Source organism: Buteo buteo, chromosome 16 (genome assembly GCF_964188355.1).
Source record: "Buteo buteo chromosome 16, bButBut1.hap1.1, whole genome shotgun sequence".
In the NCBI taxonomy this organism is placed as follows: Eukaryota; Metazoa; Chordata; class Aves; order Accipitriformes; family Accipitridae; genus Buteo; species Buteo buteo.
In genome coordinates this window covers 23,385,015-23,529,193 of record NC_134186.1, presented here as the reverse complement: position 1 = coordinate 23,529,193, position 144,179 = coordinate 23,385,015, and the positions used below count along the sequence as shown (strand labels likewise).

The following is a 144,179-nucleotide window of genomic DNA, read 5'->3' as shown; positions in this document are numbered from 1 at the left end:
TCTTCTTAGTAAGCATTAATTAGAGTGATTATATTTCAGCTTAGTTTTCTGTTACTACCTTTGTGCTGCTTCCTGGGAGTTTCAGCTCAATCTCTAAGAAAAGAGAAAAATCAGTTATTACTCCGTTAAATATATGTGTGCGGTATGCCTAACCTCAAGCCAGACTCCTTAAATTGTACAGAATCCTCGGATCATCGCTGAGGGGGGCCCAATCTCAGCTACGCTGTTATATCAAGCCAGTTTGTCCATGTATTTCATTGGCAATAGCAAGCTGTTCTGTCTCGGTAATGAGCTCATATTAACAGTCCTATTGACTTCAGTGAAATTGCTTAGGTGGATAAGCAAGCCAAGCAAATAGATGGGTTCTGCACAGGCGAAATGTGTCACGATAAAGCACTGAAGCTGACGGGACTGTTCGGACAAAGACACCGTTCACCCTCCGTCCACCCTGTTACGGATGCTTTTGTACTGATGCAGGAGTAGAGACTGTGCCCAAGATCTTACGAGCCACTGTGGAAGGGAGCAGCCATCAGTGTACGCCTAAAATAAAATCTCCTTCTGCTGCTGGGGTCCCAAAATAAAATGTTTTGGTAACCTTTACAGGATTGTCCCCTACAGAGCCGATCCAGAGAAGCCTGATGTCCCTATGAAATGTTAAGTGCCGTATGTCTGGATCTGGACTTAAATATTTGGGTTTCCCATTGGAGTTCAGAGTCAGGCTTGGAAATGGGGACAAGGCAGCCGAATGTGGAGAGGTAGAATAGATGATTTCTCCTATGCTTTCTGTTGGATGTGATCATAATAAACTAGCTGGGTAGAAAGTACAGAGTAATTAACTTAGACTAATGAAAGTTGGTTATATCTCTAGGCAAACCCAGAATTTTCTTTTTCTCGAGAGAAGGTTTTCTTCCTACTGTTGTGTTTTGAATTTGGTTTTGCTTTTATCAAAAAAACAGAAAGGCACAATTTATCCAGCCTAGTCTGTGCCAACTACCTCTGCTTTATGACTCCCCTGTGTTAATTTCTCGTCTGTGAACTGCTGACTCTTTGAAGTAAAACATTGGGCTAGATCTGGTTTGGAGCAAATGAGAATTCAGGGCTGCTGACAAAGGACATCCATCATAGGAGTCGGTGCGGAAGATGTCTGCAGTTTCTCCTCCTGCAGTGTGAGTAAACTGCAACATCCAGTTCTGCATGCACATGCCCCCATCCCAGCCGGGTACCATCTTCCCAAACTGGGGTAACATGATGAGCCACGGTTTTCCTCATGTACTGTCTGAGCACATACTGGTTCCTTAGTTTTAAGTAATATTTTTCTTCCGGAATGGCAGAACCTAACCCACTAACTTTGTACATGTATTTTATTTAATTTTTAATTTTTTTAATTAAATTTAATTTAATTCAGGGACATAGCACCCCGAATGGTCTAAGGCTGATTCAGATCCTGAACCCCATCAGGTAGTTTTTACTTCTTCCAATTCTCGATAAAGCTGTGTGTGTATGTGTAAGTGCATATAGGATTGTATATGCAGCTGATCCAGCCAAACTAGTTGGAGCTCATGTCTCCGAAATACAAGGTGCAAACGAAGTGGTGTAAGTTGCCACTCATCAGAGTGGATTTGTTTGACCCCCCACACCAAGAGGAGTTGAGAAGGAAGATGCAAAACCACTTTTCTGCCTAAGTGCATGTTCTGTACTGTAGGGTATGAGTGAAGGGGACCTCCGTTTCATTGACTTTTATTGACCTTAACAATTATTCAATAGTTAACTGGAAGGCTGGAAATTATCCTTCTGCGTCTTCTGCTTCAACGTAATCTGAAAGGCCCATTCATCACTCAATTACAGCTGGTAGCTGGCTTGGTATTTTGATACTACCATGTGCAACAGAAAGGTCTCCTGGAAGTAGAGAGCTGTAGCCCTTTCCCCCTTTACATCTCTCCTTCCCTCTGACTCTGCTAATTTCACTTTTTTTTTTTTTTAAATGGATTGAAAACCCTTGCCTACCTTCCAGCACTAGTTGATGATGCTTCTCACATGTCAGAAATTGCTACTGACATTTCAATTTCACTTTATTTTTCCCCTTTCTTTGATAGTATTATAGAGAACATTTATATTTAAATAAAAAGCAAATAACGCATGTCAGAGTATGCATCAGGGAATGTCAAATTGGTTTTTTCCAATTACAACTCTATTTCAAATAGGGTAATGCAACTAAAGGATAATTACTAGACATGCAAAGCCAAGGTTATGATCAGAAATGGCTACCCTTTCACTTCTCTAAGTCCTGTCTTACTAAAAAAAAAACCCGTTCCTGTGGGACAGGTTACACTGCATATCTGCAGGTATCTGGAAGAAACCAAATGTCCAGCACTACTAGTAGAGTGGCTCTCTGTGTACAAACTACCATATTATGAAAAGAGGACAAATATAGGTGGCTTTCTCACTGATTAATAATGGCATAAATTCACTTCAGGATAGGATATTAACAATATATTAATAGTGTTTTACAGGCAGTATCATAACATGCTTTTAAGTAGTAATGAGCACGTTGGTACCGCATCCCAAGGGGCTCCCTTTAGCCGCCCGCAGGACCACATTCACCATCCTTCCAGAGGACAAATCTCCACCCTGAGCCTGAAGCACTGCAGAGGAGACCCCCCCGCTTTCCTGCGTCCCCCCGTGCCCAAGCACGGCAGAGCTGTAGCCATCGGGACTAACCTAGAGAGGGATTTCAGAGCATCCCTTCCTCCGCTGTTTGGGTCTGTTGCACTAGGAGTGTTGTGGTGAGCCAGAAGTTTTCCAAAGTTTAGGATTCCTTTTTCAGAACTGTTTTTGCCTCGGTGGGGAGAAATACAGCGTTGCTGTATCCCGGCTTATCTCGGGATCCCTTCCATGGGAGGCCGGCAACAGAAGTAGTCAAGCTGTGTGAACTACAGGGAGCTAAAAATGATTTTCTCATGACACGAGCATACATCACTAACTAGCATGAAGCATTAATTAGCACTGCCCTTTGTCAGCCCCCGTGTCACTGCCGGTGCCCTGGGGAACAGGGCTCTTTTTTTCAGTTGGGCTCAGAGTAGGCTAAAGGGGGAATCTAAAAGCAGCCAATAACTATGGGAGGGATAGTTGTAAAGGTGAGGGTGCTTCAAACTTTATTATGGACGTCTACCCTTTAAAAGCCTACAGCTGTTGGAAAAAAACCTGCCTTTTTGCGGGAGCCTGTCTCCAGGAGCTGGCTGGTATAAGGCTTGAGCGTCACAAACCATTAGTAAGGTTTTGCCAATCTGTTTTATTTAAGTGCCTGAAATAAAACAGCAATCCTTTATTATTAGCTGCTTTATTTGACTGGTAATAGTGCCTAAAAGGGGCCGGGACTCCAATTTGCTCCACTTGGAACCGCTAGTTGCTGTGAGAGCACATAATCTCATTTTCTACGAGAGTTTCAGCAGGGCAGGGACTGAGTCTTGATCCTGTTTTGTCTTCAACTTTTTTATGGAGGTGGCTGACAGGCAATGCAAAATAAATGTCAACTGCATAATGGGAGCAAGACTTTCTTTAGCAAATATTCGAAATTAGTGACAACACTTGGGTGAACAGTGCAGTATTTGTAACTGAGCACATCAGCTTGCTTCTGCTGGATCCCACAAACTCATGATACCTTCTCAGCAACCAGCTGCTGAGCCCTGGGGAGCTACACACCCGAGATGATAGATAACCTTGAGGGATTTTTAACAACTACCACCATTTTGTCACAGAGAATTACTTTGGTGGCTCCATGTTCTCTGGACAAAAAGAGCAACCCAGCAAGATGGCCAGGCAGGGACTGCTCTTGTGGAAGCTGGAGCTTTTCAAGTGAAGTAGTAGTTCAGGAGAGGGCTGGCTGGAGATGAAGAGCTAGGGAGGGAGAGGGTGCTCAGCAGGGCACAGCTGTTAATCCACCTTGTGCTTCTCTAATGAGAAACCAGAAGGTGAAGCTAAGCACATAGAGAATTTGTTCCATAACATTAACATTTAAAACAAGCCAGTAATAATAATAATAATAATAAATATTTACAATATTTATGAAGTAATAAATTGGTTTATTTCTAATGGCAGCCTTACTTCCAGGACATTTATTCTGCCTGCATCCCACTGTACCTGAGGCAGACAAAAATGCTCCTCTGTGTACAAACTAGGCGAATGGGGCAGAATAGCAGCCTGGGAAATAATGATCCCTATGGAGCAAACAAACAGCGGAAGCGCAGCTGAGTTAAATCGTTTCCCTCGTTCCCTGGAGATATGTCCTTATCTTGATAATTGGAGGAAAAATAAATAAATAAATAAAATGTCTTATTTAGCCATGTTGTTGTTGTCGGAGTCCTTTGTCTGCAGCGTAGTCAGGAAAAACTTTTGGATTGATCTGGAGTGCACAGGCCTATTTTCTATTAAAGTGTATTAATGCCAGGTTCTGTGCAATTAGTGAAAAGTCAATTCCTATTACTAGTTAACACTATTGAGTATCTGCTTTCTCTAATAAAAAGCTATGTCCAGCATAAAGACTATAAATCAATAAGCAGCCACTTTCTAAATCTATTCTGTCTCCTCCAAAAAATGCAGAGAGAGCACTGCCGTTTAGAAGGCAGAATAGATTTAGGAGAAGAGATCCCTGCCCTCCGAGAGCTGACCCGCCTGCTGCGAACCCTGCCTTCACACAGCCCTCTCGACAGCAGCATAGCTCCTGCCGCCACTCAGCTTTTCGTCGGAAAAGCCTTTGCCCATTCCCGAGAGCTGTACATATGCAAACCGGTGTTAAAATCTTCACATCCATTGAGGACCATCAAAGACCAGGTTGGCAGAAATCCTCCGCGGAATGACGTCGTCTCGCGTGTTTGAATCACATATAGGCGTTAGGATCCAGCAGCTGCTGCAAGTGCCCGGCCGAACCTGGGACAGACCTTGGAGGTATGGAACAGCTCCTGCCAGCGGTGGCCACGGTTGCCCGTGTCCGCTGTGGACAAGCCCCATGGACATGCTCTTATGAAGAGCAACATTTTCTGCTTTAGCAGGTCATGTGCAGCTGTCACCTGAAATTGCATATTCGCTATGTTAACTCCATAAGTAATAATTACTTTCTGGTAGAACTTCATCGCCCGTTGTAGGACTTGCAGTGCTTGTGCTGGAACAGCTGCTTGGGTGGCACGCACATTTAATCCTTACGGTGTCTAACAGAGCAGTCTGCAGGTTTCCTACCCAATTTGATCACGTTCAGTGATCGCTGTGGCAGACAGCTGAAAGTTATGTTATCATTATAGAGGAGCAGCAGAGAGAAACCTCTCCTAAGTATGCTTTAGTAATGCTGTCTCCTAGGACAGGCTTTTTTCATCTTTGTATATTTATTTCTATTCTCATTTGAAGGTACAGGTATTCAGGCCAGTAATCACGAGCCACCTGGGTGGCTCACCTCACAGGAACCACGCAGCCCACGGGGCTTGACAAAATAACTTACACTGTTCACACAAGGGGATTACATCTGGTCAAATGTGGTCTTCTGCTTGGATTTGCAGTACGTGGTAAGGACTTGGGTTTGGTGGGACGCTGTTTTTCCAGTGGTAATGGAAAAACAGCGCATCCTGCCATGACGGCAGTGACTTCGGATTGCGAGGAGCATCTCTGAATGCTTAGCCGAAAATCAGATAGCGAGAAATGGCAAAGGTCTGCTTGGTGCCTTTTAAGTTTCTATGTGCACGTTTCATGTCTTGTTAACCCCCCAATAAATGAGGAATATGATTAGAAATTAACAATAAAAATAACTAAAAAGGGATGAAAAAAACCCAAGAATTGGGGGAAGAGTGAAAGAAGATTTATTGTTCTGCTCCTGATACCTGAGGTTTCCTTGGTTTGGTGTTGGTTTTCACTTGTGGCCCATGGATCTGCAGAAACCTGAAGGCTGCTTCTAGGACATGAATAAAAGCTAGCTAAAAGACAGCTGCTGTCAGTAGCCTTTTATTTGTTAATGGCACCTGCAGAACCAGGGGGAAGGGGTAGCAGAAGAAGTTAAAGATTGCAAAAGGAAAGAAAATGTATTTTCTTTCTTTACAAAGAAGCAAGGAAATAAAGCTGCTTTGCCTGTTTTCATGATCATTTGCTAAACATCTGAGCAGTTGAATTGTTAGTCAGAATGAATGTAGATGAAATTCAGACATAGACAAGACTATTTGTATAAATTTGATTTTTATAGACACATCAACAGTACTTTTTCCCAGAAGTATTACATTTTGATTTAGCTGAGGAAAAGAAATTATACTATGTGACTTAATTACACGACTGTGACTAACACTTTGTTACAAATACTGAGTAGTGAAAATGGAAGCAAAGCGCAAGCTATCTGGTAGGTAAACATTTTCTTTTAAATTGTTGACTGAATTTGAATAATGAATAAATTGGAGGAAATTGCAATCTGCTTGTGGAAGTTCCAGAAAAAGAAAAAGGAGCTGAGCTCATAAGGTAAATTATTAATGTTGGTATATTCGCTTTGCTCCAGTTATTTGTAACATAGGAAATGTGATTTGTGTGTGTATGTCATTTTAATATTGACTCAGTTGCCAGCTCAGATCTAAAATAATGAGACAGATCCAAGTCTTTCATTTCCAGAGAAGAATTTTTAATGCAAGTGAAATCAATATGGCAAAACATTCTGCCCAAAGACAGGCTAAAAACCAAGTTTAGCTGTAATGCCTGAGGACAAGAGGTTTTAGACCCTCCCTTTTATTCACCCCTGGTGTGACAGAGATGCATGAACACATGGAAGTTGCTCAGTAAGAGGATAAAAGACTTGTGCTTTCACCTTTGAGTTCAAATACATGCTGTGATCTTTATCTGCAGCAAGTTGATTAGGAGCAACTACAACAGTATAAACAAGAGTGAAAAACCCCATCCTGTACTTAGACACAGCTGCGTGCAGCCGACGGGGTCTGAGCCAGAGTCAGGAGTTAGTGGGTAAGTGTTAACATCCTCGATGGGACCTTGCTGGGGAATTTCAGCAGAAATGTTGCACAACCTCTCTTCTTGCCATTTACAGCTCTTCCTCGTTATTTATAAATACAAATTTCCAGACCCTTTTTTTACACTATCTATAAATATCTTCAATTATAACAAGTGCAGGAATAAAATTCTATTAAAGGGAATTGTAAATTACAGCTATATTTTTAGATTTGAGCTTTTTGTTAATTTGGTTTTAGTGTTTCCCAGAAACACTGCGATTTTAGTATTTGCAGCTGGTAACTGTGGGACGACTCTGGGCCCCGAAGCCTTGTATTTTTACCCCAGCATGCCCACAGACCCACTGTTGCTTTTCAGGCTTTGCTTTGCCAACGCATCTCTGCCTGAGAAGCCCCATCTCTGGGACGGAGAAGGTTGTCCAGAGCTTCACAGACCCTTCCAAATCCAGACAAAGGCAAAGCAGCTTTGCATGTTGTTGAAGAACCATGGGCACTGAAAAAGGGACGATTTATCTCATTCATCGCCTGTGTTTTCATATCAGCGTGCGTGAGCAGAGGTACTAGCGATGCCCATGAAAGCAACCACCACAAAAGAGCGGGTGACCTCCCTCCGCACCTTCGCCTACCAATTTAAGAGTGCTCAGAGCAAGGTCCTTCATCACAGCCTCCACTGAGGTCCTTCTTGTGACGCTAATTCTGCAAGGGACATGGTTGCGAGCCCACATGCTGACTCAGGGGAGGCCACCAAAACACCACCCAAAATGCTGTGACACTACTTGACGTAGCGAGGCCTCAGCGGGGCTTGAGGCTGGGCTGGCTCCATCGCACGACTCGCGTGAAACTCCCGTGCTCCTCGTGCTAAGGATCCCCATACCAACGTGCAAGCCAAGGTGCATTTAAGTTTCCCCAATGCTGAGCTGTGAAATGCCGACGGTCTGAAAAGTCTTAAAGGTCACAGCGGTAGAGCCGAGGCCTAAATTTTGTTTAGATACCTAAAATGGGTCCTGTGGGTGTTTTCACGTAAACTATCATTGAAATTGTCTTGGGGATCAAAGGGATATGGCAGACTGGGGCTCATCTAGCTTTAAAGCTGCTTAAAAAAAAAGGAGGTAAGCCCCTTATTTTAAAGGGAGAGCAGAACTTCTTTTGAAGGACATTCCCTAGAAAGCTGGGGAGATGCCTCCAGCGAGCAGAGCTCCTCTCGGGGCTCCACCTGCTTTCTGGTGCTGCCGCAGCTCCCTCTCCCCCATCTTCGCCGAGTCGTGCGTGGTGCGTTTGTACCAGAAAGGGAAGATTGAACAGCCAGCAGGCTCAAGCCCGCAGGCTGGCTGAGCTCCCCATGGCCCTGTCAAACAGCACCCGCGTGAATAGGAAGGGCCGTTGTTCTTTCAGCCCTTCTGTGTTCAGCCCGCTGAAGGAGGACATGAGCGAGGTCAAGTTCACTCATGGCCTTTTCAGAGACCTCCGCAGCGTGGCCTGGCGCTGGGTGTGAATAAGCGTAACGCACAAGGGAGGAAAATTTGGTCATAAGAAAAGCTTGGACCCATCCCTATTCACTGTAGGTATGACCTAGGCTTTTGGCTTTCGAGACACGGGAAATACAAAGCATCAAGTATAACCATGTGCCTTGCTGTAGCTGATTATTTTTGGTTTTGAACCGGTGGTCTGCAGCTTTTTCTAGCATGATTTAAACATTAATTGCATTAATTAAAGTGGTCTCTTTCTAACAAAATCTGCAAAGCCACATTTTACAGGTCTGCTTCTTCTAATAGGGGAGGCAGAAAACAATACTGCCTGCAGACTTGAGGTACTAGAAGTAATTTTTCAAAATTTAAAGCTTACCGCATTAAGCGCTTCTATCAGCTGCAATGCAGTTGCTCCTCAACATAAGCCCCATGCCCGGTGCTTAGAATTTGCAGGGCTAAGTCACACCGGTACAGTCTCATGATGGCTAATAGTGGCAAGAGAATGAAATATTACTCATCTGGTCCAAAATCTGCTCTCCCTGGGACGTGTATGGCAGAAACAATAGTGGGAGTTGGCTCTTTTTTTTGCAACTTGTTCAAAGCTTGCGCCAAGTCCCCTGGAAGGAGCATCTACAGGCTTCAATGTGCAAAAATAATAGCGTTGTCAGGCAAAATTCAGGTCTGATTTTCATGCCGCAGAAGAGTAGCAGTTCTGGTGGGGTTATGTCCAGAAAAGAATGCCTCTTTATTTAATTCAAAGGGTGCTGGACGAGAGGTGAAATCACTGCGGGGTTTGGTCCAGCATCCTTCTCGTTTGTAAGACTGGCAGGGATGCACAGCTCGTATTGTCTTGGGGTGGATCCAGCTTTCAAACTGAGCTGATGCTGCTGAGTTGCCCTGCACAGAGGCCAGGAGTATGCTGGTTTCTTAAAGGCTTAGAAGTTTCCCCTCTTCTTATTTTCCACTGACTGATTCTGTATTCCCCAGAGGCTCCTTGTTAACAGCACAGACCATCGCCAAAAATTAAAAATAAAAAAGGAGGGGGGGGGGGAGGAGAGGAGGAATGAGAATAACAAGACATACCTGCAGCAGTCCTTGCTGTATATTCCCTCTGTGTCCCACCAATGGTGTCATGCGGAAGGGAAATTGTTCTATCAGTGACTATGTTAGATTCATGACCCCACCACAACCTTGAATTGGCCTTTAGTTGTCGCTGATGGGAACTGAAGAACAGCTCCTGTCGACATGATTGCTGCTCTCCAATGAATCAGAACACGCAGGGCACAGAGCAGCACATTAAACTAGCAACAGAAATATATCACTGTACTTTTATATAGATGTATTGCTTTTGCCCAGGCATATAAATGATTGGGCTATCCACTTATTTTTTTTCCAAGGCCTATAAATTAAAAATAAGCTAAGGGTTTTGAAATTATGTTCTCTCTCTCTCTCTTCCCCCCCCTCCCCTTCTCGGTCTTTTTTTTTTTTTAAGCTGGGCAGCTATTTTAGGTCTACGGTAAAACATTGTAAAGGTAATCTTACCATCTATGTCTACTTGACCATCCTTTTTCTAAAAGAAATCTATTACTGCAGTTCTGGCTCAGGTAATTTAACACTTCAGTGTGATCACACTAACTCTATGTATTGCTGCCCTTCTTTTGCTGCTAATGAACACTTACAAGGCGGTATTTTTTAATTTAGTAAGACAAGTATCTGAAATGGCAAAATCTATGTATGTCATGTGGGTTTTTCCCCCTAACAAATATTTCATAAAATAAGATTATATCAATATACCTTAACCAAAGGTCACTTTGACTTGAAAGTTAGTTTGATGTACAGCTGCATAATTTAATGTAGTGCCTCAAAATTTGAAATGTTTCACCATTAAACTGCATTTAATTTTTGCAACTTTTTCTGCTTGCTGATTGAATCATCTTTTTAAGTCATCCGTTTAATACAGAGGCGATATCACCAAACTCGCAGAGATTGGGATATGTTTTGTCATATTGCCCATTTCCAGCTCTTTGCAAACAATTTATCACTTACCAGCTTTGCAGCCAGATGTAGAAGGAATAAGCAAGCTGCTTCACTTGCATTCTTCCCCCATCTTAACATTTTTCTGGGATGAAATGCAGAACAAGAAACCATCTAGGAGTCCATTTTTTCTGGTATGAGGCTGAGGCAGGCAGGTATCAGTGCTTGCTCCAGTGGAAAGCAAGCAGCTCTCAGCTCAGCTTTGGAAACCCTTGCACAGGCGAGCAGCCCCTGGTCTTGTAAGCGGAACAACTGACTTTCATGAGGCAAATTTTTCCTACAAGAATCTGTGGGACTGAGCCTGCCAGATCGTCTTCTGCTAGTTTTTTGAATGTGTTATAACAAGACCTTTACTTTTTTAACTTTTCTTGGAATAGCTACTAAAGAAGTTTGGTGTTAACTATGTGTCTGTGCGTCGGATAAAACGAATTTGTTGTCCACCAACATGTGACGTGGTCAAAGAAAATAAATGAGCTGGTTACAGCTATTTCCCCTCAACAGAGTCATAAACACCATAATAGCAATTCCTATGTAACTTTTCACCAAGCTTTGGATGATTCAATCTTTACCGTATACCACTTACTATCAAAACTAGTAAGGTATAAATAAATTATCTTTTTAAAAAACCCAGTAATTTCCAGATCTAATGATAATACAGTCATTTGACATTTTGAAGCATTTAGCCAAACACTTTCCAGGTTAGCAATGCTTCACCACTCTGTGGTCATGACAATATTTAAAAATTAAGCCCTTTTTGGTCTTCTGAGCAGCAAGTGTAATACCAGGAAACACAGATTTAAAGGCTTCTTAGTGTGGGGAGGGTGGGAAAGTGCAAAAAAACCCCTAACCATCTAACTGCCTAGGAAGTAACGAGACCTCCGTCCTCCCGCTCTGTTGTCACCTAGCCACTGTGCTTTAATTCCTTAGGTGTTTAAGTGCCTCCCAATAAATCTTTCTAAATGCTCTTGGCATAGCCAGAGTTTGCTGAAATCTTCAGAGTGCTGTGCGCTTCAGTACCTAGCCTGTGCTGAAATCCTATCAAGGCCCACAATTAACCCAGGGATTACTGGCTAATGGGTGGAGGGGAGCAGCTCCTCTTCACTGCGTTTTCTCAAGGAAGGGAACTGCAGTTGTAGGAGAAAGGATTTGTAGCGATCACCTGCGTGGAAACGAACACTTCGCTTGCATTGAGGGAAAGCGCCGAGATGGGGACTCAACCATCCTTTGCTGGCCAGTTCAGGCAGCTCTGGGCAGCTCTCGGTTGAGCGTGCTGTCTTCCAAAACATCAGACCAGTGAAACATCGGACCCCGGCTGTCAGGCTTGGACTCTGCTCCCACGGTGCCACCAGCTAGACAGACCAGTCTCCCCACGGATTTAGTCCCTTTCAGAGCCCAGCTGAAAGTCCATCCATGTCTACTTTCGTAGGGCAACGGATGATGATAACCTGTTCTCCAGATTATTATTTTAAAAAATAAAAACATTTTCTTTCAAGAAAAAAGATACGTGCTTTGTGGCTGAAGGACTGCCCCAAAGCATCTGGTTCTCTCGCTGGGACACATGCAATTTGCCACGTGGCCTTGGGAAAGCCAAGTAGCTGATAGTTGTTTGCTGAGCTGGGGAATTAGGAAGTTTGGGGCTCTTCTTTTTTCCATTTTACAGAGCTGCTGTAAGTCTTGACTCTCCAATAGCTTTAACATATGCTAATTGTTTACAAATAAACTTTTGAGCGTGACTGGTGCTAAATTCTAGACCTAACGAAGTTACGTGTCTGAGGGTTCGCTCATAAACTGCTTTAGGCTGTGAGAATAAGTTTATTTTCATTGCTTTCCTGCCAGGCTCGGAGAGGGACTGCTGGCTGCAAGGGCATTTCTTCCTCTCTGTGCCCACCAGCGGGGTGTGGAGGGGGCAAAGCCAAGGCTTGGTTTTCGCTCTTCACTGAGAAAAGGAAGATCTCTCACTGAGCTGGGGACCAGCGGACGTGTTTCCCTCCGGAGGAGAGAGCACAAGGACTAAGACTAAGGCTGTGAGGCCAGCAAGTCTCTGCCAGCTCCAGGCGGGGAGCATGCCCACATGTTGTTTTCTTTCTTAAAATACTAAGTAATTCTCTAATCTGGTCTTAAAGGGCGAGGGAAAAGCACTTGTGAGCAGCCACAGAAAAGAAAGAAAATGAGAAACTATCAGAAACTGTCTCAAAGTGGGGCAGCGGTAGCCAGCGAGCAGCACAGCTCCCCAGCAAGGTGCTCTGTGCCCAGAACTATTTACATCCAACTGTAACTCAAATCTTGCCCCTGATCCTAAGCGAGGTGAAATTTAAGTTATCAGCTGTCTTGTAACCGCCAGTCCCCAAACTCAGATAAACTTAAAATACTTCCTCCCAGCATGTATAACTGGCACTTGAAGGACACATAGAAAGTCATTACTGAAAGGTGCTAACTTTTCTGATAATAAATTAGTTTTCACACTCCTTGAATGCTTTGTCAGCCCAGACAGGAGATTGTTTTATAGCACAGGTCTGGCATGCTGTTTGCTTACTGATGTTATGAATGTCCGTGATTTTATTCAGGGTTTAGGTTATCACCAGATGTTGAGATTGTATGGCGGGGGGAAATCTTGCAATGCCCTCGCCTGATCTACTCAACTGTTCCTCCAGCAGCTCACGTGAAGGGGAAGGTTGACAAATTTCTGATATCAAACCCAGCTGTCAGAACAACACGGGGTAATAGCTGTCCTTGTCAAATGCACCAATTAATTCACCAGCGTGTCAATGTAGGTATAATTGATAGACTCCACAATCTGGCTGAGTAATGAAAGTCGAAAGCATTACTAAGACCATTTCACCTCCTAAGAGATCCCGTAATCTAACCTGAGCTGTCAGCACTGCGGTGAGGGGCGCTTAAAAAAAGACCCAAACCAACAGTTTTCTGCAACAGTAAGTAGAGGTTTCATATGAAACTTCATTTTAAGGGTAGAAAAGGATGTGAAAAGAAAGGATATGAAACAATGGCATAATATTGTGGAGTGACAGTTTTATCCAAATACTCCTTAAAGCAGAACAGAAAATATAAATAGAAGAATTGTTTCTCTTCGAGAATCGGTGTGTTCTGGAGATCTTTCTTTTAATGAGGGAGTTGTTTCAGGAGAAAACGTGGCCATTGTCTTAAAAGCTGCGGCTGTGGGAAGGCAGTGTCAACTCAGCAGGCTCATTAGCATATCCTTTGTCTGATTTAGAAACGTTTGTTAAGAACTTCTAAAACAACAACAAAAAAATTGCTATTAGAGTTCCCTGACTGCTGTGCTAACTCATCCACTTCCAATGTAGATTTTGTTTTAATAAATGATTTGAGGTCTTCTGGCTTTAGGGGGTGGGCTTTACATTAGTCACTCATCTTATTAAAAAAAAAAGAAAAAAAGAAAAAAAAAAAGCTTTCTTCTTTATCACTGCAGCACAGGGTTAAGGTCGTTGGACCTACAACCAGACGAACTAGGGTGGCACGTGGAAGCCAGAACATCCCTGTTAAGTCAGCTCTGCCAGCAGACGAGTACTCATCGCCATAGACTCAACAACAACATAATACAATACAGAATAAAATCTTCAGGGTTAAATCCCAAAGCCACAAACGCTAGCGAGATAACAGCATGAAAGAGCAGGACTGACGTTAACCAAAACCCTGAGCAGAGCGGGTGCTGCCCTGCCGTGTGTTTGAACCAGACTCAGCTCCTGCCCGCACGGATAGGAAGGAGGGCCGGCAGCACCCCAACTCACAGCCTCCCCGAAATTACAGCCAGACGCTCGGTGCAGGAACGTATAATGTGCCCAGATTTCCCAGGGGAATGCAGAGGTACAGTCCCGTATCGACCCATGAAATTTGTCTCACCTTCTTCCAGCACACTGCGTTGGCTCAGCTGGGCTATCACAACCAGGGATACCGCAAACGGATCTAGACTCATCAGTATCATCTAAACGCGCTCGAGAAATACCTGCGTGCTACAAAGAGCAGGGGGCAAAGTCAGGCCGGCTTCTCTGTGCTCAGGGGTGGCACAAAACATGCCCCGGAGCCCTGGGGAGGGAACTAAGCCACCTGGGATTTTAAGGCACGCTCTGAGAGAGTCTGAAAGAAGAAAACGGAGATTCTAAGAGAATTTAGGACGGCATTTTATGGGAAGGGACTGCAGTATTGGTTCTTTATGCAATTCAGGAGATGATTGAAAGACATTACAACTCCGGGTGATGGTGAGAAAAGCAAGTGAAAAAGGACAGGCGATGCTGGGTAGCTCTGCTTTCCTGCTTCCTAGGATTTATGTACTTATGGATGAATTTAATACTTGGTGATCAAAAGAGTTCAAATAGTGGTTGTATTAATGATTTCAACATAACCTCTAAATCCCAGGATGGCAGTAGAAATGTTCAGCTTGGTCTTAATCTTCTGACACTTTTTATTAAGAGCTAAATTAAGTGCTGTTGCCTTATGATAAAGCAGCTTACAGGAGTGTGAACTGTGGTATTGTCACTATAGCGCATGTATGCTCTGTGCTCTGATCTCAAATTCTAGTCAGACCATCTAGATCTTTCCCAAAAATTAATCACTGACTGAAGGGAAAATCTCCTGTTTGATACTCTTCCACATTTTTTTATTGATACTTGGTTAATTCTCACCCAGTCGTCTTCTCTATGGCTCTGAGTTTGCAGAGCGATGCACACCATTGCCTGTGTTTGTTAGGGCATATTACTGTCGCAGATATCCCTGAAAAGGAGAAGAGCCCAAATCGTCCCATCCGTGCAGACTGTTTTGGCCCACAATTGCCACTCTTTCTTCCTGTTTTCCCAATAAATATTTGGTACCTGTTAAAGATACCTGCAGGGCTCCCAGCTCATACAAGTATTATGCATCTAGCAGCAAAGACCTACCTCATTCTGGAGTTTAGGACACCTGTGATCCGTGTTTTGTGGCCAAGGAAATATTAATATGCCTCAAAGAAATATGAGAATCATCTCACCATTACTCTTCTTCTCTTCCTCCCACCTGCTCCCTAAAGTATATTGATCTTCGATGTGCTTGCTTTCTTGAGCCAACATGAAGACAGCGTGTCTGAATCAGGGATGGAAATAAGTGATATTTGAAGCTGTTCTCAAACCTCAGGACAATTTATTCTGGCTTTGCTATGTCAATCCCAAAGACAACTCAGTTTCTAAGTTAGGGGTAGTCTTATCTGCTAATTAAAAGTAATGCCACCCCCAAAGATCAAAACTGTCAGCCCTAGTCTTCATTTTGGAGCTATAAGGTATCATAAGCTGCGATACCGAGTGCCTTGAATGAAGGACAGGGACTTTGGGGTGGACATGCTATTGCACTCCCCGCCATGGCACTACGAGGGGGGCTGTTAAGGGCACTCCGATTGCAGAACCAGATGGTAATACAGAAGCCGGATAAAATTGTTTTCATAGTTCATAGTTTCTTCATCTTCCTTACATCGGGGGCCCCAGAATTGGATGCAATATCACCGATGTGGTCTAACAAGTGCCGAGGACAGGGGTCTAATCACTTAATCTACTGGCTGTGCTCTTTCTAATTCAGCCCCGATGTTGTCGGCCACCTTAGCTGCCACGGCACACTGCTGGATCATGTTCAGCTCACTGCCTCCCGTAACCCACTGCTTTTTATCAGCGGGGCTGCTCCCCAGTACCGTATCACGGGGTTAGTCCCTCCAAAGCGCAGGACTTTGTGTTTGTCCTTGCTGAATTCTGTAAGGTCAGCTTCTGTCCCTCTGAAACACCCCGAGATCTTTGTACTGAAAGTAAAATGCTAATGTTGTTTTAATGTTCCCACACACTCTGTGAGGAAGGCAGGATGTTACACTGGCAGATCCCATTTCTTAATATGCATCTGGGATATATCCAGAGAAGAAGAAAAAAGGGGGGTGGGGGGACACAACGACACAGAATATCTCTCCGTGCTCCCCTGACCTCAGGTTAGTTGAGTCCCTGTTTGGTATAAGATATGTGGCAATATCTCAATGTTGTGGCCTTCAGTGAATGCAAGGTTTAAGACTTGAGGGAAAGACATCCATAAATTCTCTGAGTGATGAATGGTTGGCAGTTTCATTTGAGTACTTTCTGCTACAGATGTTTAACATTTTTTTTCCAAGGGCACACGCCAGAGAATAGGAGGAGGAGATATTTTCATCTGAATACTTGCATCTCTAGTACGAAGCAGGCATGGTCACCGTGGGCCAGCAGAGCCAGAGCAGTTGCACGTGGAGCACCCAAGTCCAGAAGAAGAAGAGTGGGAACACAACTGGCTTACGGTCTTGGCAGAAGCCTGACAATAACACGATGTGCTTTGCTAGGCAAGGTGGAAGATGCAATGTTCCCAGCTGGCAACTGCTGGTAACTTAATATTCCCAGAGACTGAGGGCAATACGATATTCCCAGCTGGTAGCCAAGGCCTGCCTCAGCGCGTTCCCATTCGTACATGTGGCTTCTCGAGACAATGAGAAGTGGCGGGCAAAGTGTAATAAAGCAGCTGGTCTATTAGAAGATAAGCTTTGTGGAGAATAGCACAAACATGCAGAATCCCCTTAATCTTAAACTTTATTACCCTAGATAATAGGCTTTGGTAGTGACAACAATCGGTTGAAATGCAGAATTGTCTTGGCTCCCACGGCACCTGCCGTGTCAGTCAGTCAAAAGCTATCTTCTGCCACACAAAAAGGTGGCTGCTTGGTACGAGCAAGCTAAAAGTTTTGTTCATTTATTTTGAAAAGGAAAGGGAAAGCTGGGCATCCTCCCCTTGCAGATTTAAGCGTCCGCTCTGAACCTGCTGTAGGGAAAAGGCTAACGCGATGTGAAAGCCTGCTTGCTTTCCTTACCCCCGAGGAGTAGGAGCAGGCATCTTTTGTCCATCGAAGCCCACTTGAAAGAGTAGGGGTTGTCATTCCCACTCTGAATTAGGTCAAGTTTCCTAATATTCGACCAGCAATGAGGAAGGGAAAGATAATTAAATCTGTTTGTAAAAATCTGTGTAATTTGCAAAATCTCTGACTTAAAATTTATTTAGTTATCTGAGGCACAATTCAGAAGAAGCATCTCCCATTCTCTTTTTGGTGGAAAACTCGAATCCCTGAAGCTCAATGCACACATGCTATACCCACTCCTCTAAGTGGGCAGGTACAGAGAGCTTTCAAATGAAAAGGCATTTTACTTTTAAGTGGCCTTGGCTTCATTAATTTTTCTGTTTGTTTTTTTTTTTAAGTTAAATTTTTTCCACAATCCTACGATCAAAATATGAGGGGGAAAAAAAAAAAATCTGCTTACCACAAGCTGTTCTTTTATTTAGAAATATTTCAAGATGAACTTTGGTTAAAAGAATAACTATAAAGTGACAGAGGGTAATTTTTAAATCATGAGAGATAAGAGCAGTTCTAACAAAAAAAAATTGTGCCAATTATTTCAACTTTTTAGTGCCCTCTCACAATAGTTGCAACAGTTAGCGTAGCAGCAGCTCACAGTGCAAGATATACAGGGTAGGAAAAGGGGCTCATTTAGGAGGGGATGTTTGTACAAGTCCAGGCGGTATAATTAAATAAGTCTAAATGTTATGAACATTAAAGCTCAGTCTAGTGGGTTAGATTTTTAGTTTTGCCTACAAATCCACAGTCTTTCCCTTTTAATGTCCAGTATTTCACTATCACCTCTGAAGAAAGTGATGAGTGGAGAGTTTAAAAAAAAAAAAAAAAAATTGAAACCAGCAGCGTATTTTGACTTGCAGAACTATAAACAGAGAGGGAACAGAAGGTGCACCGAAATCTCCATCGCTCTCTGCCTCTCTCTGAAGACAGAAGAAGTTAAACCCGCGGCGAGGCGGCAGCGACGGCCCCAGCAGCCCGCCAGCTGCGCGCAGCGAGTGGTGGAAAAGCATCGTCAGGGCAGACCAGATGCTGTCACGCAAACTGGCTGGGTAAGAACCGGGGAAACGAGGCAACCGAAAAGAGGAGCTTAATGCCATCTCAGCGGAGCTTTAGAAGAAATGCTGCTTTGAGTCTGATGTGCCTCAGCTGAGCTGTCTTCGAAACTCGTCATCTGGTCCAAGCGATTCGAGGGCTTCTGAGCAGTTCACGAGCTTTATCGCCCTTGTGTCTCAGTGGGACGGAGACAAAGTTCCCTCCTTCAGACGGTTCCACTTCTTCTGGCAGACACGACCAAGACACCTCGGTTTCCTTTGTGACGCTGTATTGATTTTTTGCAGTCTCTCTTTCCCTAAGGAATTGACTGCACTAGATCAAATTAAGAACAATCTGAGCATTTAATGGGGCTCCTTCAATACGATGAAGTTTGATTGCTTGAAGTTGAAGTTCATGATAATTATTTATGCTGACAGCCTCCTCACAGGCAATAAAGACTGACCCTTTCCTGAAGGCCCCCGTCTCTCCATCAGGGAATTATTTTGATCCAGCTGTGCTTACCTAGTACACATACTTCTCATTACTAAATATGAGAGTGATGATCAGAGAACAAAATGTATTATCTTTCCACCAAAAGCTGGTATCAGGATTCTGCTTTTGTTTCTGTTCTCTTACCAAATAAAACTCTTGTGCCTGACTAGCATTAGCAGTACCAGAGCTCACCTGCAGTTTTGAGATCAGTGGCAAAACCTTTGCCTCTACTGGGTGCAGGATCAGGCCTCTACCTGCTCTTCTACAGTTCCACAGTACCCAATATAATCTATTCGTGATGACAATTGCAGCATTTCTGTATTGTCCAAGAGGTTTGTCCTGAGGATTGCCTATAATCACAACTTTTTGAGTTCATAAACAGGTTTATCTGCAAGCAGGTATTTTTCATGAGTGACAGAGAAGTTGAAAATAAATCTCTCTTGCAACTTCTTGGGCCCTATTATGAAAAACCCTCCTGGTTGGGTATAATGAAAACAGTCCCCACAGTCTGTGTGTGTGCACATACCCCATAAAACCAGCTGCCTTAACACCTGTGGATGCTTGTCAATGCACAAAGCATCAGCGCTTTCATTTTTGGTGTACATATATATATACACAGACATATAAAAGGGAAAACATGATGATGTTGTATGTATACACGCGTATAAAAATACACACACCTATGTAAAGTAGGCCTCCACCTGCAGCTGCCATAAATTAAGCAGTTTAGCTCCTCAGCCCTCAGCAAAGTGTGCAAATCACAGCAGCTGATGGGCTGCTTCAAAAAGTGCATGAGGTAAGTAAGGAAAGAAGGCAGTTTTCTGATTTTTTGTTTGTTGTTTTTTTTAAATCCTTCCTTCCCCTCAAAAAACCAACAGCTACATCCATCCTACTTTTCTCTGGAGCATAACTGTCAAAATATAACACATTTTGGGACAGCTCTGGCCCCACATGTATTCTGCTTTTTTATAGCAGGGAGAAAAACAAAGAATATGGCTTTCACACAAGGAATATAGTACTTACTTGGGCTGTTGAGTCCTCCTTCTGCAGCAGAGAGGGTGGCTAAGGTGCTCTGACACAACTTCATAAAATCCTCGACTTTCCTTTGAGCAGCCAGCCCAGGATTCCTGCTGTTTCTGTCACACTCCTTCTCCCTAGCGCAGGCTTCTTTCTCTGTGTAAGTTCTTAGTATTAGAGCTTTCAAATGCAGGAACAGCTGCCTTGCATTACTCGGTAATTCCCCAGCCAAGGGACTGAGTCGAAAAGTTAGTCTCTTAACTCGTCTAAATGTAAAAATGATGTTATTTAAGAAAAGACTTTGTGTAACAGTTAGAAAATGTGAAAATTAAAATGAAGCTGCATGGTGGCAGCAGACTTTCACTGGGACAGCGCTCGCTTTCCCGCAGCAGTAACACACGGGCTGGAGCAGCACAACTCTGTACCCACTGCTTTGGCTGGACAGAAAAGGAGCAGTTGGCGGCCGGCAGCTGATCAAGGGGGAAAAGCATATTTGAGGGGTTTCCTTTGATGGCTATGTTTGTTTCTTGTTTTGGCTTTCATTTCCCGTAGCTTTGTCTATATCTTGGTTCATCCATTTTAGACAGTATGTCAAAATAGATCTCGTCTGAGTGGGTTGCTCTGAAACCTAATGATGGCTTGTTCAATACCCCTGAGGGCCCAGGCAAAAGAAGGATGGAGCTGCCCCCCTAGAACAGGGTTTGCATTTGGGGAGGGAGTTGGCTGCTTGGAGTGGGGAGGGGTTTTTGGCAGTATGGCTTGATGGAATTAAAGAAAAGGGTTCAAACCTGCTTCTCATTTAAAACAAACAAACAAAAAGGCAGAAGTCAGGGAGGGAAGAAGGAAGCTGCTCTGTTTCTTTAAGTGACCGAGTCTGTGCAGGCTGCTCTGCTGAGCTGTTCAGGCCATTCACAGCCCCACTGTAAGTTTTTCAGTAATACTGAACTCCAGGTGACCCTTGCAGACAATAATTGCTTTAGCATAGGTTTGACAACAACAGCAAGAAACTCTCTAAAAATAAGCACCAGCTTAAAATAAATTTCAACCCTGGAGACCCGCTCACGTAAAGTATCCAGCACATCTCCCGCGTTTTCCTTGATTAGCATCACAGTTCTTGGCAGTTTGAAAAACGACAGTTTTCAAGGGATTTCCAATGCCTCCTGCTCCGATTTCTAACCTGGCAGGGAGCCAGCCAGGACAGACAGCGGGTGGCCTTTAAAGGGACCTCATGGAGCAGCTCTGGGCCAGCATCCCTGCTCATTTACCCCAATATCTGGCTTATTTAAAGGTGGGATATGGAGTAAACCCAATTTAACTGCAGTGCCTGGGGTAAGTGTCTTTCCTTGCTTTGTAGCTGTAACATCGTTCATTTAAAAATGGGTACGTCGTACCTCGCAATGCGAAGTACCCAAAAGCTACCCACCAAAAACGTATTTAGTCATCCTTGTGTTGGGAGAATGATACAACTTTCTGCTCATCAGCGGGAAAAGGGGAAATTTCAGCTGCAAGTGCTGAAGGAATTATTTGTTCTTGAAGAGGTGCCCACAGGACGTATGCAGAGCAGGGGCATGTCCACAATTCCAGAGCACTTTTAGAGGATTTCCCATTATAATGAACCACCTGGAAATTAGCCCTTACCCTGCTAAGGTTTTAAGGCAGTACGTATACCTTGCTGCTACACTGGATCTGGGGTCCAGAAATCCCAAATGTTCACTGAATTTGATGGAAAGTTACTCTTCTTCCATTAGCAAAGAAGAAAGCATTTGACTTAAAGAGGATGAAGTTTGCTTCTTCTGGCCCATTCGGTGGTGACATACAAGGGAGTCCTCTCACAGCCTGAGGACCTGGAGCTGGTGAAGGTAAAAGCCACCAGCTGTGCTGGACGGAGCACAGGATGAACTCTGATTCGGTGGGGAATGGAGAAGAGAACCAAATTATTATTCTTCTCTGGCTCTTTTTAAGGGTGTTTTTCTCAGTTTGCCAGGCTGCCTTCTTGCAGGCAGCTGTCTCACAGTATGAACTGTTGAAAGTTAGAATGTACCTGTCCACCCTGTACCCTCCTCTTACTAGTGTTTTAGAGGATTACCAGTGGGTTAAGAAAAGGCTGTTAGGACATTGGAGAAGAACAACAGACACATACATGGAATTGCACATGACAGTGAGTAATCCAGGCTGCTGTGTTTTATCCTCATAGGAAGACTTCAAGTATTTTAAGTAAAGAATTTGTATCAAGTTTCAACCCTCTATAGCCAATGTACAGAAAATAAAATGTTTCAAGCTTTAAGTACCAGTGTGTTCCAGGATGTGGTGTGTGAGGCAAGGGAAGCCATACTTTCTCTGCATACTATTCTCTGCAAACTGGATTATTTTTCTTTTCCCTCCCCGTCTCAGATAAAAGCTAGTTAGATCAAAGTGTAAACAGAAACATTCACCTAACAGCAGATATTCCAGGCAATCCTAATGTAGCACTTTCTCCTGTGACAAACCAGAGATCTGAATTCTGAGAAACATAAATATGAAGAAGTCTACATCCTTCTCTTGTTTTCTGATTAAATACACTTCTACTCTATCATCGCTGATGGGGTCAATTTGGTCCAATGACTTTTGATGAGACAAAGTGGTGGACTTGCTGTTGGCTTTTTTTTTAAGTGCCTACGTCTTAGAAAAAAATTGGCTATATCAGCTGGCTAAATAACAAAACTCATGAAATTGCTTATTTTAGTCATCATTTGAGCTAGTACTAATTATGCCTGTAATAGTAAAATGAGGTTTTAATGCTGATTAATGAAACTGCTAAACTGTCAAGACTGCTAGTCACACTCATGGGTCTCTGGAGACTGTCCCCTAAAATAGTTGCCATCGTATGTGTAATATGGCTTTTTTGGTAGGACCAGATGTGAAGCATATGGTGACCTATTACAGCAGGGATGAGCCATAAGTCCTGGCTGAATTATATTGGACAAACTACACAAATGGAAAGATAACATCCAGTGATTATTATAGGATCACAGCAGCTTTCTAGAGTGTAAGGGACGATGATGGACTTGGGAAATTGCTAGCTCAGTTAATCATTCCTACTTGCTAGAGTAATAGTGATACTCTTTTATGCTTATTTATATTCTAGAGGAATACCACACCGCTGCGCATGCGAACATACTGTAAAACATATTGCTACTGCCTACCGTTTGTTCTCCCTCCTGCCCCTTTCAGGCACCCATTCCCACTGCTGGAGGCGAGTCCCGTGGGACGGTGGGTGCCAGCGAGGGGAACCCGTGGCGTTCCCCAGCCCTCGGCCCCAGGGCCAGCAGGAGCAAACCTCGGAGGTACTGCTGCAGAGGAGGACACGTGCTGTGATTGAAAGGATACCGTTCCGTCCAGACCACAAGGAAGTAGGCGGGAAATTAAGAACTAATTACGTAATGAAACTCACTGCTCTTTTAGGCAGAGACACAACCGTGGTGTTAATTGGGCAGGTTTTACTTCCTTACGGCCATTTAGTTGTTGGGGCAGGGTCCTCGCTTGCGGGAAACCGGTGAGTGGCTGCACTGAGCTCTGGAGAGCCATCGCGAGAGCCCTCGCGTCCTCCGGCAGGACGAATGAGGGCAAGACCGTTTTCTGAATAACTGTATTTCCCCACAGCCATTAACTTGATCGTTATCCAAAACTGCACTCAGTCTTCAGTATGTTGGCAGGTACTATCCCAAGCAGAATATAATGGACTGCTTTTCAGTTTTGCTACTGCCACTCTGTATTACTCTTTGGTATGATTCTGTCATTTTATGAACAGTTTAACCTATTTACTCATGTGTAAATGGACAATGGTTGAAGATTAGAGAGGCTTCATTTGCTATGAAGAGCTACTATCTTGTCTCAAAGGAAAAAGAACCAGTTGACCTAGATGGCAGGTCACCTACTTCTTACTGTGGATGTATCAAATTATCATCACGGTGTCAGCCTATGCATATAGTAACAAATACGCAATAGCATGGCTACACACTGATTTTTAGAGGCCAGAAAAGTATAAACATCTATTCCAGCAACTAAATAGACAAATTAATACGCAGGATGATTCAGGTGATTCATAGGCACATGCATTGTGTTTCTTATTAATTTCTAAAACCAGTGCTATAATTGCTGCTGGTCAAACTTACTTTGGACAAGATGTTCTTGTTTGAATGTATATTCAGAGGAGGGAGTAAATTTTGTGCTATCTCCTTCTAAACACGTTTCCAGTCCTTTGTCCATTGCCATATTCTTGGGCTTTAAGATTGTTCCATCAAATAGAAGTGCTCTTATAAGCCATTAGGTCTTGCTGTTTTGTCAATGATTTTACAGCACCCACTGCTGCATCCCTAACCCACACGAGCAGTATCACCAACTTCATAAAATCAGATCCACAGAAATGCTTGAACTACTTACTGCAATTCTGTAATCATGCAAGGCTGATTTATTGCAGTAAAAGTCCTCTTCAAATTGTCTGGCAACAGAAACGGAGGTATTTTCAGAATATGGCCAAGCTTTCTGTGACAAATAATGCTACAACAGCTTAATTGGCATTTATACAAATATTCAGGCCTGTAAACGGTACTAGTGAAAGCCACAGCTACAGCTGGGTTTGTCTGCATATGGTTACTACACTCCAGATAGATAATTCGTTCCTTGGAAAAGTCTGTTTTCATAGTAACGTAGTTACAAAGCAGTCTCTCAAGTGCCACTGTGTCGGGAAAGCACATCACAGACAGAAGGTAATGACTGCTGACACCAGACCGGCTTTCCTCTTGTTCCATATAAAAGCCAGCAAACTCTAAATCATCAGCGCAACCACGCTGCTTACCTGCCCCCATTGTTCGAGCATGTCTTTACAGCAGGGAGCTAAATCTATCAAAACACAGTCTAAGAAAAAAATTTACTGCACGGCGTACAGAAGTCCAACTGGCTGGTCTGAAAAAAATTAAACTTGGATTAAGATTTCAACAAAGAGCACTTCCTACCCAAGGAATAGTGCCTTGTGAACTACTTCACAACAAAACCCAACAAAACAACCAACATCCTACCACCCCCAACCCAAACAAGAACAAAAAAATCTGAGGTTGGATGGTCTTAACATTGTTCCTGTCCTGGGCACTTCGGCACACACCCTCGTAAGCTTTATCAGAAGAAGGAAGATTTCAGTAAACAAGTCACAAAATACTGTTTGTCTAACGTTTGCAGTAATTATAGCCTACGTACTTAAGCCTGGAAATCCAGAATGTCTTTAGAGTGCCCTTTCTGGTATCTATTGGCTATCACTGGTTCAAATGATAGCTTTAATGTGCAATGTTTTGTGCATTATTTTGTTTCTCTGACTTAGGATTAGGAAGCTGGCTCGTTCTCATTGTAAGATTTTTCCAAATAAAAAGCTGTGGGGAACCAAACAGCAGCAAGCTGTCAGATCAGGAAATAAGGATTCAATCCTTACTTTGCCCACAGGTCACTGGTGTGACTGTGGCTGATTAGCTTAATTTTTGTCTCACAGCTGCTCCTACAGTAAAAAGATCATAGTTAGCAGCTTTTTGCTTTCCCTGACTCTTGCTTGACTTGGGCTTCACAGTAAAGGGACTCTCTTACCAGGTTGGAAATGTAACACCAAGTCAAGAAGGTCCTGGCCTTGCCTGGAGTGCCACTGTCATGCAAATGAGAGCAGCAGCTTTTCTGAGCGGCTATTATTTGCATAGCTGATTGTTTGCTGCAGGGTATTTTGCTAAGAACAGTAAATTCTATCTGAAACTATCCACTGTGCTTAAGTCTAACTGGTAACTGTAGCAGCTCCAAAGAAACCTTGGAGCAACAGGTAAGATTTTTTGCATAGGACGTCACAAAACTGGAATATTTTTTTTTTACATACTGCTAGATACCATAAGGTGATGGATTTAAATGCCACCGAAGCGATGGGGTGTCTAATAGGATTTTTCAAATGTTCCTGGCAACGTAAAGATATCTGAAAATCTGGCCTCAGTGTGATAATAGAAACCCAAATCAAAGATAAAAATAAACCACTTGAGTTTTATTTTAAGCTGATACAGCTATTGAATTTCATAGTTTAGATCTAGTATAATTGATTATGAATACTAAGCCTATATATTTTGTAGTTTTAAGTCTACAGCAAATTCAATAGCACTTTGTACAAGAAGTTGTTCTGTTGATTAGGAGACCTTAATCAATACAATTTAGCTCCTCTTAGGAACTGCCACTCTCCCAGCCTCAGTTGGGCTTGAGCCAGATGCCTCATAGTGTCAATACGATGCTCAAATACGTTGTCTCCAAAAATCTCTAGACACCTCATAACACAAAGCCAATAACAATGTGGTGTCACTGACAGAGCTGCAGTCTCTATCTTACAGTAATGTAAAGATCTTGTACCTGCTTCAGAACTTTTAAAGAATCTACAATAGTGATCATCTTCAGAGAGTTTAGACTAAGCTAATTCATCACTTATTTGCCTGCTGAAGAAAAAAAACAAGATGCACTTTAACGCTTTAAGATGATTGATAAATGTTTTGCTGTGCGTCTAATAGATATTGCTTGTTCTGTTACCAAGAGCTTGGTTTTACCTGTTTATCCTCCCTCTATTCTAGCTAGATTAAAAATGCAGGAATTGGCTTTGATTTTTGTTTTCTGTCTAGCTGTAAGTCTCCCCTGTCACAAGCCAGCCTGTGTTCCAGGATCCTGGGATGATTTTCATAGCAGCAGCTTTGTTCTTGGGGTAACAAAGGAACTGATTTCTCCATCTATTTGCAAAGGAAAGTGTACAAAAAGGAAAACTGTAATTAAGGAGCTAGAACACTGCTCAGGAGATACAGATTTAGTTCTTAGGATTGTGAGATCTCCTGTGTGATCTAGGGCAAGTCGGTCACTTTTCAATCTGTTAAGAGACTCCTTTTCTCCTACCTTTTCAGCATCCTGTCCCTTTAGACTCAGCCTTACGTGGGAGATCCCTTGTTATGTGCGTGATGAGCTCCCAAACCAACCAGATCCACGCTGAATTTAAGCAACACTACCTATATGGACAATTAACAACAAAAAAAGTTACACTCTTCCTCCAATTGCAGTGACTCTCAGCAGCCAGAAAAGAAAAAATATTTTGCTGAAATACTCACATGACAGTGAATGTTGAAAGTGCTTGTACACAGTATGCAAAAAAACTTAAATTTGTTGTGCTGTTCCTTTTCTAATAGTCCATCACTGAAAGCCCTTGGCAACAAACTGACACGTTTGAGCCACATTAATATTAATGATAGTACAAAAATACATTTTAATGGGATTTGAGGAAGTCTTTTATTTTATACTTTTAAGTCTATACTTTCAAGTCTACTTTTGAGTATTCTGTAGTTTATCTAAACTCCTAGGACTTTTGCAGTCCTAAATCCTCAGTTCATAAAACTGACAAGTCCTAGTGTACCACTGAGCCATCCACCTAGATAAATACTACCCACTGTTTGAAGAAGAGATGAATGTAGGCCATTCATTCAGTTATCCTAAACTGAGGCACCTGTTTTTGTCAGACCCTCTTCCATGAATGTAAACCTTAGGTACAAAATAAGTGACCAAACTGTGTACTAACCGTTGCAGGGAAATGCTGCCCAGAAGAAAAGAAGGACTCCTCTGATTCTATTCTATCATCAACAAAAAGCAAATTGAGCCCAAGGAAAACTTCCTTAGAAAAACTCAGAGGTAAAACAAAAGGAGATGTACCCTTACAGCCACATCCTAATTGAATCGTTACAAAACTGGCTGGCTCAAGCCAGAGATGGAGGTATGCAAAGCAATAACTAGATAGAGAAAAAATGATAAATCAAGATGGATGACTGAAAACCGATTTAGTGCACTAAACTCACTCAGACTTCTGTTGCATTTTCTCCTGATTAGGCCGACAGGAACTGAAAATGAAAATGTTAAGACCCAACTTTAGTCTTCCACGTTGCACTTCGGCTGTACTCACTGATGAAGAGTCCCTTTCTGGGTGGTTCTCTAGGTCAGACAGTGCTTTGATGGCTGGGACTTCCTGCAAAAGCGCACAGGGTGTCCTACGGGGCTGACAGCTGACATAGCTGTCCAAGCCTGCTCAGAACAGGATTTTATCGGAGTAGCACGTGAATGCGAGTTAGCAACGATGATGGTGCGTAAAAGACTGGTTACTGCAAATGAGGAATCTGCAAGAAAATTAGGATCTCGATCTCAAAATAGAGAAAAGACTGCTTTGTGTTGCAGGCTTTGTTCCATGCAGCTTTTACAATGTGTTTCTCCTTCCAGTAAGAAGTTATCATGTTGGGCAGGGAAAATCAGGATCCTGTCTGTCTATAACTGCTAGAAAATATCAAGTTTAAAAAAAAAAAGGGGGGGGGGGCTGGGGAGAGAGAAGGGCTGAAAATTCCAGAAATGTAACTCAATCAGGTGTGGTCAAAAGCAAGATCTCAAAGAAAGCCTTTGGGTCAAGTTAACACAGAATGGAAGGGCTAGAGAGTTTGGTAGTCTCCCTGCGACTTAAATTACAGATGGTTTCCAGGAGTTTCCTTAATAAAATTTGTCTAGGGAGAAAATATTGGTGTCAGTGAGGGGAAAAAATCTGATTCACAGAAAATGGAAAAGAGAAAGGCAGCTTCAACCAGGAGTTAGTCATCAATCTATTTCTTAGACAGAGTCTTGGCAAAACCCATTCTCCTGGTAGAACTTGCCTGGAGTGGACCAGATTGATTTGACAGTCTCTTAGCCTAATAAATGCTTGACCTCAAGGTCTGCTGAATTCACTAAATTCACTATGCAGAGAGAATTGGGAACCAATCACCTCTGGGGAACATCCTGTTCTGCAGCCCTCCCCTGATAAAGGCCTTGACTGCTTTCAGCCTTATCGAGATGACTAGATGAAAGCTGCTCTCAGAAGAAGAAAGGTTAATCGACTACGCTGCTGTTAATCAATCACTTGGAAAGATTCAGCACTTACAATAGGTACGTCCCTCTTCCTGCCAAGAGGTTCTTGCATGTTAACCAGGGACCATCTCCTCCAGTTTGAAGGATGAATAATAGACAGAAACACAAACCAGACAGATGCCAGGTGTCTGATCCAAAGCCAGCTAAGTCAATAGAAAGACTCCCAGTGAGTTCAATGGGCTTGGATCAGACCCCGGAGAAAGACTTATTATCCAAGGTTTATTCTGCATACAGATATCGAGCTACTTTTAGTAGTGAAGGATCCTTGAAAAGAAGCAGATTCATCACACTTTTGCCTCCCTGTGAAATCAAACTTCTTCAAATCATACTGTGTCCCATTTACCCTGATTGTCAGATATGGTCGACATCCAGCAAAGGGAAATTACCTGCCTGTGACAGCAAAGACAGACACGTATACATTTCAAAATCTCTAAAGAGTACAGAAAGAAAAAGTGCCAAACCGCTAATGTTTTCCTGGCCTTTTTGTAATTGCCTCTAGCCAAAATGATAGCCTTCTCAGAAGAGGAAAAGCTAGATCAATTTCTGAAAGGATGAAGGAAAATAGAGGGAATAAAATTAAAGGGGCAATAAAATTAAAAAGATCCTGCCATGGAGAAGAACAAGCTCAGTGCTGAACAACCAGGGGTGTGCAAGGTGAAGCTGACAGAGCCAGAGAGAAAAAAAAATACGAGAGAAAACGCACACTTAGAAAGTACCCCTGAAGATTAGATATTTCTCTAAATTAACAGCTGTATTCGGCACCAACGCTAACTGATGACAAAGCAGTGACTATCCTTGATGCTTGTCTAAATGGAAGTAGAGAGCCTTAGCCTGTTGTTACAAATCCAGGCCCTGATATCCCAGTACAGAAGTACTTGATAGCACACCACCGTCACCATACAGCCAAAAAGCCACACGGCAAACAGTTGAAACCAAAAGATACACACCTTTAGGACATCTACAGCTGCACGTACCAGTTTATAGTTTATTGCAGAGTCTGGTACAGACTTTTGCTTCTTCAAGGCATTGTTTCTGGTATTTTCTCACTACCAGTCTTACCCAAGGCAGACTCCTAGCTGAACTTATGCCAGCCTTTATTCATCTGGCTCCGTCTGCTGCCAGAAGGCTTCGGGCTGGTCAAATCCTGGAACAAAGCTGCTGGCTTAAAATTTTTGCTTTAGGAATAACCCTGTTTTCACTAGAGGCAGATACCTGGAGAATGGCAGATTGGTGCCATGGACTGTACCTGTCCCAGCTATTGAAGAGGTACCAGGTCCTTCAGAAGGCTGGAGAGCAATCCAGACGCCGCGGCTATTCTCTGCTCATCTGAAGTTCATGGCACTACAAAGCATCCCAGGTGATGGATATTTCCTCCTTATGCAGTGACAACAAGCAACAGATCAGTGAAAGAGAATGAGCTAAGGTCCGCTATATATATGATTTCTATGTGCTCCAATAAAACATTTTATCTGAGGAAGCACAGTCATCTTAAATGTAGCCATGTTCTTTGCCAGTAAACAGCCATGGCTGCCAAAACCAATTCCCCAGTCCTCCCGTTGCCAGCTGAAAAAAATCCACAAGACAGATCCTGCATTTACATCCAAAAGGAAGGACTGATATTTGGTGACTTTTTTCCCTTTGGCTCAATTGACAAAATAACCAGCACTGCAAGAAAAGCAGGGCAGATATCATTCAAAGAGTCAAGGTGCCTATCTATTCCGTAAGGAAACCTGACAAGAAATTCCACATACAAAACAAGAACTACATAGATTTAAGAGGTATAACAGCTTCTTTCCCAGAAACGATTTCGGTATAGCAGCCTTATAAACGTGAAAATTTCAGCCTAACTCCATAGTTATGTGTAATGCGCATTGCATCAAAATACATAAGCAGCAGTCCTCTAAGTAGCACTCTGCTGTAAGAGCCTAGAATTTGTTGTCTATAACCTTTGTAGCAAAATAATGTCAGAAGTTAATAACCTGCTAAGATAAATGGGAATATCCTGCAGCTCTCTGGGTCTTGTTTCATGTTACTGCAGATTCCGATTCATGAAAACAGTGCCTCATCTTCTCATGTTTGAAACGGGATTTTTACTGCCATAACTTCTAGTTTTGAACAAGACTCTTATTATATGCTTAACTGTATTGCTGCAATACCAGCAGGTCCTGTTGTGTCTGCCATTCTACTGGCATACACTGAACCACGCTCCCCTGCAATTCTCTTGCCAGTGGTGGATCCCACCGTAGCCACAAAACTGAGTAGAAATCCAGATAAAAAGTGATATATTTCATCTATGACTATTCATTTCTTAACCCACAGTGGATGAGCATAAGGCACCTGCAGCTCGGTACTAATTGCCAAGCGAGGAAGTACAAAGGTTACTGCCTAATCAATTTTTCCTTATGTCATCTGGAATAGTATCCTACAAGGCTTAACTGTGCAAACTTGGTTGCACTGAATCATAACATCTGAAGACAAAATCTCTTCTGTCTAAAAGGAAGGGAAAGATGGATGGCAGAGAAACGGAAGGAGAAGTCAGAGTGCTTTATCGACCCAACTGACATCCTATAAATGGTAAGCAATAAAAATCTATTGAGAAATAGAAAAGTTCTTACTCACCCGTATCACTGTCCCCCCAAATTGTTAATGCCACAAAAAAAAAGCAAAATTCCCTTAAACCACATATTTAAAAATCTTGCAATTTTATTTGCATATAAAGGCCGCTAGATATAATATCACAATAAATTTAAAGAAACAACTGCTTTTCTAAATTCCATTAACAAGGTAACATAAAACAGAACAAAGCTCAATAGCATTTACAGTGGTAGAACAGAAATAACTATCTGCAACAATATTTTGTGCTAGCGAGATTGCATTTACACACAGTGCAAAATAAGAAAAAGGAAATAAAAAAGACAAGAAGAATATTTAAATATAAAGGACAACTAAGCCTTATTTTAGTTAGGCTTGATTGTATCCATTTGACTCTATACATGCCTGAACTACGACAAAGATTTAACTCGGGCTCTTGAAGGCCTTGAGCACTTGGAAAATGTGTCACATCCTTCATAATTTAGATGTGCTGTACAGCATAATTTTGCAGATGCTATACTGGCAATATTAAATCCTAGCTTAGTTATAATGCACAAAAAATACATATATATATAAATTCATATTTAAAAGGAGTCCGCATTTACATTTTTTTTACTGCATGAAATACCTGCTCTTTGCAGCTTTCACCCCCAGTCTTTTAAAGCTAAAATAATTTAAAAACAAACAATAAAAGGTAGATATCACATACAGGCTGTGGCTATCTATATCAGTCTTAACATATAAAGCAGGTAGAGACAAACAACTGAGAAGTCTATTCTCCCCTTGCTGCATTCTACTGTTAACAGAAACAAGCTTCAGTACATGCACACATATCAAGAGGTAAATGGACCCCAAAACATTGTTTGTGCTACTAAAAAAAAGTTGATATAAATGGAGATGAAAAGCTAACGTTTAGACCTAGGGAAAAAGAAGACACTTAAAAAACCCCGACAATAACATAAGTTGTGCAAATTTGGGTGTTTTTAAATGCTGCCTATTTTTAAGCTTATAATATAATATTAAAATAAGGTCTCTCACTTATTAAAAGAAAGCTTGGCTGTCCTTTTGAGAACACTATAACAATTTACAATGGCAAATTTATTGAAAAACAAAATTCATTTTACAAATTCACAATGCTTTATCAATTTAAAATGAATGCTGCATTTCCAAAAAGCACAACCTCTAACTTTTCTTCTTGTTTCTTTTGTACCAGCAATTTACAAAAAAAAAAAAAAACCAACCCAAAAAACCAAACCCCAAAACCCGCAACCCACCCCAAAACAAAAAACCCCATGGTTTCCCCCAAGTTCTCCCCCACCAATTTTAAAATAAACATGTAACAGAATGTAAGTTTTATAATTAGAAAATGGCAGTTTATAGACCTTCCCCAGTTCCAAATGTGCAGTAGTGCTTCATGATCCTTGAGGGGTTGGAAGGTCAAATATAATTGGAGGGTTGGTTGGTTGAAAGCTGACTGTACACGTTGAAGCATTGATGTACGTTGTGTAACCGTCTGTCATAATGCCATAACCTGTAGGGAGAATGTGTCACACTTACTGTAATATAAACAAACGATACTGCCCATGGGCAGCTGCACCGAAAGCTTGTTGTGGGATCAATGCTTTGGAATAAAATTAAATTCATCCCTTCAAAATGATACAAGCTCTTGAAAGCTGCCACAAAGGCTTGACTGAAAAAAATACAACGTACTGTATTTGAAGTAAGAACTGATGCTTTTATGTACAAACTTTTTCCCCCCACGGAAAATCTCTGTTGCAATTGGATACAGCAGAAACAGAGACAAAACCACACATGCACTTTTTCTAATTACTTAATTAGCGAGCTGTGGTTTGCATGCCTGTGATGTCTGTCATAAGGAAAAGACCGATCAGGAGAAAAAGATCTAGAAGTAACTTTGGTTCCACCTACAAAAACCCCTCTCTGGGCAATGAACCGAACCCAGTAAGCTTTCCCCACATTAGCCCTTAGCATCCAGTTCCTCAGCATAGGACTGCCAAGCTGATGTTCACGCTGGCTTGTGAAACCTCCGAAACTCATTAGCAGGTTAAAAATATGCACACATACGTATTTACTTTATGTATGTTATCTACCAGTGAAAATCATGACCAAGGAAAGGAATCTTCTGCTGTAAACACAACAGAGCCCTGAAGGTCAATGGATGACCCCTAGCTTAAGCAGAAAATTGAGATGAAGCTTAAACAGATGACTGCTTTTCATTACAAAGGGATCTTGGTAACTTGTTCCCGAACCAAAAAACAAGAAGCAGCAAATACTAATCACAGGTTTTTAGCATGCCAAGTACTCGACTCCTCAGCAACACTATGGCATGGGTTTCAGGATGCTGAAGACTGTTCTCGACATTCTAAACATCTGGCCAGTGATGCTCTTGTTCAGACCGCGTCTGAGGAACCAGCAGCAACGCTCTTTCTCTGCCGGCCTCTGCCTTCTCTCCCACTTGCCGCACAGGAATAGGACATAACGGAGGGTTGTGCACTCCAGTAATTTTGGGCAAGTGGAGCAAACTATAGCAACCCATGAATTGAGTCACAGCTGAGCCTTCATTCAGCAAATGTGATGTGAGAAAACAAATGATAACAGAAGTACAGAGATAATGAGAAGGTAGAAGCTCTCCTCTTACATTCTGTCAAGGATAAGGAGATAGGAGCTGCAGTTCCACCAGTGCAAAAGGTGAGAGAAAGCTTTGCCATTGTTTTCAGCTGACAGCCACAAAAAGCTAACAAAGGAGCTAGAAAAAATCTAGGAAGAATTTGGCACCAAATGTACTTTAAAATAATAATAATAATAATAATAAAAAAAATCAGAGTTTCATGGAGGAAGAGAACTTCCCATTGCAAACCCACAGGGGAAAAATGTTTTTCTTTTATACCATTATGATACAGTACAGACCACTGCTGCCTGAAAGCTAAGATAAATACAGCTACCCACAGTGTCTATCAGAAAGAATAATCACTTCAGAATTGCTGCACTGTCCGCCTGTATTACTTTATTTATTTAGACTGGCAATTTTGATTTAGATCATCTCATGGTGGGAAAAACCTTGTTTGTGGTTGCTCGTGCTTGTCAACCAGGAAAAAAACCTGCATCACCAAAATGTGTGTATAGCCTCTGTGGATTTAATGGAATGTGGTGCATGTTCATTCATCTCAGCTGGAGTTGGATGAGAATTAATTGCACTGTAAGATAATGCTCTTAACACTTGGCTATTTCTTTCTGTACTGAAACAAGCCGTTCTTATGTCTTCTGCGTAAGTACTAAACAGGATTTTAACTTTTTTGTTAGTATTCTTGTAAGAATTTATTTGAACATTCACTTTTAATATGTGCTACCACCGTTCCTACGAGATTTAAATGTAAGGTGCTTCATGTGGTTCCTCGGTGCTTTCTCACAATAATGATCTTGTACACAGAAGTACCCTCCTCTCCCACTACTTAACACTACTACAGCTAGAAGTTTCATCATCCAGCGTGCCTACAAAGACCGTAGACACTTTACATTTTTTAGCTGGAAGTCTTGCTGTATTCACTTATTCTTAATATGCAAGGATTAATATTTATACAAAATATCCAATCTTCTCTTGGGTGCACTGAAAGACTGCTATTCATGCCACTACACTCAAGGTCATGTCAGTATTTCCATTATAAACTCTTTATTTACAGATACCCAGCATGAAACTCATTGTATGAAGTCACAAGGGCTTCAGAAAAACCAACAACACTAGTTGAGAAAGCTATCCTTTTTTTATTTTTATTTTATGAAGTCCTCCAAATCTTTAAGCCTATGGAGAACCTAGTTAGGAGTCCATGGAGAACCCTCCAGGGGGACAATATAAAGGATTTAATGTGTAATTTTGAGTTCTAGGGTCACAAAGTCTTACACTCCCTCTCAGGCAGAACTCCTAGTGTTTGTCTCTCAGCCACATGAAAGCTACAAAATTGTATTAAATATTTAAGTATCTCCAAAATGTATTTAATCTCTCAGCCTCTTCCACTTCCACAAACTGAGCTTATTGTTTCTGAAGCTTCACACTCTGCCTGATCTGGTACTGACAGTGGGGAAATAGCTCTTCTAAAATATGAGACTGCTGGAAGGTAACATACACGGTACAAACTGTATTACAGGATGCTTTTAGAAATGTATGCAAAGTGAGTTCTGGCAATCTCTCCTCCTGATGTCTGACTCGAGATGCCCTCCTTTCTGCTTTTCCTTATACACTGAGGGAGGTGAGCTGAGACAGTAAGTTGTCTTCGATTTTCTTCTTTTTCTAGCACCTTTCTTGGCTCCTGTGCTTGGGATAATGGGGATAATTTTCATTTTGGCTTGCAAGTGTGGGGAATCTCATCTGTTTCTCTAACCAAGTTTGTCAAAATCTGAATTGCTTTCAAATAACCTGTATAGAACAACCTTTGCACAGTGAAAGATGTAGGTGGCTAAATGTAGCACACGTTCCTGAAAAAGTCTGTTTTAATTCTGGCATAAATTTACGAAGTGCTGTGCATGCAATCACTTCCCTCAATTCCCTCCCTACTTTAGTCCAATATGCCATTATCCATCCTTCGCAACACACCATCAAAATGTGCTGCTTTGAAATCAGCCCGAGATCGAAGAGGGGAATAGTGCTGCTCCTTACCTTCGTGAATCCCACCAAAGACATGGAGTTTGGGCCTTACTCGCCTCTGCACCGTGTTCAACAGTTCCACACAACCCACTCTCTGCAGCTCCTTTGGAACCCAGTCTCGAAAACCTGAAGGCAAAATGCAATCAATACTATTAATTTTCTCTATTCAGGTAAGGTTTCACATAGTCTTTCAGGAAGTCATAATTCACAGAAGTTTTATTACATTATCTGTAGTCGTAACTTCTCCATTAAAGCACACAATGGCTTTTAAGAAATGTTTCGCTGTCACTTTGTCTTCCTTAAGAATTCCTCCCTCCATCTGCATTAATATTTTTCTGGATGTGATTTGTTTTTTTAAACTATAGGTTTAAACCCATCTTCCACCTTGAAACCTTGGGACATTTATTCCCGGCACTGCTGCAGATTTTTCTTCCCTTTCCCCTGGCTCTTACAGCAGCCAGCTTCCCCAGCCAGCTACGTGGTTACTCCAGAAATAAAACACCTCAGGAAGATCAGCTATCTAGGACCCGACACCTCTGCCGCCCCAAAGATTTAAAATACAGTCTCCCACAACTTCCCGAGGACCACAGTCTGCAAGTGGCAGCTTATTTCTGAGCCCCCGGTCACTAAAAACAAGCAACGTAGCAAAATAGCTTCCAACAAGCCAGTGCTAATTGACTACGTTGCCGCTCAGTCCTACGGATAATATGGAAAAATGCACAAATATGACATCTGTTATTACAGAAGTCTGCTGCCTGGACTGGCACCACTAGGGATCAGCAGGGCAAGACAAATGAGGAGGAGTAAAAGGGAAATCAGGAGCCACATCCAACTGTAGCACCGTTCTACTGACTTCAGAGTAATTACATCCTGTGCCAAGTTTATCCCAGGTAGTAAAAACATGTTGTGACATGAACTTGAATGAATTTTGGAGAGAACAAAGAGTCCAGTTACAGCTCTACCTCCCTTAATATTTATGTAATTGAAAAAGCAGCATTTTTCTCAATATTATCATGCAGGCTGAGACCTAGACGCCCTCCTTTTAGGCACAGTACTAGCACCTAATCTGTGTCTGTAGTTAAAATACAGTGCCAACCTTTTGAAATTGAACTTCATTATCTCCATCAAAACCAAAATTTAAGTACGCTTATTCAATTAAAGCACTCATTAGTGTCTGCAGCATCACAGTATTTCTAGATGAACCCATTTCAGAGCAGATGGATTAGCAACCCATTTAAAATAGCACCCATGAAACATTACAAACATGCTTGTGGGGTTTTTTGCTTCTTTGGGAAAACAAACAGATTAAAAGAGTGCTATTCAAAATGCTGGTTTTCAATATCCGGTGCGCTCCACTGTCAGTGGATGGTGTTATTGCTGCTTTATCAAAGCAGCATGCTGGTAGCTCTAGTAAGATTAAAGAGAATTTGCAGATCGTTTTACAACATTCTCTAAGCAGTATTAGAAGAATAACCAGGATATAAAGGGAGTGGTAAGTACATTACTGGTCAAAAACTTTCTGGACTTTTTTTTCCCTTAGCTCTGCTTAGCTTGCTGACTCTTAATTGTGCTACGAAACATAAACATGCATTAATTCCTGACTCCACGGTCACTGAGAAGCTCTGTGAGAGCATTGAGCCAGCCTGGTAGCACTTAAATGCTGTTTTATAATGGCATCTTGCAATTCTGAGAAGTTTTTTTTTATATTTGCTACCATCTCAAAAGTCAGTGACTTCATGTGATCATGTGATGATCTGACCCCTTGGATTTCAGGAGCTTACTAAAACCCTGACAAAATCACAGTCTACTAACAATAACGGTAATGAAGAGCAGACTGACACACTTTCTTATCCTGATAAGCCATATTTATAGAAGGCAGAGGCTCAGTTCTTGTACAATCAACTGAAATATTGAAATAGAGTCCTAGACTGCTTTCCGCATGTGTCTTAAAGAAAACAGTAAATAATACGTGATACTGTCCTGTGGGGTACAGGACAGGGAAAAAATAGTGGGAGTTTTCAAATGGTTTTAGTGCAGGCTTTAATGACTTCAGATATGCCAAAACTGGGTACACCTGTCTCTGCTGAATGATCATCCTAGTGTCTTTTTAAGACCATCAGAACTTAGTTTAGAATGTAGAATTAAAATGGGGATCAGTGAATTTACTCACATTTACAAGGCAAGCAAAATTTAACTAAATGAAAAACTTCAACTACTTAATGAAAAAAGAAATTTTGCATTCATAGACTTGTGCTCACCTGTCATTAGTTCAAATAAGGAACAATTATCTGAGAATGTAATTTTATTCCTTCACAAATTTGCTATAAGCCAATTAATATCTTTAAAACTACTGTTAGATATTCTGAGTTTACAAGGACATTATCAAAGAGAATATGTGACTACATACTCCTGAACTCTTGACTGCATACTCTAAAACCTTAAGGTAACATGTCATTGTAGTGGAAAAATGGTTTAAAAGTTTAGTCAATTTCTGAAAAATTGTATGGGATTGGAAGCTGTTTGACAGATGAATACTGTTCTTAAATAAAATGTCAAACTATAATGGCCATGGAGTCAGATATTTGATCTTCCCTAGCTTGAGTTTAACAAATAATTTAGTTTTTATTAAGAAAACATCTAGAAGGTCAACAGATCTGCTCAGCCTAATCACTTTACACTTCTTCCAAAAAGGCTTTTTAATTAATAGTTTTGAGGTAGGGTGCGATTACAGTATAGCTTATAGCATTATTAATTTTGCTTATTTTGAAAGTAAAATTCTCATGCAAAGAATCACACACAGTTTTTGTTTCACTTACCAAGGGGAGGTCCATGTGTCATTAGTATATCAATTCCCTCAGGAATAAGGTTCCACTTGTCTAGCAAAGACTGACCTCTGGGTAGGTTAAAGCCCCATCCATTAAACCACGGTGTCCTTTGGGGAAAAATAAGATGAACTGCATCAGTGTAAAATAAAAATCTCTTGCCTTCTCCAATTTTTCTGAATTAAAACAATTTCAGTGCTTCAGAGATTACTTGCAGACAGCCTTTTTGAAGGGGATGCATCTGAAGCAAACTGGCTTAAATACATACATACACTAATTATACATTTGAACTTAGATTAATATCCTGCGCTTTTATTGTACTTCAAGAGTATTCAGTCCTGGGGACATTTACTCACTAGAGAGAAAGGGAAAAAAGTTACAATAACACAGTCTAAATCTAAAGCTTTCTTCCAAAGTTTGGGGATGTTCAAACATAAGAACTCCTTCCTTACGTCACCTACCAAAACAAGCAAAAATCCCCAAAGTTTTTTGGAGGCAAGAGTCAACTTCTCACAGCATGGGGCAGCTAGTGGGCAACAGTTCAACAGGAAGGCTGTATGATGCCGCTGTTATAAGCGCCATCTGTACTACGGTATTTCACTAAACTCAGCTTGCTCCTTTCAGCACTTTTAATATCGGAACATTGTCACATAACTTGGCTTTGAAGTCCTGAGCCTCCTAGAGGTCTTGAGCACACAATGTTTAGCCTCACATGACTTCTTCAATAGGTCTTATAATTTAAAATTAATTTAGTATTTATTGAGGAAAACGGATATCCTCAGTCTCCACCATCATAGCATAACGTTGTTTTAGACATTGGTTTATCCATCAACCCCGGCACGTAGTAATGAAAAGCAGACCTTCCAGGAGTACTTTTTCAGTGCATAACAGCCAAGTTGAATCATTTTGATGCAGGTGTATTATAATAAAGCCTTTCCTTATCAGGTAGGCACACAGAGGAATTGTTCTGAAGAGACACTGTAGTATTTACACCTGTTTCTAACAACTTTTTATACAGCTGTTAGTATTGTACTAATTTCAAGCATTTTCATCCATGTGTGTGTTTCCTGGAGCTCAGGCACCAGATTTAGACTGGATTGCTTCATTTTCTAGGTAGGATACTCCTGTCCTAGTCATTTGGGGGTATCTTTCTGAGAGTTCAAGCTACTCCTGCAGTCTTCCGTGTTTCAGAATCTCTCCCTTTTGAAAATAAAAATTGGGTGAAAAAAACCAACTACAAACCAACCTTAAAGAAAAGCATACCTGTTAAAAAGAGAGTCCTACATCATTTCGTTATGTAATCTGCCTCCTGTACCCGCTAAATTATGCATTTTTTCAGCCTCAAACGTCTATTTAAGTGGAAATTTCTTGCTAAGATTACATGTCTTAATTTTTATTCTTTGTAATTAAAGTTGTTTTTTTCCAGAGACAATCATTTGACCAGTGAGAGTATACACAGTTATATGTATGGTCTGAATTCCCGACAATCAGCAGTATGGGAACACAGCAGGCGCTGCTAATACAGCGGCAGGAAGGTCACTGGTGCCTTAGTTACAAATAATAGACATATCCCACATAGTCCTACTGAACTAATACCACACACACATAGGAACTTGGTTCAACCTAGCAGACTTCTTGGATGCTGGATGAACGCTAGCAAAAGACAGAAAAATTAGATGTTCGTTAAACATTTTATGTAAGCTATGGGTTCCTCATGTGCATAGCAGTGAAATCTCACCTCTCACTGTTGGCTTACTCTGCACCCACTGAAACATTTAAAAAAAGTTCCTGTGTTGTAAAATAAGGTCAGCATACCTCACCGGAGGTTTGTAGGCAACTGAATTAAAACTGAAGCATGTGGCTTAGCTTTGGCTAAATCACAAGTGTTTCTGCTTTACTATGATTGACCTTTCTGAAACACGTATCTAAATTTCCTTTCCTGTAATGTTCCTAGGTTTTAACATATCAAGATTATCGTAACCTTCAGGACTGCAGTTAAAAGTTAAAACATGGTTTGGCTAAACATTCAGCTGCTTAAAAAAACAAACACACAGCGCATAGGTTGAACTTTTCACTGTCAATTAATGATTCTTTCCCCACTTGCATTTCTCCTGCAGATAATACTGTAGTTATTACACCATAGTTAAACCTGAAATGTGAAACCACATCTGTGATCTCTCTGGAGCTCTTTGGAGACTACGACCACAGAAAAACCTGGATTTGTCTGCAGGTTTTTTATTTTATTTTCTTCTGAAGCACTGGGGGAAGAGGAGGAGGGGAACCTGAGCTCCAATATATTCTTCATTCACCAGTCTCTGTAATTAGCTGTGACTAACAGGCACCACATGGGAATCCACTTGTAAGAAAACTTTGGAGAAACCTTCCCCATTATGCAGCATGTGCACAAAATAAGATGGTCAAGTACTTCTTTAATATACTAAACATTTTCATGCGAAATGAATAAATAGAGGAGAAGAGCAGGCACGACTGGAAGAACACCTGGATTACAGATTTAGGTTTCGGGCATTTAAAACACAAACCTGCATATTGAATGCGAGTACTAAGCCCGGACAAGACAAACTGAGAGTCCCTGCGTTTCTGAGGTGGCTCAGGCCTCGCCAGAAAGCCAAGGGGAAAAAGGACGTGTTCAGAACACCACCAAGAAAAAAACAGCTTTATGGCACAGATTCAGGTTTAGATGAGATCACAAGGAAGGTCATCCGATGTTTGCACTACGCTGTGTTGCAGTGCAGACAAAATGGAGTTGATGTACTGTGAATCCCGTGAGTGGACAGATGAATAGCTGTTTACCCCCAGCAAACTTTAAATGTGTGCAGGAAAGACAAAGCCTGCACTGTAGGTAGGCAGCATCCTATCAAGGGGTATCGGGTAGGGATCCTTTACTCCTATTAGTGCCCTTTTTTGCATACGTAAGAGTTAAATGGAGTTGCTCTCAACTTCTAAATAATTTTGAGGGAAAAAATTGTGCATGTAGTTACATGCCTTCTGCAACATATTCTCAAGCTGATTACCTACTGGGAGAAACCACCTCATATTGAGGAAGACGTATTTATAATGAACTTTGGCTGCACCCACCTGTGGTAAGTTGCAATCCGGTGCAAATAATTAGTAAGGGCTACTTAGTCATTAGTAACTATATTTAAGATCTGACCTATTTTTCTTTCCTATGAAGCTCTCAGTAAAAAGATTTCAGTTAACTCCTAAAACCATTAATAGTATACTTCACTTTTAGGTAGACGGCAAGAAAAGAAAGCTATCAGCTGTTGAATAATGCCACAAGGGAGGCATAGACGTAAAAACCACAGGGATTAGTAATGAGAGATTACAAATGATTTTGTCATTTTATGTTTGATGGACCAGAACACTTCCTCACACCCGATGCCTGGCATGACGCAGGTCCCGCTTGCCCGGCATGTCAGCCCGTGTCTGGGAGAACCTAATTGAGCTCCTGCTCATCAGAACCACGCCGCACTTCACAGCATCCTTCACGTGCCATCAAACCCTCACGATAATTCTTGATCCCCGGCTCACCTGACAGCTCAGCCCTCCCCTGACTGCAAAACTTCCGTATCATTTAGGGATAGCAGTTATGCTGGCACCAGATGTGACACAGGGAATATCCTCACTGAAGGCAGACACCTGGCCCATCGTTACTCTCTTCAGTTCTTTGTTTCTACACAGGAATCCCCACAGATCCCCCTCCACCTGGCATTTTGGAAGTTACACTTTCTGCAATTAAAAGAACGCTTAGGCAGTAGGCTGTGTATTATCTTCACACCTTGTGCTGCAGGAGATGCAGACATCACTTGACATAATACCAAGAAGGAGGGGATCTTAAGCTTTGCGACAAGACTCACCCTCCTTTTGCAGGTGCATTGGGAGAACTGCCTGACAAGACACACAAATCCATCTGCTTTTAATGGCAGAGAGCTGCCTCTTCAGAAGGTGATTGAATCTCCTTTCTCTCAAGTAACTTTGTATGGTTTTAGTATTTTACCATTACATTTAAAAAAAAAAAAAAAAAAAAAAGAGCACAGTGATGGAGCATTATTTTATGACACAAAATCACAACCACTTCTGGGTGTATACACTCAGAAGGAACACCGTCACGTGGGGAAATGGGAGACGCAAGGCAATGGCCAAGGTCATCCAGGTGATATAGGAACTTCAACTCCTTCCGGAACTTTAACATTTTTAAAGGATGGTATCTCCTACTACCTACTTTCATCTCTTCTCTGTCTCGTGAATTTAATTACCTGATCCTCAGAGTTCAACAACTCAAAAGGTACAATGAGATCTTCTAGATTCAGGTTTTCCTTTCACCTCTGCCGGTAAATCCATTTATTTCAATAGTTACTTCTAAAGAGGCTTAGATCTCACGTGTTTTTAATCCCCGGTATTCATTCATTTTTAAGGCTACCCAGTCTTTTAGGAAAGCTTCAATTCTATCCTTAATCCAATGAGTAAAGTGCACAGGAGGCAAAAATCTCAGTCTGCTTCCTCCCACAGGATAACAGCCAAGGAGGTGTCTAGAAGGCATCGCAGCAGAAAGCACTTCTACGCAACTAATAACAGTAATGAAATGCTCTTTCTTTTTGACAGCATTCAAATTGAACACACAGACCTAGCTTACGAGGGAGAGAGACAGTTCCATTAGCAGGACAAAAATGGTGGGACAGGACACCGAGATGCGCTCCTAGACTTGTTCAGTTACAGGACTACCCTACAAACATATCCCCAAAGTACCTACTAGGGTCCTAGATGAAAGCTGCAGCAGTGCAGCGGACTAGCAGAGAACAAACTGCAAAGGAGGGGGGAGAAGTGACCTTTGTGCACAGAAAAGAAAAGCCTTTCAATCCTCCTCCCTCCGCCCCCAACGCCAGGCTCCAACGTTGGCCAGGGCAGAGCAGCACACATGTGCCCGTCTCCATTCAGTCAATGGACAGAGCGTGCCTAGTGGGAATACACAAAAAAGGGATTGTAGCGTGGGGCGAAGGGGAAGAGGGAGAGCGCGTGCAATCGTGGAAACAAAAGGCTGAGCAGAGCAAGTGCGCAATGTGTTAAGGAAGCACATTTTACAAGATAAGAGCTTCTACAAAGGCTCTCAAACTTGCCTTCAGTGCTATAAATGCATTTTTTTGTTAAGCTCACTCTTATAGTGAATATTCAAACACTTTTTCATAATGTAACAACAAGCAGGAAATCTTAAAGGCTAAATGATTTCCTAAATGTGTTCATTATATGTAATGTTGTGGTATCAGTAAAAGGCAGAGTCTGGTGGCTCGAGCTGTATTTCATTCCCACTAGCATTTACCTGCTGTGCCTCAGTGCCCCATTTAGAAAGTGAGGACAATAATACACAACCGAAAGAAGTATCATGGGGTCTGGTTCCTTGGGATTTTGCTTACCCTGCATCTTTAAAGAGCTGAAGCTCTCATGAAAGTGGGTTACCGTACTGTGATTATGTTAGCCATGTACTGCATGTATCTCCTTATTACTGACCTGCACAGAAGTCAGGCAGTCTCTAAAACACAGTTCTGCTATTTTTACAATATTACAAAAACCTGAAGCCTCAACAGCTGCTGGTAATTTTCCTTTTTTTTGCAGCTTTTCTCTCTCTCTTTCAACTTACATACTACAACCTCTGAACACTTGCCGGCTGTCTAAATGACAGAACATTTGAGAAACACAACCCCACACATCCACCGTGTTTGGAGGGAAAGAGTTCACACAGCGCCTTTCCTCTACGATGCGGTCCTCCACAATGAAAAGTTGCAGCAACCACCTCATCCCAAGAAGCTAGTGTGACCTGGTATACTCCTTGCACCAAGGTGTTCTCAATTTCTACCTCAGACTGTACAAACTGGTCAATGGAGGTTTTAGCTTAAGACTCCTGTCAGACAGACCCGTGCTTGGATCTGAGAGAGGTAAGAAAGAGTTAGGACCTCGACTGCTGCCATTCAGCATGTTATCGCCTAAAACAAGGAGGTTAAAGTGCCAGCAGTCATGGAGGACCACAAGACATGGAGGACAGAGCACAGGGCCCCCTGAGGATGGGGGGAAAGAATATAAAATGAAGCAGAGGAGGGGATGACACCAGGAAGCCAGTGGATACTGGAAAGAAGAGGAAGGGAGTAGAATTTTTAAAGTTCAGGACTCAGGCAACCTTTGCTTAAGTATCCGAATTGCTCATCAAAGAGGAAATTTCCTCCAAATCTTCTGAGGTTTTCCAATCCCTAGCTGTATTGCAATCATTTTATTTAGGGCTTTACTTAATGAGATCTGGGAGATATTGTAATATCCCAAAAATATGAAAATAATTCAAACTTGACTCAAGGGCTAATTTCATTCTACTTTTAAAAAGAACAGAATTACAGAGGCCTACTAATAGAAGCAAGTATTAGACCATGCGTATTTCTGTGCTGCATATGGTTGAGGATGGCTTGAAGGCTAGACTTGGTCTAAGCTCGCACCAGCCTCAGCTGGGTCCGACCATTAAGTACGCTGCGTTTCCCTGCATGGTAATGGGAGCACTGGGGCAGCAGCTCAGGCCTATGAAGTACCATGCTGGACTGATTAGCAGAACAGCTTCTTGTTCCAGAGCGGGCACATTCACCCCTTCATTCCCACGCTGCATCGCTGTGCAGGGTACATGCACCCTTGAAGTGTCAAAGGATGCTGCAGTATTGAGAAAAGCTTGAATGCCTTGAATTGTTACAGCAGAATTTTGTGGTCCATGTAGAAACACAGAGAATCATGGAATATCTATCTAGAGGAAGGAGCTCTGAAGCTCCTGAAGCTCACCCCAACATAAATCGAATGTCCATTCCGAGGCACAGAGAAAGAGGAAACAAAAGGGGAAAGAGCAGCTGGCTGAAATTTTGATTCAGCTTTGCTCAACAACTTGCATGTTACAGAATGATGCTTGGATGCTTGGTTTCTTCTAGTAAACGTGATCATAATATGCTGGGTTTATTACATCTTAAATTAATTTTCTATATGCCTCTTATTATCCATGCAGGAAATGTAAATTGGCAAAGCTTCCACCCCAGGTAGATCTGGAAGAGGGTTTTACTAGTAGCCCTGTTTCTGCCACGACAACACAAATTAAAGTAGAGCAAAAGCAAAAGGGAAGTGAAGACCTCTCCCCCAACACAGACTTATTTGCACATATTTTCGATCCACTAGGGTAGTGTGTGTGTTTGACATGTAAAAAAGCAAAATCTGTACAGGTGTAATTATATCCAGTACCTTCAGTTGAACATTTTATATATTTATACAAGTAGCATTTGGAAAACACTAACTGAAAGATGGCTGCCTTTAAAACAAGCAAGCTACTTTTCAGTGAATTATGTAACAAACGTTGCTGGATATAAATTAGTATAACAAAACACTCAAAAGAAGATATGCCTGCCTGCCTGCCCTGTTGGTGAATTTGGCTCTTGCTCCTAAGAACCAGCCTCTAGAAACTTCGTGGATTTGAATGCCACTTAAAACAGAATTCTTTAGCATCATTAGAGAGTCTCTGTAGTTCCTCCAAAAGGCTATGCTGGTCAGAGAACATGATTGCTTATTCAGTAAAAAATGCTGAAGCCACAAACCAGAGGAATTCCAGATACATATATTCTTATGCAGAGTTTCAGCACCTTTACGTAACTTTACATCTGCACCCCGTACTGCTCTTAATACATGTACCTTAGTGACACTAGTACGCAAGGTGAGTCTTCCCCCAGAGGATTAGTGTTGGCTGAGGACCAATACCCGCCGAACCAACGTACCAGTTCATCGCTGCCCAGAGGGGCCACAGCCCCCCCGTACACTCGTCACCAGTCCCCGTACCAGCTCCAGTTCTTGCAGGCCCTATCTATTTGAATCCTGACTAACAAACGAGGGAGAACACGAGATGATGTCACGACTTCTATAAGCCGTGGTGCAAAACCCAGCCACAGATGATGGAGGAAAAAGCAATAGCTGGGCTACCTGAAAGAAGTCACTTTTCTCACTCTGTTGTTCTCTGAAGGTAATCCTGTGAAAACAAAGAGACTTGCTGGTTTATGCTGACAGGAATACCTACTAGATATCACAACTATGTTTTGAGTCACCTTAGGAATGAAACCCACCACTGCTACTTTTAATCTTTCGCAGTAAAACTATGGTTAGTAAACACCTAAAAAGAAGTCCAAGTTATAAAGTCTCTCAAACAGTGCGCTTACATTAGAGCCAAGTTTAGCTCTTGCTTTTGCATTGCTTTAGAGCTTTCCATGTAACACACTCCCATGCTCCAGCACATAGCATCAAGAAGAAAAGATTTTGGTCTTTGTGCCCTTATGTTCTGGATGTCTAGGGTGCCCCTCCTTTTCATGATCTAATTTCCAGAGCTAACAATCCAGTCTGTTGTTTCTGAAAAGTAAAAAAACAACCCAAAAAATCCACTAAGCACAAACCTACATCACAATCACAGGAACTCGAAGGTTTTCAAAAAGACTTTTCCAGTACCTTACAAGTAATAATTAATTTAGCCTCAGAACAGTCTAGACAGACCACTGTTTATAGAGGTACTGTGCAGAACTAGGTTGACTACACCAGGAATAAATTTGCCAGAATATATGCCTAAAGTGAATCAGATGGTAGACACAGAATGCCGCCCTCCATGATCTTCACTATTAGTCTTTAACAATAAGTCAATTATTTTTATCTAATCCTATAATTTAAAATCAGACACTGAGATTGCTCATTGCCAGATGGTGCTGTTTATCTATAAATACCATCACTATTTTTGTTTATGTTTTGCTCAAAATGCTACTTAGCGTTCTTCAAGAAGAAACTGAAACTTGCCAGAACGCCTGGTAGGAAAACCAAACAAGGTTCACATAGATTAGTCTTCCATGCACACATAGCCCACAGTATTTAATTGTAGCAACATGTAAGATAATCTTCCGAAAATTTATAGAAAAGAATGGAAACAGTTAGTTATAATTAGGCCACAGGATACTCCCAGCATTTCTTGTTTGTTTGAAGTCTGTGCTACCTTCCGTTTCAGCTTATTCTTGAAACTGGATGTAAAGTTGCTCACCCTTGCTAACCAGATGAAAACAGCCAAAACAATCAGAGTTTCCAATGTCACAATACATGCTTACTTGACATTTAGATACAGTATAAAATATCATGGTTGGACTTTAAGCAATAATACTGGTTTACTATTTAATTATAAGTTTTAGGAAATGTCATTTATTTAAAATATATGCAGATTTGCTTCATTTTCTTCATTTATTACAGCCTTTTCTTTGTGCAGAAATTTAACATCTGACCTACTCAAAACTTCACCTTTACTGAAAGGTGTGATTCTACTTTGGAGTCTGCAGGAAGGGAAAGTTAGCAACTCCTGTTCAATCTTCTTCCAAAAACATTGTTACTTTATTTGTCAAATTCTGTCAAGCAAGAAACGAAAAAAAAGAAGTCATCTGGGGAAAGGGGTGATTATAGATCTCCAAATGCATATCACACCTCCTTCTCAGCTCAGGAAACCTCAGGAGACTTGTATGCAAACTAAGTTCACACGTACAAAAATCCTATACCCGATATTACATGCATACAACATGTGCGTGTGTGTGTATATATATATGTATAAAAATACATTTCTCTCTTGTTGCTCTGCCTGTGACAAGGAGTCCAACAAATAACTTGAAGAAATGGCACGATGCACTCCCCAAACCAATGAAAACTCCAACTGCTGTAGCACTCAAGCATGACCCCAGTAATATAAGCTAAAATTTGCTGGTCATTACCTGGAGGAGCTGTCTTATGTATGAGCCAATTTAGCAAATCAGTTAAAGTAATACGGTTACTTGATCAACAGATGAACACAAAGAAAAAAAAATGACAGAAGAGACTGAGGGAAAAAACACGAGGGTCATAAAAGAAGCAGAAGCTGCTGCAAAGACTGCAGAGAGCATTCGGCATCACAGAAGTAAAAGCATTATTTTAATTGAAAAGTATCTGTTTAAGCATGGGTCACTCGTTTTTGCTGGCTTCAAGATCATTAAACAAGAAGCTCGGATTACATGCAGGTCAATTTATACAACATTTAATTTTAGGCTCACCCACCATGTTGTCCCTTCAAAGGTCTGTGGGAGATGCAGATTACCACAGACTGAAGGAGACTTAATTTGACTCTTCCAGTGAAAAAAACCTAACATGAAAACTTTAATTAGAAATCAACGTTGTAGAATACCTTGGTATCAGTGACTCCACCTCATCAACAAAATGCTATTCATGCTCTTTCCAGTTCTCACCTTGATGGAGAGAGGATTTTGACCCCCACACCTCTTCAAGGCCACATGCAACACCTAATTCCCCTCGAAAGAGTGTTAATAGAACACAATTAAGTGCAAAGCAAGCAGCAGAAAAAAAAAGATAGGGAAGATGTCTTTCTCATTGCCCACCAGTCAAAACTCCAGGTTTTACGAAAAGCCTGAGCTGCCTCTTAGTTGGATTGCGACGCAGTTCAAAAGCCTCCGCGCAGCAGGCTGACCAAACTGCTTCTCCTGGAACCGCAAAGCACCGGTCCAGTCAGGGACACCGGCCAGTGGGCAACATGCTGGCATGATCTGGTGTTTCTGGTGCTACAAATGCTGTGCTATTGGTTCACAATTACATATTCATGCCTTCGGATCATATACACTCACATTTTAAAAAAATAGACTTCCAAAGAAAAGTTGTGAGCTCGTATTACAAGTTCTCACCCAAAGTAAATTTTTTACTGATGAGTTACAAGCCTATGAGCTGGTGGTTTATAATAGAAAGGCAGACTGACATTTAAATAGAGTGGCACTAGAATAATGGCTTTACCTTAGTATTTTATGGGAGGCTGAATAACCACAGAGTTAACATGCTGTATTTTCTGGCAATAAAAAAATCTGTTGAAAACAAAAGGTCATTTTATTTGATAATGTAAACGAATTAGATTTGTATTGTATGGTCAAGAGAGTAAAGGAAAGATTAATTCTTAGAGGAAAAGTCAATATATGTGGATGGCTAGGATTGCTTTGGTTTGAATTCTTTAACCCTGCTGTAAAGCCTGTGGTTCTTAACCCACAGCCATATATCGCTGTACGCTGTAGGTTTTAATACAGGCCCTGGACTTCAGTCTGATCTGATAAAAATCTGAAACTTGCAGTACGCCATTACGTGGGCAAACTATTCATTTTATATTCACCTCCTTGTCGTGTCAGTGCAGAGGTCATCTAAAGAGGGGGCCTAATTAATCAAACTGTCAGAGCCAATGAGGAGGAGCATGTTAATAGGACTTTTATTTCACCCAGGAAAGCAGTGATCTGACAGGAACCAGAAAATATGGCCTTGATGTTGCTGTTTATTAGCAATGCTGAGATCAGTGGTAATAGGTGCCAAGCAGCCTATGTTTGATAAAGCGCTGAATGTCAAGAACCTGCACCAACTAGAAATTAGACTGACAAGAGGCAAGAATCTCAGCATATTGATAGCTACAGGAAAGCAGGTACGGTTTGGATGTCATCACAAAACCAGAACCTGCACAGGACACGTTCTTGGTTCTTCAAAAGTAAAGCAAAAAAAAAAACCACCAAAAAACAACCAAACAAAAAAACCCAACCCCAAACCACCCCCCTGCCCCAAATACCAAAACCCACCAGCTATTTTCCTGCACTTAAAGGTGAGGCTTTGCAATATTTAACTCCTATTTGGCATATATAGGCAAACACAGTGGCACTAGCACAGAAAAGCCCTAAATTTGGTACAACAGGGCTAAACTTAAAGGATTGCCTTGATGGGATCCCATGGTGGTATAAGGCCAGCATGCTGGTGCGGCTCTACATCTCTGTTATCCTCTGAGAGAACTAGAAGGACTGTAAATGGTCTAAGACTAGTTTAACAGCTGACACTAACTGATCCAGATCAACGCCGAAGCTGCACCAGGCGAAGGAAGCACGGCACAGGTAGCAGTTAGGTCTGTGCACCTCCTGCCGGTGTTAGATTGGGCACTCAATGAGCTAAACCCTGGCCCCACAAAATACAATGACAATGCTAAAATAAATGCCGCAAAGATTTCATTTCTTACCCAAAGCCCTTCCACAAAATTGATGTTCTTTAACACAAAGTGCACGCCCATAGTAAAGAACAAAACAAGCGTATCTAAAAGGGAGTGAGTGGGAGATATAAGAGATGCTCACAGTTTTTGAAGGGCACTGGACTCATTTTAGCAGCAGCCACAGCATTTGCTGTGTGGGTGATATATGTAAAATTTTAAATTAATTATTTTAGTAATGCACCCCTACGTGATTTCTCAGTCTGCAATGTATTTCATACTCCAGGCCATGGTAGGCTTTATAATTAACTACTTTCTGAAGCCATTTTAATTAATTTTTTTTCCCCCAACACCATTATTTCCAAATGAATAGAGAGCTAACATTAAATAGCCTTCTAAATAGAGAGCTGCAAGAATCTACTCTTGTAGGATAAAGCATTCAGAATCACGCCCCTAGCAATGCCCCTGGAAAGGTTTAAGCAAAGAATGTAGCAGCTGAAAGGAAATGTGCTGCCAAAGGGGAACCTTGGACACTGACGGAGTGTGCAAGTCCCTGGCTAAGTCGAAATTTTTCTTGGTGGAAGAGGAAAGCTGTTGTGTTTATGGCCGCTGCCATGGATCCAAATATCCTCATCCTGAATGATCTTTTTTTTTTTTCTTCCCTGAGAATACTCCATTGTCTGGATCTTCCTCTTAAAGCCAGCAGTACTAAAATTGGAATCGAATGATGCAGAACTGAGTTTTGTGCCTCTCACTCGGGTGAGTCAGCCTCCCAGGCTGCCACACTCCGTCCCGGAGCTCACAACAGGCTGTCGGGAAGGCAGGAGCCCAGGGTAGTCCTGCCTTCTGCCCTCACGAACAGACCAGCACAATTCGATCTACAAAGACTACAGAGAGAGATAGAGATGCCTGGAGTAAGGTATTTTTCTTTGGCAGCAGAACGACTTGGAAAACCTCCTGCCTCTCTCCTGAGCCTTCCCTGCTCCTCCATGCCACAGGCACCGCTCCCTTCTGGTGGTACTGGGGAGACTGAGATGGGGTCACTGATGTCACCCGTGTTTCAAAAAAACTGGAACATCTTTTCAGTTATTTGGTTTTACAGGATTCAGATCTTCAACAGCACCAATACAGGACTGGAGGACGGTAGCACTGGGCTCAGGACTGGTTATTCAGGGCAGGAGGAACTGCTTCTCTGATGGCAAAACTCACTTAAAGCTTCACCATCAAACTACAGCTTCAAAGATAACAATGTACCCCTACCGTAAAAGAAACATATGAAGAATAATTAAGACACTCGTCCCTTCCTAATCTTCTGCTGTTGACAATGTCCTTTCCAATGGTTAAAATTGTATTTATTTCCTCTTACAGTTTCATACTTTCTAATTAAAACGTAAGGCATGCCTCCTATACTTCACAGAAAATATGTCAGATCGAAAATAAATGCAGGAAGCTAAAATGTGGTCCAAATCACTACCTTTTGGAGCTTTAGATGGCTGTTTTCACAGCTACCAGAAAAATAAATGTTAGTGGGTAAAATCTTCATGGTTATGAGCCTCATTTTTACATTTCTCAGTGGCAGTAGTGTTAAAAACATGTATTAAAGTCAGTTCACCATTAGCATATGAAGTAGCATAAATATTTGGAACTATGTTAAGTATCTTTTTTAAAAGTATTGAAGAGGGTTTTTCTGCCATTAACAATGTATTACTTAGCCATTAATGTAGTATTTTATTAGTGTTAGGATTTTATTACCTAGTTTACTATTAGTTTATTGGCGGGAGTGGGAGAAGTCTGAATTTTTTATAATGTCACACCTTCGTTTACTACTATCATTGTGTAGTCAAAGTATGACCAAGCAACTATTTCTTCAAAGGCTTTGTAAAAGTGTAGTCTTCAAATTGCTTGCCTAACTTCATGGACATACTGCTCTTATTCTGAAACAAAACAAATTCTGCACGTTAATCCCAATGACATTGCTAATAGGAACCTTATTTACAGTATGATAAAAAAATGGTCCTTTCTTACAGCCTCATTAAATCTAAGCCTCATTTAACTACTAGGACATTTTTACAATGGGTTTACTGACATACTATGATAAATGTCTGTATAACATCCTTCAACAATAGCCCCAACTATAGCCATAACCACAATGTGTATGAACACTGCATCAGTTTTAACAATGCACTGTCCTGAATAGTAGGAAGTGAAGTAACGCTAAACACATTTTCACTAACCCCCACGTCTCCAAACCTGTGTTTTGCTTTAGGTTTTTTTATCGGTTTCTGTTTTGTTTTGGGGGGCTGCTTTGTTTTGTCTTCTCAGTGGGAAAAGAAACATTCCCAGTAAAATTATGAGAATTAAGATGCTAAACTTTTAAAATATTACAGGATCCCTTTGAAATTTTGACCTAGGCAGAAAGGTTTCCTGAAATTTGATTCCTTAGAGATAAAAGGGTTGGCAGCAGGATGAAAGCAGCCCTACCCTTTTTTCCATGTCAGAGAAATGAACGGAATGGCTTATGAATACATGTAACTCGCCCATTCAGGAGCCACGCTGGTGCCTATTTGTCCTGAAATACCAGTGTTAGGTTACTGTGCAAAGCAGAATAACTATTTAGCCAGCATGACCTCGATCCACAAGAACAATGAGGGCCAGAACAAGGTTTATAAAGACTTAACTAACTTTCAAACTTCAAGGTAATGCAAGTAATTAAAAGACATTTCTGTGAGAGTCATGCTTTTAAAACACCTTTATAAACCATTAGCCACTGTAACTTACTCTTGCAAGGAACAGAGATCAGGAGTACAAGAACCGTATGACAAACTAAAACTGAACAGGCTCAACTGCTTTCCTTCTCATGGCCAGCCTCTGATTTAATTTCACATCAAATGATATCGCAAAGTTGGACATGGTAAACCTACAGTATTTTCACTGGAGACTAGGGTCTGACATTCTGTCTAAATGAAATTTCCCAGTTGTCCCAAACACTTTTTATCTTATTTCCATGCTAGCAGTTTGAAATGTCACTATGTATTGCCACAATGACAGATGAGCAAAGGCACAAGAAAGCAACAGAGCTGGTTTCTCCAATGAACCATGCCTGGCAAATGTGAAAATTTACTTTTGCCCCTGGCTCCTGGCCTGCTCCCAGGTATTAAAGGTAACAGGGGTAAGCTCTGCAATGTGACTTCACACGGGCTGAAATATAGAGCACAGGTTATGAAAACTTTGTATGCATCTATGTGTGTATGTATAAATATACATGCATTATTTTAAAATGCCACTAAGGGCCAAATCTTGCAAATATTTTTTACTTTACCACCACAGGTTCTTTCACTAAGGTTAGTGAGAGACTGACAGCAATAAAACCCCTGCAATACAGAAGATTGAAACGTGTGGCCATAATATGTGTTTTATGTGGATGAATAGACTGAGGCTTGGATGGTATTGATAAGAAAAAATAAAGAAAACTTCCTTCAGAAAACTTTTGCTTAAGAAATGATGTCTCCTGCTCACTGGGATTTCCACATCTGCAAAGACTTCCTTTCAGTGACAGTGGGGAGAAGACCATGGTAACATTTATCATTACCCTAACTTACAACTACAATGAATTGTTCTAAGGACAACTTCAAGATCAAACTCTCAACTTGGGTTTCTCTTTTCTAAATCTCTTTTCCTTGCTGTAATGAAATAATAATCTTCTGCCTTTAAAAGGTAACTTCTTTATATAGGCTCGCTCATGTCATAGAGCTGGTAACCACTAGAAAAAAAATAGATGGGATTGTATTACCAATTAACACCTAAATATTGCTTACTCTCTCTCTTCCATTTGGGTAACTGCTCACTCTGCATAACACTCCTGTTTATCTCACCTCAATGAGATAGGAAGACCTGCCACTCACAGCAATGACTCCTTCTCAGCGACGCTAAAAACGGAGCAGCGAGCATTTGTATGCAACAACCACCATCTAGAAACATCCAGCACCCATATCAATGTGTGTGAAATGCTGGTCTCATTGAAGTCAATGTTCAAAATTTCACCCATGATTTATTTTTCAATAAGTCACCTCTCGCTGTTCTGCTCTTTGATATTGCTTTGCTTCTGAGAGCGTGGACGATATGAAAAGGTGTATTTCTATTAGCAACATCCACTTTAAAACTTCACATTCTACCCTCTTTATAAGGCCTTGCTACCATCCATTCTCTGATACAAGCTGTTATTCAGCCTTTACCTGCCTTTATCCTCAGAAGAAATCATTTTGACTATCGCAATACCTTCTGTGTAAAAAAAACCTGAGGTCATAGTGGTCTCTCTCATAAGCATTAGGAAACAAACTTTTGAGTAGTAGAGGTAGGGTAAAAATAAGGTTCTGCACCACACTTTGGCTAGTTTCCCCGAAGATGTAAATCTATGCAACTATTTTCTTTAACAGTACACAACTGGGGCCCCAAATGATCAGAATCTTCCATGACTAAGATGATACGAGTGAGATATACTGTATTTGGGGGATATATTTTCAGAACTCGATAGTGGGATGCACCTGAAACCTTCCTCTCCCACGGATGCAGGAGATTACCTGGCCCCAGAGGACACACAGCCTGAGCCGTTTCCTTAGCTTACCATTCCTTTGCTACAGCTGGGAAAAAGAAGGGGGAAGAGAAGCAGAAGACTGTGGACAGTGACTTCAGTTTATTCAATATTCTAGTGGTTAAAAAACTTCCTCAGAAAGTCCTCCTCATTGAGGACACATGAATCAAATACTCTTTAGAAAACCAAACAAAAATGTAGAGGAATAGCCTTCACCATCCTGCACAGGCAAGGCCAGTAACTCTATGCATGCAAGCACTCACACACATATGCATAATATATTGCATATGTATTTTTCATCTCTCTCTACATATGAACAAGTCATGCTATATTACATGCCACGCAATTATAATCAAGTAAAAAAGTGCATAGAAAATTACCATGATTTGGCATGTATATCAAAACATACAAGTCCTTTATCAAACTTTGTTCACCAAATGTTAGCAGTTCAACTTCTGCCTGTAGGTATGAATTTTTACAAGGAAGGGCAGTATTTAACTTTCTGTTTCAATGTCTATTTGCTTAACTACAACTTGTATTCAGATAGATGAATTAGCAAAGTGTTTAAAATACAAGCTATTGCTGTCATCAGGAATGAGTCTTCCACAGTGCTTGACACTTTCCAGTGCCTAAATCACTATCACAATATCCTTACTGAGGTAAGTTTATCCCTGCTGTAGCTTTATTTCTTACAATGCATCAGGAACAACTATGTCCTGTTATAATTAAGTACAGTGAATGCAAGTCTATTAATACTAGAGTCCTTGTCAGCTAAATTTAGCCATTCAAAAGTCAAATGTTTGGTACAAGCCAGTTTGCTGGGCTCCTTTATAGGCAATGGAGACAAGCCCTTGCAAAGGGTGCAACTTGTCCACAGGCTGATGTTTAAAGCAGCTGGGATGGATTGCAGATGCTGCTTTCTATCCCCTTGAACTAAAAATGGAGCTCAGGAACTCTTGCTTAGCTTCGACTCTCAGCTTTAAAATACAAAAAAATCCCATCAAACCTCCAAATCCAAAAAACAACAACAAAAAAATTACTATACCTTAAGGGACACCATGCATTATATAAAATAAAGCTTCTGCAAAAACGTGGTGAGAAAGGTGTTTGTTCACATGAGCATGCATGTATATATGCAGCATATAAAATCTGACACCTAAAAGAATATATATACCAACTTCTGGCAATATTGAAAACCCTTCAGCATGTTTCTTCTTTGAAAGTGTGCAATGCTTATAAGAAGGCAACTGTGATACTGCTTTTAAGCTATTTTAGTAAGGGCCCTTGACAAGCTTCACATAAAATATTCAGCATTGATGCTTTCAAGTCCACACAATTTAACTTAAAAAGCTCTACATCTTCAGCCCACATTATAAATAGGGTTATTATAAAGGTGGTGTGTGGATTTCATGCTTTCCCTTATCCTTCCCATCTGCCTTTCTAAAGCGTGATAGCATTGGACTGCATCACAAACACAAGCAAAAATTGAAAACAATTTCTTTTTAGAATTAAAATTATTAGAGAAAGTTTAATAGTTTTAAGAAATCTGGAATTATTTCACATACTATTTCAAACAGTTATGTTTACATTTCCAGCAAGTAACAGTACAGCCGAAAAGCAGTTGGAATTAGAAGGGTCCTCTACTTATTCAGTCCTCTAGTATGAAACTATATTTGCCATGCCTTTGATTGGAAAGGCTTTTGTCTTCTGAACTAACTTTTGAAATGAAATCCTGGCTTTAACAGAAATGAGGAACCAGTGCTACTGATTTCAGAAGGAGCTGGCTTTGATCCCTAATCTTTTATTTTTATCTGTATAATGAACTGATACCTGCTCAATGTAAGGAAGTTCTGAAAATAATACACTGAAATATTAGAACATATCTACACTGTGGAAAACATGGCACCCACATAACTTTTCAGACTATAGCTGCAATGAAGGACTCTTTGCAGGCATAAAGCAAAAGCCATTTTCAAATTCGTACAGGCCTAGAGACTCTAGTATATTTTTCTAAGCTATTTAGATGCCAAAGCCAGCATCAAGATGGAGATACGGTTGAGTCTGTATGCTGTATGTCATAATGTAAATCTGTAGTCCTTAATCAGGCAGAATTCCAAGTACAGTATCTAAATTTTTCTCATCTGTTGTCCAAGAACTTCAGGATCAAGCACATAATTTAAAGTCTACTGAGATCAGTGGAAAAAATCCTATTGGCTTCAATAAACTCTGGATCAGACTCAGAGGACCACAGTCAGAAAGTTATCTAGGGCCTAAAAATGCATCTAGTGAGTTTTCCAAAGCACCGATGCAGCCTTTCTGCAGATGCTGAAGACACTTTTATGACTGGGTGCTTTCCACATGGATTTTGAAAACAAACAGATTCTCTGCTGAACTATGCCAATTTTGCTAGCTCAGCATCAAAACTTCTAGTTCTCTTAGGTTTCCTCTCAACTTTTCCACATTCCTATCCTGAACTATACTCATCAGACATTCTCATTATTCTTTGTTTCTTTGGAAATCTAGTGCCTTTTTTGCCCCTCTCCCCACCCCCTTCCCCTCTCTGGTACACTTGGGAATTCTATCCTTGACAATAGAACTCCGTGATAAAATAGAGACTAATAACACTTTTAACTTCTACTCGTGTTATGCAAAGATATTTTAACTTCTGTTGAACTCAAGCTATAGGAAATGGTGATTTCAAAGTGGACTTGATACATTATATGGTCATTGAGATATTTCCTATAAATATTTTAGATAGTAATTCCATTCTTCCCAAAGAGAAAATGACTTAATTATCAGGGCCTTTTGCTCACACTATTCATGGAAACAGATATACTTTTTTAGCATATTTAAAGATATTAAATTATGAAAACCAGTTCACATAGGGTAACTATCAGAGATAATTATTTGATAGTTCATTATGATGACTACAGTAGATTTATTTATAGTAAGTGCCATGTTTTATAACATGGTACCAAAATCAGATATGACTTCATAACCAAAAAAGCCTCCTTTAGCATGAGCAGACTGAAAATCACCGCAATCCGTTAGTCCAGTCCTGTTAAAATCCAGACACACTCTGCTCTATCAATATTGCACAGCCACTGCAATCCATTTCCTTGTCCAAAGGCACCCAGGTTAGTGTGCTGTCTTACAAGAGCTATGTATGCACATAGGTAAATATGAGTTGCCATTTTCTGTTTTATAATCTACCATTTAACCTTTAAACATATGTTTACCGATGCCTCTGCAAGGACCATGTCTTATTTTAGCTGGAGAATATCAGGCATACAATGCAAGGTTTATACAGTAACTTCTGCTTGACTGCAAAATATATCAAAACAGAGCAAGTCCCTGTCATCTTGGGGGGAAAAATGGTCCTCTGGCCTGTCAGCCCAGATCTGACAGTCATTTACAGGGACTGAAACCTCATCTCCCACTGAAACAAGGAGAAATTTGCCCACTGATTGAAACTGTATCAATTCCGGGTGACTATTGGCAAGACATTTACCGCAGAGTTATTGCAAAACATACTTCATTAATGATAATGATACTAAAACGTTGGAAATCCATGAAGGTGGAATCAGAAGGACTGGACCAAACGCTCACTGAAGTCAATGGAAAGATGAAGTGAGCTCTGGATCATACCTTGCTTACAAAGCACCATCTTCTTTAGAGCTAGCAAAATTTTACACAAAGGATTAGAGGCATGTTACTGATTATCTGTATAAAATCCCCATGGAATAAAATGTAAAATAGTAGATATTAATGGTGAAAACACAGTGAGGAAGCGGGAAGGGAAGTAAGATCATGTTTCCACAAACATGCACAATTACTGACACGCATTCAGGGGAGCCATTTCTAACAAATGAAATTTTTCACACCAAAATTTGCAGGATGGGCTCCTCTGCTTACTTTCAGCAACCTCACCGCATATTTGAGAAATCAAGCATAGAAACCACAGTCTGTAAACTTCTTTGCTTCAAGTTTTAACAGCAACTTTTCAATCCTGAACAGTTTTAACAAGTGCAGTGTATCTGACCGGGAGCCACAGAGCAGCAGCATGAGATGAATCTTCTGTTTAGAGCCTGGGGAGCTCCCTGTGCTGCTTGGCTACCTTGAGGGCAGCTGTTTTAAAAAATCACCATGCTAATGAAAAAACCTATTTTCTGGAACAGAGTATCAGAAACGGGTGGTTTCTATACCTTTGCCAAGTTTGCCCTTTCTTGTCAGCTTTTGCTGGAGTAAAATGAATTCGCCTGAAATATAACCATCAGAGTGGGGTGAGAGGAAAAGTGCAATATAATTAGAATCAGAAGTATTACATGAAAGCTGTGATATGAAAGTCACGACCCCCTCCGCCCCCACTATTTATTCCAACTAAAATAACATCTTTTGCTCACACCAATATTTACCTCCTTGTCATTTATAAGAGGAAAAAAGTCAGACCAAGTTTTAAATTAACTTACATACCATGCCTCCAGAAAGGATTAATACTTCTTGAAAGGATAGTTAAGAACAGCAACAAAAGGAAAACCCAGTTTATGGCAACTGTGCAGAATTTCTTCTTGAACTGAAGCTTATTCCTCAAACAGTAAGATTTAATTGCTCATGTTGTAAGGTCAGCTGCTACAAAATTATGATTATCTAAGATTTTTAACGCACAATTCAGCATGATGCTTCTGTATGGAAGGCCACTGCTTGACAGGTAGGCTGAAAAACACAAGGAACTTCCATTACAGAAACAAAAAGGCAAACAAGAAAATCTGCGAGAGATCCCTGGGGAAGACTTACCTGCAGCGCTTGCCTGCTAGCAGCCCTGATGGATTGAATCCATCAGCACAAGCACCACCCATCCCCATGAGCTCCTCCAGACTTTGGGAAGAGCACAACAGCTTTCCAGAAGTTGCAGCTGTACACAGGTTCACTGAGTTCATCTCAATTTGTGTTAGGTGTGTTCCAGAAAGGATCACACAACTCCAGAAGCAGAGAAATACTGAAGTTCAACTTACTATGTATGCATTTCTAGCTTGCAATGAGCGGGATGGCTTCCTATTATTTGTTGCTAGCTTTCACTATTCATGATGGAAGAATGCTGACGCCTTCACTCTTTTAACGCTTGCAAAAAGCATTCAGTCTCCAAAAATATTTTTGACTTTACTGATTGGTTGCTTTCTTGTGCAATTTCTTTTAAATAAGTTTCCATGGGAAAGGATAATTTGGAGTACACAATTAGAATAATTAACAACTAAAATTAAACTAAAAACATGGTGGAATGCCATTCAAAATCTTCAGTACATTGTGAGCATAACCTTCTCATATTGTGTAACTAAACATAAAACCAAGTGTCATAAGCAGCTGCAACCCCTAGCACAATAGGGGGGAAAAAGACTCTACTAAGTATAAAAGTAGCTTGACATGTGGCTTCTCTGTTCTCTTCAGCAAGTTTATCACAAACTTGCAGCAGAATTATTAAGATTCAAACAACAAACGGTGGTGGGGAGACAAACTTACATTTCTGATTTAATTAACATGGATTTCTATTTTGAGTTTTTACATAACAAATTCTAGTTTATATTAAGTCATTATTACTGTTTTGGACAGCTAATTGTTTTTAACTTTTACCCTCAATCTGTAACTACCCACATGAAGTCTACACTTACATAATACATTAAAATCATTAATATCCTAAACAAATAAGCAAAGTTTAATTGTTCCTGAAGTTAAAAATCAAGCCACTGAACTGGCAGAAGTCCCCAAATAAGCTCTTAGAATCATGGTTTGCTGAAAAAGATTTTTACAGGATTACCTTCTGCTTTTGGAGAAGATAATGTATTTTTTATTTTACCTCATACAAGTAGTCCATATTAATTTTTTATTAAAATTAAGAAGGACCCCCCCCCAACCAACCAACCAAAAAACCCAACCCAACCCAACCCAAAAACCACCCAAACGAAAACAAAAAAAACTGGGAATCAGAAAAGCAAAGGTATCACCTGCAATTTATGAAAAAAAAAAAACCAAAACCCAAAACCTTAAGTATAAAAGACTAGGTCCATTGTCTCTGCAATTTTGAAAGACTAGCTTGACCAGGAACAATAGATCAGTTTAAAAACTGAGACAAAGGTAATACTTTGTCTTATAAGATAAAATTTGCTGTAATGAACTTACTTTATCTATTTAGAAGTTCTCAGGTAGTTTTATTCTGGTAAGTGAACAAATTTTAAACCACTCTCTGTGTTCATTCATAAATTAATTCTAATAATTTGCACTCAAAGACAGATTGACTTGATGGCAAAAAAAGTTTTAAAAGCATAATTCATCACTTTACAACCTGAAAAATTTTAAATGTATGTACAAAAAATATAAAGTCTTAAAATGTAAAATAAAAATGTAATGGCTCTAAGGTATAGCAAGCTATGTCGTTATTTAAATAAGTCAGTAGCATACCATCCAAAGTTAACAAGAATAAAACGTTGCCAATCAGCGACAATCAACTTTCTTCAAATACATAATCACTCGTAGATTTTTAAGAAATACAACAGCAAAACCAGGAGTAAAGCTAATTATAAAAATCACTGAAGACTTAAACCAGCCCACCCACCCTGAAAAAAATTAAACACTTTCTTTTACAACAGGTAACTCGGCAAACAGTAACATTTATTTTCCATCTGCTCCTGAGGTTTTTCCATAAGTAATACTCTCTACCTAATCTTTCCGCAGCTCCTTTACAGTGCCATCCAATGCTCTACTCCCACGGCATGCCCTCTCTCTGCACCTTGCCCCTGTTTATCTACCTTATCAGCTCAGGAAGAAATTTCGGCAAAACTCTTCCTCTGGTCACCGATATCTCTGGGAACCGAACCCATTAAGATATTTCTGACCCCTACTCATGCTATTTTAACAGCCTGTTGTACAGGAAGGAACTGATAAAAATAGGATTACAATGCCCTTACAGAGGAACTAGCAGGAGGCTTGATTGTGATTGATGCCTGAATAAATATACAATAACAGGCCCTACATTTCAACACTGCTTTTGATAGAAGGTAAGAAGTATCGTTTTTCACTGCCTGGACTGCAGGACTCTTTTCTCAAATACCTGGGAAGTGCCTTTGATTGAAGATTCAATCTTCTACTTTTAGTCTGATTTAAATAAAGAGCAGGTTAAAGGTGGTTATTAGTAGGTAGGAATGAGTATTAGTGTTATTTTGTGAGGTACAAAGGTGCGTTTCCTCCCACAGGTGCTTATGTGTGGCCCACCCCCAAGTTCAAATGAAGGTCTAAATTCCGCTGAAGTCTAAATATCTTCCCCACAGATAATCAGTGCCAAGGTGGGTCTATTGGAAAAATAAACAAAATCTTAACAGCTCCGTGGAAAACAAATGGGCTGGACTTGGAGTTTGGGGTGGGGAGAGGAAGGCTGGGATCGCCCAGGTCTTTGACAACTCATTGCTGCCTTGGGAGAAGTTCTCAACAGGCATTCGGGTACAGACTTAGCCTGGGGAACAGTTCCTATAGTAAAGGCACATTAGCCAGCCCACTGCTGGGTTTGGATAGCAACAAGAGAGCACAGTTATTTCCTGCAAAAAAATTTGAGATGGTTTTCCCTGACTCCATTGTACTGCAGTACAGACTGAAGCCTGTCTGCATTCTTTTAATCTTTCTTAACAAACTAATTATTAATGAGTGATGCATTTACCATCACAAACAGAAATTTCAAGAAGTAAACTCAGTGCATGGTATTTATTAACCTTCCTCTTTTTGGAGAAGAGGGCTTCAAGTGTCCTGAAATCACATGTTATCAGCTCCCACTTCAAGTAACACAGCTATCTATTCCACTTCAACAGTATCTCAAATACGCCCCTTCTTATCCCGTAAAAAATAGACACCTACTTAGCTTTCCAGTGCAATGATCCAGCCAAGTACTTAGGCAAGTACACTAACTTCAAGCAGGCAAACAGTCCCACCGGCTCCTTTGAAAACATTCATGAAAGTAAGTCTGGATCTGCTCAGTACCTTGCTGGATCATCTTCCTAAAAATAAATTAACACTAATACTTGGCACTTTCACAGTGCTTCACGTGCTGAAACTACCGTCCAAATGGCAAGCAGTGAGGAAAGCATATAAATATTGGGATCCTCATTTGCGGATGAAGAAATTAAGGCAAAGAAACCAGTTCCTTCCTGCTCCTCGTATGGTGAGACAGAGTCAGAGCTGGGACTCCCCTTCCCTGTTCCCTCACCCATATGCTCCATCCTTCTGGTATCCACGTGGCTCTCTAACTGGAAGCACAGTCAGCATACGCAGCAGCTGCCTAGCAGTCTGCAGGTCTGCAAACAAAGTTTAAAAATTCAGTTCCACCAATTACTACAGTCTGCAGCAATTAATATAAATCAAATACTGCAACTAAAAATAGTCATATCATTGAACTGTGATACATACCAGCACAGTATCATTCCAGAAGCAGAAGGACCAGATCTCCTTGGAAGATATGCATTCTTCTACTAGCGTTGTAACTGTGCTAACTATTAATTTTAAAGGCATTTCTGACATGCATATGTAACCAGCTCTCACAAACTACGGACACCTTTCTAGAGCATTCTCTCTCCTCCACACCAAGAACCCATGACCCAAGAATTTACCTCCTGAAGAAATCAATGCATTTATTCTATCTCCCTCTGGCCCATTTATCTTTCTGAAATACGTCTGAATTAAAATTATTCCAGAGCAGTCACCAATGTGAAATTGCCTTTCATGTACATGCGCAAGTGCAAATCACACGGCTTTCTGATGAGAGGCTACAGTAACTTCTTAATGGATTTCTCCTCAAGGGTTCAGCACACTAAGAACATATGCCAGCTAAGTCAACACTGCTTGAAAATATATCATGGTCACTTTCCATTACCTGCTTTATACAGAAAGCACTTTGATTCAAATGGGACATCCTTATGTTTACGAAGTACAAAGATACACACCAAACCTGTCACTCCATCTCTCCTTATTCATTATTAGCAGATCTTACTGAAGTGCTCATTCTGTTCTGAAGTCACTGTTCAACAAGACAGTAAATCCCATTTTAGTGTACCTAGCACGAGATCAAAACTTGATCAAACCCCCAGACCAAAGCACTGCAGCAACAAGATGCAAAACAGTTACCTAATATAAACTTGGCCAGTTCAAAATTTGGAGCACAACTGCAGGAGTAACTGTGTCCCTCCTGCAGTCACCACACACTCCCTATTTTATGCTCTGGGGAATGAATCGGAAACGTGGCTGACTTGGAGGAAATCCGTATTAATGGGTAATATGGCAGAGCTCAGATCCAGTATTACTGATAGTGGAACTGAGAATAAGCTGTCTTCCAGCCTCCCTTCCCTTCCCCACTGTCGGTGGGATTTAAATGCTTGCAGGGTGACATCAAAATCACTGTGTTTAAAGTCACTTAATACAGCATCTCACTGCTTAGCATTACTGGAGAAGTTGCCCTCTTCAGCAAGGAGAAGCAAGAAAGCCCAGCTCAGTGTGGTCACTGATGTACAAGCACCATGCACGCCACGAGTGATTTCTTCGTTCAGACTGCAGTACTCCCCAGCCCTAATCAACCAAAAGGTAATAACAAGTGCTCTGGTTTTATGTTACTATAGCTCTGGATTAGCACAGTCATAAATCAGGGCCGTGACCCATATTTTAATACATTTTCTTATCCCGGTTATGATGATTCAGTTGTGATTTGGACAGCATGCCATTCCAACCAAGCTGTGACAAATAAAGTCTCCATACTACACTTTATAACGCAAAAATTGATTTTTGCATGGAGCTTGTAAAATCAAGCCAAACATACGTAAAAGGAACTGAAATTTCCCAAGATCGTTTTTATGCAACTGCTGATGACACAACGTTATTCAAGTTCATATAGATGCACACAATGTAAAGGGAAAAAGTAATGAAGCAAAGATTTTTCCTATTGCAATTTGAACTATCTTTGAATTTGAATGAAATATAAATTCAGTGGGCTACTAACCAAATGATACATACCCACAAGCTGCACAGCAAGCAAGCACTTAAACCCACGTTGAACTTAAGCAAACACATAAATCTTAAAAATTTCACAAGGATGAAAGTGCGCACTTAAAATTAAGGCAAGAGTTTACTGTTGCTTTTGCAAACAGGTGAATGAAATTTCAAATAGACATATATATATTTATATGAATAAAATTACAAAATAAAGCTCTGCCCATGATGACTGCTGACAAAAAAGCAATAGACAATTCAAAGCTTGAAATATTAACAGAAGAATTCTATCTGGGGTACTTTGTTTTTAAAATCAGATCCTTGAGAAGCAGTGAGAAACATCGTGCTGATCTGTACACTGAATTGTGCTGATCTGTACACTGTGAATTAAGGAGTGATACTGAGAATTATCTCCTAGTAAGTCTAAATTCAGCACGGAATAAAATTACGGTGTAATTGGGGTGAGGGGTGGGTGGGGGTGGAGGAGGTGTAATTGCTCTAATAAAGGAGAATTATAGCTACTCAGCTGCGAAGATTTCAAAGTGCTCCAAAACCATAGCTCTATTTCATCACATTTAATTTTTGTAAATATATTAAATTCAGTCAAGTCAGTAGATTAAAATAATATAGTAGATTGTATCATTCCAGACTTTGGTGAAATGTGATACAATCCCTTTTCAAAAACCTAAAATTGGCTTGCCTGTGAGGACTATCACACGGATGAATAGTGGCTAAAGGGCTATAAACAAATAGATTGCAGCAGCACAAGGGAGGTGCTAGTGGATTGCCACAGGGATTGGTATTAGGATCAGTTTTATTTAACATCTTTATTAATGATCTGGAAGAACGGGTAAACAGTACATTAATTAAATTCACAGATTTCAATATAGTGAGAGGTGTTATAAACATGACAGTGGGGAAAGAAATTATGCAAAAGGAGGCTAGAAACACTGAGACAAGTAAGAAAACAGGATTCCTTCTGAAAAAAATGCAGGCTAATACATCTGAGAAGAATTTTAAAAAGTAACTAATCAGTGACAGGAAGAAACCTGAAAGCCGTTAAGCTAAAACAAAAGACCTAGGGGCAGCAGCTGACATCAAATTATGTATGAGCTTACAACATGAATGGGGAAAAAGAATAAAATGATCTGGGCTACACACATGGATGTAACACAACACATCAAGACGACAGTGTGACACAAGTCTGGACTTTCTGCAGAAGCAATGAATCATACGGTCACCATACCACATCAGTATTTCAACTAGACAAGTATCTCCATTCAACATACAGTACGTTAGTGATATCCATGCGGAATACTGGGGTTTGGTTCTGAGCCTCTTATGAAAATTTAAAAAACACCACCCCCCCCCAAAACAAAACCAAAACCAGCCAACCCACCAACCAAAAACCAATACCCAGGAATAAAAAACAAAACAAAACAAAAAACCCAAAACAAAAATCTCACCAGAGACAAGAGTGAGCAAGAGAGAAAAATCTGAAAGGATTACAAAGACTGAGTATATAACATAACTGACACAGTTTCTGAAAGGTACAAGAATATAAACATCACAAAAGGTACAAGAAACCTTTAGGCTCATCTCATCAAACCCGGTATAATTTGGGTTTTTTAAAAAATGAAACGAACATAGGAGGAACATAAGCGTAATATTAGTTCCCATTAGTAACACCTACTACGCTAAGGAACAATCTCGAAAGGAATTACCTAAAACTCCTTTTCTCCATTCATTAAAACTGGGGAAAAACATGAAAAAATACAGTGTAGGAGACAATCCTGCGATGGTAGAATGACTTAATAGGTCTTTTCCATCTCTAACTTCAATGATTCCATAAGAGACAATAAGCAGAAAGACAACCCTCTGCAAAATTAAATCACTGGGAATCAACCAGAGAATGAAAATTAAATCACAGTGAAGTATTTTCTTCTTTGTAAGCATTAGCATTAATCACATGCAAAAGTAAAATATTAGTTAATTTGATTCTCTGTGCCTTCCAGACTCTGGTCGAAATGAATCAATGCAGGAAGAGTGATTTCGCTGATAATTGGGGAAATGATAAGGAGGGAGGAAAAAAGAAGAAAGAAAAAAAAAACCCAGTAGAAGTAGCTGGTGAAAATGAAATTACCAAAAGGGGACTAGAGAAAACCACATTAGGGGGCCTATTTCTTCTGAATTCCTAATAAGAACAACATATGTAAAATTTCACAGTGGTGGCTTTGAAACCGCATTATCCAAAGGCGGCTAGAATTGGAAAGAAAATCACCTTAGACAGTACAAACTATTACTGATTTAAGTGACTGTTATTACTAGTCTGCAAACCTCTGAAAAATGGCTTTTCTATCTATCTGGCACCCTCAAACAGTTAGCCCTCTGTAACACCTCGGGTTTGCCGCAGGGAGAAGGTGGCGGTAACCCAGAATCCCAGCTCCTCCTCAACCAACACAATAAAGAGCGGGCGCGATAGATTTGCAAGGCACAATACATTGGGGAATGCCTTCTTCTTAATTGCTGTGAAATAGGTTACTTGGGCACGCGTGAGCCGCTTGCTCGGCTGTTGGTGTCAGGATCGTGTCAGCATAAGGCACAACCGAAGGCATCGCATCTGCACTGCGTCAGCCCGGGGAAGGAAGAAGGTGTCACGCCGGCATTTAACTCTGCTCTTTAGGCCACGAAAGGTCAAACTGGACAAACCACAGCCTAATGAAGCGGTTTGTAGCTGGGGGTGAGGCAGCACAAAGCCTTTCGAATTAGCAGCTAAACGATGGCACGAAGCGGTAAGGGACCAGTTCTCAGCACAGCCAGCGAATTCAGGTGTGGGCTTCACTGGAAGTCAATACCGGGCCAGTTTTGCAAAGGCTGGTAGTTTAAGCTTGTGCACTAGAGAAATTGAGGCATGTGCCATGGGAATACAGAAAAAACAGGCAGGAACGCAGCGAGAGGCAAGCACAGCAGCTGAGACAAACCCTGCTGCCTCAGGGCCAGGTTTTTTTCCAGACAGCAGCCTAAGTTCTTTAGTTCAGTGACAGACTTTATTGAGCTGGCAAAGAAATACGTAATCAACATAACAAAAACTTTAAAAACAAAATAAAACCTAAGGAACAGTACAGAAAAAACAACTAGGGGTCTGGTTTGTTTCTTCTGATACATTTTAAAAATAGATACTTTCCTCCTACAGGGAGGAAATACTGTATTTAATTAGAAGCATAAATCATTACGCTTTTATAGTTAGTAATATCTTCTATAATGAAACTAGATTAGCTTCTCACTACATATGCTGTTTATTGTTCAAATTTTACGATAAGTTCTAATAATGGAAGCGTTACAGAACAGTTCAGTTTGGGGGTTTTTCCTTATATTCCGCCAACTCTTAGATTATTTTTTGTTATATATACATCAGCAGAAATCCGTCTGGCTTTCTACCTACTGCACAAAAATACACACTATCTTAAATGACCCTCTGAATGTTATGGGGATAGATATGTCTTTAAAACTCTATAAGAGAGTTTAAAACTTAGGCCCCTATCTGTGGTCAAAGCTTGAATTTCAAGCCTCCCATTTAAAGACGGGGCAGGTTCTTTTCATTCAAAACACACCTAACAAGCGGTTCTGCTGTGACAGGATCCGTCCTGCAGCTGCCGCTTAGCTCTCTATCAACATGTAGCCACAAATGTCGCTAACTTAAGCAATTTTCTATAGGACTGCAATTATTTTCCTCTTTCTATTTTCCCCATCCTACAGCAACACAATCAAGACGTAAACACAAAGAAAGTGCAGCAGACACATCACTGATTTCATTGCCATTTAAGACAACCCTAGAAGCTCTGTGCCACGGACTGATGAGGAAAGCACATTAAACACTTGCAACAGAACATCCAACTAGACCTGTTTTGCAGCCTGATTAATAGAAACAACCTCTAAGGACTAATCACAAGTCGAGCCCTGTTTTGTAGATTAATAGAACAAAGGCACAAGAGAATAGGGAAGGTTACAGGACTGGAATATAAATAAGAAAAGGTGTACACTCTAGGTAGTTTGACTGCTAGTAATTATCAGCTAAAGGCACATCCTTATGGTGAGGTCTCGCTGTTCTGTGCTAAAGCAGCTCACTTCCAGATGGACAATCAGCCTCTGCATCTCTGAATATTTTAATCTGTGTTTTAACTCCAAAATTTATGAAACCACGACAAAATCCTTCTCTCAAACAAAGCATACCTTCATCTCACACTTTACATTTCTGTTGATATTAGACGATTATAAAATTTGCAGGAACTATACTTTTCAGTTATACATACATGGATCAGCAAATACAATACTGGCGTACAATGAATGGCTGTTACTCAAAACACTGCTGCCACTGCAATATGGTAGCAGATGCTAAGACCCAGCAGAGATCCTACACATCCCATCTGACCCTGCAAGGAGGTGTGCTGCTCCTGCTGTGCCATCCTGGCCAGCGGATTTTGCTGGCCCTGAGCAGGATTCCACCACATGAGGAAAAGGTACTCAGCCAGAGAAAAGTGTTACAAATAAATCCCTATGAAACAAAATGCAAGACAATGTACATTTTTCATTACCTGGAGTTTTGCTAATGTTCAACAATTAGAAGTTATGCACGAACTATGTGCAGTGTCTACAAAAATACCATATGGAAAATAATGGAACTTTTTCATGCCTTTGAGGAAAACTGCTTCTCTGCTTTTGAAAGTGTTCAATTTTATTTGCTAGAACAAAATGTAGTGAAGATAATGGCAACACAAAATGCTGCGTCTGTGCCTGCTTCAGAGCTCAAGAACAACTGCAGGTACTACTCGTAGTCAGTGCTTCATTAAACACGTGCAACTGTCCAAAATCCTGAATGAACTAGCAAAGTCCTTCTAACTTCAGGAAGGATGAATTTCATCCTTTACATGACGGAGTATCTTTATCTACAGAGAGATTAAACAATATTTTCAGAGTGACTTATAGTTGCCTTATTTTCAAATTTTCTAGGCTTTCCCAAAAGCTCTACCTCTTCCAATGCTATACACACAAAAACATAAGCAATATCATTCTTGAACCTTATAAAATCTAGGAGTTTATAAAAAAGGATCTTCAGGCTAGGCAATGGAAGACATTCTTCCTTAAAATGGTACTTTCTAGGTTTCTCAACAAACACAAAACCTGTGTTATATTCAAACAGAAGAGGGAGACAAACTTACTAAGAACTGAAAAGACAAATCCAGGTGCCCAAAACCCTGGAGATTACAGTGTATTGGGGCATCCCATATTAAAAACGGGAACACTAGGACTACAGCTCTCAGACTAGCACTCTGCTTGCCTTTCTCCTCCATTTTCCTGCCATGCAGGACATGGAAGTGTCCCAAGCAGCCCAGATGGAACACCAAGGGAGGTGTTAAAGAGAACACCTTTCTTGCAGTTTCTTTTTATTACATTCCCAGTTTTGGAAACAAGATGCATTAAAATCTGTGTCAGGAAAAAAGGAGACTGAAAGATTCATCCTTCCTTCTTACATAAAGCTTTCTTATATAAAGTTTGAGGTGATACACAAGCCGTAAGTTTATTCCCAGGGTACAAACCAACCCGTAAACCTTACTCAAGAGAGCAATACAATTAGCAGCTGCAAATACCGGCTTTTGCCAGTGAGATACACTGATTCACATATGTACAGAAATAAACTGGCTTTCTGAAGAACCAGACCACACAACTTCCTTGTCAGTCCTACCCATCCAGCAAATGCTGCTGAAGTATCAAAACAGAAGGCGAGCGCTCTCCAGAAGCAGAGGATAGACAGGTTGGCAGGTCTGCAGATACAATACTTAAGGACTCACAACATTACTTGCAAAATAAATACGATGACACACTTGTCAGATGATTTCAAATCATCACGAGCTCATTTTCTAGGAAGCATTATTTCCTTTGACAAAGTAGCCACAGGCACAGGGTTTCCAAGCATGACATGCATGTCAGTATGTAAGGCAAACAGCTAAGCACATATATTAAAGGATACTGTGTTTAGTGTTTAACTAAAACGCTAACGAGGAGGAACACAGAATGGAGTTACTAGGTGGTGACTCCCATTACTTTCTCCCAGGTACACGGTGCATGCAGGCCGTAAAATGATGTCCTTGTCTGTGCGAAAGTAACTGAGGAAGCAGCAAGGCATCGCAGCTTGTGAGGCCTTCTGTACTTACTCAAGGGTGCATGCAACTCAGCCACCTCTATGAAGGCACAATGATGAGCTGTTGACATCCTCCTGCTTGTAAACCACTGCTTAAGCCTTCTCTCTGCGTGCACATATACAAACATAGCTCTCAGCCATATTAAGATTTTGATATTTAACTAGCAGTCAGAAATGTCAGCAACTCTCATACTTTAGATGCACACAAACCGTAATATAGACTAGCACCTAAACATTTTAGAGGTGGTAATAAATACCTAGCAGTCTCATTGATTTTCAACTGAATCCATGAGTGTTGACCACTTCTGAAATAAGGTGCCAGATCTATTCTACTGAACGGATTCTCATGAAAACCTGATGAATGTAGCTGTCACTCTTGACCTTTATGTCTATGCTCAGATTCATGATCAGTGTTCTCTTATTTGAAGTGCTTGTGCAATTTCTGCTTTATTTCATAGCCTCTGTGAATTACTTTAAGCATTTTATACACATGTCAGGGTAAAGTTAGCATTCTGATCAATAAGTATTAGATAAATATGACCCAAATCATCTTGAAGACAGTCATAAGAAATCTTATCCTTCACTGTGAGCTAACAAAATCTAGTCACTTTCTACTTGACTTACTTCTATATTAAAACCAAATACAGTTTTTCAAACATAATTTCTCTTCCATTTCTACTGCATTTTATCCCCATCACATCATGTGAGCTTTATCATCAGCTCTACCCGAAGCAGTGTAAATTCTTCCAAATTTTTTCCTGTTTGTCCTGAACAGATGAACTATGAAGCAAACCACCTGTAGACTACACCCGTTTCACACACCTGACAGTACACAGGACAAGACTTGCCTTCTCCCCTGTGACCCCCCTACCCCTATCTCCTTCATTTCGCCGCATCTTCTGAAGATACTTGAAAGTACCCCTATTTTTTCAATTACAGCTTAACTCAGCAAAGCTGTTAATATGTATATCTCTATATAACTGATAATGGTAGATTTAATCTAAACTTATTACGAATCTCACTGAGTCAGTGAAACTACTCATGCCCCAAACTTGGCACGTTTAGGTACACTGTTGAAGTGGGGGGTTTTCACTACATTTTTCCAGTGTAGGTTGACGCTCACACTGTAAAGGTATCGGCCCATGTAGTCTCTTCTCACACAGGGTCACAACTCCTGACTGAGGAATGATTCATGCATCCAGTGCTTTTAAACCGGCAGCACTGCTCGTAACTCCCCACCAAATGCCCTGGTGTGTTGTTTCGATCCAAATACCCTGCTGGAAACGCACACACGTTCACGCACATTGGGCTGGATGGGCCTTGCCCTTCCAGCCATACAGCCGTCATGCAGTCTGCCTACCCCTACAGCAAAGTCTTGGTCTCCCACTTAGTTCCTGGCTCCAGTCCTGGTTTCTCTGGCTCACCAGTTTCTCCAGTGGGTCCTGAACCTCCTCCTGCTCTGTGCTCCAGCAGTCAGGCCCTGGCTTGCACTCACCCACACATCCTCCAACTGCCTCTTTGCCTGTCAGAGCATCCAGCTGCTCCCTAATTCTTCTTGCTTAGGGTACAGGGGCAACAAAGGAAAGAAACTAATAGGGCTTGAAGAGCACCGTCCAATACAAAAACTCTTCTGATGTCAGCTCGTCAAAGCTCAAGCCCCTCTCTTCTCCACTCCCCTGCTGTGAAGGTGGTTGTCCTCGAGTGAAGTAATTTTTCAGTTAACCTTAACAGCATGGCGTTTTCAGTCTTATCTTTCTTCCCTTCTGCACTAGACCACCACAAAGAGGTACGGCGCACATAGAGGTAGAAGAAAATGGAAAAGTAGGAGTCCTGAAGTGCAGAAGCCGCACAGAAGAATTTATTCAAGCAAGCATCAACACACCGCACCGAGTCCAATCCTGTAAGGAACAGCGCATCTCCTCATTTGGGTTAACTCTCACCTTCCCCAGCTCCTGTTCTTTAAGGGGGTTCACACCTCCTCCCAAGATGAAGTCTCTAGCAGCCGAGTTGAAAATTTCAGGAGTTTTGTAGTATTCTAGTTAATCCCTGCTCTTCCTAACTCCTCACTGGGTGCCAATGCTTTCAGCCTGCTCAAGGCACACAACCACCACACTGATCACTGTCTTATTCCAGCGTTCAGCAAAGGAAAGCAAAGTTCCTGTTCCTGGACAGCTGGCAAGTGAAAAAACACAAAACCAAAGCAAAACTACAAACAGTAGCACAACTTGTGTGTTCTGTATACACAACTTGTATATCAAAATGACCTCCTTGTTGAACAAACCACACTTCAACCTACAGACAGGAGACCACCATAAATAATTAGTCCCTCAACAGGACAGCTCATGCTCATTCTGGCTCTTTGCTTTTTTATGCAGCACCTACTGAACTCCAGGAAAATGGAGCAGTAATTAGAGACGCAGAGCAGATTCCCACAATCATCTGTTTGGTACTGCTCTGAAGGAATTCAAATCCCTGTTTCCACACTAGGAAAGATTCAAAAGAGTTAGGAGAGCCACCATGTTATGTCTGTTTTAACTGGCTAGAATTCTACCCACAAATAGCCACAATTTGTGTGCTACACTAGTAATGAATACTCTGATGTTCTTATTCCTGCTGAAGTCAAGCCTGAAGGAAAGGTTAAGACTTCATTATCTGCCCCAGTGCCAGGATGCAGAACTTTTCAAAGTAGCAGCTAGGACAGGGTAGCATCATAGTATTAAAAATTACTTATAATATATTTAGAATTACAAAAAGAAAGACAGACAGTCAGACAGACAGTCAGAAAGCAAGCTAGCTAGCTTTTAAAAGTCAACAGGACAATTTTTTACTTAGAAGTGAATCTGGTATCAAGAAGACTGAAGAAAAATCAGCGACATTCCCAACAAGGCAAAAAATGTAAACAAACCGCTGCAATTCTAGACCGAGGGGAATACATTCTTCGATCCTAAAACGAGAGACTTGAAGGACAAATGCCAAGAAAAATGAAACAGAAGCCTGCACCTTTAAACACAACCACGCTACAGTGCTGGTGTGTTTGTTTAACACGTAGACAGAAGACTTCAGTCTTTGCCAATATTTTTCTCAGTTGCTGCCTTCTACCGCATAAATGCTGGAATTCCTGAAAAACTGGTACAATACCAACAGTCTTGTCCAGCCTCCCCCTGGTTTCCTCACTGCTAAATAGCAATGAAGAACTTTATTGCTGAGTAGCCCAATTTCTATTTCTCCCTTCTTTAGGCGCAAGCTAATTGCCAAGTAAGACTATGAAAATAAAAGAAATGAGATCCATTCCAACCCATCAGTATATCTGAATCCTATCATGTGAGTTGCCAATTGGTTTTCCAGTCCTCACGCTCAATATCTGCTGTTAATTTGCTTGCTATTTCAAGAACTTGAAGACTGTCAGCAAAATCCATGATGCATTACAAAACTTATAATTGAAAAGGAAAAAAACCAACATCTGACGCTTTTCTGACAGGATAAACACGAAGTCTGAAAACACTGATCAGGAGAAGGGAGATGTACTAACTTAGAGCTACTTGTATTAAAATATGATTGCAAATGAAGCAATGAAAGAAACAGAATTATAGAAGTAAGTTCAAACTTCTGCAAAACCTTTCAATGAAACCCCCCAAATTTACACTGGGCTAAAAAGAAAAAATTGCACAAAATATTGTTTTTAAAGGAGATGACTGAACCTGTCTATATTTTCTTAAGGCTACATTATCTATGCCAATTAAAATTTTGCTTCTGAAAAAGAGTTAAGGCACTTCCTCTAGAGTTACTAAAAAAAGCAAATGAAAGCCTTGGCTTCGAAGAGGTGAGCGATAGTGAGCCGTTTGTTCTTGACCTCTGGATCACCCTACAGATCAAATTCTTGGACATAGGAAAAACCCACTAGTATTCATTAAAAGCAACTGGGAGGCCAGCTCTGTGCTTCTGTTCTTGAGACCTGAACAAGCTACAACTTGACAAATGTGCAGGATACTGCTGAACAATGCTGCTGTTCCTGTCAGAAGGGAAGAGCTTTATTCCCAGCCTCATTCAGGATGAATTGATTTTCATCACAATGATGCAGATCGCAGATTTCAGTCATTATTATAATCAATTTTAATCTTTTACATTTGTGCTTTTCAGTTATTTCCATAAAGTTGATTCTGTTAACCATTAAAATGTATTGATTTATATCAAATTAGCTTTTATATTAAACATTTTCTTCCCTCAAAAAGATTCATCTATCTATAGTTATCTAAACAAATATATATACTGAAAGTCTTGGGTCTTCAGTTTTACTTTTTATTCTGCTAGATATGGGTGGAACTCACCCATAGGTTTTAACAGTTAAAAATAATGTAAATGATTGTTTTATTCAATTATTTTATACTTACGCCTTGCGACATTTTGTGCAATTTTTATGGAAAGCAAGATTTAAAATTCATAAATAAGCTTATTTCCTCATTATTCATGAAATTAACTACCATAAATTTCTGTGCACACAGAAGTTTATCAGTATACTTTTTCATCTCAGCTATTTTTTCTTTCAAACAAATCAAAAAAGCTACCTATGTAGCTGAACAGCAGAACAAAATAAAGCAAGAGAAAAATATTCTCCCTGAACAATTGTTTCTGTCAAAACGTGGTTTAAACAAATTCTGGCTCCAGTTAACTGCAGTTCTCTGGTGGTTTGAATGCTTTTAAAGCTTCATTAGAAAACAGACATCGCTAGAATATTTGTATTCAAACATCTATAGCATACTATAGCAAATTCAGTCCTTAGCACGGATGAACAATTTCAAATATAATGTAAAAAAAAATAATACTTCTTTTAAGATAACAACATTTGAATTTAAATAAAACTTATACATATTAACTTATACATATTCAGCACCCGAAGCTGCAGTAAAAACAGACTGTCTCTCCTTACCCTTTTACAGATAGATCAGTATGAGTTATGCTTACGTAATCTTCACAAAGGGAGTTTTCAGATTTAAAAATTCATATATCCACTACTGTTTGTATTTTTTGTCCTGTTCAATAAGTAGCCTCAATCTCAAATTTCCAAAGGAGAAAATGTTTCCATCGGAATCTTTAAGAGCTTTGACTGCATAAACTATCAATTATTTTCCCACCAAACAATCTAGGTTCATAGGGCAAAGTCAGAAGGAAAAGAAAGGAGGGAAGTGGTTTTGTGGATTATCTATAGACCAAATAGAGACTCTTCAGCCGTTTTGCTCCTTCAAGGTACATCAAAGAATCTCCTATTTAAGGTGTGAAAATGTCAGTTACATTCTCCACCTCTGAAAATGAGCAGAGCTCCGAGCGTGATTCATGTCCCACCCTTGGTCTTTTCCCTTTTAGGGGCTGATACTCTGTTTTCAACTCCCCTCCAGCTAATGCCATTTAATACTCTCAGAACCATCAGGCTAAATTCAAATTTTCTGCTCCTTAGAGGCTGTTGATATGCACCACCGCACATTCCAATTGCAAATACACATGAATGCTCCCGTGTATTCTAAGTTATTTTCTACATACAAATTCTACTAAATTGTAAGTTAGGAGGCACTACTTGAATTCTCTTGGGTCTTTAGAAAGCTTTCAGATGTACCATGAGTAATAACATGTAATGAATATGGACTGATATTTCTTTTCTGTAGTTACACTGAGTTGGCAATTTACATTTTCTAAATAGATAGATGACTTATAGCCAGTTTTCCCAGTCTTCTGGCAATTACTTCTTAGAAACCCCTGACAGGCTGAAACCTCCAGAATCACAGCTGTTATTCTTGGTTTGATCCCTCTTTTTAAATTAAAACCAGTAGCTTTATCAGCAAATGAGAATTTTTTCCCTCTGGAAATACTTACAAAAATGCACATAAATTGAACATGCCAACTTATCTCATTTTAGGGTTGGAGCATCTTCTGGGTTAATGACCAGTGTTCCACTTCTGTGACAGAACTAATTGGGGTAAGGAGGCCATAAATACATACAAAACCCCCACAAATTTTCTTCCTTTGGGGTAATCTGAAGATTTATAGTAGTAGAGTGAGATGTGATTGGAGGGGAAGGAGAAAAAAATTAAGTAGTGCTAACAGGCTTGTCTGATCATTCTGTCTCAGTTTCCAGGCACAGAACAGATTTGGAACAGATTTTTCCAGTATCTGATGTGACTTTGTGACTTTTCCTTCCTCTCAAAGACCAACTGAAATTCAGGAAACTAGCTGAATTTTCACATTTTCCAGGAACTGTTGGGGGGGGGGGGGGGGTGCAGCGCAGAGGAAGAACAGTATCTCTATCCTCTGAACACAGACTAGCTGATCTAAAAAGCTGTATTCAAAATGATAGCCTCAAGTCCACATCAACAGTTGCTCAAAACACGCTTTGACAACAGTTTTTCACAGCTGAACACAAATGAAACATCCTTCAAGAGAGAGGATAAGTCTGCACTTGGTTGGAGCTCAGTGTGCCTTTCTAGCAATCTAGCTTTATTTCCCACTGATCACTAATTGGAAAAATACAGTTATCAGTGGATTATAGGGAGGAATAATTAAGATTTGTCGTCCATGACTAGGTCAGAATATGTATGCCATTCACTTGTTATGGTTAAAACTTGTTACTTGATTTGGCATCCCTTAGTATTTCAGAACAAACATTCTAAATCCATGTATATACCTGCAAAATGAAAGAACTTCTAAATGCAGCTGGAGGCCATTATGAATTCAGGAAGCAGAAGAGGGGAAAAAAAAGATCACTACAACTTGCCAGTACATATAAACATAAGTGTAAAGGCATATCACATGGTTCTCCATTTCAGAATATCAAGCTCTCTCTTCCCAAGACTTGGATTCTACGTTCTCCACATCTCTCCAGCACCTCTGTAGCAAGCCGAGTTCAGGTAAATTTGCCCCAAATAAATCTGAAAGATGCCTACGCTTCGTTATCATCGGATGCCTGCAGAATACAAGCCCTCTGAGTCTGAGACATAGCTACGAGAGAAGCTGAACACAATCTTAATCTCAGCATCTAACCTTCCAGCTAGCGCAGCTGCTCACCTTGCAGCAAGTCTCAAATCCACCTCACAATACCCAAGGCCTTTACGTGCCCTGTGCTCTTCTGTGTGTTATATGCTGCTATACTAAAAAAAATTACTTTGAAATGTCTTTAACAAATGATTCCTAACCTGAATTAAGATAATCTTTCCCAATTAGCTGATACTGCAGGATTTAGAGTTTTGGGTTTTTTAGCTAAGCAATGTCAGGATGATGCTATCTAAAGGCTATGACTCAAATTAAAAAAATTAGTAGCTTAAGTCAAGAATGTGAGATAAAGAGCTAGATCACAGTTTTCTAGCCAGCACTAATGTACACATATGACAAAAAAAAAAAAAGCATTGTCAGAAGCATCAACACGTGTGTTGTTGTATGAATCACCAAGGTCTGCAGGCCAAGTGAACAGTCAATAGAGATAAGACGAAAGGGAAAATTTCTAATGTCTGTACAGGTTTGCCCCATTCTTTGGTTCAACCCCTGCCATTCCCCCTTCCTCTCCTACTTTCACCTTTAAAGCAAGCCTAACATCAAAAATGTAAATTATAAGCTTATAATAAACCCTTCTTATAGGTGTGCATAAATTAGCATCTAAGTACTTCAGCTGACAACTGAGAATGCCAAGTAGCACAATGATTATCACCATCACTGAAGTTCAAGTTTCTGGTAGAGCCTCAAAGGACTGTGGCTGTTGTAACCAAGAGAATTTAAAACAAGTGGTACCCAAGACTCCACAGAAGTATCAGGCATCACAATTAAACAACATGTAGAAAAAACAAGGAAGAGTCTCCCTAGTACAAAACCGGACAGCAATTTTTCCTGCATATGCTTGGTACAGGGGTGGAACGAGATCAAAACTGGTTTGGAATTTTGTTATCGCAACTCTACAAGCAAAAGAAAACAATGCCTAGAACTGATCAGAAGTAACGCTTAAAGCACCTGCTGCCTTGAACCTTGTGCTGTGGGGGTGTTAAATGCTACCAATGTAATCTATTAGCACAGCAGACAAATACCTAAATGGCATAGAATATAATGGAGCTTCCCTAATACATACTAGATGCCGCTGCAGTTAATCCACAAGCACAGAGTGGATATTGAGTCCACAATTTTTAAAGTGCATTCAGCAGGCAGAATAGAAATAATTACAATTCCTTCTGTCTTATTTCACACACGTGGCTAAATATAGCCTATTTATCCACAAAAAAGATGTGGCAATTTTTTCAGGGTGGTTTACAGCTAAATTTGATACTGTTCTGCAGGGCAATGCAACAAAGCAGCTTCATGCATTTTCAACAGGAATGATTCCTGCTGTGGATCAAGTAATAAACAGCAAAGAAAGTTTAAATTGAGACTTACCACGGGGCACCGTATATTCGGAATCCTTTAACTGTTACCTCTGAATCTTGTAAGTAAATACTATTTGTCAGGAGTGACTGAACATTGTCAAAGTCCTCTGGTTTCAATTTGGACACAGAGGGAAAGCGGTAGTAATCTTGTTTAACAAGGTCTGCCATGAATTCCTTATCAAATGTCAGTTCATGATTCCCAGCAATCACTATTTTATATTCATATGGTAGGTTTCCTGAAATAACAAAAAAGAGGACTTAATTAGCACATTTTCCTCCCACACCAGCATTGCTGGCACAATAAGTAGACAGCTAGCAGTGACAGAATGAAATACCCAAGATCTGTGTGCATCTCCATGTTGAGCAAAAGTTATTAATGCTGCTCCTCTTCCATTGAATGGAACTGCGTTAAAATGTAAAGTAACACAAAGCAGTGTCATAATAAAAAGTGTGTACTGCAGAGTTAAACAAAACAAGCTGGTAGGCACCAAACCAGCTCCAAAGGTGGCATAAAGCACCACAGCTCCCTTGCTTTCAACTGATGACACACTGGTTTAGATTAGCCTAAAATGTGATACTCAGTCCTACCACTTAATTCATGGGACTGGGTCAGAGTCAGCAGTCCGAGCCCCGGTCCACACGAGTGACATGCAGCGAGATACCCCGCGTGTCTGAGCGGGTGGGTGGGCCAGCGACTGCAGTCTCTGCGTGTCTCACAACTATGGTGTGAGGGCTCCAGGCATGGGGTACTGAATTAGGCTGCTGGTGCTGTTGTTTTTTAAATTATGCAGTTATTTGGATTAATTTGTATGGAATCCAAAGTGTTCAAGAAGTGGCAGTTATTCCAGACCTAGCCTGTTCTTCAAAGCTCCAATTCACTTGCAATGAACTTTCACTTTATTATTATAATTCAGTTTCTGGTAGTATCTCCTTTCAGTAAGACGTACACGTGTAGAAGAAACCATGAAACTCAAGCAAGTAAGACATCAGGTAGGAAAAAGGAAGTGTGGTTAATTCATTTACCATGAGGGTCACAGATAAAGAGTACAGGCTTGATCACCTCAAGTCAGGGCAACTATCGTCATTGTTTGGAACGAGGCATGGATCAAGCCCACGGAGCCAGAGTTTTGGAGCTCAGACAGATTTTCAAGCACTTGGTACCAACAATGAGTGCCAGATGCTCCAAATAAACATACTGGGTGCTAAGCTCCCTTAAAAATATGGTCCCATACTGTGGTGTCTTCACAGAAGTTCGGTTATTTTACAAAATCTGTCCCACTGTAACTTGCCAAAAATCACACATAAGTTTGCATCAAACCTAAACCAGACTTGGATCTCCCTTCTACTACCTTCACCATAAGCCTGATTTCCTAGTCTTACAGCAAATCATTCATTTTGGTGTATATTTCTAATAATAATTTAGAAAAGTTTGGTGGGGTTTGTTTTGGTTTTTAATAAAGGCAGCAAAAAGTATGTGCAAATCTATGGGTCCATCTTCCAGTTCTGGTACTCCCAACATCTGCCTCGAGGAACACTGAATCGGATGCTATGTATTTCTCATGAATACAGTTCTCCTAAATAGATGTGGCTTTGCTAGTTTAAAACTTGTCTTTCAACTTTCAAAACCTTTTTGGTGGTTTGGGTTTTTTTTAAATATTAAGTTTCAAAGTAAAGTTGTAAGTATTTACAACAAGATTAACTTTCCCCTAAATAAGACTTAAGGGGAACCAGTCAAAACCCTCTGCTTTTCAATATTTACAGCACAGAAACATGAATTACACAAGATATAGATATAGATATATAAAAACATCATCTTTGCAAAATTAGTTAATTCTGGAAAGAAAACCAAAAAGCTATAAATCCCCTGGAAAAAAAACAAGCAGACATCTTCATAAACACCTCACATCCGAACAAAATGCAGATCATACATATTCATAACTCTCTGCGGTGCTGCATTAGATTAAAAGCTGGGGGAGATGCAATAAATGCTCCTCTACAGTTTATGCCTCACTCTCTTCCCTCCCCTTCCCCATCTCTGCTACATGCTGCTCTGCAATTCATTTTTATTTAAAAACTCGATGTGGCAGGTACCTACAATTCCTGCTCTCTGTGACTCCTGGGCACAAGGCAAAATTGCTATTTTCTCCTCTCTCAGGAAACATAAAAGATACCACTGGCAGGAAATTTGATACACTTGTCATAACTATCAATCCCCCAAAACAAGCTAGATGTGATTAAATTCTCAGAGAAGTAGGATGGAGAACTTAAATTCAGGTTTCTGCCAAGTTATCAACATTTGCCAGTTTTAGCAGAGAAAACTTCTCATCTTACTGGATAAATGTTCAGGTTTTACATTTTCTCCCATTTATTTTTATAGATTTGAAAATCAGCACATTTTGCTGGTATTATGTCCAATTAAGTCTGGAACATTTTGCTTGAAGTCAATGTTTTTTCATCTTGACACCTTAAAAAAGAGGGCTTAGTATGATGACACACAGGACACAAAAAGACAAACCGGTGGTGGCATCAATGATTATTAAAACATGTAAATGTAACATTATATGTGCTATATAAGCAGCTGAAATCAGTAAGGAAAACCAAACAGTATTTATTGCAATTGGTGTCAAGACAGCCGCTGTTTATTAAGACTATATATAGAGAGGCTCCGCTTGGTCAGCTCCTGAGAACCTGGACACAGTCCCACCACTGACACCTAAGGACCAACACCAGGACTGAGGAATAAGGCACAACATGCCCCAGAGGAGAAACCCCACGGGGACCCAAGTTCAGCAACATCTCCCCGTCAGCTCTAGCTCCGCCGTACTGCACGCCCATTGCCTGCGAGATGGAGAGTAACCAGCGCTGGCTGTGGGTGTAACGACGGCAGACCCAGGTCCTCCATCCAGCAACGAGACGAGATGTGCTTCGCTCTGTATTTGTACGTACTTTAATATTTACCATAGGACGGGCACCAAGGTCTGACCAGGCTCCCCACCTAGCTCCCTGACTTTATAACAACCAGTCGCGTTCTGCTTTCCTTTTCCAGAGCTGGCTTGGGGGCCAGCAATGAGCAACACCACTCATCAAAATGCGAACACATCAAAAGCCAGGCCCAAGCAAAGGGGAGCAGCAAGAGGAAGACTCATCCATTTCTTTCCTCTTCCCCGAGGAAAGACTATATAGCACTAATCACAGTAATAAATTACCTGCAATCAGATTAGCTATTTATTCATCACATTCAGGTTTTCCCTTCCTGAAAAGCCCTGTGGCAACGCACAACATTCATTCTCCCCGATACAATTTATGAAGTATTTTGGTGTGCTTTCTTTTGGCAGTCCTGCCCTTTGTCTATAATCTGCTAACCTTCTCTGTTTAATATGGAAGCATAAACAGTGACACGCAATCTCTTACTCCATGGTATTTTAGTTTCATCTTGACCAGATTAATCTCTGCATACCTACATCCATGCTATCTGTACAGAGACAGATGCTGTAGCACAATACACAGGTTGAAAGGCACCTCCTCATTTTCCTTCACCAGATTCTTGTTAGCTACATTTGGTCTTTATTAGTCTCATTTCCTAACCATTAAATTTTCCATCACACATCAGTAATATTATTCACTCTCATTCATACTGTGAATCTGGAAAACAGAAAGAAGAATCACTTTCCAAACTAGGAAAAGAGTCTGATGTGTTTGCTGGGACAAGCACATCAGAAACCCCAATTATCAACTCCCAGGGTAATAACTGAGTTTAATTTAAAAATATTTAAATGTTTAACAGGTGAGATCACAATCCTAAAACTACAGCTACTAAAAATTATTAGGGCTCCAAGCCTGTGAATTAGAGTCACTTATACTGGAGTATTTGAAATCTTATATATTTCTGTGTATATATACACATACAGGGTGCATGTGTATCTTCAATATATATTTGTATTATTTTGTCTAAAATGTTTTTCCACATCTGCCCTCAACAGTAGAGCAGCAAGGGCACAATGTAATCACTGATTAAGAAAATATTGCAATTAGACAAGTTGTTCTCTTCTGGAAGACAAAAGGTCAGTATCTCTCTTGGTCAAATAAAAGCAAAGATAGTTAACTGTGCATAACTTGTAAACACTAAATTGTTTATAGTAAATACATTAATCTGGGAGTCTCAGAAGATTTCTGTGACTTTCCGTTTAACAAGTCAACCCTCAAGCTACAGTCCCACGTACCTTTGTCCCTCACGCATTCACCCTCACTCCCGTGCCACCGCGCCTCTTTGCCAACACATGGATTTGGTGGCTGCAGAGCACAGCGGATCAGGAAACTGATCCAGCTGAAAACTGATGCAGCAAAAAAGGAATGAGGCTCTGTATACACCGGTAAGGCAGGACTTCTTTTGCTGGCTGCAACCACTTACATCACTTTACAGTGTTAGCTGAACAACTGACTGACTTTTAATACACCTATTACATGGGACGAGGCAGGGAAACTGGGGGTGGTTGTTGGGGTTTTTTAACCTATATAAATAGGTGTTCCAGTGCTTAAGTTCAAGTCAAGTACTTGATCCTAGGAGTCCTTAATCTGTTGAACAACCGTTCCCGTTTTAATGGCATGCTTCATACGAGTACAATTTAGTCACACAACCCAAGTTCTGTAGAGCTGCCAGACATGAAAAGGAGTCTGACTGGCAATGAATGTTAACTGCTGAGTCCCTATAAAAATAGAAAATCATGTTATTTTTTGACTACTGTTACCTACAAAACCCACAGGAAAGTAGGGGAATAAGAAATAATGTGATACTAGCTGTCTGTATAGTGGTAGAAACCTGTATTTACACACAAACGTTATGCAAGTGCCTTTGATGTGAAGCTCTGAATATGCATACGCATGCATTAACTATTCAAACCACACAACGCTTCCATGGAACGTGAAGTGTTTTCATGCCCATTTCATAGCCTCATAGACCCTTTGGCCATATGTTGAGAAATGGGCTGAGAAACCTTGAAGTACAAATCGTAGTCCCTTCAAAAAGAGGGAAAATCTGTACAAGCGAGATGCCTGTGCAAGTGAATCACCTCCAATTTTATGGTGTATCATATATGCTTCCAAAGTGCCAAACCGGTCATGGAGCATTCACCTACTACCAACCATGTACACGTCCAGAGATAAACACTGAAAGAGCAGATTTTGTGTCGTTCCTATGGCCTTCCAGTCCCCACAGCAGCACCGGTTGCTATCAGCTGCCAGGCCACAGCTCCCCAAGCTGCCCACCGATGGGCAACCAGCAGAACCTGCTACTGTTCAGCAGCTCTGTAACTCTTCAGAGAGGTTTCTCATGGAAAGCCCACTGCATCTCAGGACCACAGTTACTCTCTCTTCCCAGTATTTACAGCACAATCGCAACACACGCAGACCCCTTTCAGCTTTTTAAAAGAAAGACAGAATATCTCAAAGGCTCTGATTTCTCCTTTGGCAGCAACAAATGAGTGAGACTGTGTAAGTACAGCTATATAGACTCAAGCTTTCAAATGGTAAGTTGGACTTTTCTCACCAACAATCAACTGCAAGTACTGAGATACAAAACTGGGTAGGAAAAACAAACATCTTTTCTAGGGTGAGATTGACTGACTGTGAAAATATTCTGGCTGTTTTAATCAACCAGCCTTCACAAAGAGTCCTCAATGGAATAGCTAAAACTGATGTCAACCAACATACTGGCTGAAAACATAAACCCATGAATTTCTATACATTTTACTTCTCTGTGTCTAGAAATCTACAGAATGAAACAATTAAAATCAAAAAAGCAGGCAAATAAAAGACAGAACATGCACAAAATCAGAACACGCTTCTAAAGAAGTACAAATAACTGAAGTACAAGATCTCTCAAAATCTTCTTGATGAAAAGTATTCCATCAGCTTTTTAAACTATCATCAGTTCAGATGCTGCTTCCCCCCCCCTCCCAAAAAAGAAAATTTTGGAGAAGGAAAAACAAAGGCAAAACACACATGGGCAACACAGCAACAGTAGATGAATGAAAGTTTAACTGTTTTGCCTTTATGCAAAGAAAACATTAGACCACAGCACAGGGAGATGCAAAGGCTGAGACCCTTGAATTCCTGTGATAAATCTAAAGCTTGTACATTAAAGCTCCTCTTTGTTGAAAACGCTGTTAGACACAACAAAACAGAAATGTTAGGTAAGTGCAAGCTCTGCCTCTGACCTTTCACTCTGTAACCGTCAGGCTTCATTAATTTTCACAAGGCCTGACAGCTCTAGCGTTAATACTCACACTTGCGGATCGAGCCACACAGCAGGTTCAGACTGCTACCTTCTCCTCTGAAACTCATGCATTAGGATTTCTTCCATGCTGGCAATGGAAAACCAAGTCTAAGAAACATTAAACACAAAAAACTACGTTACAATAATGTCAAGGCTGAGTCATAAACCCATGAAAGCAAGGAAGTATTGAGTGAATCTTGCCTCAGCACCTGTAATTCAGCTAGGTAGTGCCAAGGTATTCAGCAAACACGGTCCTCTCCGAGCGACCGCAGGTACAGGCACTACTTAACCTATATGGGCACTTAGGAGAAGTCCGATACTGCAGAATCAGCGGCACCTAATACCAAGTGCTTCCACTCCTTCTCTCTCCCAGAGTAAACGTAGTGAATTTTGCACAACACTGGGCCGTAACATCGCCAAGTGCAGTATGAGCCCTACAACAGGGCCATATACACTGCAGAACCTAGTTAACTATGGATCTGATTTAACGATGCTCTGCATTGGTAACAATTCCTTGCTTTTATGTATTTATGTCCCAACCATAACATTATTCTAATGTAACTGTTTGTGATTAATATCCTTCTCCTCTCTGTTGAAAGAGAAAATGTAGCACAACATAAGCGACAAATCTTTTGTTTCACTTCAGTGTTCCACGGCTTCCTTAGCATTATTCTGAGATAACTTGTGTTGGGTTTTGATCTCAAAGTTGTTTTGAATTTCACTGGGCTACTGTTATTGAAACATTTTTTTCTTGAAACATGGAAACCTTCACTAGAGTTGAATCAATTAATACATGACATTTATTTGTTTTGAAACAGGCAGAATCTGAAGTTTTTGTTTAGTCTAACCTCAAAAACAAAAAAGCCTCCAGATTTTGCAGCTCGCAGCACTGCCAACTTTAGGTGTAAAAAGTCCCCCAAATTGACTTTAAAATTATGAAATCTGAAACAGAAGCAGCACAGATTGCTTGCTAGTCCCTGGAAAGGCTTTCTTTTCAGGCTTGTAATTATGTAACCTAAAAGACAGAGCTTTCAAGAAGAAAAAAAAAAAAAATCACCTAACTTAAAATCAAAAAAGCTGACAGCTATGAAGTTTCCCTTTAAAATTTAACAAATTATGAAAACAATACCCTCCCTGGAAATCGCAATAGCCTTATTTTTCTCTTTCATTTAAAAAAATGCTTCTTGTAGAAATGGTAGTTCCTGCTATGCTTCTCTTTCCCATAGCAAAGCAATACAAAAAGGACTACCACGACTGCATAGGTGCTATGTGAACACTGTCAAAGAGATCCTTTAAATGAAATAGCATTCACTTGGGAAAATATATAAGGTTTTCAGGCAAGAACATCTTTTGTCTGGCAGAGCTGAAGGGTGTTCCTCTACACAGAATTACCCTGTATTTACACTTACAGTGAGATTTGCATCTAACCCCCTGTAGTTTAATGCCTATAGAGCATGTATACTGCAAATATGTTGTATTTTGTCCAACAGAATTTTACATATTCTCTTGTGACCACGATCTTTATGTACCAGGGCTGACAAGTCTTAGACCGATTTCAGCTCGGTGTGGTTTCAAATGGCTCAGGTCTTGAACTCAGCAAGGCTAAGAATGGGAACATAAACTCTCCCTTCACAGTGCCAGTGGGGCTAAGTAGAAATGTTCTCCTTGAACTTGATTAAGACTAAATTGAAAAGGAACATTTTTGGTTACTATTACATTAGGCTAAAATATAGAAATGAACCCTAATACTATCTAAATCTAATAAGAAAAAGCCATCTCTATTTCAAAATTTTCAAAGCATTCTCTATAAACGCATCACAGATCAATTTACATGGTATTTTTGCCAATAAGCAAAACGAAATCACAGGTTCCAATTGGCTTAACTCATATTGGAAAGTGCGAAAGCAAATGCTAGAAAATGCAATTACTGCAAACAAACTCCATTTTCTCCACTCAGGAGGGAATTTCAGGGAACATTTTATTGCCCTCAAATAATATTTCTAAAGGCATCAATACACAATTCTATTTTCTTTTTGGAGTCCCCACACACTATATAACCTAATCCTCTATAAAGAAACTCACCAGATTTTGAAATAATATATTGGTTGTTGATATTACCTTGTGCAGGCACATATTGTATCAATTTAAATGATTTTTCTCCATGAATCTTAAGAATATAAAAACTAACAGTCACTGACACAAACAGATCTGAACCTACTTCCCATAACATACCCTTTGTCTCTGTAATTTACAATTCCAATTAAGTCTTTTTTTTCCTAAAATAAATGAATAAAAGCCATCAAAAAGGAGGTCATCTTGAGAAACAATTATACAGAAAGTAATTAAGCTAATCATAATTATCACAGACAACGTCTTGGTATTTTCATGTACATATATTTTCACACTGCAAAAGGCCAGCAAATGTTAAGGACAAGATTTTCCATACAAAGTAAAATCTTTATTTAAAAGAGAAACAAGTTTGGATATCAATTATTCACTACTTACTGAAGGAAAACTTACTGAAGGAAATGAGAATTATGAATGCAGGACCTAGATCTAGATCTAGATTCTGCCCTAAATTTTTCTGCCTTATTGACAGCGACCTTTATGTGGAGAGGCAGAACTTCCTTTTCTGTCCACAGGACTGAAAAACACACCTCTGTCAGGATACTTCTAATATCTACCTACCTGTCTTAAGATAAACTAATAAATAAAACAATCAGGAAACACATACAATCACCAAAAACATTCTCCTGTTTCCCTCCTCTCTGAACTTGTTGCCATTATTTGTTTTCCCATTTTTAAATGAAAGTCTTTGAGGCTTACAAATGCATGAAGCAGGAGGCACACATCTCCCTCTCCCTCACAGCCTGGTAAAGCCTAGTCAATATTTGTGAGAAAATCCCTCCAAATGCCTCCTTTTTTCTGTATCCCAGGAAGGTGGTGAGAGCATTTCTTACGAGAAGAAAAATCTCAAATACATCAACAAGGAACTTCTGATAATTAGTTTAATTTTCTTTCTATAATACAGTATATTTTACATAACCTTTCAATTTTTACACATGGAACTGAAATGCTTTCTTTCAAAACTATGGTTTTTCAGTACATCGTTGGTAAACTACAAAACGTACTGGGGCTCAGATTTAACTGACTACCAATACTAATACAATGTGGATAAATTCCCATAATGATAAGGGGAAAAAAAATACGCAGGGACAGCAAGAATAATCACAAGGAAAAGAAACTGAAAGGAAAAAGAATAAGATAAAATATCTTTTAAATATCCCAAAGGTTTTAAAAGCATGGACTACTGTCTAAAAGCAGGACAACAGCTTTTCACTAACTCTGAGAATGGAACATTCTCCAGCATGCTAAAGCAATTAGCTGCTTTTGAAATTTTACCCTGTGATCATGTTTTGTGCTTTTACATGTAAACATTTAAGTATGAGAACCAAGTTTGATATTCAAAGGTGTTAAGCATATTTTCAGATAGTGATGCTGATATTTGTTGGGAAGTGTTTCTTCCTTTTCTAAGTCGGAAGTGGAGAAATCTAAAAACTGAACTAAACTCCTCTTCTAGAAGCAGCCTGATATCCATTTGACAGCACTACATACTGTATTTCAGAACTACCTCCACGGCCCTTTCCTGAAATTTTTACAGAGGATAAAAACCAAAGAGAAAATGCACAGAGAACGCAAACAGAAATTACAGTCAACTAAAAATACTCAAGCAGGTCTTCATGAACGTCCAGTATTCTTTTCTGAATCCCGCATTTAAATTTATTATTCTAAATAAACCTAAACATTCCATTCGTCTTTCAAGATGAACCTCCTGAGCCCTGTAAGGAAATTCCTTTTAATAACCCAGCCCACAGAGAGATTTCTTCGCTACTAAAGGAGACAACCAAATCACTTCAGCTGTATCTCAGTATTACAAGGAACTGAATTCCTCTTATGCAGGTTTGTTGTTTTTTTCCTAGCCATCTAGAATTGCCTGAGCAGAAAGGCACGTAGCCTCAGATACCTTCCTTCTAAATTTAAGCACATAGAGTAACCCTGAACACTAAAAAGAGAGAGAGAGAGAAGGAAACTTCAAGCCTGATAAAGGTCTAGAGCAGTAACTATGGAAATTGGTGCCAGTGATTTCCGAGTTCCAAATCTCACCCCTGCTACTATTTCTTGCCACCTCCTCTCATCTGGCTTTGCAGAATATCAATTACCAAATTATTTATGTTACAGCATCCCCGGACCTCATGACAGAGAGTTCTGACTGACGTTTTTTTCAAAATCCAAGGCGCTGCTCTTCGAATTTCAGTGGGCAAACCCATGTGCTGAAAAACACCTCCTAATTGCCCTTCCACAGAAGGAAGGACAAAACAGATGAATGAAAAATAGTATATGCAATGTAAACTCCATTCTGCAATATAAAGAGTTTGTGTGCTTTATTTATGAGGGAATTGAGGTGAAACTTTTATCTTTCCTATCCTTGTTACTACAAGTACATAGGCCCTCTGCTGCAGCCATCCCTGCTCCTTAATAAAATAAGGATAATAATAGTAAGCACCTAACCTACTAGGGTAGTGAAAAGTTTTTAAATCAAGTTAAATGGCTATGTGAGATTTATGGTACTTGTACCTGTGCATTTGAATTTACAGTAACATTTCCATGAGGTGCTGCAAAATCTGTATGATGCAGTATCTGTAGTTTCCTTTTGTATACAGAAGTACACTGAGGATTCTGGTACATGAATAAATATTTCTCTGTAATTAAACGCTATCATTAACTGTTGGGGCATGCAGCATTTGCAATTTTTCATCTAGCGTGCTTTCTGCAGAGTAGGGTCTCTCTTGACTTGCACATTTTAGCCATCATTTCCAGACTTTAAAAAACAAAAAAAAGAAAAGAAAAAAAGGAATGAAAAAACTGCTGTAAGAAGGCACGATATGCAGACCTTAAGTTTTGCTGAATAAAGCGACAACTGTAGTTAATCAGAGCTGGTCATCAAGACAAAGAGCGCTAAGAGAACAGCTATTTCAGTCACTTACACAAAGGTAACAATTTATTTCTTATTTATACTCCTTTCTGCTAAGGTTTTGCCCTTTCACCTCAAAGGCAAGCATCGTTGTTTTTACAGCTGGCTTCACGGAAGCATTTGTTTATGAATGGCTATATTGCTTCCACTATAACTGTACACACATCCTCTCCAGTAACTCGCTCCAACGCCGGGACCCATTTTAACACATATAGCCAGAGCTGTCAGTCACCAGAGCGGCGGCTCTTCTTCCCCCGTCCCCAGGGCAGCCCGGGGACTGCGGCAGCAGGGCATCCCCTCAGCCAGCCTCGCTCGGGCAATCCCTCCCCGCCTTCCACACTCCAGCTAATGGCACAGGGTTATAATTTACAACCAGCAGACCGCAAATGGCGAATGGCTTTCCCGACGCTGCTCGTCTGGGAATGACTTCACGTGGGGTTTTTATGAGGGGACGTTAGTGCGGGACCTTTACTCTCCGGACCGCTGGTACGGCTACAGATACGTTATTTTATTCCCAGCGACCACTGAAGCTTGCAGCAGGGACAGGGGAGAGCAGAAGGAACGAACTCCTTCCCCACAATGCTCAGGAGACATCTGCACAACAACGCAGGAAACCTCACGGTTGCCTTGCAGTTTTTCTGCTCATCTCCCAGTAGTGAGCGCAAATGCCAAGTGCTGCATAGGGAGCGGGAAGCCTCAAGAGTAACGTATGGGCCAGAGCAGCTCAGGTGAAAGTAAGGAAATGTGGGTAACTTTTTGTCATTTGCAGCTCTGTTCTGAACTAAAACTCTTGTGTGTATCTGTGGCTGGTCACGTAACCAAAAAAAAAAAAAAAAAAAAAAAGGCAACATTCAGGAGAAAAGGAGCTATTTATTGCACTTCAATACCCAGCCTGGCCTGTAGGCCTGTAATATTAAAGATTCTGGTTCATTAGAAAACACGTACATAATTCTGAGGTCTTCAAGGTTCACTTATCAACAGTTACAGGAAATTCAAAGTACAGTGTGTTCCTGAGCTCTCATTTCTTAATTTTATATACTTGGGAAGAAATGAAGCTCTGGAAAAAGCAGGTAAATCTCCACGACTTTACATCCCTGTGCTCTCATTTGACTCTCTCTTCTTTCAAGCCACTGTCCCTCCCCTGGTTTGATGTTATTTTGCTCTCTTCTGTGTTGGCTTCGCATCTTCTTGCCTCTCTCCTTACACTGCTGTCCCCTGTTGTGCCGCTTTGTTCCTTCTCTACTAAATGTACCGTCAATAGTAAGTCAGGGTTTGGTAACTTTTACCTCACAGCTGGGGTGCAGGATGAGAAAAGAGACCAGAACAGCTCAGTGAAGTGAGGCACTGAAGTGACCCCAGCCTCAAAGCGATCTCAAGTTCTGAGAAACTCCGATCCCAAAGCTGCAGCAGGGCCACCCGAACCAGCCCGCAGGCGAGCCAAAGGCTGAGACCAGCCCAGCACCACGGGACGTGGCCGCAGAGCCGGTCCCCCCAGCCTTGCACCAGCGTTTAATCGAGAGACCGTGCTGCCTGCGGGTCTCGTCACCACCCTACGGAGCGAGCACCGTCATTCACACCGTCAGGATCGGGACGAGAAAGCAGGACAAAGAAAACGCAAATTCCTTTAGCTCTGGAAGAAGGGGTTCCCTTCTCCTTTTCCTCCCCACCATTGGTACCCAAGTGCCACCCGTCCTCCGAAATCAACATACTCCCTAAATACAGTCAATAAAAATTTCAAGCTCTTCTAACAGGCGCGACAGGGGTGGATGGGAGAGGTGGAGTTGCACGGGTCTTTCTTTCGCAGCCCTTTTGTGCCAAGACACATCATTCCTGATACATAAAACGCATGCAGACTTTGTCCGAGCTCAAATACTCGCTTCAGCCCACTGCAACAAGAGGGTTAATTAACAAGCTATGCAGGCTGGTTATAGCCAGCAAGAAGCAATAATCTATTTTTCTCTAACAAAAAAAGAAGTCACTAATCTTGGAACATTTATTAACCCCCTAGTATAGGCAATTACTGTAAGATAAAGGTCTGCCAGTCTTGCATTAACGTAAATTGCTGCAAGTTGCTTTTCTACAGCATAGTAATGTTCACAACAGTGTGAATAAATGCTAACATTTGAGTTTTAAGCTTGATTCAACCCCCCCAATCTAACATTTTTAGCAGATATTCACTCTCAGTGGCTATTTGGCCACAAAAAAAAATAATCATGTCATATACAAGCCAAAAAAACGCAGGATGGCATTTCACTGAGATACCGTTTTGTAGCTCAGTTTAAGGTAATCTCACACATTTCCTAACATGCAGAAATGAAAAGAGGAAGGGGGGTGGGAAGCACAAAACCCAAAGATCATTCCTGCTGTCTGCTAGGTTCTGTAGTCACATACAACATAAAAAAACCAGTGGCGATAAAAAAAAAAAAAAAAAGGCTTTGTAATAGACAGGACACTGCCAACCAGCTTTAAATTGAATTACACACCCTGCTAATCTTTATGATGAAATAAAATTTCTTTGAACACTACACATTGTACTAAAATCTGCAGTGCTTTCTCCCCCCAGCCCCAACCTCTCTCTGCTCAAAGCAACTCCTCCACCCTGAAACCATTGTTCTTTCTAGGCAGGAATGTGATGCTCTAACAGAAAGACTTCTTATTTTAATTAGATATTGTTAATATGGTGTGTGTGATGTGGAAATTTAGGAGAGGTATTTTTGCACTTTGTATTTTTGATGCAACATTAATTTGTAAGTGACAAAATAAATTTATGGTGTACAAAGAATACATACTTTTGCTTTCCATTGAAATCATTCTCATATTATGATATGTGGCTGCAGCAGCAATGCTGGAGGAAGAATCTGATGACAATGTCTATAAAACTTTCTATTTGCGTGGCATTACTTGTTTCATGCCTGGTCAATACAACAACCATAAATCTCTGTTCTGTTTTAAAGTGGATTGGCGGGAAAGAGGGAATTGAAAGGAAGAATTATTTTGGTTATTTTATAAATTTGTTTTGGTTATGGTTTGTTATTTGAAACCTGATCATCCCACCCTCTTTTAAGACAACAGCAGTCCAGGGAAGCAGACCCACGAAATGACTAAGCGATTATTGTAATTGAAAGTCCTGTCCAAGAATTGTGCAATACTTTCCAGTGCTCACTGGCTCCTTTCTTTGACTGAAAAATACCAAATGAATATGTTGGGTTTAAACACATAAAGAGCCACTCAGTCCAAAACATTATTCTCTTTGAAAGCACATTTCACGTGAGCCAAGTTTTCTAATGGCCATCAAATAACACGCTGATCTTTGGATTGACTGATCATGGCAGGTAGTACACAACTTGTATAGAGAATTTTACACTTTATCTCTAGTAAATTAGTGACTACAGTTTTAAATAACCTCAAAGGTTCTTTGCATGCCATTAACAGAAAGTAAAAATAGTTTCTTGTAAAATTTCTTTATGAAAATTTGCCAGGAATAACAAGAGCAAAACAAGAAACAACTGATCAGATATGAACAAACTTACACTGCTCTTAATGCACAAATTCCACTTTAGTGGAAATTTTACGATCTTGACACTCATTGCTATACAATTTCTTCTATTTTACCTTTTAAGTTATACTTCTAGGGTTCTGTTTTCCACAAAGCATCTAGTATCTGACTCAGAGCTGAGGATAAATATGAAGAAGCAACTATAATAACCATAGCACAAAAGTAGAATTTTACACTTTTTTTTTCTATTTTTGTTCTCATATTTCGCTGTAGATTCCCACATGAGGAAAACATTATTCAGCTTACTACCAAAAATCCACATGGCTCTATTTCCCTACTATTTTATAAATACAATAAAATGTAATGCTCAAATTATTATTTTTATTCCTCTGAGAAGAAAAAATTAAAATTAGTATTAATATATCTAAAAAAAGTGTATGCAAATAAAAGCTGAGCACTGATGATTAATTTAGTCAAGCCATATGGGAATTTAAAACTAAGTACAAATGAGAATTTAACCATGACATTAAACACAGTTCAAGTCAGAACAAAAGCAAAGGAAATATTCTTAAGTAGTGATACTGCAATAAAACCTAAATAAGGTTGGAAGAAGCTTTTAAAGCCTTTGCTATAAAGACAGAGTGAGATACATAACCCAGAGCACTAAATAAGTAACAAAAAAACAACCACCAAACCAAAAACCCACGAAGACTCTAGATTTCATCTTATAAATCTGGGGTGGTTTTTTTTTTATGAAATTGCATCGACATGTTCCAAACTCATAATATTCAGCATCTATTAGCAACTAGATTTAATAAGCAAGTAGACACAATAAAACTGTCTGTACAGGCTTGCCAGTGCGCCTTCAGGTCTCCATTATTCTCCAGTTCAGAGCATCTCTGAAACAGGCAGCCAACGTGGTCTGAATCCTGCAAATCACATCAAACTCCTAACCGTATCAGAGGGATACCAGAATGCCAACACCAACAGAAGAGTCAACTGTCTTCAGCAGCCAGCTCAACCTCTTATTAAAACAAGTGTATCCCATTCCAGTGTCTGAAGCCTGAAGAAGCTTCTCACCAGAGCCACTCACAGAAAGCATAGCTGTTTTCAAAATTAGACTAATAGATTTTCCAGGGAGTTGCTTCCCTCTCTCTCAGAACAGCTGTGCAAAACTCATACATACTTACAGGATTAAAGCTACCTCAGCATTTTCTTTCACTTGCAATGAATGCAATTTTTTTTCAAGTGCTAAGATTTTCGTTCATCAAAATGGTGTTTTATGTTTAGTCAATTATTCATTCTAGCTATAACAAGTAGAGCAATATAGGGTTCAAAATATGCTCCAGATGGTAAAAACACAAATCAGAAATAAATCAATTTATAAAAATAGGAAGAGATTTGTTTTTATTGCCATAATTTTACTTTAAAATATTCATAAGCTTCCTTCTGCTTCTAAATTAGTTCAGAATACTTTGAGCTAATATCCCTCTCAATTTGGAGAAATTTAGAGCTTACTGGTTTGGTTTTATAAAAAATGGTCATGTCAGATGCTAAAATAATTCACATTAGAAATATAGTTTTACAAAGCAAAATCTCTCAAGAACAAATACTCTGTCACAATGAAACTGCTTTCAGTGTACATTAGCAAAAGAAACACACACAAAACCCTAAATGAAATATGCCTGGAGAGAAGATGAAGCCTCAATAAAATGAGGGAATAACTGAGCCAGACCAAAGAGACTGAGAAAGGATACAAGAACAATGTGACCCTGAATTTTTAAACAGTGATAAGAAAAGAGCTTGATCTTATTATTATACTATTTTGTTACAGGGATTTTTTTTTCCAGATTAAATTATACTATCTTCAGATCAAACACTATTTTGGCAGGTGTCTGGATTACAGTTTTGAATATAATTTCAAATTTCTACAGTACTAAAGCAGAAATCTAACTGTAGACTACAACCAAGCGTCTGTCCATACCTCTGAGAGCAACAACACATTTCCAGTGCTCTTCCCATCTTGTAATCTATTCCATGTAATAGCCAGCAATTCCAAACTGAAGCTGCTATTTTCAGTAACTAAACATTCACACAAACATGAACTTTAAAAGAATTGACAATACATTTCTGAGGACCACGTCCGTATACGCAGAGTGTAACAAGAAAACCTCTACGTTAAAATAGTATAATCATTCTTCTCACTTTGAGTAACATGATGGAGGAACTACACCACAGAAAAAATCTTGAATTTTTATTTTAGTTCTATCAGCAAAGTTTATACTAAAGGCAAGCATATATTACAGCTAAAGAAATACTTGTTCCAGTACAAACCCATATGTATTTGGCCACTAAACCATTCACAAAGTTCCTCAAGTCATTAACCCACAGAAATTAAAAGCAACATTCATTCAAAACCAAAGCAAGACATGAAAGAAAAAACATGAAACAGTCAAGTTGCTAAGTCCCAGAACAACTCAGAAAAAACATAGCCAAATTCTCCTCTCAGCTCCACAGGCATTAACCAGTAGTAATTTCACCTACTGGATTTATTTGTATCTACCATTACAGAATTTTGCCTAGTTCATCCAGTAATATGTCTTATATTAGAAATCTTGCATGGAAGAAAACAATTCCTGAACCAAAAATGAACTCAGTAAAAGATAACCACTAGACAAAAAAAGAACAAAACTGGCTATTTGAGAAAAATGACTAAACCAGATGCAAATTATTCACAGAAGTAAGTGTATGTACAATCAGGCCCATACTAATTGAGCACAATAAACATATCGTCACTCATTAAAGATCTATCTGCCTGAATTTATCTTTGCTTTCTCTTCAGTTCTTATGAGTTATTCAATCACTTCCCATCACACAGGAAAGGATATACTGCACTATGAAGACAGAGCTATAATTAGATATTCCTGTATTTCATTTCACATATATGACTGAATGAGAATGGATGGGGAAAATATGAACAGTGATAATAATAGTGTGTTGAAACATTCAGTAAGAAATATATTGGGCATAGAATAACGTCTTAATTCTTCCTCAGCACATAATGCTGTGTTTACTGCAAGGTCAGTTAAGTTACTATAAGAGATTTTTAATGAAAACAATTATAAATTTAAAATAACTGTGTTTAAAGCATTTAACAGTCACTAAGGTCAAGTGATTACAGCAGTTACAAGACCCAAGGGACGTGTTCACACCAAAACAAAGTGAATAAATTACCTCAGCCAGTGTATGTAATCACTAAGTGACCACAGAGGTTATTCAATGTATAAGCCCAGACAACTTTCATGCAAAACCAATAATGAAAATTTATCAGCCAAAGGGAAAAAAGCAGAAGTACTAGTAAAAGTTGCAGGAAGGGCTGAGAGCTAGGAGGAGTGGGAAAGAGAGCATGGAACACATGTTCCGTGATTCGGCTACAGAGACAGGGAAGAAGAATGAATGTTAATGAAATGGATGGACAAGATGCTGAACTTTTTGCTCAGGTGAGATGCTCAAAGAGCTGCAAAGGGATGCAAGACCCACAAAATACAAAACTGCAGGGTTGACAGAAGTGCTCTCAGTCCTGTATAACTCCGGCATATGTAACAACCAGTGAAGTATAAGCGAGGCAGGGGTTCAGAATAATCATCTTTTAACTTCTCCCTTGGCTTTACTGCCAAGAAAATTATGGACAGTTATTGTGCCTTAGTTATCCCATTATCTAATCCTAGTGGAGATGAGGCCCTGGTTTTTTACCACAGAGTAGGTAAAATAAGCTGTGGAATGAAGCCTAGCTTTGATCTCGCTTCTCTCCCTCAAGGTATAAACAATACAGATGCCTTGTCTTCATTACTGCTTTACAACACGATTGCTAGTGGAGAAAACCATGCGCACAAAAGATATGAAAACCCCCTTCTATAAGGACAATGCTGTATTTCATGGGAGTTCTCAATGCATGTCTTTGGAATAACGTTCCTACCAACTACGATGAAAAAAGATGCCTCCCACTATATGGCAGAAGAAGAAGGAATCCTGCTCGTTCCTGCCTGCCACTAGTATGTATTTTTTTAAATATTACATGTCATCACCTCACAACCTTGAAGGTATTACTCTTCACAATATACATAGTAAATAGTAAACCATTATTACTCCTATATTGCAGATAGGAGCCTGAAATAAAGTAGCAAAACGGCATGCCTGACTTCATAGTGTTTTGACTCCAGATGAGGAGAGGACAGCACTGGAGCAAGTATTCACCAATGCGACAAGATTACACAGGAGAATCAATTTGCTGCCTGACCTTATGCCAGAAACGTAATAACTGGTATTGTCATATATAAGAAAATGCAAGTGGACTCTGTGCGTGTCACACACACAAAAAAAAACCCCAAAACCAACCCCAAACAAACAAACAAAACCCCCCAAACCAGAAAACCAAAACAACAAAAAACCACCGAAAAACCACAAAAGAGGTTTTCTCTGTACCTGAAATATGAAAGCCTGAGGCCAACGCCAGTAGGTCCTGGCACAGTCAAAGCTTCCCGTTTCACTGACTGCCAAAGAATGTAAAAATCTGCTTTCTCAGATAAATACCATACTGACTTCTACAAGAACTATATATATGTTAAGGATGCCCCATGGTAAATTATTGACGCTGGAACAAAACCTATTCAAAGGCTTATAATTTTTCTGTTGCCAGTGTTAAACCAAGGATCTATGTGATAAAATAACATCATTGTGAAACACCTGTTAAATAAAGGAATGCCAAGTGGCTGCCAATACTGTAAGATTCCCCATGAAAGGGTGAAAACACACTAGCAGCTTACTCATTTTCTCTTTCTGCAGTACTGAGTTAGCGTTTTCAAATGCCAAGCACTGGGCATGGGCTCTGGCTATATCAAAGCGATACTTGTGAAATGACCTGAAGTCCAAAGAAGAACTTTGGTAGCCAGACACTGCTCTTAGCAGTGTATTCAGCATAGACTTTGGAGGTCTCCGGTCTCCAGAAAGCGATTCCTTTTCTGGAGCTGCCTGGCATCTGTAACATCTGAACCTCACTGAACAGCAGAGGTGCCCAAATTCTCTATGGGGACTGAAGCTTGGTAGGACCACACAGCCCACCTCCCAGGGAAGCTGTGCAGCCTCCCACTGCCCTTACCTTGCTTGCTCCTCCTCCTTTGCAACACTAACAAACACCCAAAAGCTGAGGAAGATGATTCCTACTGTGTCTCTTCCCTCAACCTATGTACATATCCACCTACTTCTCCTACTCTTCTTCCCAGTCCTGCGATTACATTCCTAGAAAAAGGATAGTTTTGAGCCCATAAAATCTAGTACCACTTTCTAGAAATAAGAATGTTAAAACTAAGTTACAGTAACATGGCAGTATCGGGAAGCCCCAATCCCACATGCACAGCAATAAAAAGAAGGAAAAATGTTCTTTAAAACTGGGCTGTGGAGATCAGCAGAGGTCAGAAGGAAGATAAAAAGAACAGTATGGAGAAATTGCAAAGGAAGGTGAAAAGACAGAGAATGTGAAAGCTCTTCTATTTAAAAATTCCTTTTGTAAATCCAAATGTTCTTTACTTATCTCTTGAAGGGTCAGCCAAGGAACTCCAATGGAATAAAATTATGCTATTAAAGGCACGTAGAGATGTGGCCATCATACAGCAGGCAAGAGAGACTGCAGTGATGGAGGTAAAGCCTGATAACAAAGCTATGCTTTCAAAGGTTTTTATATAATGCTGTAAATTCATTCTAACATTTCTTGAAGATCAGCTGCTCAAGTCACCTTCAATTCTGAGTATTTTTAGTGCAAGTGGTGACATGGTAGTACACAGCCAGCCTACCAGCGGCATTTATAACAGGAGCATCCAGCACAAGCTCCGCTACTTCATTTTGTCTTCTCCTGTTGCAGTTTAATTGCCCTCAACTGTAGCAATACACTATCGGGGCACTGCTATCAAATACAGCAGAACATGAAAGGCGTTCTACCAAAGAGGCGTGGAGTGCCTGCGTTCAAAGTTAAAATGCCAGTACTCTTAACTCAAAGGGCAATCATGTGAATACCACCCCCAAAAAATTGTCCTCTTCCAAACAGTATTACTGATTTTGCCATCCTATATTGTGGGAAGAAGGACTTTTATCGCTTCCAAATACACTGTAGCTTTCAGCACTGCTTTAAGTTACGGTAAATCCAAATTACAGCGAGCAATAGTTTTGGCTGTGGATATAAACCCACACTGCATCAACTAATGGGACACGGTATGCATTCATATGAGGTGGCACCACCGCTCAGCACACACATAAGGCTACGCAGTCCTTGCTGTGGAATAACAGAATCTTTTCCCCCAGGATAATGCAGAAATACAGCGAAGTCTCTAAATTTGTCTTAATTAACAGAATCATACTGAGACTAGAAACAGCACATCACATGAGGACAAGTGAAGTAAGGGTGGGGGGGGATTTTCAAGTGCTCTAATTCAATTAGGAGGCAGTGACTGACACTTGGACAGGAGAGGTTAATTGGGGTCACCAAAATGCAGTAATTCCTTACCTAACCAGTCATTAAACTTCTTAACCTCTGAGGGCAGTCCCAGTTCGGTGAAATCGCCCGTGTGGAGAAGGATGTCCCCATAAGGCATCTGGATGCCATCTGTTCTGGAGTGTGTGTCTGAGACGCAGACAAATCGCGTGTGGCCCGCTGGTTTTGGAGTGTCGTATGGGATAGGGTCGACCCTAAAGCAGACACATAAAGATCTCGTAACAGTTACAAGGTTAAAACCCTCACATCTATTATTTCAGATATCAACACGGATCTATCTCTACAGAAGCATGCATGCACACACATACACATACATTTACACACACCATGCTGAAAGAAAGGACTCTGTAACGCAGCACTGCCAAAAATCCAGAAGGGACCACAGTGCTTCTTATTAAATACTTACCTGGTAAGGAAGGAAAATTAAAAAAATACTTAAGATATGGCCAGTTTCTGATACTAAAGTTCATTTAAACATTGGGAAAAAAGGATTTAAGAGACTTCGAATTCAGACGTACTTTTTCCATCATCTACCTTATACATGAACAGGTACACAGGCTATTAAATAAGAGGTCTCGTAGGTGGGCCAGCAACAGGCTCTCACTTGAGCTGAGCAGCTTAGCATCTGATTTTGTTCAAGGGCATAGGCACTCCTACAGATTCCAGCAGGAATATTTGTTTACACACAATTAGGCACATTCAGGAGTGCTTTGATGAAGCCTGGAAATTGCAGAACTGAGTCTAATGACAACTTCTTACCCTCATACAAAATGCTGAGCTCATTTTCCCAAAAACCTATAAAGTCAGAAACTGATGTGGCAGAGCACTAAGCAACCATAGATAAAACATTTTTTTCTATAGCCAGTGATGTTAAAAATTTAGTTCAGTTGGTTATTTGCAAGCTACATTTGTTAATTTTGTCTTATCAACTATATGCAACCCATCAGAGAAGTTTAGTTTTGAGGTGCTTTGGGGTTTGTTTTTTAAATTTTAAAAGCAGAATAGAGACAAATAACAAGGAAGAGAAGTGCTTTATGCATACGTAGCAGTTAAATGTTCTAATTTGTAACAGAATAACTTAAAATACAAAAGGCAAGCCATTGTCTACCTTGGAATAGCAATTGATTCTCTGCAGAGTTACTGTAATTTGATTTGCTCAACTTAACCCAACATTTGAATAGCACTGCATCTGGATTAACACCATAGAAAACCCCTTCCCAACTCCACAAAACTTCCAACCCATTTCATTGATGTGCCACTTTGATCACATTTACAGCTTAGCTTCAACTAGAAATTTTGAGGCATTTAGGAGTTACGTCAGAATAGCCCACTCACATCTCAGATCATCAGAGCGGTGAAACCAAGCTCTAAGTATTTTAAAGCACCCAAAATAAGGCTGTTCTAAGACTTATTGGGACAAACTAGCACAACCAACATTCAAAAACCAGTACCTGAAGGTAAAAAGAAAATTAAACAGGTTTTATCAGTTTTGCTGTCCACACTGAAAGGAAAAACAAGTAACTAGGACACATCACTGTGAATCCGTTTTTCTTAAATCCCCATAGTTGTAACAAGATGTATGATCAGTAATAGAAAATAAAGCACATATCTTAAGAAAATATAGGCTTTTGAAGTATTCCTTTATTTACTGAACTGTATTTACTACTTTCAGTAAACAAAATTAGTATTTAGTGTTTACTATACACTGAACTGTGTGAAAACTTCTACCAGTGTCTTTAACTTCAGCTCCCTACATAGGTGTGAAAGACCAAAAGCATTCAGCTCCCTACACTGCGGAGTTTATAGTGGTTCAAGAAATCAAACTCGATATGAGTATGTATTGGTCTCCAATGGAAAATGTCCACATGAACACACCTACTAACAAGATTTTACTGAGTCTTTTATATTTGGTAGAATCTTTATAAAGAGCTGAAATTTTACCATGGTGGGCAAGGGGGGAAGATATTATTTGTTAGACTGCGTTTTCCTAGGTACCATAATTATTTCCAATCAAACTGTATTTACCATAAACGTATCGTATTTGGTTGCCATGGTCCACTGAATTAATTTGCAAAATTCAGGTTCTACAAGATGATGGTTACCTTTAAAACAGATTTTACTGCAGGCTGGACTGGATGGGAAGGGGCAGTTCAGTAGATAACTTTTTTTGGTTTTGGTATTGCACCTCCTATTCCACCCATGGCACCAGGTACAATTAGTTGAGCCATTCAACTGGTTAACACTACAGAAACCCACTGCAAAAATCTGAACTCTGGCAATCAATGGATTCTTGTTCTCTGCAAGGGTCAGGAATTAATAAGGTTATTATTACAGAGGAAAATTCACCTACCCATTGAAATCACACTGGCAAGCTAGGCAAAACTGTAACTATAGGCCATAGTGGTTTTGTATTTGGTGCCTTCCTCCCAACCACTGAGAGTAAGCTGAAACTTTTTTAACAGTAAACATGGGGGTCTCCAAATCAACACTTCCACACTTCCAAGTATGTTTACTCCACACAACACAAAAAATGAAGACCAGCTTTCATCACTACCACATACCTTGTTCAGCGTGTCTCTGCGTGAGCTATGACCAGCACTGCCTGCCTCTGGGGAGTCCAATTTTGTTCGTACACAGCAGCTATGCTTTTGCTATTCTCTGCAGTTTGGTGCCAAACAAACCCTGTTTTGCTATCGGCAACCCCTATTAGAGTATGACACCAAAATCTGGTTTAGGATTTTTCTATTCATGCAATGACTTACAGAAAATTCTATAATCGAAATTCATTAAGTTCCTGGCCCTTCCATCTCCTCTTTACAAATACTATGGTGTTGCCAAGTAACCTTTTTTCTACATCTTAGCTTAATTTCGTCTCTTATTCAGTAGTGCTTACCTACTAAGTATTTGAAAGTGAGATACTGAAGGTTATTGTGTTCAGCCCATCAATTTATCTTACTCAAAATAGTCCTTCAATAGAAACTTAATAAAAGTGGTGTTATTGCCAGTCCTAAAGGCTCGCGTTCTTTTTGTCCACAACTACAGTATGGCAAACAGTAATGTGAGATTTTTCTTTTTCACTACATCATGAGAGGATTGGCCTCAGAACTTCCGAGATCAGCTACCGCAGTAGGCGAGGCACTACCCTTTCACAGCTTTTGGCGACACACTGCTGCTTGCTAGCAGGCTTCCACCCGGGCTGTGAATGTCATCCCTTCTTCTGGTGGTCTGCTCACCTCACAACCCAACATCTGGGGATTACAGATGGGCATTTCTAAAAGCTCTGTAATAGTTATGCATCTGACCCTCACTGTGATTCAAGAAGAGATAAAAATTATTTCAGCCCTGCCCCCCACCAGTCCCTGCTGAATCAGAGCCCATACCTAAGAAGTTCAACATATTCTTTACCATTTGCTCCAAACACAGTGCATCCCCCTAACTCTGACACTCTCCGTCACCACCACCACTTTATTTTTTCAGTATTCTTGAGCTGGCAGACTGAAACACTTTACAGGTTATTTGATCACTGCATTTGAAAAAGCATGCTCACAGAAAGACACAGAAAATGTTATTCCAGAATAATTTAAATGTTCTTATGTTAGGATTAATACAGCAATCAGGAAATGGAAAACAACGCAACAAAATAGCCAAGTATCAAAATGAATGAGGAATTTTTTGCCTTAACTTAGTAAATTATTTTGGGCATCTAACTTCCTTTACAGACAGCTGTTAATAGGTACTTATCTATCCTAAGATATCTTGCACCTTAGAAAATCAGGCACTTAAGTGGTTTTTCAAAAGTTTATGTAAGACCCAGAATGAAATCCCATGAGGCCGTTGAGCAATGACTGCTTTCTAAGATCATGACAGTAATGTAAGATCTGTCACATTTAATGCATTTATGACAACGGTTTAGAAATCAGAAGGGACATTGTAATCTTCATGCACTTCTATAAGGACCTTGTTTATCAGATAATTACTTGGCTTTACTAAACTGCCCTTACCACCAGTTGTTCTCATTTAGAGTAAGAGTCCCTCAGGTACAAACCTCAAATTTACAGTTCCTCACACGTTGCTGCAGCTGAATCAAATGACAACATAAACCAGGCTCCGGTTTGGCTTGCTCAGCTATCACTAATCAGTATCTTCCTCCAAAACCACGGTTCCCATGGCACTTCCAAGACAGCGGGGCGGCGTAAGTAAGCAAGCTGAGTGCTGCCCCTCGCCCTGCCAGATGTGCATACAGCAGCCCAAGCGTGGTGTTGGCTGTGCTGCTGGCACCCAGCGCTGCTCCCAGGGACTGCACAGACTTGGAGTTGTACGCCATCCCTCATCCATCAGACAGCAAATTTTGTCATGGCTTTACACTTTAAAAGCGGAGATTAAGTAAATAAGCAACAATAAGCAACGCAAAAGTTATCGACGAGATTTTGACAGTGAGGCAGGAGGGCTGAATTCAGAAACTCACAGAGGAGGAAAACATTGGGCTTTTCACATGCACAGAGGCAAAGGACTTGATTTAGGATGTCACACTATATGGAACAGACACATTAGCTATGTATTTCGGCCCAGGCTTACACTAGTTACTCATCGTTGTCTCACAAATCAGCAGCATTAGAAAGTACCTCCGAGACAGAATGGGCAGTGCAGCCCTCCAAGAGACATAGCTCCAGGCAGAATTACACCAAGACCCTCTTTTCCAAGAAAATTTAGAAAAGGCACAAGCACCGTTTTTCTGAAAGAAATAAAAGTTTTGATTGCAAAGGATAATTCTGCATGGGTGAGTTCGAATGCTGAAAATACAGGGCTCTGCTGGGTTAGCCGCTCCCTGGGAATGCCTGTGCTTAGAGAACTGAACTCATAGCCTTTTCACTTCCCTGCTCTCTTGGGTTTTGAGATATGCAGACCCCAAATCCCCTCTTACAGAACGATTCCCAAGAAACCAATTCATCCGTGAAGACGGAATAAAAATCTTAAACATTAAGCCAGGAAGAATTTCCAGTTCCCAGTGTCGAATAAATCACTCAGATGAATGTAGCACCTATGCCGGACAAAACATTTACAGATGCCGAAAATCCCTCCCCCCACCCCAAACCCTACAACTCAAACCAGCACTATTACTGCTTACAGTCCACTACTTTTTAAGATGGTTCTGTTGGCTTTCCTACAGGTGAACAAGTCAGCAGTCAGCGCAGAAGACCACGTAATTTTACTCCTTCCCAGGCTCACCAGATGCATGAAGAATAGTCCCGTGACGTAAGGGCCCACGTCCTTCCTAGACTGTGTCACATCGTATGCTGTCTTTTCATCTCTTAATAATTCCTCCATTGGGTTATATGTGTGACTGAATTTGTGAGTTTGTTTTCTATGACATCTAAATTAGTATTCATTATAGATCCATTTAAGCACAGACTTCAAGCCTGTGTACCACATAAAATCGGTGTATGTTGTTGCACTTACTCTACTGTTTTGGGAGTCATTTGGAGACATGCTATCTAGAAACTGATCTATATTAAAAACATATCTATATTACTAGCTTTTAAAAAAACACCTACTCATACTTGCTATGAATAGTCACAGTTTTCTTCATTTACAGTTTAGTTTCCTCTTGCAAAATCTTCATACTCTTCCTGCTACTCCTATTTTCAAAATTTGTAAACCAAATACTTTTTCAAAGAGCCAGTTAGCTTGGTGTACTTATTTTAGGATTAAAATACAAACATTTTCCGCAAAAACACTTTAAAAAGTTTGTTTCTAAGTGCTGTTAGTTCCCCCTCCTCAGCTAAGGCAACAAAAGATAATTTTGTTGAACTGGGAAACGAAAGCAATATATTTTCTACATCTTCAGCTTTTTCTTTCTCTGAATTTGTACCTCTGTCTCTACATATGATCCCTCTGGCATGGGAAGTTCAGGAGAAGAGAAGAATGGGAATTTCTGTGAAAACTCCTTTAATTTAAAGTATTTGTTACTGTAACCAAATCTCACAGCTCTGTTATATTGTGATATTTATTATTTCTTTTAGAGCCAGTCCCATGTCCTAGAATTGGGTGATCATGTGAGACCTGTGGCTTAATTATTTTTGTCAAAATAGATCAATAAGTCTCTCAGTTGAAGAAAAATGCATGAAATGCATCTGTATGCCCTGCAGACATTCAAGAAATGGAATGGAAATAAAAGATGTGTAACTGTTCTTATTTAAAAAAAAATTTCAGGACCATTAGGCCAACATCATAATTTTAGAACCAGTTTTTAATGCCACAGACCAGAAGGACTATATCAAAACCAAACTACAAATGTGTCTACCATTTTCAAACAAAAATTTAACATCTGGATTCAAAGTCTTCAGCTCAAAACATTAACAGAAGTCTTCAGTGTAGTGTCATTTAGTTTAGTTGATCAGGCTGATATGAACATGGACACGTTACTAAAGACTTCATACACCATCAGATTAAAAACTAAAACTCCAGCATCAAGTGTGGAGCAGACACAGTGCCCCTGTTCTTCATTAGAACTTACTCAAAATCTTTTGAGCGGCTCCACTCTCCCAAAGCTACCAGGAAACAAGCTTTCTGTGCCTGGGTTGCTCTGCAACTGCATCACCCATAGCTGTTCTGAATGTGGTTTCCCAAATTTGTAAGGTATTTTGGAAGATCCAGGCATTTTCTTTTTTCCTCTACTGAAGCACTTGTATTTCTTACAGTTATCACTGTGACAGCACCCAACTCAACACCCAACACTTCAACTCCCCTCCGTGCCCCAGCTGCAGGATGCTGGCAGCCAGAGCCGCAGCAGCGACGGCACGCATGGGGACAGCCTTCCCACACGTGCTGCCCATCTGTGACACCCCACGGCCGGCCAGGCAGAGCAAGAACATCCCCTCGCACACCACGATGAAACACCAGTGAAAGGGCCATTGCTGGGCACGCACCAGAGCCAACAGCGCACAGTCAAGACCGAGGCTTTTATGTGACAAAAAAATCCAGAAAAAGGCAAATTACACTAAGGGAGGCTATAAGACTGTTGGGACAGTGACTGAGACCTCGGATTTTCTCCAAGGACTTGCCAGGCCCCAGGGGTTTTACCCAGCACTCACTCTCCTCTGCCGCAGGTCCAACCACCCGTGCTCAGATCGACGCAGCCCTGGCACGCGCGGCCGCGCCTCCCCAGCTGCTCGGTCCAGTTGGCTTTGCTCCCTGAACTGGCTCAGCACACTGAGTCCAACAGGCCCTGGCACCTTTATCTCCTCGAGTCATCTCACCGTGATCGCCAGGGTAGATGCTGGTTTCCCAAGCACAGCTGTAGATCCCAATCCTAAATGAGACTTTAGGTGATGAGGGCCCAGGCATAGGAACTGATGAAAAGGGGGGAAAAAAGTACATGCCTGGAAAAGGGGGAAGAAGTGAAGGAGAATACGACATCCAGCTGACGATAACCATTTTGATTTTCTTGCTTAAGAAATCCTAGTACCCATGGGTAAAGCCAGACACCACAGGTTACCACGGCTTTCCTCAGCCAACAGGGTAGCAAACAAATTGGAGAAAAAGCCAGGTGGGGTGGCGGGACTGGAAGAAAACCCAGCAGGGCAAACACTCTGGTAACAGCACGCCACAGAGGTGGCAGCGGTTGCTTCAGCCTAACACCTGCCATCAGGGAGGAGAGGTAAAAGCCAGCGCACCAGGTAAGAAAACAACTGCAAGTCAGCAACCTCTACATGGCCGCCTCGGCACCTCTGCCTTCCCCTTCCAGGAGCTCCATTCCCACACCTGCCTCCCATTAGGGAGCTCACTGGTGGCCCCTCCAGACACACTGTGCTAACACTCCTGGGTCAAGATCTGCGGTCCTGAAAATTCACTCTCGTCAGTCAAGAATTATTATCACTTCGTAACTTGAATTTAAAAATTCCAAACAAAACAGGCCTTTTACAAATATTTTTGAGGCTGTAGGGACTATTTCATAAAATGGTTTGGCAAATGGATTAACTCCTCAGTATTTATAACTGATGTCCTGATTTCAAAAGGGAAACTACAAAAACTTTGATGGAGGGGACAGGCAGGTTATCTGATCATGTTGTCCCCTCCAGTGAAAGGTGAACAGTCTGCAAATTCTAACAGTATAAATTCAGCACATCACACAGATATCCGGACATCTCCAGCCAGAAAAATACATACATGCACATACACAGAGCTGATTTTGTGATACAACACATGCCGAATGACACAAAGCCAAATACTCATTTTCTCTCAATAAACACAATGAATGCCAAAATATAGCATTGCTTTATTTGGCCACTGTCAGCCATTAATTGTTTAAATCATACATATTAGTGCTTTTGTTAACTTGACTCTGTCTTCCAGTATGGTCAAACACCAAGAAAACATCTGGTTTCTTCTCTGACTAGAAAGGGATGCAAATACCTTTCAACACTCTCACTGGTAGATCTTACTTGTACAAGCACACATATCTAAGAACAGACTACCCCAAATTACCTAGAAAGCCACACCTCTTCTGGAAACCTCCACGTACATGTATCACCCATCAAAACCTTAAGAGAGAGTTCTGGAAACTGTAAAACAGACGTCTGATATTTATTTCAGAAACAGCATTAATTGTGTCTCGGCGCAATGTGGAGGGAAAAAAAAAAATTACATTTACAAGCCCACAGGAGGATTCAATGCACCACTCAGCAGCTTACTGCTAATGTTTCCAACAATTACAGCTGCAGGGAAATGATGGATCTTTTTATTACAGGTTTTGGAGCTGTTTTACTTCCAGTGAGATTTATGAGATTAAACAGAAAAGACCTATATTATCCACTGTCATCATTTGGGCAAACTTAAAAAACCCCTCCTTTATAAGGAATTTATAGCAATACATCTTCTCAGCCCGATATAAACCTCAACTAATTAAGAGTCCAAACTCTGTTAATCCCAGATTCTAGTCAGTAATAAAACCAGAAGCAGCTAAAATCCAGATTTTCTATGGTGTTCTTTGGGGGCAAATAGTCAGCTGGTCTCTTTTTTGAAGTACCTAACCTCCTTTGATATTAATGGGAATTCAGAAACTGAATTGCTTGAGCGCTTCTGAAAATCCTATTAATCATCCCTTTGCAACCGAATTTTGTTTTAGTCAATGAAATACCTTCTAAAATTTAGGTATAAGTGGCATTCCAAAGGTTAGAGAAGCAAAACAGAACTGAAAACAGTATCAACATCAGTATCAGCATCACTCAAGGGCCCAGACAAAAGTTTCATTTTAGTAACACAGTAAATTCCCATTTTTATGCTGGTATGGCTTCAATTAAAAGCCATTAAGAAGCACTTTTCCCACATTCTTTTGTTGTTGTTGTTGGGGCAATGCTATAAATTATGCCTTACCCCCATCCCAAAAGAACTCGTTTGCTGATAAAACTGCACCTACTAGGAAGGTATGTCAATAACCTCTACCCACTGAAACCAGATTTTTATTTCCCTACTATAAGCTCTACAAACACAGACTCATTAAATATACTCAGAAAGTATAATCTGGCATCCCAAACCCGTAAGAGAAGTGAATTTAGATCCAATTTTAATTTAAAGGACAAGATTTGCAAAATATACATCTTTATATCTCAGCAAGAGTGAGGCTAAATTAATGCGTAGTATCCCTCCAATCATTTCAATTGCACAAGTCATAAAATGGGGTGGACTTATTTCTAGGATGAAAACCACAGAGAAGGCTTTTAGCCCTTGCTTCAACAGTAAAACAGTTTTTCAAATTGTAATGCAAAAAAACCCTCCCCAAAACAAACAGAAGCAGATCTCCAGGATAGATTAAATTTAATTGGTTTTGCTCTAACTTGACACATCAAAAATGCCATCTTTCTCAGAAATTAGGACAATTTTGGTCAGAGGGACAACTGTAGAAAACTAATGAGATGACTTATAATCACAAGGTTCTGTCAAAAAAAATTGTATAAGCATGTGCAGCATATACTCAATTTTTGATGCCCATTTGTATTAAGAATAAAATCTGGAGTGCCCTAAAATGTACAGAATTCATAAGCATAACTCAGAACTTTCTCTTGGAGATGATAAATTCAGCAAATAGACAGTAACTCTTATGCAATAAGGCAACTGGACAACTGGACTTGAAGGCGCACAAAATTTTGAGAACCTATTATCTTTTAGAATTTGCTACCAAATCTAAAATCTACCTTAGTGCTTCAGAAACAAATACTCAGCATTTAGACACCCACATGATTAAGCCTAGAGTGTTTGCAGAAAATCACTCAAGGTTGGTTCTGATTCGCACCACACACACACACCCCCCTTCCCCCCATACATTTAGTCTAAAGTATAGTAACTACTTGAAATTTCACTGACTTTCAGCTCAGGAAATACAAGTGGTGTTCTTCTTTAATCCACAAGTTAAGTATACAGAGCAAGTAAGAAACTCTGCACTTAACCTTATCAATCATTTTACTTTCTGACCTGAAGGTATCACCCTCTCCAGGGATGAGATGCAATTCAATTTCCATGCAAGCAAAGCGTTAGCCCTCTCCTAAACAGAGTGCTAATCATGAGTCTCTCTGCTGCTCTCTCTGCCTTATGATTTGACTTCCACAGGCGTGATGAACTGAGTCCAAAAAATCTGTTCAAAGGAAGGACAATTCATGCTGGGCAAACGCCACCAGTTCCCATTTTTAAGCTACTAAGGGCACAGAGTGCCATCAACGTGCCTATGAAATTGTCACTGATATCAGTAGGAGATTGGTGAACAGAGTGGAACGTGTAACTCAAATAAAAAGAAATTTCCTAGTATTCATGCAGTATGAGATACTATTTTAAGGAAGTAAATTGGCAGACACTGTATGGTATCTACAAAATCAATTTGTGGATCTGAACCAGTACAAAAATCTGTCTCTTTTAGGATGTATATTCTCTCCTGCATCTTAGCTCTACAAACCTTTTGAAGATATTGGTAATAAAATTTTTCCCATTGAAATCTGGGCATCTAACTCTATTTTCCTACTAAATAAAAGTCTTCATAATAGCCATGCTGTCTTAAAAGGCCTTTTGCCACTCAGTCTCACATATATGAAATATTTCAGCCCTTGTCAAAGGTTTCAGCCTCTAGCTCCTCTTAAGGTTTAAGAAGCTTTCTGCAAAGAATAGTCAGCAATTTAGCTCTCCTTCTAAAGTTAAGTCCTTGTTTTTAATAGGAATAGAGAAAGGAGATTATTAACTAGCTTCTACCAACACAATACAGGTTCCTACTCAGCATCCAGGTTACCACAAAGCTCGGTACTACATTAAAATGGTTGACTGAAAATATCTAAGCTTTCATGTTACATAGGCACACAGCTGGCCTAGTATTTCTAAACTCCTAGTAATTCCATTGCCACAAATTTTGACACCAGTCATCCATCTCAAGCTCAACTGGAATTCTAAATTTAGACTGGCAAGAGATCTGAATCAGTCTCAGGATGTATAGAAAAATATGAATTTACTTTGTATAATTTTCTTTGCAGTATGGAGAAAAAAAAATCACCAGAACCAAGTTCTGCTCTTAGATATGCTCTGAACCCTTCACAGTAACTTTGCTGAGGACACAGAAACATAAAAGATTACTTTGGGCATCAAATTCCACTGGAAAGAATTTTGCACTTTTATCTTTCTATCCTTTATCTTACTAGTGCAATTGTCTTCATTACAGCTAACACTGTCTCTCTGACATACATGTCTAACATGAAACCCAGTCACAGACAGAACTGGATTCCATCAACAAAATGCAGCAATTCCTTGGTGACTGGATTGGAGGGCTGTACAGGTTCTTTTATTTGTAACAGATTGTGCCAAATACATCCCCAGCTAAAAAGATTATACTAGATAGCTTTCTCCCTCTTTTCTCTCTCTCCAGTATTAAACCACTTATGACAAGGAAACTGCAGGTCAAATAGTATACATTCCACAATATTTCAAGATACAAACATTAGTTCAAGGGAGAAAAAGCTTGGTAGATAAAGCTATAGCAGGGGGAGAAATAAAATCTCATGTCTGCATTAGCAGAACACTGCACTAATGTAGCTTCAGCTGGAGATACTCCTTAGAAATGCACAATTCATTCTGACTTACTTTCTTCCCCCTTTATTTTCTTTTTCAAATCTCACTCATTACTTGGTGTTCTCATACACTTTCTCCTAAGCAATGCGTACTTATATGATAGAGGCTGCTGAACTCAGCACCAATGCCTTCTTACAGGAGAGAAAAAAAAAAAAAGAAAAAATCTTATGGGTAAAAACCAGCACTGAATATTTTTGTTGTACCATCACTATAACTTGTTTATGGCATTTATTTGACACACCTCACATTTAGACAATATTATGAGAAGCACTGCTGCATATATGATCATGAGATTTTATCAATAATGTAGTTAATAGACAGAGGGTTTGTGGGCAACCACAGTGTTACAGGTTATCCAAGAACATTTTTGTTTTGCTTATACTTCTATCATAACAATTAATGACTTAGAAGTCCTCAGTGGGTGTATCTGGGACATTCATATTTATCAGAACTGTTACTGACTTCTGCAGTTAGCAATTATTCTTACTGTATTAAACCATTTATTTCCAAAGATGTATCCCTAAAATCAAATAAATCCAAAAATGAATTATAGTCAAGATAGAAATCTACCTCAGGGATACTTTTAGAAAACTCAATTTAAAAATGCATTTACTTTCGCTTCTATGCCAGTAACAAAGGCAGGGGAAAAGAGGGAAGAACAACAGAATCATTCTGATTTTAATATTTTCTACAAGTCAATTCCAAAGCCAAATCAGCTGAAACACCTTAATATGCAGCTTCTATATGTGAATAGTAGTAAGGCATTATCACATATGACTTAGAGGTTGTTGCTAATTGTACAAACGTACTTAGTAATCACTTAATATGTAACAGAACACAAGACCTTGAAAGCTCTGAAAATTCCATATGTTACACACTATCAAAATTTTGGTTCATGTGGCAGATGTAGAAGTGCACTGCAGAAAGTAATTTCTACACCAAATACAAAAAGCAAATACCTTTGTAGCTTTGAAATTTAGAGAAAGAGTATCACCATGAAAAGCTCCAGGGAGGGAAACAAGCTGCACCACGTAACATTTTACGATACAAAATGAGATGGGGCAATGTAATTTCACTTACGTGAGTCAGTTAAAAGCGATGCAAATGCAATCTCACTGATTACACTTCAAAACAAAAGAGGGAATTTCATTACTTCAACCAATGCATTAGACATGTAAAAATTATGAAGCATCCTATCTGCAGCAGAAAAATAGAAACCATCATTTCACATTTAGATGGGAATAACCAAGGTGGATGAAATTCATCCTACTGTGGTGGGTGCTGGTAAGGCATAAACTGAATAATGCAACACTTAAGCTCACATAGTTAATGGTATACATAAGATCTCATGCACAGACAAACTCCACCAAACTTGTCATTAATAAGCTAAAGAGAAATTATACCTCAGATCCCCTAAACCATGAGTAAAAAAACCCCGAACAACAAAACAAAACACCAAAACCAACCCCACACCTTTTTTATGCAAAAGAATCTTTTGCATTGTTTTTACTTATCTTCTGTTTTCTTGAAGCTTGAGAATACGAGGAAGTTACTCTGAAGTAAGACAGGCTATGTGAATTAAAAGTACCATAGCTTTTCCTGTATGACTCCACAGGGAGTCTATTTATTAGACACAGTCCTGTTTTCTGATTTAGCTTAAGCACTTTTCCTAGAGAATGAGTGTGCAACACCAAGAGGAATTTCAGAGTACCAGCTGCAGAACAGCCTTTTCTGTAGGAACTATCTTGAATCGGTTTCCCTATATAGATACATACTTAGTCTTGGTTTTCATCTTCATACTCCTCTCAGTACTTAAAAGGAAAAGTAACTTAAATGCCTTTAGTATGTATTCTGATAATAAAAACTTAAGGAAAGCTTCAGCTACTTGAAAATTCACAGTAAAACTGACAAACTGGCAAAACCAAAATACATTAATATATGGAATATCAGTGTGCACTCATCATCAGTTATACTAATTTGGGAGGGTTGTGGGGTTTTTTTAACAATCAAAACCATTTTTGCTTTCACTAAGAATATGTGTAAAATTGCACCCACCTACCCATCTGCAGTAATTTTTCTCAGCATGCAAATGAAATGCCAGTTCTTTTTCCCTGTCATTATGGTGCAGGAGAAGATACCTTCCAGGGACAGACTATGACAGAATTCCATAACAGCTCTGCAAGGCTCTGGGGAATTTCATATTTAACAAAAAAGATGTTTCTATGAGTTTTCAGCAAAGAAATCATTACTAAACATTCTGTAAAAGATATTAACTAAAACTTCCCAGCATCTTTGACAGGTGTATAACTATTAGGGTATTTTCTAAGTAAGGAAACAGGCTAATTCACTAAGTTGCTCTACGAGACCAAAACAAACAAACAAAAAAACCAAACCAAAACAAAAAAAAACCCCGGCCAAAACCCCACAACTGTTAAAACCTGGGAACAGCTGTCTTAACCATTCCTTCCTTTACATCTGGATCCATTTGTTTTTTAGTTTTCTTTACATTTCTACATTCTGGCTGGCCACTGAAATTTCCAGTTGGACAGCACGAAGGGCTTGTGCTCGTGCATACTGAAGTCAATAAAGTCAAAGTTCACAGTGACCGTAACAGTACAGGAATGTGAGCTAAGTGAAACTATTTTGTTCACATCAATACTTAACAGCCATCTATATTAAACAAAATTAGCAGTTAAGATTCTTAGTTCTTTGACTAAAGTGACTGATTTCCTGCAACCTTTCTCCTCCTTCCTCCCTCCAAACTTTCTGGCAATCAAGAACAGACTTACAGACTGTTTCATAACGAGTACTGCCCTTAAGGGCAAAACTGGCAAGATACTTCAGTCTGTTCCAGAAATCCCTTCTGCAATTGATTATTCCATCTAGTTCTACTCTACTGGTTTACTTTGGCCTATAAAATCTTGAGCTCCTTCATCTTCTGCAGACTGTGAAGACTTGAGACTAACTATACCCCTAAAGGGCAAGTGTCTCTTTCTAGAATTAGGAGGCTCTGGTCAACCTGTCTTCTGGAAAAATCGATTGTAACTTTTCCTCAAGAATGGCTTTGTCTGCAGGCTGCTGTAGAAACCAAAGGGCAAGACGCTCACAGGCTTTCCAGTAGCGGCTACTCTTGCATAAGAAACCATCTCTAGCACTTGCTTTTTTCCATTGGTATTACCTATAGTAACAAGGATCACATCTATTTCTCTCCTTGTCAAATAACATGTTAGATATTTTTTTTAAATAAAGATCATCTTTAACTGATCAAGAGAATATAATGCAGTTCCAAAGAGCTATGCTCATCTCGCCCACACAAATGACATTTTCTTGTCTGAAACGTCACGATCTCCCCAAAGACCGTTTCTCAACAAAGTAATACCTTGCTGTTACTATGATTTGATACCTGTATGCCCTTTACAGTGTGTCACCAAGATAGCAGCAAATACAACAGGTGTATATTTTTTTGTAAAACAGCTAATTAAAGTGGCTGACAATCACTTCCATGTAGATCAGTGACATTCACTGTGTGACAATACCCTCCCTTATAAGCCACTCTCTCTCTGTGCACACGCACACCCCAAACATGATCCAGTAAGTCGCTCTGCCCTTGACCTTTGCTAAATAACCATGCCCAGAGAACAGCCTGAATTACAGACTTGCCATTGAACTATTTCTCAGTATGAGGCGACCTGCCAGGTGTACGTACCATCAGCTCCAAGACCTCAGTAAGCAGGGGTATCCCTATCTGTGCTCCACTGGGACAAGCCAACTATCCGAAGGGAGTCTAACCTCACAGGAATTTAACAAGGTCTCTGACTCATAGCGTGTGCCACTCACTTTTCAGTTCCCAGCCTGATGGCAAAAATGCCAATTCCAGTGCCAGCGTGGTGGGAACACGCTTGTATGTGGAGGGACAATTGCAGTATGGTACAAAGGGAATTCAGCCCCGGGACATTAAGTATGGCCTGCCACCAGTTTAACAAGATGTCAGAGATGCTCACTGAGGATAATACAACATACAGCCAACTTTTCTATTTTGAAGTAAGTGCAGGCAAGTGCTGTTGACTGCACAAACTATGTTGTGATTTTTCACACCACTAAGAAAGTGTTAACCATGAAGACCTGTTGTCTCCTGGATTTTCCCTGATAGTTCCCAGCCTGTAATTCTCTCTTTCTTGAGTGTCCCACCAAGCTCTGACTCATGGGAGATAGCAACTTGTATCAGGAAGCCTATCAAGATGATTGCCATTACCATCCACAGATCTGGTAAAGGCCACTATTTGCAGGCTAAGAGTGTAAAATACACAAGCACAGACTTGGCCCTCCTTAAAAGTCAGAGTGTAAAAGTGCGAGTCATGAACTATTTCATAGGTACTTGTCAGCAAAAAGGGAAAAAAAAGGCCGCCTTCCTCTTCCGCTAACCCAGAACCTATACTGGGAGCCTACAGACAGGTGCTGGTCGCATCCTCGCAACCACTCCTCGTTTCCAGGCATGTGTTCAGTCAAACCTCTTTCCAACCCCGCTCACAGTGCGGCTGCACTGTCTTGAGCCAGTACTACAAGTCAAGACTTCAGACATCACAGCCTAGAAGGGAGTACTCACAGGGACAGCTGTGCAGACCTAGACCTAGATGTAGCTGTTCTCCTGTGCCCACCTTGCCACTTCTCACGGTGTGACGGCTGCCCTGGAAGGTGTGTGGCCCCTCCACAAGCCGATTCAGCTCACCAGACGGGCAGGTGAGTACAAGCACAAGTGAAGCAACAGGAGGACTGGAGCACAGCGGGAATGAAGGCAGTGGGCCGCTCCTTTCAGCAGAAGCTGCATGTTGGACCAACATAGCAATTTTCCTAGATGTTGAGTGGGGTTTTTTTCTTCCTATTAAGGCAAAAGAAAAGAATCTCCTTGGTCTAATCAGAGTTTTCTCTGTTTCCAGACACAGTTTGATCTCGCATCGTATGTTCGACTTCTAGATGACTCCTTTTGTTAGAGACAGTATTAGGGTTGGATGGGAAACAGACTTCCTAAACAGACAAATTAAAAGCAAACAAACAAAATGAATGAAGGAAAAAAAAAAAGAAAAGCAATTAACTTTAATATGTTGAGATAACAAGAGCCCTGACTGGAGTTTCTTTATTGTGCTAAGGGGCTGTATTTCACAACCTTCTTCACACCTTTCTTTCCCAGCATCTCAGTCCTAACCATCCAAGCTTTTTTGTTACTCCATTTTCGTAACTTCCTTGAACAAAACTGTATCCTTACATGGTCTCATGTATTTATTTGAACTTTAAAAGCAGCAAGTGACCATGCTGTATATGAAAAACAGTTATGCTCTGCTCAGTTTTACAGACTTTTGCTTTTTTTTGTTGTTTTCCTACAACCACTTCATTTTTTCCTAAGGGACACACTGACATGAATGCCACATTAACTGCCAACTCTATGAGAAGAACATTTCAATCACCCATTACAACTAAGAATCAGACCTCTAAAGTCCAATGGCCAGATGCTGTTTCATGCCCTTCCAGTAACCCTGCAGCACGCTATCACTGCCACTTCTTATCTTATCGCTGTTTCAAACATTGTCTGCTATGGTCAGACAAAGAGCCAGAACTAAACAATGATGTTAAATGAAGACTTCCTCCCAATGCAGTCTTGAACTTCTAATGAAACTGATGACTCCTTAGCAAGATAACAAACCATGTTGGGGTTTTAGTGCTTTAAAACTGAAGTCAAGAGAATGTCAAAAGCAAGCAAGCTTCCACAGAATGGCAAAGCTATTACTGCATGTATACATTCTCTCTGGGCAACAGATAAGCCACTAACTATATGTATATGTACATACATACACACATGTAGAAACAAATATACACCACATGGGTTTTTTTGATTCCTTTGTTTTTTAATCACAGAAAAAAAACCTCAGTCAAATTCTCCTCTATTACACCTGATGAGCAGGAAAAAGAAAAAATAAAAAAATTAAAGGAGGCTTTTTTTGCTCATTAGATTTTCAAAGGCAGCTGAAGTGGCTGGGAGTTTTCCAGAGTAAAGAACTCAATGTTTTTTGATTTCATTAAAATTCAGAAAATTCTGCACTAGAAAGCGATGTCAGTTAGAGAAAATTATTTGTGTAATGTTTTTATAACAGTAAAAGATCCAATATATATGAAACAAACAAAAAAACCCCCTAAAGCCAGGAAGGAGCAAAACTTTTGCTTCCATAATTTTTCTCCATCTGGCTGCCTGCTGTCAAGAGTATAACCTTTTTTACCAGCATAATCTGTGTCCTCATTAGGTGGATCTGTTAACATGATTAACATTAGAACTATACTAGCAAACTTCACTGAAATAGGTTTGGCCTCTGTTCAGACTAACTGCCCTTTCCTCCAGGGGAGCCACAGGTAGGAGCTCTAAAGGAGGATTAAGGTTTTCAAGGAGAGAAGAACATCCTATCCAAGACTGCACATGACAAAGACCACTCTTCATTCATTCCATCCCATCAGCACAGCCTTAAGTGGGACCACATTGAGTGCCTGCAGCTCCCCAGAGGCCTCAGTACCAGGGAAGGTCCAGAGACGCTACCCTACAGTTCAAAACGGGGTACTTCTTCTGAATCCTTGCACCGACCAGCGCCTTGCATCGTCCTTCATTGCGGCAACCCCAGCAGGACTGTTGGCAGCTCAGCGCTCTCCACGCTTTAAAGCACTACGCTGGCCCTGCAGAAAGTCGTATTCCCACTTATCTCCATAGGTGCACTCAGGCCCTTCAGGATGTAGAAGTTATCTCAGATCATTCTTGTAGCTTTGAACGACAGTAGGGAATTCTTTACATCTTGTTTGGAAATTACACAAAAGTCTCGTGGGTTCATTCTAGCTTTGCAATTCACCTACACAGTGAACTCTAAACCATCCGACACCACAAGACACATAAACCAACGATTTCATGGCTACGTCTCCTGAAGTAGTTCTGCAAACGAACTGCAAAGTCAGCCGTACATTAAACACAAGTCCACTACTAACCAGTGCAGGTATACAGTTTGATACTCTTGCCTTCCAGCGGCAGTGCCAGCCTCTGCAGCTCCCAGCCCTGTCTTGCTGTGGTTGGCTCCTGCTTCAGCCGTCTCCCCTGTTGTGCCAGAACAACTGTCTGCAGGGACGGACGGTGAACAGGACTGGAGAACTGAACCGGGCTACACAGAGTTTCTCTCCCTCTCACTCCAGGGGATTATTCTGAATTCCCAATTATGTTACATGTACAACACAGACACATCGGAGAACAGAAGAGCAGTGCAAAGGAGTGAGGGCTATTCAAGTTGGCAGTATCACCACCCAAAAAAAAACAGGGAGCAAAAAAGCCCTCATAAAACCACGGCTTCACACACTCATTGTCATTATGAATTTAACAAGCAGTGGCTTGAGCCAGCTCTCAAACCACAGTGGATGTTACAAGGGATGTTAGTTTGAGCAGCTTAAAGCAGCCCCAGGTTGCATGTCTTTGTGAAACCACAGTGCAAATCAGATTGCTGACCCGTTCAGGAGTTTAACATCCCATCTGAAGGCAGTGGTAAGCCTTGACTAAGTGTGCAAGTGAATGGTTTCCTAGCATGGCTTCATCAGTGACTAAGCCATATAAAAAAGGCAGAAATACCACAAAGAAAAAAAAATAAAATATATTTTGCCCTTTTTAGCAATATAGCTCAGTTTAGGAAAATATTCCACAGCATCTTACTGTTTCTGCAAGGATAATGAAGACTTAAACTCGAAAATCTTGATCTCACTGAAACCTGTGCAAAACTTCCAGGCACAGAGGTTGTACTTCACTATTTCAAAACACTTCTCCAGCAACAATTACAAACTGGCCTTTCAAATCTATATGATGGAGTATGTAGCTCAGTGAAAGCACAAGTTATTGAAGGTCTACCGTCTTATTATTTTCATATTTAGGTCAAGTGCTGCAGAGCAGCATCACAGAAAGCTCCTTCAAGACTCACTCCAAGGGAGTCAGGAGCAGGCAGCCACCTTCTTACTAAGTGCAGGAAGAAAGAAGAATGAGAAAGCAAGTAAAGCTGTCAATGCAGGGAGTTGTCTACATGCTACTGCTATGTAAAAACATAAGCACTGTAGAACCTTAAAAGTCCTTTTCAGGTGTTGTGTCACTACCAACAGCTAATATAACAGGAAATTTTAAGTCAAATAGTGTATTAGCCAAAACACCACCAATAAATAGCAAAGTTGCCAGGCTTAGCATAAAAATGAAACACACTAATGAAACATAGTGCAGTTTGTTCATACCATGTGCAGTCTAGAATCATGCATAATGTAACAGTGCAACTGCTAACAGCAGGCTCACAGAAGATAATTTACACTTGTTTTTATGGACATGAGGAACTGATCTTTGAAGTTGTCCCTAATGAGATTCTGCCTGGCCCTAACAGCATCCTGAGAGAATGTGCTGGTTTTCTCCCCTGCATCCGGTGCATATTTATAATGCAGAATCCAGACCTATTTAAATTGCATATGTGGACTGGTGTCCCCCCATACCATCACAGTCAGATTCTCACGGTGGGGGAAATACCTACTAAAACGTCTCAATCTACCTTCAAGTCTTTTTTGTAATTACCCATACCACCTTTACTAATTACAAAAAGATACATGAAGGTTAATGAATAAGGTTTCTTCTTCCTTTGTACAGTTGAACTCCTAACTTGATTAAGCTGCCAAGTCACTGGCAGCTGTATCACATGTTGCAGAAGACATGTCCAAAATACAGTCATAAGGCTTGTCAGAGAAAGCAGAAGTGTAGCTGTGTAATGGATCAGAAGACTTTATTTCAAAAACACAGGCAGCAGCATCAGTAAGACAAATAGAAAATATTTTTTGCTAGGCCCTATGTAGTCACTGCTTTAATACTATACCCCATCTGTTTTTAAAAGCCCTTTCAGTTATGAGATCTGCAAGAACCATTGAACCAACATCACCATAATCTCAAGTTGCAACTAATGGCGGTAGCCACAACGCCTCTTCCAACTAGGAGATACCGTGGTATGACTACTGAAAACTGGCAATAGGTGAAACAGATAATGTTCACGGAGAACGGACCTCAACTTTGTCATGCTCGAAGAACACCGGTAGTCACATCTGTAGTCACATGTATAGTAACACAACCCTTCTACAGTACTGGACCAAAAACGACTGCAAATTGAGATAAACATTTAAAAACATTTGTTTAAATGCTGCCTAATGTAACTTTGTTATGCGAGTACTCGGAGCACTGCTGCTAACAAGTGCCATTGCCCACTCTGAGCCAGGGTGTTGACCCATGTTTGGCAACAAATTAAATAAGGACAGTCTAGGTTTTACTCTGTCTTTCATCCTTCTCCCAGATATAGCCACCCAATATACCATGGTTCTTGACTATCACTGTTTCAAGTCAAAGTATTCAAGTAAACTGAAGCTGATTTTCATTTGGAGTAATGTACTGAAGTGCAAACTAAGGCAGTTGAGGAAACTTCTTCAGGCTCCATTCAACTGTTCCTTCTGCAGGATAACATCCTTCAGGAGAGTCCTAAAATCAGAACGCTGGGGATGGCAACTCCAGCAGCAACCCATGTAGCTGATACATAATATACTTGTTACACCATCAGGGAACCAACATTTTAACTCCTAGTTCTCTGCCTTTTTCTGCTTGGAAAATAGAGAGGAATAAAATCCATAAATTCTTTGAACCTACTGGTCAGCGCTCTTCATGCCCTATGAATGCACAGTATATTGTTTAAGATTAGATGAAGCAGTGGATAGATAGCAGTATACCTGATTTTTCATTTAGAGCTCATTGTCTAATCTGACCCTAAATGAACAGAAATTCTACCCCCTGACAGCTGTTTGGTGCCTTAAAAAAAACCACAAAGGACCGTGCTTTAGTTCCTATAAAGACATTCACGTAAAAAGACCACCACGGCAACTGGTGTTCTCTGAAGAAACTCTAGTTTGAATGGAGGCAGAGACTAATCTACCCTCCTGATTCCACGTGAAGTCCCTACAGGTAAGAGACGACAGTCATTTGTGGGGAACTTATGAGGGAAGCTCTAACAGTAACTACAATAGCTCTGTGTGCATACGTGGAGAAAGAGAATTTGTTCCCAGTGCACTGTCTGACACTGCTCACAAGCACACTAAGCCCAAAAGAAGAAAAATTGTAAAGAATAAAAAAAAAAAAAGTGTGCCTTTAAAGCCGCTAGGTTCTGGGCACAGCACTGAAAGGTTCAGATGACCTTGCCTTGGTATGTTAACGTATAACCTCTTGGTCAGCATTGCCAGATTCCCTTGTGAACAACTACAAGGCGTAAGTCTGGAAGCTCAAAATCCAAAAAAGCTTTTGTTAGGAAAATAATAAAACACATACAAACCTGAAAGACAGACTGTGATACTACTGCTGCAGCTATAATGTGCCATATATTACTGCCACGCTTCATGCTAGAGCAAGATTGCCTTTAAACACATATGCAGACAGTAAAATCGTAACAAATGAAATACAGCTGCAGGTGCAAGGTGTGCTAAGAACTATACTTTAGGCCAACATCTCATCTCTAGTTATTTCTGGGTGTATGAGAGCATTTATCCATTTCTCATCTTCCATTTATTCCATATTAGTCACCTCCAGTACATTCCTCTTGTATTTTATTGGACAAGTGTCTGGACCCTAAAGAAATTGCATTGCCTCTTTATAAAGAGATACCCAGAAAACTGCCACTTCTTGTACCAAATCTTCTATATAGCCCCATTTAATTTTAACTAATTAATTAAAAAAAAACCCTCTACCAACTTCCTGACTCTATGTGTTTCAGTTTACACCTTTTAACTCTGCACTGAATAAAATGATTCATAAAAGGTCTTTCTCTTTCTGTAAAATGATGTCTTAAAACCTTCTAAGAGAAATACTGACTGAAAATAGTGACTCCTGTATATCACAGTTATTAAATGATGGTGTGAACAGATAATCAAGGAAGCCAGGTGATCCAAAGTTAATTTTCAACTTAAATTAATATCCTTCTTGACAATCTAGACTGAATGCAAGGATTCTTTTCAGGAAAATAAGCTCTGTATTAATGATATCTAGAATGAATAAGCCTGAAAACAAAACAAAATCCCCCTATACAGAGATCATTTAAAATTCCCTGAAACCAATACCAGGGATTTCCTTTCTCCTCTGGCTCAGAGAAAATGAAGGCTCTACTCTACTTACATACATTTTAAAAACAACCTGTTTTCTTGAAGGCACAGATTTTATGGTAATAGATAACTAACAACAAATGATGAAAACTTCAAGAGTTAAAGGTCTTCATTTTGCTGCCAAGATGATCTATCAGGTTCTGAAAGGAACAGTATGTGTGATCCTTCCATTAACGCAGCAGCACTCTCACAAAGCAGCAATGCAAAGTAGCCAAGGAGAACACCACCAAAGGTCACAGTGAGGGGGGGAAAAAAAAAAAAATCATATACCACCCCTAGAGGACTGTCATCATCATTTTAATTCTCTGAAACTGGTATTACAGTATTTGATCTGTGCATCCTCATTATACTCACAACATTTCTACCAGAAAAACTGTCTTAAGAACTTCATGCAAACAATTAAAATACCCTCCAAAATAACTAAGAAGTTGCAATATGAGTCATAACTCTCCCTCAGTAACCCAAAGAGGGTGTCCTAAATGGAAGCTTTCAAGGTATAGAATAATAATGATAGCAGGACAAAATTTGTCCTTCTTGTAAACATGCCTTCCTTTCAAAGCTGCAAACATCACTGTTTAACAAACAAAAGACAATGGATAATCAAACTAATGTCAAGAGATATAATCAAAATTAAAGCAATTTATTTTAAAACTTTTCAAGTAATTTCAAAAATTACACCTGAGTTCTATATGATTTTTTAATGAATAATTATCTATTTATTTAGTTTTAATTTATTCACTCCTTTCCAGCAGGAGGAAAAGTGAATGCCTGGCTGACTTGAAATTTACAATATAATCAAACCACAAAGATGAAATGTCCCTCTTCTTTAATATCTGTTAATTACCATAATCTTATATGTACCTCGTTAGCAACCAAAGAAAAGAAGTCCCTGAAAGAATGATAGCTTAAAATTGAGAGAGTCACTTAATCTGGCATCTCTAAGTGACTAGTCCTGTCCCACTGGAAGCACTAAGACTGTCACTGATCACTGCATTTAACAAGTATAGGACAAGGCTCCTATTTATTAAATATGCTGGACCACATGAAATTTTAATTCTGAACAATTATTTTCCCCAAAACTACTACTTTACCATTCACAGGAAAGAAAATAACCCTTTGGTAATTCTCACTGCTGGTCAAAAGTGAATGCGCTTTAAGAAACAAAGAAGCCTAGAGTAATTAAAAAGTAATGACTTTTTTCTTTGTGCTCCCTATATAAAAGGAGCATGAGGGAAGATATACTGGACTAGCACCTTTTCCTTCCCATAAACTGATACAATAGCTAAACATTTAGAAGTAATGTGCTGACCCTGATGCTCCCAGTCACTACACTCAATTCCTTATACCAGAGAAATTGTAAACGTGGTAAATAGCAAGTTTCCTGGCTTACAAATACATCAGATAAAGTCCCTCTATCATACTCCTTTCTCCTTCCCTCCCCCATTCCCCCTCCATCTGCTGCCCTCCTGGGAAGGGACTGCTACATTTAATGGCTGTGTGCTTTTAAGTCTAATGTGCTGGATGTAAGTTAATGCCCAGTACAGTAAGTGGGGACTCTGCTGCGAGGAAGCCTCCAGTACTGTTTTTTCCTTGTCAACATGCAGTGGAATCTCTGTAGCACTAATGTCAAGCAGCATGCAAGGAAGAGAGGGTCTGGGAATATGAAATCCACAACCTGTGACCAAAACAAAAGAAAAAAAAAAAATCACAAGACACCACACAGCACAATCATTTAAATAATCTTTTGGTAAAAAGAGGAGAGAATTGGGATTTTCTTATTTGTCTCTCCCCTCAACATAATGATTTAAATTTAGAAAATATGCCCATTGTAAAATAGAGTGTATAAAAATAGAGGCAAGCACTTCCCTGTCAGTGAAGAGTACACAGGTGAACTCTGTTGATGGCATTCTGATCCTCGAGACAAGAGAAAGAAGTAACATGGGCATGACCCATCAGTTATGAAGAGGACAACTGTATTTGGGGATTACGCGTTGACTTGCTCTCTAGCCATCCTCTCTGCCCCCACCCTGAAAGCTTCAGCAGCAGCATGCAACACCAACGCTCATCCACCAGCATTTTGTTTCAGCCAACCTTTGTGCAGCAGATGCTGCAGGACACATACAGCTGATGTGCCAGGAGAAATCTCCAGGTTTATGGAGGTTAAGACCAAGCTTTATGGTCAACTCTTCAGGAGATAAATAAAATGACTGCAACTCCAGGTACCTAAAGTTTATTGTTTCGAATCCAGACTTGCAGTTTTCTGCTCTAACCACTTGATACTGCTCTGGGCATGTTTAGTGTACATGTTACTAGGTACAAGACTATCATAGGCTGTCTTTTTGTTTGAAAAAGGCATCAAAATAAAAATCATTAAATGAAGTCTCGTCACATTTACTACAGGATAGAACTGGTTTGACTTCAGTGTTTTAAACACACACGTTTTGGCCACAGCTTCCTCATAATATGAGCAACCACACAGAGTATCACAAAACTTGCCCTCTGCAATATAAGACCTAAAAATTGCAATCTTAACAGCCCACATCAAAACTGAAAGACCCGAATTTCCAAATCTCATCAAACAACAAGCTCTTTATATCTTCTGAAGTATCTTCTATGAAATATGTGCAGGTATATATGCAGACATGCTTACCTCCTTCCTCTATTTTGCACTGCTCTGCATGTACACATTACAGAAAAGATCAGAAAGCCAGTATCAGGCCTTCCGCAAGCAGAAAAAATCACAATGAAGTCCATGAAACTACAACTCCATATGCCAAATACTATTCAAACCACTGGAAACAAGAAGCCATTGCTTCAAGGACCAAAACTCACAACTTGATGGAATCCTTTCCAGGGACTTGGAAAACCTGGCATGAATTAAGAGGTGAATGTTTTTACCATGTAAGACTGAGGGGACTTACTGCCCAACACTGGCACTCCACCTTCTCTGCTACCATTCATCACTTGGGGCAACGCAAGTAACCAACCCCTCCGCCAAACTTACTGTATCTTCAAAGAAGGAACTTCGTAGCTTGCTATAAGAGATGCACGTTTTAAATAAATCTCCCTGCCTCACTGTATTTCTACTACACCTAAGCACGTTTATTTTCTCAAGTTATGCCGTGACATCTTATGGAACTCAAAACGAAACTCGTCAGATGCTCTTGGGAAGGAGACAGGCTGGCCCTCCATTTCTAAATTTTTCCATAGATACCAATGCCAGGCAGCCATTGCGGAAATTAAGCCACCTCTGCTAGCTCAGGATTGGAAATGTAAACTCAAAAAGTTACCGTGCAACATTCAGCACAAAATCGACATTCATCACCAACACTTCAGTACTTCTGAAAGAGCGCTGCATCAAACATAAGTAAGCTGCATATAGTAATTTAACACAGACCTCTAAATCCGAATTGTTTACAGGGCTTTCCTTTTGCTTATTTGTTCAATGAGATATTCAAACAAAGATTTGCAAAATAAAATAACAAGATGTGCGCCAGGTAGGTGCAGCACTTTCCTTGGGCTTGGAATAGCCATCCGTCACAGGGAACATGCTCTCTCATCACTGCTGGCAGGGAGGACCAGTCTCATTCTGCCACTAGGAGAAAACCATGAGCCAAAAACTCTACAATGGGATTCCCCCACTGTGGGGCCTGCAAATTTAGTGAGGTATTAACTCCCTGTTTGGAAATCTACGCTCTAGAAGTGGTTTCACAGGACAGATCGCACTCTCACCCTTCAAGCATTACACAAAAGCAAGAATCTGCTGCTTCCCACAACAATATCCCTACTGCCCTGATATTTTAAAAAAAGAAACTACAAACTTCCAGTGACAGTACAACATCCTGACTGTACTGTATATCCACCTTTTTTGCCCAACTACTTCAGAGAAAAGGACTCCCTCGGTGAGCAGTCTCCCTCTAGCACAAGGTACCACGGTAGGGACCACTGCTGCCGAAAACACTCCTGGTCAGATCCCATCACACACCTCCCACAGGGTGAGAACACACTGTATATTGTACACAGATATGAAACCGTACGTCAAATGTCACTCAGTATGACTGACCACTAAATGAACTACATGGGTAATACCATAACGTAGAATCAGCTCATGGAATGAAAATTTCCACTTACAGTACTCAGTTACTGAAATGAGATCGCTGAAAGTAGCTAACTGGAAAAAACAAGCAAACAAACACAAAACCACCACCACACCACTGAATGGCGGTTTTTAACCTAGACGATTTCAGTGGTATGATCTATCCAGCAGCCTTGCAAAAGGCTCTGCCAACGCTACCGGGGAGGTGGCAATCTGTGCGGCACGCAGGCAGGAACGAGCAGCTGGGATGCGGCAGGTTCAGCGCTGAAGTCTGCGTATCAACAACTTCTCCCCTTCCAGCCCTGCAAGTAACCCACAGGCACCGCTTTTACATCCAGTGGTAACTGCACAAGGCCGACAGCTCATACGGAGGGGACTGACTGATTTTGATAGGCATGGAGACTGCTCTAGCAGCCTGTTTCCACTAGCACTAGAGGTAAAGGTTTTATCACGAATTTAAACCAGACCTGGCTTCTATCTTAGGACAGGGCAATGTGGAAATATAGTAACTAACAGGGTAATGGTGACAAAAAAATATTTTAAACCTGTCCTACATTTATAATAATGGCACTTTTACAGCATCCGCTTTCCAGGGATTTTCCAACATTTTTTTAAAGGTAGGTTGGTATTATTCCCTTTTACAATGACAAAAAGGGAGGTGAGAAACATAATCAATTTTTCAAGAGAGTTTAGCATATTATGAATAAACAGCATAAACACAATACAAGGGGCCTAAATTTGAGTTTTAATCACAAAACTGCAATCCCTGAGCCTTATATATCACCACTGTATGAACACTTCACTTTCAGCAAGCTCCAGTCCAGCATCTCAAAAGGCTTTAAATATTAAATGTACCCTCATGAAAAAGTTTTTTGTTCCCACTTTACATGTAAAATTCAAGTTTAGAACTTATATTATGCTTAGATTTGGGCAAAATAAGTAACTTTAAATAATGTAAAATCATTAAGATCAGTAGAGATCTTAACTCACACAGATATACACACATGCACACACTCCAGTAAAAAGTTTTCTTTATGACGATTAAAATTAGCATCTTTGCAACTCAGCTTCCATCGTTCTATGGCAGGAGAATCAGAAAACGCAATCAGTTAATGGCCCTCTTCTTGAGTGGGGACTATTTATTTTGGGACAGCTGTAAGGGTTCTCACCTACAGCTGTCGTCCTCCCCGCCCTTCTGCTGGAATCCCCACGCCGCTGCAGGGAGAGCTCAGCTGCTTCGGGGCAGCTGTTGAAGGGCTGCTGCTGTTGGCTTCAGAAAAACAGGTTTGTTTTACGTAACGCACCAGGTTGTAAGCTGCTGTGTTTCAGTAGTCACCCAATCCATTGAGGGACCAGAGAGGGAAAGGAGAATAAAACTGCACAAAGGTAAGCTGACCGATTGTGAGGCACGACCCCAGTAAAATTCCCCATGTCCAAAAGTAAGGCTCAAGCTTTAACTACACTCGTTCAATACACTCATGTTTTCACAATTAAAGCTTAAATGCAACTTGATTGTTTCAGGGAGTACTGTTTTATTCAATTTATTTAGAAAAATAAGTAGTGAAAAGGAACTCAGGTGGTCACAAGCTATGTATGCTTTTGTAAGAAGTGTTATTAATGGACAGAGCAACAATTTCCACCAAACCTGTGATCCTCTGTCACACCAGTATCAGCTGAAATAGCCTGCCCAGTCACACTAGGTATAGCTAACTAGCTTAAGACTGAATCTCTGTATTCTCTCAACCGATATTATTACATGCACGAACTCCACTATTCTGTAAATGTCAAATGAGTCCACATTCTACTAATGCCAACTTTTTCTCCCTCCCCCTAAATATCACACACGTTATATGAAACAAAAGTTGAGAGTATTACAAATCAAATGCATGATTTCCCACTAATCTCAGTGGGAGTTTATAAAACCCATTAAATGCAGGATGGTTTCCCCAAGAAAAAAAAATATGCTAGATCCTATTTCTCAAGGTTAGTAGTCTAATAAGAGCTCTGGGTTTTAACAATTTAAGGCTTCGTCACAGTTGAAAGTTTTTTCTTCCATGATTATACAGCTATATTTTTATATTACTATTATTATTATAGATACACATTTACACACACTCATACATTTAAATACTTTATTCAACTATACATATATAGTCCTAATAATATAAAATGCTGTTTATACTCTTTGTTTTAAAATAAGAATACTCACATGGGGAATTACTCCAGTACAGAAAAGGCAGTAAAATTATATAGTTACAGATTGTTCAATGTATCTCCAGGTATGCATAAACTCATTTAGAAGACTTTTGCTCTGGCACAGAAACCTCTGTCTTTCTTACTCCCCTACTACTGAATTTAAACCATACCAGAGTCTTAATGTGTACTCCAAGCATCCTAAAAACAAGCCACCAAGCCATTCTGGTGAGACCGGAGGAAAGCTAATGAACTTCTCTAAAAGGCTCAGCCTGCAGCAGCTTGGGCTACAGCTAGTTTATCTCCACAAAACTCCCTCACTCTTACCAGCTGGGCCTGTCAAAAACGCTTTTTCCATGACAGATACACAAAGTTTGTTACGCTCTCCCCTTTTTTTTCCCCTGTGAAAGTAAATGGTGTGTTGTACTCAAAACAGAAAGATTTTTCCCTCTGGTTAAAACTTAAGTGAACAATTTTCCATTCGGATTTGTCCCACTTTCTTCTCAGCTCCTTTCCACTGGACTGAGGAAAAAAACCAGGTGAGATGGGAAGGTTCCACAAAACTGAGCCTTAGTAATTCCTGTTAAATTAAAATAGTTTGAAGACCCACTGTGTTGACTGCTGTAAAGCTGCTGAGTTAAAAGAAGAGGAAAAAAACCCACCAGCCACAAAACCAAAAAAGGCCTTACAAAAAAAACCAAAACAGAGAGATCACCCTAAGCAAATGACAAATATACCTGATGAATTCAATTATCTTTTAAGTTTAGTAATTTTTTACTTTTTTCCTACTGTTTGCTTACAATAGTGGAAATTTTCTTTATCCTCTCTACTTTAAGGCCACGGTTTCACAGGATAAAGCCTTCTGCAGCTTAAAGCATACCTGCACCCCAGGCTGCCGGCTCCTCCTGCGGGTGCCCATCCTGTCCCCAGGCTGCATCCTACTCCACTGCTCACTGGTATTGTTGGCACCACTGACCATAGCCTTGTACAGAACATCTCAAAGGTCTAAGCAGGCTTGCGAGCTTTTTTTTTTTTTTTTTTTAAACTTTATAATACTTGGCAGCACTACACCGAAAGAGCAAGAAGCATTTACCTCTTTGAAGTCACAATTCCTGACAAAAAACGGGAAAGTATGAAGACTTTCCAAAGAATAATAATCATTAAGAAGCAAAGGCAGGCACATTATAATTGTTATTATTTTGCAGCTGCCCTTTAAATCAGCGAACAAAGGTGATGCAGTTAATTAAAACTAACTGAAAGTAAACACTACTTGTAGAAAGCATTCAAATACAAACATTTCATAACATCTTCAGAAAATAAGCGAAACCTGTAGGTGGGAGCATTGCTTCAAGATGACAAATATTTAACATTATATCACTTTATCCAAAATAATCGTACAGTAAAAATTGTCTTTAGAACACGTGTTCAAACATTAATTAGTAGAGAAATACAAAGACTGGACAAACTTAGACCAGAGCTTAAGTAACTGAAAAAACTGCTGTCACAGCCAGCCCAAGCAAAGGGAGCTTTAATTCACTGTTATTTACCTGACAGTACACTTAAACAGATTCACCAAGCAGCGCTGGTGTAAAAATACATATAAAGATGATAAAAGAGAACTGTATCCCTGCTGATCAAACTACATGACACTGCCATGTGAAAGGCACAAAATGAAAGCCAAAGAAAAAGCGCAGGACACGTGTCCCACAGAACAGGCAGAGCAACGCCAGTAGTGCCTTAACCACCAGGTTTACGCTGGTGATATTCCACAGACTCTCCATTTACTCTGTGTGAGATGAGAGTTGGGCCCAAAGGAAACTAGAATAGCTTGGTGTACACCAAGAATCCAGTCCTCACCTTTGCACATGAAGACACATATCTATGAAGAAATTGCTTTTTAAAAAATTACTTCCTTTAGAAAAGAACATTGTCCTTAAGCTGCACCCAGCTACTGATTTATGGTATGCAGCAGGGCCCTGTAACAATGTATTGCCCTGCTATTCACATACATGTCATAACGCTCAGCTCCCGTGTTGCTTTACTCATTTCTCATCTTCCCATGATTTTTTAAATAAATTTTTCACTAGAGAAGAATAAAACCTCCCCGAACTCCCTCTTAGAAAAAAACAAAAATGGATGCTTTACTTTACAATAGCAAAAAATAAAAGCAGAATGTAAAACCAAATCACATCAAACAATCCTGGCAGCTGCAGCAATGTGGCCCTAGCAAAGATACAACAGGATAAAAAGATCATGGTTTCTTTGTTAATACTGCCTTTACCAATTTATTTGTTCAGGTTTCTCGCCTGATGACATCTCCTTTCAGAAATATGCATGCTTCCATTACAAAACACTGGGAAGACAAATAAGGACCCCTTCTGAAGCTACCACGCAATCTAGTCTCTCCTCTCCAGAAATAACTCTGCTGTTCTTACCACCACACAACCCACAGCCATAGTCATATCTTCACTTCCTTGCTTTCTTCTACCCACAACTCTAGACACCTGGTAGGATCCTGTCAGTTTTTCCTCAACAGGTTTTCTAAAACTCATCATTTGCTATCCAGACCGACACCTGAACTTACCTCCTGCACTGCAAATTTTCTTTGCTTCTGTTGTAAATCTGAGACTAACCCCCTTCCTAATTTTTCTAAATTTTGATCTGCCCTTTAGTATGCCACACCCTTCCTTGAAACCAAATTACTGGTTTTAAAAAAGCTGCAGTATTTCAGTTAAAAATCCTTTAAAATACCGTCATCATACTGTACTTCATAGTTTCAGTATTTATTTCAATTACAATTTCTCCAAACAAGTAAAATATCTTTTAAGACATCTGTCAAGTCAATTATCATTCAAGAGATACACAAATTATTAGAAAAGTAGCTGTATAAATGTTTTGGAGTGTTGAAACAAAGCATGGGCAATTTTTACAATGTTGAACACCACACTTAGTCCTAAAATCAGTTCCGACTGAAATCAACGTCAGTTAGAAGGGGCTCTTTAAAACTGCTTTCTGCATTTCTTTTGTTTGTTCCGAATTCATTCTCTACATAGAATTTGTACTTAATGCCAGTCAGAAGTGCAGTCTGGAGTGCAAAACATGCAACAGAAATTTGCTGACGAAAGGTCTGAAAAGTGAATCGAGAAACGGAAATATTTCTGAAAGAGTTACATCATCGTTGTAGTAATAAATGTAATTAATGAAAACTTTTTCCACCTTGAAAAGACACATGCAGGACAGACACTCTTCAGCATCCTTCCTGAAGTTGGCTTTAGGAAGATTGTAAGGACAAGAAATCCTATTAGAAGGTGCTGAACTCCTACATTGTGACTCTTCCGGCAGGCTTCTACATAACAAAAATGCAATGAAGTACCATACAACTTTTCCCCCCTTATTATGCAAAATCCTTATCAAATTCAATAGTGTGACATCGTTCAAAATCCTGACTAACAATGGCACGCAGGAGGTCAAGAGATGTCGTCTTTGTTTTAGTTTCACGTGCTTTTCAGTCTATTAATGTTAAAAGAAAAAGAACCTTCACAGAAATAACCGACAGATAAAGATCAACCCTAACTAAACAATGGAAAGGAAATTCAGAGTTAAAACTGGTACTTAGCTCTTAACACAAACCATTGTGCTAGGTGCTGTGCAGCAGAACGATCCTGCCTGTCATACAATACCCAGGAATAACAAGGTGAGGTAAGAAGCCTTCAGCTCCCCACTTCCCATGCTTTTGGTGGTTTAAGCTTGGGCCAGGGACGTTGTTTTAACGCGGTATTTGTATTTCTTGGGAGGAACTACCGGGCAGCCCCCGACTCCTTTGTGCTGCGGGTTGCGAGTGGAATGCAGCATGCGGCACACGTTCCACTCGCAACCAGGAGGACAAAAGATTCAGTGATCAGGGGGGACAATTAGTCCCAATTAGGCCTATTTCGCAGCTGAGTGTAAGGGCTGGGGGAAGGGAGCTTAAATTTTAAAGCTACGGGTCCCCCAGGCGAGTTAAAGTGAGATCAGTAAAGTGACAAGTTCCAGAAAATGTACCCTATTACTCCCCGCCGGGGCAAGTTTCTCGAAGTCGGTGGCAGCGCGCCTCAGGTGGAAAGAGCTATCTCCAGGAGATGATGGAGCAGTGTTTCTCCGACACCCCATGGAAGAAATTCGATAACCGTTTTGCCTATTAGGTAATGAGACTAACCAATTTTTCCAGCTTTCAACCCACTCCTTCAGCAGCAGTTCTCACTTCCAAGGCACACGCAGACGCACACACGCACACACACAAAGGCAGTGTCGGGAATACTCACATATGCACATGCGGAGGCTGGAACCTGCTCTGATTAATGTTGTAGTGTGTAAACGCCTGCGTTGGGTTGGAGCTGTATTCATCCACCGTTATGGTAACTTTGCCTTGTGAAGGAATTCCATGAGCCATCCTTCCTCCTTATGGACATGAGCAGCTCACAACTTCCCAAGGCCAGGAGCGGGGTAGGGCATTGTGTTCCAGGCAGCTCCCGACTCCCAGCAGCTCCTCATCAACTCCGTGGACCTCTGCCAGGAGAGAAAGACAGCACACACTGCTATAAACTCAAAGGAGATGTAAACATATGCAGACGTATTACTCTATCCTCTCCCGATTTCCATTCAAAGATCTTTTTCTATATTTTTGATGTACCCATCACCTAACTCTCAAAGCATTACTATTCCCATTTTTTTTTAATTACCTCATCATTTCACTCCATCATCATTAAATACATCTGAAGGATGAATGCTTAAAGTAAGGCTTCATCTTCAGGAAAAAAAAAAAAAATCTGTGTTGAAAGCTCCAGTTAAATACTCCGCATTTACTTTACTATTCTTTATTTGAAGTAACATCTTGTGCTAATTGCAACCATGAAAATTAACAAGTGGACCCAGTTTCCTGAAGGACAAATGGCTTTCCACAAATACGCAGGCTTGTTTTCAAGGCCCTGTTTTAGCTTTACAAAATAAGTTACATCTGAGAGACTCAGGAGAAGCTGATGCAAAGCAGAAAATTTTAAAATGGCATAGCAAAAGGTACACCCAAATACCTTTGAATCAAAGTATTTATTTGTCCAGAGAAAGGCTAGTATCTAGACAACGTTAACAAAATATCCGTGTTACAGTGCACTAGCAATGAAACTGGTTTGGATTCATCACCAGACAGTAATGATTTATCTGACAGATTTAAGTGCGATTTTATGTATAAATATTTCTACGTAAGATGAAAGAAATATGCTCTTCCCTCTCTACGCATCCCCATCTTTCACTTCTTCAAAGTGCTCTTAAACACATTTTGCGTTAAGACTGGAAGCATTCTATAATATGAGTGCAGGTCCAACAGCCAGAAACTTCGCAAACCTGCTCTCTGTTGAGTTCCCTGCACAGAATCTGAGCTTCAATTTCTTCAATCAATAAACTGAGGATACCTCAGCTGCCTTCCTTTCAGAGGGAATTTGTGAAAATTGATCAGCTGATGTTCGAAGAATATTTTCAAGATGAGCAACTCTACAAAAGCCCTGTTTAGGAGGTAGATCCTCAGCTGGAGCACGCTACCCTAGCTGCAAGGACTGACATGAAATCATGACACTTTGCATCAGTTGATCACACCCCCCCACTACCTTTAGCTGCCATACGCAACAGTGGATTTTTCGTATCTGGTGTGTAATTTACAAAAGTACACCAGTGCTTACTGGGAAGACAAAGAGATCGGAAAGCAAAGAGAATGACTTGAGCCCTGAGCATCAAACCAAGCAATATTTTTCCAGTGTGATATTCCTGGACTTCTCTTCGCTCCCAGATAGAAATGTGTTTGCCATGTGTAACGTTAAACATTTGGAATCTTTGATTTGTATTCAAAATATATTTTTAATACAAAGACTAATTTCCACTTTGGCATGAAGCACGATAAAAATGCCCTGCAAATGGCAGATGGCCTGCTATAGGCCATTTATTTTACTATTTTACAACCTCAGGCCTATGTAGGCTTCCATATGTTAGTTGGGTTAAGACATTCTGCAACCTTCATTCCAGTAATTGGGTTCTATCCTTCATCTTCTTTAGCATTGGGGGGGGGGGGGAACCATGAAGATGAAACTAAACCATAAAGTTCCCATTTAAAAACTGAGTCACTAGTGAGACAGCACATCTCTGTAACTAAGATTATGGTCTGGTCTTTGCACTAATCCCCTCTCACGAGAATAAACGCAATAGTTTCAGGAGTAAAAATCAGCAAGGTGAGCTTTACTAAACCAAATCTTTACTGCGTTAGACATGATGTAAGATGCGTGCAACAACTGCTCACGAACCATAATGTAGTGGTTACCACACCAAGTTTGCAGCTGTTTCCTTAATTTCCCTTACAATTATATTTTAGTGTTATTTTGCATAACAGTAAAACACAACACCTGCTTCAAATTGCAGTCCTGTTCCAAGTACTGTAATTCTTTTGAGATAGAAACTACGAAGAGTGTGCAACACAGAGCAGCATAATTGCCCTGCACTGAAAAGTAAATACAAATGAAAACATCTTCCTGTTAGAGAAATGACTGTCATTAACAAGAATGCTAGCCATCAAAGCTCCCAGAAAAAAAAACCTAAGTTTTTCTTTTACACAGCAAGAACTTTAACGCCTGCATAAATTAAGTAGTGTGAAAATTACATGTCTAATGTTATTTTTTGGCAATTAAAGGCTACAATATAAAACAACACGTTAAACCAACAACAAAAATATGCTTGGGCTTTCAGAAAAGCTAAATCACACTATTTTCAGTAATCTAGCATAAGAAAGGTCAGAACATTAAATTTCGTATTATAGTTCACTCATGGAAAAAAAATCCCATTTGTTCATGAGAGTGAATTATACACAAAGATAATAAGCATTTTTTACAAGGTTTATAACAATCCATGCTACAGAAAGAAATTACAACTAACTGGCATAAAACAAATGATGAGAGGATACTTGAATAGCTGTATTAAATACTTTAAAGTTGACTTGCAGTAAGATCGTAAGCATATAAGCTGCAATTGCTTCCCATTGTTCCAATCTTTAATCTTAAAAATAAATCTCTATACTTAAATTAAGACACAGCCCAACAAAGCATTCTTTTAAAATGAAATTCAACAACAAACGCCGGACTGGAAAAACAGTAACATTTGAAGCTGGCTTCTGTGTCAATTCTCTAATTTCCATTTAGTGCCCCATAGAGTACTACAGCTCGCCTACCAGAAGTGTCTAATTATTACCTTCTTTACTGTGAACTTCTCTGAAGAAAATATCAAAAAGAAGCTGAACACTTCAAAACTTTAAAAACAAATTTCTTTGGGGCCCAAGAAAAAAACAAAATTAAAAAGTCTACTTTGAATCACTACCGTTCTCCTTCCTCCAACTGCAATCACTCTTTGAAGATTGCATACAGGAGATGAGTACAAAAGAATAGAAGTTGCATTATTTTTCACATCTGTCAAGTAAAACAATGTGCGGTATCTTCCACACCTTATGTAGCAGTTTTAAGTAAGAATGACTATATTAAAAAACTACATGAAGATTTGGGGGTTTCCCACATATAGCTGTTATCCTGGGAGCAACAAACCTTTCCCAGCGTGGATTTGTACCGACAGTGAGACAGGAGATGTGCTATTGTATACATCTGCTCGGTTTTACAGGTATAAACCGGCACTTTTTGATAAAAGGGCCGACACAAACTCAAGCGCAGCTAATTTTAAACCGGTATACTACTGCCGCGTCAAAAAAACTATCACAAAATACGCACAGATAAGTAATTTGAAAACGTAATGTTGCATTTCACGGCGGGCTACACGCACCAGCTCTACGTATGTCCAAGCGCACAGGCACGCGGAAAACGCATTTCCCCCAAATAAAATATTTACGCCTTCCTCATCTGAATTTCAAAAATTTGCCTTCCGGCTGCTCTCGGGTTGCAAAAGAAAATTTCGAAAGGCAGGAGCCGGCAAGGGTTAATCCCGTGTCAACACCTTCTGTCGATACATCCACCATCCCGACACTGTTACAGCCACAAAACACGCTACACCCACCCGGAGCGCGGGCACCTGCCGCCGCAACAACCTCCCCCCGAAAACCGGCTCCCGCCCCCGCACCCCCCGGGGCTTTCTCCCCGCGCCTCGGGGCTTATCTACCCCCTGCCCCGCCAGCCCCCCCGCCAGGCTGCGCTGCACTTAGCGGCCAACTCCGGGCTCCAGCCTCCCCGCCGAGTCCCAGGCGGTGGCACCGGCGGGGGGGGCGCGGACCCGGACCCCGACTCCTTCCCCCGCCGCCCCCCGGTACCTGGGCTCCCCGCCGCTCCCCGCCTCCACCTCACGGGCCGCCCCGGCCGCGGCCCCGCGGGGCGCCGGGCTCGCCTCCCCCCCCCCCCCCCGGTGATTGATGGCTCTGGGTGGCCAATGGCTCCGGCGCGGCCCCGTCCCGGCGTGTGCCGCAGCCCCCGCCCCGCGCCCCCTGCCCTACCCGCCCCCCCCGGCTTGCCACCGTGGGGGCATTTCTTGCAATTTTTGTGCGTTACGTGCCATGGCGCGCAAAGTTCACATCGCACACCCCCCCCCCCCCCCCGTTACCGAAATGATTTGGGTTGGGGGTGGGGAAGATGCTGGGGGGGGGGAATGCAATAAACTCCACAGCGAGCCGGGGCCGGGGGGGGATGCCCGGCTGCTTTTTATTCCGGCAGTGCCAACGCCGCCGTCCGCCGCCCCTCGCCCCCACCCCCGGAAGGTTTCCAAGTGCTTGAGGCCTCCGGGATCAGGGTTTCAAAGCGGGTTCTCCCGCCGGCGAAAGGCAGAAGGGGGAAAACTCCGCTGGGGAACGGCAAAGCAACCCGCTTTACCCTCCTTACTTTTGCGGCGTTTGTGTGTCCCCCCCTGTCCCCCGTGTCCCCCATCCCCGTCCCCTCACCCACAACCCCCGGCTCCCTCCGCACCAGGAGCCCCGGAGCCCCCCGTCCTCCCGCCGGCTGCTCGCCGCTGCCGCCCGCCCTCGCTGGCCCCAGCCAGCACAATGCTCCCCGGCCTACCCTCCCGGCCCCGCCGCGGCGCCCCCCGCCCCGACCCCCAGCCAAGAGCCGCCACACCGCCTCCCGCCCCCCAAGGCCACTTCCAGGGCTGCAGCCACCACCACCCCCCCCCCCCCCGGGCTCCCCCAATCCACCCCGGCCGAGGCGCAAGGCGGCGGCGGAGGGCAGCGGGGGCACGGCCTGGGGGAGGAGGGCAGGGCGGGCTCGTTCAGCGCCGCCGAAAAAAAAGCCGCTTGGGCTGCGGGGAAAGGGCGGCCGCACCGACCCGACCCGACCCAGCGGGCAGGCAAGGGAGAGCCGGCGGCCAGTTTTATCCTTAGTATTGTTTGCAGAAGGCTGGCCCCGGCGCCGCCGCCGGAGCTCCTGCCCGCCCTCCCCTCGCCGCCCCCCCCCCCGCCGCCGCCGCTCTCGTCCATGACACGGCACCTCTAACCCGCCGCTTTGTGCGCCGCTGCCCCCCGCCGCCCACCCCCCCCCCCCCCCCGGCAGGCAGACACCGACCCGGGGCTGCTCACCTTCCCTCCGCCGGCTGCCGCTGCGGGCGGGTCGGGGGATGCCTTCAGCGCGGGCAGCGGGGCCGCTCCATGGGGCTGCGGGGGCGCGGCCGGGGCAGAGCCTGCGCCCGACCCCGCGGCGGTGCCCGGCGGCGGCCTGGGTCCGGGTCCGGGTCCGCGTTTGGGTCCGGGTCCGGGTCCGGGTGCGGGGCGGCGGCGGCGAGGGCGGGCGCTGTGCAGTGAGCGGGACTGCCACTGGGGTCAGGGAGCAGGCACCAGGAAACACGGCGGCCACGGAGCGCTGCTCGCACACGCACACACACACACACGCACAGCTCCTCCCGCTGCCTCGCACTTCACCCCCCCGGGCAGGGAGGGAGGGAGGGAGGAATCGCTGCTGCATTTCCCAAGTGCGGCACAGCCTCCCCCCACCCCGCCGAGCCGGCAGGAGAGGCCGGCAGGGAGCAGCGGCTCTGCCGCCCAGCCGGGGTCAAGGGGGTGGGGGGGTACCGGTTGCCACAGCCCCGGGGGAGCGGGGAGGGCTGTGCCCGGAGACCGCCGGGACCCCCCCCCCCCCCCACCGCCGCCGCCACCGCTGCGGGGCAGCGCCCGGGAGGCCGCGGCAGGCGCCCGGCTCGCACCCCTTACAGACAGCCGGCCCGGCAGTAGGCATCGCTGCTGGGCTCTCCCTCCGCCTAAATAAATAATAAAAGAAATAAATAACAACAATTTAAAAAAAAAAAAAAATCCTCGAAACAGGTTTTCACATCTTCCGCACCTTTCATCATTAGGTATTAATGCAGTGCTCTGCTCCTTCGGTAGATAAGCTAACCTCAGCAAGCAGAAAAAAAAAAACATCTTTAGCCTTTGAGGCTGAACATTGTCTTAGGGTAACTGGGGCTCTTCTATGCAGAGGTAGAATCAGGGAGGTTACTGTTCGCCTTTTGTTTTGGTTTGGTTTTTTTTCCCCGAAACCCACAGCAATTGTGTCAACAGCCACGACAGTAACAAAGTAAAGATTAGAGGGGTTTGTTCTTTTACTTTCCAGACAGCAAACGCAAGGGGGGACTTCCGCAGTCATACATTTACAATGGGGAGAAAAAAGAAAAAGAGAAGAAAAGCAAAAAATTCCAAATAATTTGGAATAATCGAGGCGACAGAAAATAGAAGCTTCTAACAGGCCTCTAAGAGTAAGTAGTGTCCTACACATCTAAAATAAGTAATTTTGACACCAGCCAACCTTCCGATATGCATGGCAACTAGGCAGGTTTTTCTTTGTTGTCAAAAACAATGAAAAGGGTCCCCAGTATTGCCAAACAGAAATCCACTAGGATGGATTGTCCTGTTTAGAAGCACGGCAAATTAAGAAAAATCAACCTGAAAAAAGACTAAACGACGTGAGTTTTTTTCCAAATTCCATATTAGACCTTTAGGTCTGATTTTTTTACTATTGTCATTTTTCCTTTTAATAGGAGTAAAGCACTGTGAACCACCAAAGGAGTATTCCTGTTTCAGACAAAATGGCCCACAGATGAGTCGTCCTCCTCAACAAATCAACATTTCCAGGGAATCTTTGCCTGGAATGGAGTCTGAGGCCATAGTTCCACAAATATTTTTAGCTGACTTAATCTGACAGCTGTAAAATAAGCAATCCAGCATTCAGCCCACTTTCCCCACTTTCATCCCTGCGCTAGCCCTCATGTGAGAACAGGGAACCCCACCTGGGAAACCAATCCAGTTAGCCCCAGCAGCCTGTTTTGATGTGGGTCGGTCACCTCATCCAATCCACTTCATAACTGCACAAATGCTTCTGCTGGAACAAGGCAGGGAGCGAGGTGAGCAACTGGGGACACAAAGAGAACAGGATAGCTTCATTGGTACCCCTGCCAGCTTAAATATAAAAACATGGGGGAAGCAGCGGGAGATGAGGAGAGCGGGTTTGATCCCGAACCTGCTGCATCCCTTCTCTGCAGTTGCAGCAGCAGGACTTTTCCTGTATTTGTGTCCTTATACATCTAGACGTCCCAGCGCTACAGGAATGAGCTTCTAGCACAGAGGGAGAAACAGGGTGGAAGCTTGGGTAAGGTGACTGGACTGGGAATTGGAAAGCCTAAAGACCTTCTCTCTGACACCTTGTATGGTGAGAGACAGATCAGACATTACCCCTAGTCGTAGTACTGAAATAAGCATTTACCTAATTCACTAGTCCTTACATAAAGCAAGGTATGTGGCCTGAAAGTTAGTGGTACTTGGGTTTTGCTCACATGAATCCAGAGTGGGACCCAATTCTAAGGTCACATCTTTTTTGCAATACTAAATGTTCAGCAACAACACCAAGCTGTAATACAGTCATCGGTAGCACTGTTTTTAATACATGACTTGACAAACTCTGAAACACTTTCTGTCAAGAGCACATAACAAAACTCTTCCTTTTTACGAACTACTTGTTTTCTGTTTCCTGGAGAACAGTATGCTTTCCAAAGATGTACCTACTTTAGAAACCTGCTGGCCCTGGAGTTGCTAAAAGAAGAAAAAAGGATTTTTCTTAAATTGATTAAAGGGTTTTCTGAGGCAAAGAGTTGCATTTCATTGCCTTCTTTTTCTAATTCACAAGAGCAGCATCAAAATGCAAGTCTGTAAGTACAGAAAAAGAAAACATCTTTATTTTGGCTGGCATGTGTATTTATTAATAGACACTTAACAAGAGGGTCTCAGAGAGAAATTTGAAAACTTATTGTGAATGTCACAGGACTGATTTTTCTAGTCAGGTGAAATTCAAAACAGTGAACAAGCAGCTTTTGTTTAATACTTCCTATTCGTAACGTTAAAGGTGTATGTTATACATGAAATCTTAGTCATGTTCAGAGATTGCGCTGGATTTTGGTTTTCACTTTTACAAATCCAAAGTATCATCAAAGGTACAGATGCAGCAGATGCATGTTAAAAATTATAAAACACTGCAGTATCACAAAAAGCACACAGATTCTTCAAAGTCTATTGTGTCATCTCTAACACACTTCATAGGTACCACTGCCTCCAGTTTCTGCCAAGCCCAAGACAGAGCTAATAACTTTTGAGACACACATAGGGTAGTCCAGAGTAAACCACGGGGACCCATCTCACTTTGTTCTTTCTTGAGAAAAAACTTCCCTAAGTATCTGTGAAGGAATTCAAGAAAGTATCATTTAAAGTCCACCTCTGAGAACTCATTCCTTAAATAATAAGACTTTTTGAGTGACCTTTTACACAGAAAGGAATTAAATAAAAAAAACTAAAAACCTTTCAAAGTGTATACCGTGACATTGGTCTGTGGTTACAGTACTGTCCTGATACAGACCTTATCTGGTCAGGACGTACTACCTCATGCGGTGCATTACTGTGCTCCACAGTTTGTTGCAGGTTGCTTGTTGAAAGTAGTCTCACAGTAAGCTCAAGAATATTTCATCGT

The 144,179-nt window shown here is 40.8% G+C and overlaps 1 protein-coding gene across 2 annotated transcripts; it reads right to left on the bottom strand.

Annotated features, from left to right (window-relative positions):
- Positions 1-31,574: 31,574 nt before the first annotated feature.
- Positions 31,575-141,121, bottom strand: MPPED2 (metallophosphoesterase domain containing 2). 2 transcript variants are annotated; one of them, XM_075047091.1, is made up of 7 exons: positions 140,753-141,121; positions 135,480-135,723; positions 101,580-101,761; positions 80,238-80,463; positions 38,955-39,070; positions 36,151-36,264; positions 31,575-33,012 (listed from the first exon to the last, which is right to left on the bottom strand). In XM_075047091.1, exons 2-7 carry the CDS (start codon positions 135,605-135,607, stop codon positions 32,894-32,896), a joined length of 885 nt encoding a protein of 294 aa, XP_074903192.1. In that variant the 5' UTR covers positions 135,608-135,723; positions 140,753-141,121; the 3' UTR covers positions 31,575-32,893. The 2 variants fall into 2 exon arrangements, with proteins under 2 accessions (XP_074903192.1, XP_074903193.1); XM_075047092.1 differs by lacking the exon at positions 140,753-141,121 and adding an exon at positions 139,499-139,559.
- Between the last annotated feature and the right edge of the window lie 3,058 nt (positions 141,122-144,179).

Bases quoted from the DNA above. Each gene is read 5' to 3' on its own strand.
- MPPED2 (XM_075047091.1), bottom strand. From the start codon at position 135,607: ATGGCTCATGGAATTCCTTCACAAGGCAAAGTTACCATAACGGTGGAT. The intron at 36,265-38,954 runs GTAAGTGAAACA...TTTTGCCTTCAG, and splicing joins GACACATGGACCTCCCCTTG to GTTTTCGAGACTGGGTTCCA. The intron at 33,013-36,150 runs GTAAGGAGCAGC...TTCTCCCTACAG, and splicing joins CTTTGGTGGGATTCACGAAG to GTTATGGCATTATGACAGAC.